The sequence below is a fragment of the Maylandia zebra genome, linkage group LG23 (assembly GCF_041146795.1).
Source record: "Maylandia zebra isolate NMK-2024a linkage group LG23, Mzebra_GT3a, whole genome shotgun sequence".
Classification (NCBI taxonomy): domain Eukaryota; kingdom Metazoa; phylum Chordata; class Actinopteri; order Cichliformes; family Cichlidae; genus Maylandia; species Maylandia zebra.
The window spans coordinates 20351065-20494896 of NC_135188.1; the positions used below are offsets into that span (position 1 = coordinate 20351065).

Below are 143832 nucleotides of genomic sequence, written 5' to 3' on the forward strand. Positions count from 1 at the left end.
ACCCAACAGGCCCCAAACGTTCCTGGCAGCAAGTAAAAATGAAATATAAAAATATAGTCCAAACAGGTAAGGTGTAATTGTATTATGAGCCATAGTGCTTGGTCTGTTTGTCCGATGTAAACCAATTGCAGTTAGAGGCTACATTAATTTTCTTTCTGTAAGCACTTATTGAAATTATCTGAGCACATTACAAGTACATATTTGCTTACTCTGTATGCTCAAATGTGACCCGTTATAGCCAATAGAAAAAAAGCGGAGGCCCGAAAAACAGGTGGAGGTCCTCCACCACCACCACTCACAGAGGCTGAGCAGTTGGCTTCCACATTTGTGATAATGTTGGCAGCATCACATATGATCTTCACAGTGCAGAGAACACAAATTAGCATCCATTACTATAATGGAATAATTTGTTAGTTTGAAATGCTACAGGGAACTATGTACCTGTACATTAATGCTGTGGAAAGACTTCCTGTTCACATAGTCTCCTTCATTTACTGAAGGAGCAATGATTGGAATGTGAGTGCCATCTATACAGCCAATCACGCCTGGGAACCGTGAGAATAAATGTAAAATTTAAGTAGTAGTTCAAGTATCACCACATCATGAATTAAGTTTTGTTCATCCTGCTACCTGCAATTTTGTGGAATCCCTCTTTGATAAATCTTGTGGGTCTATGACCGGGGAACACCACAAACGAGTGCAGGAGACGTTTCAGTGCAACTGTAACATTCCTGACTGCCCGACAGACGGTAGCCTTGGAAACGTGCTCAGCGTCACCAATATTATACAGAAAGCTCCCGTTTGCAAAAAACCGAAGTGCAATACAAATAATATGTACAGAACTGAGAGGATGTCCGCGATGTGTCACATGAGCAATATTAGGCCTGAGGATGTTATTCAAATAAATTATAGATTGTGCTGAAAAACGGTAACGTTCACACAGAAAATCATCAGGAAATGATAAAATGTCCAAACGCGCTCTAATCACTCTCTCCCGGCGGAGAGCTCTGCGGAGAATTTGGGCTTCAACATCTACTGGCTCTTCAAGGAAGGAGCACGCCATGTCTGACACTTCCTACAGTCAGGTTTCTGACAAAGAGGCGGAGAACGTCAGGGTTAGTTGAAGTAAACCTGCTAGGGGGCAGGTTAGCTTGACGGAGTGTGTCGTCATAGTAACTCACTCAGAATTAATCTAAACTCGCTTTGTGAAACCGAAAACCCAGAGTTTTCGTTAACTCAGCGTATACTTACTCAGAGTTTGCACTAAACCGGCTTTCTGAAATAGGGCCCTGGTGAGAACATTAAAGAGGCTCACTGCTGTGATTGTGGAGAATCTGTACCAGAGAGGAGTTTTCTCAGAGGAAGAAGTCAGTAAAATAAGGACAGATGGTGGCGACTTTGACAAAAGGAGAAGAACTGTGGACTCTGTCATCAAAAAGGGGGAAGCAGCTTGCTATGAGTTTCTCAGGATTATTGACATAATAAAGAGATCCACAGAAAGCTCAGTCTGTTCTGGAAAATACAGAGACAGACTCTTCTTTGAAAGACGAATTTGACCTGAACTACTGGATCAGCTGCTTTTCCTTCAAGGAGGACACCAACATGGATGGAACGTATTTACAAGGTATTTTTAAACAAACTGAAGTCCGTGGCATGTTTTAATGTGATCACACTCATTTAAAATGCAGTGTTGTTCAGTGACACATGAGTTAAATCACTAAATTACTTTTTAATTAATTTCCCTTTCTTTCAGGGCCCAGCCCGTGCTACAGATACCAGCAAAAGCTGAAATCAGAAACTCAAAAGATTTCAGAAAGATCATGGATCCAAAGTAAAGCAGTCCTGTTCAACAAGGAGACATCTTTGTCGTACACTTCACTTGTGTTAGACACACAAGGACAGGCTTCACCATCCAAAATAAAAAAGTCAAAGATCAAAAAAAGCAGGAAGGTTCGCACTAAAAAACTAAAGGCCTACATACCTGAGGACAAACAGGAAACTTCCCCCAGTGAACTGCTGAAAACGTATGAAAGAAAAATCCTTTTGGTAGGAAAACCTGGAACTGGGAAAACGGCTGTGGTCCATCAGATGTTGAAACTATGGTCAGAGAAAGACAACAAGGATCTAGATTACATGTTCTACTTTGATATGAGAGAAACACCCAACATCACAGAGGTCCATAAACTGGAGGATCTTCTCTTCAGTGTGTTCAATGAACCAGATGAAGGCAAAGACAAAGTCTTAGAGGACATAAAGAATAATGCTGACAATGTTACTATCATTTTTGATGGCGTTACAGATATCCCCTCTACTTCTGTGGTGTTTAAGCTCATACAGAAGACTCTTCTACCTGAATCATCATCACCTGCAGACCAGAGGTGGAGTCAGCAGACTTCCTGTTAGGTTGGGACTGTCTCAGAGTGGAAGTGAAAGGCTTCAGTGAGCAGGGCATCAGAGAATACTTATCCAAGTATCTGAGTGAGGAACACTTCAACAAAGTTTTGTGTAACTTGGAATTATTCTCTCTGTGCCACGTCCCCATGTACGCTCTGATGGTGGTTGCCTGCTTTAGTTTTGAGGGCTCAGAGTTCTCTCCACATCCCTGCACAGTTACAGAAATATACCTCAATATCCTCCATTTCTGCATTCAGAGAAATGTTGGCAAGACATCTGAAAATGAAAGCACTAAATGGGATGCAGTACTGTCTTTATCTGAGGCTGCTTTTTGTGCAACAGAAGGAAAAAATGTGAACCTGAAATCACTGCCCAAATTAGAAAGCTGTGCTTATTTAGCTTTTTTGAGCAGGAGTGTATCTCAAGTCAGCTCAACTGCAAAGAAACCCTTGTGTGCCTTTCTCCACTACACTGTTCAAGAGTTTTTTGCAGCACTGTGGGTCTTGAAGGATCCAGAACGGACCAGAAGTGTTGTCCAACAGTGTCTGACTGACAACATCAAACACATGAAACACTTAGTCCCCTTTTTGTGTGGACTGTTAAATGATAAAAACACTGATTTGCTAGAAAGTCTGATTCCTTCTCAGCAGCTCAGAGAAACATCTGGCTGGTTCTTCAAACACTTGGTGACCACCTTTGTAGATTGTAGTGACACTGAGGACTGTGAAATAGACTTGCTGTTCTTATGTCAGTGTCTCTATGAGTCTCAGTCTGCTGAACCCTGTGTTTATCTTCTGGATAAACTGGACTACTGTCTTGATCTGAGTGGGGAGACTCTCGATCCTCAGCAATGCCATGCTGTGTCCTATATAATCAGCCAGAGTAAGGAGAGGAAAATACAGCTGAAGCTGCAAAACACAAAAGTATCAAAACAAGGAATAAGACCATTACTAGGATGTCTGAGCAAACTCCAAAGGTAAGTGAGAGGATGTAATTTACATGTTTGCTCACATCTTGCAAACTACACTTACTCTCCATTTAAAAGATACATGTCTGAGCCTTTCCCTTTTGTCTTGATAAATTCACACATTCAAGATTTTTTGTAACTACAGCTTTCTCACTCGTAGCAATCATCATGGTGCTACCACCATGCTTCACTGATGCACTGTCCATGAGAGATGTCCAAGCGCCATTGTCCATAAATGAGGGGAATGGTGTGTATGATTGCGGAAATCAGTGTATTTGGAAAATGGGGACAGAGCGTCGTCTTTGATAGCTTCCTACCCAACCAGTGGAAGCTTCAATTGCAGAATGAGTCCTGCTCCTAGCCGTTCATTGGCTCGCCATCCTTTTTCATACCCCAAAAAAGGTTCACCTGGCCTGCATTAAATAAACAAGGCCAATAAGAAATCACAAGAATAATACAAAAATGTCAGCCAATTAAGCTAAAATACATTAAGTTATTCTTGTTCCTGTGTACACAATTTATAAATAAATAAATAAATAAATAAACAAACAATATATTTAACCAATAAGGACTTAACTGAAACATTTCAACTGCTATATACATACTATGTAGCGTCACAACATTTTTTATTCAACAAATATTGGTCAAATCAAAATCAAATTGTTTGGACCGGCAGCAGCCAATTAGCGTCAGCTGGTAGCTAATATTAAGATTTGAGCATGCCTCAAATCATCTGTAGTTTGGTCTGTGCACACACATCTGGACAGCGGCTCGGTTTTTGTAGTTTTGCCTCTTTCGGTTTTAATTCAGCCAATTAATATGTTCTATATTAAAGTGTAGTCTTTTAGCTTGAATTCCGGGGGAAATGTTGTTCTAATTATTCAGGATTTGTAGCCATTTTTATGCATAGTGCCCCATTTTCAGAGGCTCGAAAGTCACTGGACAAAATGATTGAGAGCTGATGTGTTTTCAGTTTTTCATTATTTCCTGAACAGTGTATAAAGGCAGTTTTTAATACCAGATTCCTCCCTTGAGATGCGTACATGCTCTCTTGGGTGAGATCAGGTGACTGACTTGCTCATTGAAGAATGTATCTCATTTCTTTGCCTTGAAAAAGTCTTGGGTTACATAGAGGTATGCTTTGAGACATTATCTATTTGCACTGTGGAGCACTGTACGACCAGTTTTGCAGCATTTGTCTGAAACTGAGCAGAGAGTATACCCCTGTACACTTCAAAATTATTCCTGTTTCTATCAACAGTCACATCATCAATAAATATTAGTGACCTGGTTCTACTGGCAGCCATACATGCCTATGCCATAACATAGCCTCCAGCATTCTTGGCAGATGATATGATATACTTCAGATCATGATCTATTTCTCTCCTTTATCATTTTCAGTTTAATCTTGGCTTCTGAAGCTTTTGCTTTCTCGCTAAAAGAATTTTTAGAGCTAACTATAGTTATAAGTATGGCTTATTCACATTCTCATTAAATTGCTTTTCAGTCAATTGTTCAAATAATTTTGAGCCTTTTAAAACAGGGAACTATGCATAAAAATGGCCATGTGTTGTGTGACTGTTCACTTTAATGACAGCTAAAGAAGAATTTCAGGAAGTAGTCAGATCCCATCACTTTCTGCTTACTTTTTAGTTTTTGCATTTTGATGATGCCACTGTGACCACCATCATTTGTCAACATGTTTCTTATTTAATACAAGTTTTTTTTAATTACTATTTATTAAATTATTTTATCTGGCAATATAAAGAAAGCATGATGTCTCCCGTGTACAACTAATGCATCAGGCATTACATATATCTTGTTCCATGGATTTAGCTCAGGAGGTAGCGCATGCATCTACTAATTATTATTAGTAGATGCATGCGTAGATGCATTATTATTTTGGGGGCAAGCTACTAACCCCAAGTTGCTCTCTGAAGCATCTATTGCAGTTTGAATATGTGTGAATGTTAGATAGAAAGCACTTAAGCATAGAAACAAAAGTGATTGTCTGAACAATTTATTGAGGCATGTTGTATAAAGTGTTTTGAGTACTAGACAGTCAAGACCGCCTAAACCGCAGGACCAAGACAATACCAAGACCAGAGGATATCAAAACCAAGACAAGACCAAGACAGACTGAGTCAAGAGTGACACATCAGTGTCCAATGTAGTGGTTTATGTGCAAGTGTACCATCAACACTGACACAAATACAAGAAAACAGTCTTTGAATAGCTGTCCACTGTGTGACCACTATGCATGAAAGGGTTAAACAAATACAATTTTACACAGTCTTATAGTACAGCCCCATTTCCACAAAACTTTGGACGCTGTGGAAAATAAAAACAGTATGTAATCATTTACAAATCTGCTAAATCCATATTTTATTCGCAACAGAATGTCACATGTTTCTACTGAGATATTTTACTATGTCATGAAAAATATGAACCTAATACAACCAAATGAAGCTCAGCTGTAAAGTTGGAGCAGCACAAAGTGTGTTTGGTATTGTCACAGGAATTTGCATGTGTTCGGTTGATGGTGTTAGATTATAGAAATATCTGTGAATAAATAACATTAAAATGACACTGAAGTGATTTTCACACTCTTTTATTAAGCTATGTGAGAATGCCAGAGCTGAACACACTGAGTAACCTTTAATGTTTAGGTGTGTGCAATTGAAAGTTTCAGATCTCTAATGTGCAGCTGCCATGTCAGAAATAAACAGCAGTATTGACATCGCACTGAGCAACAATATAGTGTTAAGCTGAGCTGATAGATTTCTTGTCCTGCTTTTATTCATATGTGAGGATTCTCTCGCTCTCCTTCTCACTCTTGCCTGCTCTCTCTCTGTCTCTCTATCTGTAGACGTGTGTCTTCCTCCAGTCTCAGCCTATCTGCACCTGAGAGATTTGGTCATCAGCCAGTTTCCATTTAAGCCGGAGGAAGACATTTATTCAATGCTGGATTGTTGACTAAGCTAGTTAGTAAAGTTAGTTTGGGGCGATCATGGCTCAAGAGTTGGGAGTTCGCCTTGTAATCGGAAGGTTGCCGGTTCGAGCCCCAGCTTGGACAGTCTCGGTCGTTGTGTCCTTGGGCAAGACACTTCACCTGTTGCCTACTGGTGGTGGTCAGAGGGCCTGGTGGCGCCAGTGTCCGGCAGCCTCGCCTCTGTCAGTGCGCCCCAGGGTGGCTGTGGCTACAATGTAGCTTACCATCACCAGTGTGTGAATGTGTGTGTGAATGGGTGGATGACTGGATATGTAAAGCGCTTTGGGGTCCTTAGGGACTAGAAAAGCGCTATATAAATACAGGCCATTTACCATTTTACCATTTAGTTTGCCAACATATGATCAGTTTTCTCCATCGCCTGTGTGTTCCCTGATAATTACCTTCTGCTTGTGTCTGTGCAGGAATCCCAGGCTGAGTAAATGTTCTCACTGAGTTGTGGACTTGTTTCTGGTGTTTCTTCTGACCAGGCCCGTGGCGAGGATTCGAGCCTTCAGGACATCCAGCTGTCTCAGAACCCAGTCGCAAAGATTGTTGCTTTTCTGTGTGATCATGTGTCACTGTAAATAAACACACTGTACTGAAGATTTAAGATTCTGCTTTTTGAGTCCTTCACTAACCATGACAAAAAATCATCTGGATTTAACAGAGGAATGAACGAAAGAACTTAGTGAAGTCATTCACATGGATCTCACCTGTCTGTCCAGCAGCTCACATGTATTTCATGTAACTTTATTCTGTTTCTATATCCCTCCCAATAAAACAAACAACCTCTTCATTAGTTAATCCCTCTCCTGTCACAGTCCTATTTGTTTAAACACTGTGCACACTTCTCTGTAATTTGAAACGATACCACATAACAAAAGTTAGAGGTCAAAGTTCCGTCACTGCTAATGCATTTTATTTACCTCTATGGATCCTCCTTATACTCTCAGGGGCTGCCCCACCTTCAGTGATCCGCTAATCACCTTCTCACTATTTCTTCCCCCTGTTCCCTGCAGTCCAAATTATGGACAAACGTGGTTTAGTTTGTAAAAGTTTCTATGACTCGAGTTCACACAGACGTGATTATCCTCTTATTCAGCAAAACATCCTCTGTTGAAATAGTCTGACTCCACTTGAGAACAGTAAATGTATCACTTTCTGTTGTAACCCACAACCTGAACGGTGATGAATGAAAGACTCATGTTTCACTGTTTTACTAAAGTAAAACGTCCAGTTGGTTGGATTGTAAAGATTGTAAAGAGTAGGGATGGGTATCGTTTAGGTTTTATCCGATACCGGTGCCAAACCGGTACTTTTGAAACGGTGCCGGTGCTTAAACGGTGCTCAAACCGGTGCTTAAAGAATGGAGAACACAAAATTGGTCCAAAAACCTCACATGTTCAGCTGTTTTTTCTAAAAAGATAACAATGTTAGCCTTTTCTGCAGCTATGGGGCATATATGGTATCACTCTTGGCTGGAAGCAGTGCTTAAACAATGGAAAAAACACAAACTTTATCCAAAAACCTCTCATGTTTAGCTGTTTTCCACTTTTTCTTTGGTCATTTTAGCCTTTTTGACCAGGGTGAAGGGAGTATCTGCCATCAAACAAGAAGACAGCCGCATGTAACTATGATGATGTTGCTAGTTCACCTTACATGCATTAATGTAATAACGTGGTTAGCGTACGCAACGTAAATTACACACGAACAACATTAAGCTACTCACGCAGAGAAGAACGGCTGCTGCTGCCATCATCATCCTCATCATTTCTGCTACACTGGCAGGGCTAGGGGCCAGGACTCTCCTCTTCGGGTTTTTGGTGGATGTTGCAAACTCCGGGTCCAATAACAGGCACCACACCCGCAGTAGATGTGCACGGTGTGAGGTCTCGCAGCACGCTATCAAATACGGCGCATTTTTCGGCTTTTAAAAAAAACGCTATTCGTCGCCAGGTGTTTCATCGGATTCGAGGTGTTACCTCCTTTGACAGTATCACAGTATCAGCTTAAAGCACTTGTTGCAGGCTGCTGAGTTTGCATCTTTTGCTGTGAAGTACAGCCAGACTTTTGACCGCTTCGCCTTGGGCATTTTTTATCTGTAGCTCTGCTCTAAAAGAACGTACGTACCTGGACCCGCCTACTATCCTCGGAAACGTAAAATGATTGGCTAGAATCTAAAGTGTATCACAGCTCAGGAAAAAAAGCAGCGAAATGTGCGCTGCTTTTCAGTCTGGTTACTACCGTTTATGTCAGAACCGGTGCCATGATACCGGTACCCATCCCTAGTAAAGAGTCAACTGGATCCGCTCACATTGACCTGTGAGCACGGGCAGTTGCCCGGGGTGGCATCGTGGTGGGGGGTGGCATTAAAGGCATCGGCAAAAAAATTGCTTTCTATCGCCCATTTGCTGGGAGTAAGGGCGCCCTCCGTCTGCAAGGTGCGCCTGCTGCTTGCAGCACAGGGAGGAGAGGGCGGGGCGGCGGGGGATTCTCTGGCTGGCTGGAGCAGCATCTAATAACCAACTCGCAAAATAAAACAAAATAAAAACAAAACAACAAACATGAAAACACCAGACATTATGATACAGACTTATAATTTGCACCGATGTTTTTTCAAAATTCTATACTAGAAAAGTGAGCGCGAGAGCCCTCGGTGCGCCGCTTGCTGCTGAAGTCAAAGTAAACTTTATTGTCATCTCCGCTATATAAGTACAGTATATAGAGAGACGAGACGACGAGGCTCCAGTTACAGCAGTGTAAGTAAACAAACAATAAATATAAGAAGAGTAAGAAAATAAATATACACTTTAGGAACAGGGGTAAAGGGATCAATAACAATTTAAAATTTATAATTTACAGTTTGATGATTTAAAGTCTCACACACAACCTGTCGAAAGGGGAGGGGCGACTGCTTCCAAATAGAGCACATTTCATTCATAATGTTGTAAATCCAAGCCCATTGTATTCATGATTTTAATCCCGGGTTGTGCGAAATCCCAGAAATACACCTTAGACAAAGTGAATATGTGAACTAAGGTGTAGGTCTATTAGGTTATGTTGTGGCGATCCTCGAGTTGGGGGATTTGTCTTCATACTGGAGTGCAAAATGAAAACCAATGGAAAATGGACAAGAAAAGTTCAAAACCATCAGGTGCTCAGTTTAGAAAAAAATAGAAAAGAAGAGGAGGAGAAACGAGCAAAAGATACAGGTAAGCAGATGTGTCATTGGATAATGGTGAGTCATCCTGAAACAATCAGAATACTTTATTAACCCCTAAGGAAATTATGTGGGTTACAGTTGCTCCAAAAAGAAATGGTAAAAATAGTAACAGTAACAGACTAAACTTCAAACTATACATTATGTTACAGATTTTAATATCAATTAGTTCCGACAACAGTTTTATGTTAATGTACAATCCTTAATATGTTTTATGTGTGTGTGTGTGTGTGTGGGGGGGGGGGGGGGGGGGGGGGGGGGGGGGTTCGCCCAGCGCCAAACAGGCTAGGACCGCCACTGCCGGTGAGCGCTCCCGAAGCGGGGAAAGGGGTCACGTGACCGTTCCTCCGCACTAAATGACAGCTGCACATCAGAATCTGAAACTTTAAACTGCATGTATTTAAACATGAGAGATTACTGTCCCACAGTGTGATAAAGAATCTCTTTAGCATGTGAAAGTGAAATTAATTTGATTGATTGAAGAACTATTCCTGCAGCTAAAAGACTTTACAGAGTTTTACAGCGTCCTGATTATTAAACAGCGACTTTTACGTCATTTCTTAACCAGACGGGTTGGAAAAGTGGCGATTTATGACCTAGTTTGCCTGCAGCGGTGGCATCTGGTAAATCCTATAAGTACTTCCTACTTCCTGATCAAGAAAAGTGAAAGGAAAACGTCCAGCCGGCGTTTTTTTTTTTTGTTTGTTTGTTTGTTTGTTTTTTTGTTCTTTTTTACTATCCTATGGATTAACACAGAGAGAAACGATCCCAAAAGAAGCGGACACAATGAACTAGTACCATACAGGTAAGATTCAGGTAAGAGGCGGACTGGTTTTAAGCTGTAGAAACTTTACTTTTCGACTGTTTCTGTGATCCACGAGGAAGGACAGCACACTAGGCCGCTTTGGTTCGCATCAAACCCGCCGTCTGTGGAAGGTACAGTGGATATCTGAAGGAAGGGACGTTTTTACAGTTAGTATTGAGTTTAGTCCATTTTATGTCTCTGAGTGTATTTGTATTCTTGCGTTTATGTTCTCTTATCTATTAGGTTCCCTTTGCGCTCGTGTGTGTGTGTGGTGGTGGGGGGGGGGGGGGGGGGGGGGGTCTAGTACTATGTCCTTGTGTTTCGTCTCTCTTTATTGTCGTGTACATCCATGTGTGTTTCGACACTCACATAGGTTGTCTGGCGAACTCGATCGGCTCAAGCTGTTTGTGTTATAAAAGAGGTGAAGGCGGCTTTTCTCTCTCTTTTGAAGACCAAAAGAAAGAAAAAGGGAAGAAAATGACTTTTATGTAACTCACGCATTCCTAAACAACTGTCCTAATATACATAAAAATGTAAAAGTGTTGTTTTCAACTTGGTGGTGTGTTGTAGTTAATAGCACATGAAGCAAATGTCCTGCAGGACAGAAAAGTTAGACTTTTGTTATCGTTCGGCTCGGATCGCTTCTTGTCTCCATTCTGATAGTTCGAAAGTTACTCATCACTTATGAGCCGCTGATCCCGGAAGTTGGAATATCTTTGTACCTTTATCATGCTCTGTGCATATTGCTCCTTTAATCCAAACTTGACTTCTTATTTTCGGCATCTTTTGCAGAGAGAACTTAAAGATTTTACAGGCAGTTTGAGTTGTTTTAAACAGAAGAAGTAGGCTGCCTATTGTTTAGTTTTTCTTGTGATAACTGTTTGTGTGTGTGTGACTAAATTTACATGTTCACAGCCTTTTTTCTTTCTTTTTAGCTCTTTAAATTCGGATTAAACTGCAGTAGAGCAGAGGCACATTGATAATAAACAAATGAGACAAGTTTGACCCATAATGAGGTTTTAATTACTGATAAGCTTAACCCAGAACGTGATTTTAATTGCAGAGATTTATGGTTAATGTAGATGTGTACTGAGTTTTTTTGTCTGGCATTTTTATCTTCATTGGAATAACTGGGTTATTTAGACCATGTCACCCGCTACAATGCTTTAATGGGAAATTTACTCCCCTGTCACAGAAAATGAAGCTGCTCACACTCAGCATGATGTGATGTGGTGGAGAGAGGAACAGGTGAGATTCCGTGTGAGGATTAAAGCCACTGTAATAATAGACAATAACAGTCTTTGAGCTCACAGTAACACCACAGTCTTACAGTTTTTGATTTTTGTTTCTTGTGATCAGGAAAATAACAGCACAAAGATGCTGAACAGCTGATGGAGTTTCTCATCAGTGGAGACTTTGAGGCTGATGTGTAAGTGTGTCTCTGATACTCTGAAGTCTACAGGTATCTGATAACTGATGTTTCTCTTCAATGCTCTATTACATATGTTTATTAACGAAATATAAATGTAGTTTATTCTGCCCTTTAAATCTTTTAGCTGAACAAACACTGAACAACCACAGCCACAACAACCTGGTGCTGAATGCCCAGAAGACAGTGGAGATTATTGTGGACTTCAGGAAGCACACAGCCCCACTCCCCCCCATCATCCTGACTGACACCCCCATCACCTCTGTGGACTCATTCCGCTTCCTGGGTACCACCATCACCCAGGACCTGAAGTGGGAGCCCACCATCACCTCCGTCATCAAGAAAGCCCAGCAGAGGATGTACTTCCTGAGGCAGCTGAAGAAATTCAACCTGCCAACACGGACGATGATGCAGTTCTACACTGCAATCATCAAGTCCATCCTCACCTCCTCCATCACCGTGTGGTACGCTGGAGCCACTATCAGGGACAAACAGAGACTGCAGCGTGTTGTGCGCTCTGCTGAGAAGGTGATTGGCTGCAGACTCCCATCTTTGCAGGACCTGTACACCTCCAGGACATTGCGGCGTGCAGCTCGGATCTCAGCTGACCCTTCTCACCCTGGACACAGTCTGTTTGACCTGCTCCCCTCAGGCAGGAGGCTCCGGTCCATTCGCACCAGAACCTCTCGCCATAAGAACAGTTTCTTCCCCTCTGCTGTTGGACACATGAATAATAACCATATGACTGTACCCGCCACTAACACATGACCCTACGCTGTGTCACTGCATCATTCCATGTTTGGCACTGATCACCACCTGCACTCATGTATATATCTTTCCACGTAGCACTTTTAATTCTTATCCCTACTTTTATTTTTTTCCATGTCTATTTAAGTGCTATTTATGACACTATGTTTGCACTGAAGCACCGCAGCAATTTCCTAATGTTGTAAACCTGCTCAACATTTGGCAATAAACCCCATTCTGATTCTGATTCTGATTCTGAACACTTTCCTTTAAAAACTCTGCTGTGAACCTAACAGTATGTACAAATAAAGGAAACACTCAGGACACGTTAAGATTCTAAAAGGATGAAGACTTCCTTTCTGGGGACTTTGACAGAGTGGAGGTGAAAGGTTTTAGTGAGCAGACTATAAAAACATACTTATCTGCAACACTCGGTGAAGATCAGGAGAAAGTTTTGAGTAACTTGGAGTTGGTAACTCTTTGTCATGTCCCCATGTATGCACTGATGATAGCTGCTTGCTTTAACTCAGAAGACTCTCCACAGCCATGTACAATAACTGAGATCTACATCAATATTATTCGATTCTGCCTTCAGATAAACAGCAAAACAAAGAACAAAGATCTAAATTCGTTCATCAGCACCAAGACAGAAGAAATTCTGTCTCTAGCTGAAGCTGCTTTTCTTGCAACTCAACAAAAATCTGTGAACCTGACAGACCTGACCTGTGAAGACAGCTGTGTCCTGTCCTTCCTGAAACCACTTCTCATCAAGGTGGCCCCGACTGAAACGATAACCACACATGCATTCCTCCATTACACAGTGCAGGAGTTTTTTGCAGCACTGTGGCTCTTGAAGAATCCTGATAAAGTCAGAGATGTTTTTCAGCAGTGCCTCACAGAGGAGAAGAAACACATGAAACATCTGATCCCCTTCGTGTGTCGACTGTTGAATGAGAAGAGCCCAAGTTTGATGAAGCATCTGATTCCAGATCAGGACCTGAAGAATACATCTAACTGGTTCTTCAAGGAGCTGATAAACACATTTCTTCCTCATCTGTGTGAGCAAGAAGAGGCTGATACTGAGGACAGTGGGCTCCATGTCCACATACTGTTCTTATGTCAGTGCTTGTATGAGTCCCAGAGTCCTGAAGCGTGCATCTACCTTCTAGACAAACTAAAATACCGCCTTGACCTCAGTGGAGACAGTCTGGATCCTTACCCTTGCTGTGCTGTGGCCTTTGTGGTCACTCAGTCAAAGGAAAGGAAAATAAGGCTGAACCTCGAGGATGTTGTGATATCAGAACAAGGAATGAGACAGCTGTTTGAATGCTTTAAAAATGTTCAGTGGTAAGAATGAACATGCGCTTTTAGGCTTATATTACTGCTTAGGTTACATCCTTTAATGAGACGCGTATTCTTGGTTAGTTTTACTCTGAGGTAATGATCTCTTTTTCAATTGTAGGTCTGGCCCTCTGCCTCGACAGCTTTGGGAGATTTTTCTTATCAATGAAGAGCAGATGAACTTTGTAAGCTTACTCAGCCTAGATGGAAACCTTCACCTTCTAGTTGATGGTGAAAAGAAGCTTTTTGAAAGAGCTGTGGAAGTCATGCAGAGGATGCATACAAAGGTTAATGTGTGCCTCCACTGGGACAATGAAACTCCTGCCTGTCACAGTCAGTGTGAGTCTCTGTTAAAGGCTTTGCCGTTCATCAGCTCACTCAGGTATGTAGCTTTTGCTTTCAAATAATTATGACTGTTAAAATGGAAAAAATAGGTTTTGACTTGACTTTAATACTTGTTACCGAACTAAATAATTTATATCAATATCTAATGTACTGACAATGTAACTTCTATTTTTTTTTATTACTGTTTTACTTCTTTAAAAAATAATGGTGTAACTCTAAAGCCCAGGAGGTAATAATGATGGGAGTCTACTGCCCACTGAATTGCCAGGCAGTCCTTTTCCATGGTGCTGTCCCTGGCCTCCCGCTCTCAAAGTTTCCAGCTGATGTACTTGATGGGGTGGTTGACTCTTCTTACTTCCCGGGTTAAAACACTCCCAAGCCCTCTGTTCAAGGTGCTGGTCTGCAGAATAAAAAGAAGGGAGAAGTTAGGTGTGTGGAGCAGGGGTTTCCCACAGAAAGCTTCTTTCACCCACACAAATGCCGCCCGGCACTGCTTCCTCCACTGGACCAGATCCGAGGCACCCTTTCGGGTGAGATTGGTCAAGGTGTTGGTCAGCTTCGCAAAGCCGGGCACAAACCGATGGTAGTAATTGGCCAGTCCCAAGAACTGCCTCACCTGCGTTTTTGTCTTGGGATGCGGGCAATTGCTGTTGTTTTATCCATCTGAGGATGCACCTGCCCAACTCCCACGTGGTACCCCAAATACTGTACCTCCCTCCGTCCAACAGTGCACTTCTTCTGGTTCCCCGTGAGCCCCGCCTGCCTCTGGGACTCCAGCACCATGGCCACCCGCTGCACGTGCTCTGCCCAGTTGTTGCTATGGATGATGACATCATCCATGTAAGCGGCAGCATATGCAGCTTTTAAACACAGTACCCGGTCCATAAGGTGCTGGAAAGTGGTCAGGGCTTCAAATAAGCAGAATGGAAGTGTGATTAATGGGTGCAAACTGTAAAGAGTGGATAAGGCCGTTTTTTTGTTCCCTTAGACTCTGCAGATAAGGTAATGTGCAAGTAGCCCTTGGTTAAATCCAGTTAAGTAAAAAAGCGAAAAAAGCTCATCGATCCGGGGCATGGGACAGGCATCAATCTCTGACACCTGATTCACCTTGAAATAGTCCACACAGAACTGTATAGACCTACCTTTCTTCTGTTGATGCCATCTTTAGCATTTCTGCCAATTCCTTTTGAACAGTCTGTCTTTTGTGCTCAGATAACCTGTAGGACTGTGAATGCACCGTCACACCAAGCTGCATTTCAAAGTGATGCTCCATGAGATTCATATGGCCAGGCAGAGGAGAGACATCCACAAACCGCTGTTTTTGAAATGGGTGTTAACCGCTGCTCTCTGGGCCTGTGTGAGATGGTTATCACAATGGTGGAATTTGGCACCTCCAGCCCCAATTCATCTCTTTCCTTAACCAGGCTCACAAGAGCAGCGGTTTCAGCCCCTATCTATGCTTTAAGGAGATTGAGGTGATAGATCTGTGTGGTTCCGCCCCTGTCTGACCATGCCACCTTGTACTCCACGTCCCACACTTGCCATGTGACCACGAAGGGCCCTTGCCACTTGGCAAGTAGCTTTGAGCTATAAGACGGGAGCAATACAGCACTTTATCTCCCAGTAGAAATTGCCTGGGTCTGTTGTACAGGTGCTGGTGTTGTTCCTTGGCCTGAACTAAATCCTCCCGTGATAACCTATCCAACGCTTGAAGCTTTGCTCTCAGGTCCAGGACGTATTGAATCTCATTTTTAGCAGGGCTTGGACCCCCCAGTTTTCTTTAATAAGGTTGAGCGCCAACCACAGTTTCCTGCCGAACAATAACTGAAAGGGAGAAAATCCCAGCACCGCTTCAGGACTGACCATCGTGAATACACCGACCATCGTTTCTTATCACTTGGTCGAAGGCTGAGCGTAGGTTGTCATCTCGAGACTGTTCCAATAGAAAAATCTTCCGTGGAGCACGCTGCCGTATGCTCCTCCCTGAAGCCGGTGTTGGATGACCCCACATCACCGCTCAGCATATTTACTAACTATGCTATGCGTCCTCTTATGTCCGGATGTAATAGCATTTTAATACCTGAAACTACCATAATCTAACAAGAATGTTTGAATGACAGATTAGGGTTTAAAGCAGGGGTGGGCAACTCCAGGGTCAACAATTACAACCATAAACACACAAAAAAAAAAACCTTAGGGGTGGCTATTTTCCGCTGTTTATTTTCAATACCATGTTTTAATAGGTGACTAATTTTAACTTTTAACTTTAACATTTGTATTTATATGTAACACAGTATCATAGCTGTCTCAGAATTGGGTTTGTACAAGCATGGGCATTCTACATTTATAAGTTTTTTCCCCTTTTGTATTCCAGCATGACACTAACCCTGTGTCTACTCCCTGCTATACATTGGGTGCTTAAAGTTTGATCAAATCAAGTTTAACAGAAATCTGAAATTTTGTTTTTCAGCTTCAGAGGTCCAGTTTCATGGAGGCAGGAGAAATACCATGGGACACTGGAGAGGGAGCAGAAGAGGCTATTCATGGATTTATGCCTGAAAGCAGCACTTCAATATAAAGAAAAAAACAAACATATACTGAAGAGGCTCCTCCTATTGTTTCCAGTTAAAACGGACATAGACAACATCTTTCTTGATTTGTTTGAACATGTGAAAGAGTTTTCAAGTGACTTTAAAATGGCTTTGAAGCCATTTTTCCTGTCAGCTCCTGCAGTCTGGTCCATAAACCTCTCAGAGAGAAAGACCTCCATCCTCCTGGAAGTGCTGAAACTCCAACCAGAGAAGAAACAAGTGGAGCTGACAGGCTGCTCACATGAAGAGAGTGAAGTGAGGAGTTTCCTGCAGTGTCTGCCTTATATCTCACAGCTCAGGTAAATAAAATGTACTTTACATGATTAAATCTACATAAAATGAAGTGCTCCCTGAAACAACACTGGAAATATTTTACGTTCTATCAATAATAACTTAGTTGTAACTTGTACCTTGTATGCATTTGTAATTGTTATCAGTTTTATTTTTATTAGTTTTGATCTATGTAGGCTACTAAAGGATAGGGTAGGGGAAGTTAAAGTAAAAGGAAAAATGGGCCACAAGCTAGAGTCATAGGAGGACTAAGGTGCAGAAGAATGACTGGAGTCACAGGTAAAACTGTTTTGACTTGTATTAAACATCAATTTCATAAACAGGAATGACAATATGAAAATAGAATACAATAATAGCAATAACAGTAATACCCCAGAATCATATCTGAGCTCACATATGTCTGTCATGCCGGCTTAATAGTCAGTGTTTAGTTAAGTGAAATCCAGAAGGTCAGATGTCTGTGATTGGTGCGATTTCGTCCGACCGCACTGTTGCAATTGTTCTTGAGGGAAGAGCAACCTGGAATGGCTATGGTTCTTTCAAAGGGAGAAGCTCACCGTCTCCCTTGGCAAGGAAGAAATCCAGGTCTCACGATCTCACAAAAAACCAAGCCTGTAAACAACAGCGCTATCACTGATTAAAATCACATTCCATAGTTATGTATATGGCCATATGTAAATAATGCAAGTGCTTTAACCAGAACAAGCACAAACCATTAATTCTAGTTTCTAACAATATTCTTTACAGCGCTGCTTAATCATGGAATGTAATTTATTGAATCACAATCAGCTTATTGGTTCATAAAAGGTTCACAATTTTTATCAGATATCATGAATAAACCATAAACTATGGTAGATTATTTTCATACAGTATTGCACCTTCAGATGAATTGCAGGACTATTGCTTTGCATGGTTAACCAATGAAGCAATCAATCCACATTGATCCTTCATTTCACACAAATGTTGTAAATTCACTAAAGATCAGGGTTCAATGTTTTCTTCTTCTTACTGACTTGTTGTTAACACTCACTTGAGTTTTAGTTCCGTGAACATTCAAATGAAAGAGCTGAGCTGTTTTTGAAGCTTTACTGTCTGACTTACTAAATCAATCAGTTTCCACTTTGAAACATGTGACAGTCTTCTGTCTGTGTGACAATAATGAAATGATGTTTAATAAGAATCAAACAGTAACAATAACACAGCCATGTTAAAGAATAAGAACATGTCACATCAACTTTAAGATAAAACAGGATCAAGCATCTGTTGCTCTAAAGTCAGACAGCAAATAAAATGACAGTCACAGTTCAGTACACAGTGATTTCACACACAGGATTAATGTTTGTGTTGTGAGTCAGTAAGATGGAGTCCATCAGTAGTGTGTGGTTGTTTTTATGCAGCTCACATCTAATCATCACTAAATGTTTCCTTCTTATTGTTCCAGTGTTGATGAGGAGACATTAGATGAAGACACAACGAGGTTCTTTGGGAATCTGTTCTGTGCAGCAGCAGAGAGAGAACAGCAGACAGGAGAGAAGATATTGGAGCTGTTATCATCAGTGTGCAAACATGGAACATTCCCTTTCATTGATGATGATGATGATGATGATGATGATGATGATGATGATGATGATGATGACGCATATCAGTGTGACTTCCTGTTGGATCTGTGCTCCCATATGAAGGACTATGAGACTAAAACAGGCTTGAGTGTCCTTCCATCATTACAGTCAGTTTTTTCAGCTCCTGCTGTCTGGTCCATAAACCTCTCAGAGAGAAAGACCTCCATCCTCCTGGAAGTGCTGAAACTGCAACCAGAGAAGAAACAAGTGGAGCTGACAGGCTGCTCACATGAAGAGAGTGAAGTGAGGAGTTTCCTGCAGTGTCTGCCTTATATCTCACAGCTCAGGTAAATGAAATTTTCTTCACATGAGTCAAATATCTGTAAGAAAAGATGTGCTGTAAAAGAAGTGATGGAAATATTTGAAGCTCCATAAATTGTAAAGTGGTGATTTTGTCTTGTGCTATTTGTTTGTCATCAGCATCATATTTGTGACTTTATCTACATGGATCATATTGTAAATGTATTCAGACTCTGTCATATTTCAGAGGGAAACGTGCTCAGTACACTACTGTGTTTCACTGACCTGTTCAGCTGTTTGTTGCTGTGAAGTTTCATATTTTCTATAAATCTCAGATGAAACAGGATCTAAAGTTAAGAAGTTTCTCATCAGAAAGGTTGAATTTGATTTAGATTTGATAGGTGAAGAAATGAATTGATTTCATGTTAAATTCAATAAGCTGATGTAAGTTGTGTGAATGAAGGTGAGCATGTGACTGAGCTCATGCAGCAGAGAGGAGAGTGTTGGAGTGCACACATGTTTGATGGAAACTTGCATGTTTGACCTGCAGCAGAATCATGAAATGATGTGAAGAAGAAGAAGAACGTAGCTCAGTGCTGACAAGTCAGTCCTGTTTAAAGCTGCTCTTAAAACAACAACAACGTGACATCAAGTGTTTAAAGTCAAGGTTCAAACTGTTTGTGGCTTTTTGAAAATGAGAGCAGCTTCAAAATCAAAGCAGCTGTGAACCATCTCTATGCTGCAGTGATACAGCCAGAAACCTGAATCAATCATCGCCATGGAAACAACATGAAAGCAAACTCAATGAGTCCTTCAGTGAGTAACTCAGTAAATGAATGAGTTACATGAAGCTGCACTTTATCTCCTGACTTTGTTGAATTTTACTGAGCATGATGATGATGATGATGGTAGCAGCTCTATAGTGAGCAGCAGATGAAGATTTCAGACAGCAGAGAGTCTTCATCACTTTGTGTGTCCACCTGCAGATGTAGCAGATGTGTTAGAGCAGGATGAGTGTTTGTGTTGTAAGAGTGTAAAACAGTGTTCAGCTGCTCTGATGGAAGATGTGTTTAACATGGAGCTTCATTATGTACAGGAAGGAAAGATGGAGTCCATCAGTAGTGTGTGGTTGTTTTTATGCAGCTCACATCAAATCATCACTAAATGTTTCCTTCTTATTGTTCCAGTGTTGATGAGGAGACATTAGATGAAGACACAATGAGGTTCTTTGGGAATCTGTTCTGTGCAGCAGCAGAGAGAGAACAGCAGACAGGAGAGAAGATACTGGAGCTGTTATCATCAGTGTGCACATATCAAAATTTCCCCTATGGGAACATAAACTTGAGTGATTATGGAAAGAAGTGTCAAAGTGACTTCCTGCTGGATCTCTATTCCAAATTGAAGGACTATGAGACTAAAACAGGCTTGAGTGTCCTTCCATCATTACAGTCAGTTTTCCAGTCAGCTCCTGCAGTCTGGTCCATAAACCTCTCAGAGAGAAAGACCTCCATCCTCCTGGAAGTGCTGAAACTCCAACCAGAGAAGAAACAAGTGAAGCTGACAGGCTGCTCGTATGAAGAGAGTGAAGTGAGGAGTTTCCTGCAGTGTCTGCCTTATATCTCACAGCTCAGGTAAATAAGACAGATTTTAATTAATATTTTCATTTGCAGAATATTTTCAGCATGTTCTTTGGTTTCATCTTCACTGTGTTTCAGCTGTGATCCAGACTTCTTCCAGAGAGTGTGTACATCCATGTCTGTAAGATCCAGAGAGGAGGCCCAGCAGCTGGAGTCTCTGCTGCAGCTCCTGGGGTTCCAGCTGCTGTTAACAGGAGAGTTACACAGGAAAAGCTGCTGGTCTGTGGGGAGAGTTCTCAGACTGTGTGGCTCTAAAGTGGATCTCATCCTCACACCCAGCAAGATGTCTGCCAGAGGAGCCGCTCTCCTCTTTAGACACACAACACAACTACACAGTCTGAGGCAGGAAGTGAAATCATGACTCTCTTGTTCTTCTAACACCATTTATCTGCTGTCCACTTTGAATCTTTGGTTCTTGGTGTTCATCATTTCTGCTCTTTTGTCTCTTTGATCTTCAGGCTTTCCATAGACATGGTCTTGCTCCTGTTTCAGTGGGTAAGAAGAGGCAGAGTGGTCTGTCCACTGGCTGTGGAAGAGCTTTCTCTTGTGCCTAAGAAAGCCCGACCATCACAGAGAGTATTGTTGAGGGCTGTCAGTAGTTTGGCTTCCCTGCTGAGATACTGGACAGTCGGACGGTTAGACCTGACTGAGAGCTGCATCCCTGCTCAGGGTCTGATTACTCTGCTGCTCCATGATGGTCCTCTAACAGTCAAGTAAATGTCTTCCTGAACATCACAGGCCAAATAAAATGTAGAGTTTTACTTTAAAGCTTGTTTTATATTTATGATCTCTGCAGACTGAGTGAAGAGAGCTTCCAGCAGCTTCTGTGTCTCCTCCATGAAATCCAGGACAAGGACTTGACACACAGCAGCCGGGACACACACACTACACTACTGGAGTGAGTGTCACACACTGATCCTTCTCTGGGAGGCACCAATAACCATCAGCCTGTTCACACACACTACAATAATATGATGTGCAGTGATCACTTAGAGCCTCTTGTTGTGTTTGTGTTACAGTCTGAGTCACAATCAGATCACTGATGCTTCGACTGATGTGTTACTGCAGCTGCTCTCCATCAACCCCTCCATCGACTGTGTGCGGTGAGCCAACATGAATCAGTCTCCATCAGTGAAGGAGTTTCTCCTCAGACTCTCAGAGGAATCATTCACAGTCTGAGCTCACATGGATTCATGTTGTTCTGAGTGAATGAGTGACGTCTGCTCTCTCTGCTTTGGTCTCTTTCTAGACTCTACAGCAACAACATCGTGCACAGAGCAGCCTTCAAGGAACACAAGCAGTTTGAGATCTGGTGAAGAACTCATCACCATCATCATATCATCATCATCATTGTCATCATCAGGGAGCTGTGGTTTTATGGTCTCATAATTGTTTCTTGCTAATCTGTAATGTACAACAGCAATAATGGTTCAGTAAGCTTTAATAGCTACTTTAGAATGTTTTATTTTGCTTTATTGTATTTCTTTATTATGTCATTATTAAAAATAGTATTTGTATAGAGACGAGCACACCTCAGACTGTTTCTGAAAGTTCTGCAGATTTTTGTTTTATGGAGCTCTGATTGAAGCTATGCAACAGTCATCCTAATGTTTACACATCAGATTGTTTTATCGTGATTAAATTATTTTCGCATAGTGAAAAAATAAAGTGAGGCTGTAATTGTTACATTAAAGTTGTGAGTCAACTTTGTTTATTTTTGTTACTTTTGCAAAAACTGTACTGATGTTGGACTTTATGTGTCAGTCAAAACATAAAGATGTCATAATGATTTTCACAGTAGTCAAGCAATAACATTACAGTCAGGTGGCATGACAACAAAGATACCAGTGAGTGTCATTTCTTTATTTTAAATGAACTAATGCAAGAAATAAAGGTGTGGTGTAAAACACGGTGCATATTTAGATTTTATGAAATACATGTGAAAATCAAATCAGTTTACAAATATCACTTTTAATCATGTAAATGTACAAAATGTGATTTTGACTGAAAACAGTCTGTCTTTAAAAATAGTGCACTAAAATTTCACACAACTCTTACATTTTTTGATATGGGAATTATAATTATATAACAACACTGAGAATGGTTTTATCATCATATACATATTAAGAGAGAGTATGTCATCACACAGCACTGAGCAGGTTAAATGAGATTAATATTGTTTAGCACTCAGGATGCAGAGTGGGTTGTCTGTTAACATTATGATTTGAGCGTGCCTCAAATCATAATCTGTAGTTCAGTCTATGCGCACACATCTGGACAGCAACACAGTTTTTGTAGTTTTGTCTCAAAGGATTTTAATTCAGCCGATTAATATGAAATTGAAGTGTCGTCTTTTAGCTTGAATTCTAGGGTTTTAACAGAAATGTTGTGCTAACTATTCAGGATTTAGAGCCATTTTTTATACATAGTGCCCCATTTTCAGAGGCTCAAAGTCACCGGACACGTATAAAGGCTGTTTTAATTCCTCCCTTGAGATGCTTACGTGCTCTCTTGGATGAGATGTTGGGTTAGATGTTGTGAAATTGTTTTCCTTAACCATGGAAATAATTTTGTCATCATGCACTTTTCCTGTCTTCTGTGATCTTTCAGGCCTTTTTGCTGGCATTGCTTCTTTTTAAGAATGAACCAGACTGTTGATTTGGCCTCTTCTGAAGTTTTTGCTTTCTCTCTAAACAGGCTTTTAGAGTTAACTATAGCTAATAGCTGAATATGGCTTATTCACATTCACATGAAATTGCTTTTCGGTCAGTGGTTCAAATAATTTTGAGCCTTTTGAAATATGGACTGTGCATAAAAATGCAATTTGTACAGTGTGTTTGGTTTCTGTGTGAGCTGTGGGCTCAACTAATGCATCACACATTGTATATTACTTGTTCCATGGATCTAGGATGTAGCGCAGGCATCTACTAATCTTAAAGTTGGTGACTGCTCCAGTCTGGATGCCAATTATTCTTGGGCAAGCTACTAACACCAAGTCACTCTCTGATGCATCTATTGGAGTTTTGCATGTGTGTGAGTGTTAGATAGAAAGCACTTAAGCATAGAAAAAAAACTGCTTGTATAACAGTGGTTAATGAGGCATGTTGTATTAAACACTCTGATGCCCCATGAGATTAGAAAAGTGCTACATCAGTCTATTTACCCACTGTTAGACATCAGTCCCATGAGAGTTTCTGTTAGTGTTGACAAAATGTCTTCCTTTTCATTTCCTTAGTGACTATCTGTCACGGACCCGGTTCCGGGGACTCGGGGTTCGTGAACAGTGTGGACCTTTATTGTTATTAGTGTATTGGATGTATGTTTGCTGCACTGTGTTCTTGTGTTCCATGCTGGTGTGTGTACACGTGTGTGAGGCTGGAGGATGAAGGACAGCCACCTGCAGGCCTGATGGGTGTGGCCCTGCCAGCTGCTGGTCACGCCTAGCTTACCACACACCTGCTTCTGATCAGGATCGTCGGGGGAGCTACTTAACAGAGCGATGGAGCTTCCTCCGGCGCAGGATTGTTGAGTTAGACTCCATGTCAGTGTTTGTAGTGCTGGTCAGTGTATGCCTGCTGGAGTTGGTGCCATAACGGCTGTGTCTGTGTTTTTTCCTCAGGAGAGTGGAACACAGGACTGCAAGACACACGGGGTGTGTGAAGGCACAGGGGCAGAGAGCACGGGATACCAGCACTTGGGAGAAGACACGTCACGGGAGTCGAGGGAGCACTTTTGGAGATTCAATGTGTGGTGTACATTTACCTCACTGTAAATAAACCCACTGTTCATTTCATTAAGTCCAGCGTTTGGGTCCTTTCTCCAACATCCCCCACGGTCTGCCCCCCAGACCGTGACACTATCATCAAATTATTTCAAATCATGTTTGATTCTACCAAATTAAACAAATATATCTATAATAATTTTACAGTTTTATAGTACAACCCCATTTCCACGAAACTTTTGACGCTGTGGAAAATATAATAAAAATAGAATGCAATCATCTGCAAATCTGCTAAACCCATATTTTATTCACAACAGAACGTTACATGTTTCTACGGACATATTTTACTATATCATGAAAAACATGAACCTAGTACAACCAAATGAAGCTCAGCTGTAAAGTTGGAGCAGTACAAAGTGTGTTTGTCACAGGAATTTGCCTGTATTTGGTTGATGATGTTAGATTATAGAAATATCTGTGAATAAATAACATTAAATTCACTTTGAAGTGATTTTCACACTGCTTTATTAAGCTATGGGAGAATACCAGAGATAAACACACTGTAACCTTTAATGTTTAGGTGTGTGCAATATTTCAGATCTGTAATGTGCAGCTGCCATGTCAGAAATAAACATCAGTATTGACATTGCACTGAGCAACAATATAGTGTTAAACTGAGCTGATAGATTTCTTGTCCTGCTTTTTTATATGTGATGATCAAATCACAATTGTATTTGCAGCACAAGTGTTAAATCTTACTATTTATTTATATGTTCTTTATACTACTGTGTTTGCAGTAGGAAGTGCTCAATCAGTTAATTTTGTACAGGAGAACAGATGCTACCTTTCAGGTGAGCATACACAAACCCTGAATCAGAAAGCCTGACTTACCCAAAAAGTTCATATCCTTATCTAACAGGGTGAGGCTGAATTTAAAAACACAAAGGGGTGAACTTAGGGAGGCAGCTTTATTGCGCCGTGGAAAAAATTTAATTCAGGATATAAGAAACAAAATCCAAAACTAGTAGTTGCGAGGAAACCGAGGAACACGGAGAAACACACAGCTAGTGGGACGACATGACGACGGGCCAGGGAAACAGAGGACTCAAATACACAAAGGATAAGGAGGGAATGAGGAACAGGAGGGAAACACAGCTGGGACTAATCAGACACAATGAGACAGGAAGGAAGCAAAAATGAAGACAGGGCAAAGCACTATCAAAATAAAACAGGAAATATACATAAACTCAGACTCAAGACATGCAAGCACAGTGACTCGGGAGACAATAATAAACATGGAAACAGTACTTAACATGCATGGAGGCAAAAAGTGAAACAGACTAGATAAAAAACTCAAAACCAGAAATACAAGTGACTAAACTAGGAACACTACTGGAACAAGTAGGACAAACAAGGAAACTGAACCATAAATAATACTAAATCCCACATTATAAATGAAATCAGAAAAACACAAATACTGGGTCACTGATGCAGTATCATGAAATTTACTTCTTTATAAATCTGAATAACAATGTTATACTTCAGAAGCTTTGTCTCCAAATTTTGATGCTATTATTACGGTTATTTAATGAAGAGGTATCATATAAAGATTATGAGCTGAACTAAACTTCAGAGAAACATAACATACAAAAAAAAGAATCCTGGGATAATAATAGATTCCATTTTTCAATAACTGAAGTTTCCATCATCATTTAAACCATCAACTGATTGAATCCATGAATCTGAAAACATGTTTTTGACTGTGAGAGACAGACATGTACCGACTGAAATGTTCAACAAGACTATTCATACTAAACTACACACAGACACACTGAAGAACCAAATGAGACCGTAAACCCAGGATAAAGAGGTTCAGTGAATGTGGTGTTGAAGGTGTGGAGGTGGATCAGAGTGTTAGAGACTCTGTAGAAGGACAGAGTGCCAGCAGGACAGTCCACATACACTGCTACTCTCTTAGAGACAGAGGAGGAGGAAATGGATGTTTTTTGCTTATTGTGCCACGCAGAGTAACCACAATAATCAGAGCAGCTCAGGCTCCAGGACTGATCATTTTTTCCAAACACACAGCCTGTCCTCCCCTTCCTTCTGATTGTTCTGTAACTCACTGATATATAAACTCCTCCTCTCCACTCGACCTCCCAGTAACAACGACCAGTCAGACCATTTCTGCACAGCAGTTGAGGACAGATGCAATCAAATCTGTCTGGATGATCGGGATATGGAAGACCCTCCCACACAAACATCACCTTCCTGTTGTTGTCAGACAGTTGGAGGTTTGTGTGTACTGTGTTTGTGTCGATTGTGAGTTGACAGGAATCTGATGGAGAGAACAAACACAATACAGCTGCAGTTATTGGTCCGTCATCTGTTCATTGATTGACACTTTGATGATGACTCCTGACATCAGAGATGTGAATGAGTGGTGTGACAGTTTGAAGATGGTTGAATGTGTGCTGCTTTGTTTTCATGAATCACATTAAGAACACACTTACACTTCCTCAGACCTGGTCTCAACCATCGTACTCCAGCAGGCTCCACCCTGAAAGGAGGAGGGGGGTCAGACCAGCACAGTCTCTTTCAGCAGGCACACATGGACATTACATCACTCTCATACACATGCTGTTAGACACTGATAAAGGAACAGTCCAACATATTTATAAAAATTGCAGGCTGAGCAGACATTTTGACTTTTTTGTTGTAAGCATGTTATTTACTTTACTCTTCAGTTTGTGTGAAACGTATTAAAAAAAAAAAATCCCCAAAATTAACTCACGGTGATGTGGTCTGAAAGGTACATATTATGGGCAGCACAGCTTCACCATATAGATTCAGCACAGCCTTATAGATTTAAAATTATTATAATTTATTTATATCAAAGTACTGATATATTTTTGTTTGTTTCATAAAATAGTTTGTTTAATAAATGAGTCCATAATTTATAAAACAAACAAATAGACTAAACAAGTGATTTAAGCAGTGATTAAATTAATATCAGTTCAACTGAATTATATTTTTAAAGTGCCAGTCATGACAACAGCTGCCTGTAGGCACTTCAGTTGCTAAATAAAAAAACAATCACACAATCCTTCATGAGCATTTTTAGAAAGAAGCACTCCACCTTTAGAGCAAACAAATTTGGCCAACGTTACACTGCATGAGCCAGCGTGTCTGTGAAGGTTGTGTGAAGCATCTTCTTGGAGGGTTACACATCCACATGTTGTTATTTATTTATTAAGAACTAGGGTATGTAAACTTTGAATTAGGGTCATGTTGGTATTTTCTGTCTTCAGTAAGATTTTTAAAACAGGCAAACACAGTTGTTTAATAAATGGCTTCCCCCAACCAGTAACTATGAGTGAAAGATAAGTGCTCCCTTATTCTTTTAAGGGAGCACAGTTTCAACAGTAACGGTCAGAAACAGCAGCATAGCAGTGCAATGCATTTTAATTAGATGCTGATGCTTAATTATTTCACGTGATTAATATGTTAGTTTAACTCTTTTCATGGAGCTCATACATGTTTGATGTCCAAATATCATACACATCGAGCAATGAGGCAAGTGTACCAGAGGGAATAAAGGACAGAAAGAACTGTCATCTATTACTGTTATATCAGAGACTGGCTGTGGCTGCAAAAGACTTCTCTATACCTAAGAGTGTGGAGTCCCCAGGATGGATCCTTCAGTATAGCGGACAGCTGCTTTACTTGTTCCTGTCCTGGATGATTGTAGCTCAGGTCCAGCTCCCTCAGATAAGAAGGGTTGGAGCTCAGAGCTGAGATGAGAAAACCACAAGCTTCGTCTGTGATCAAACAACCTGACAACCTGCAGACACAAAGCATGACAGCTAATCTTCCAGAACAGCAGTGCAGTTAAAAAGAAACTTACGCAGAAAGACTAATATATATATATATATATATATATATATATATATATATATATATATATATATATATATATATATATATATATATATATATATATAGATAGTGGTTTAGTGTGTAGTGGACAAACTACAATGTTAACCAGAAGATGGCACTAAATTAAAACACAGATGATCATTTAGGTTACTATAAATCACTGAGAGGAAACATTAAAATCTAAATGTTTTATCATAGTCAATGAAATGATAAACAATGAAATATAATAGTTCAAATAAAAGTAGAATAGTTAAAATGAAAGTAAAAAATATAAATCTATGCTAAACTTAAACTAAGTTGGAACCTATTTTTAGTCTTTAACCAAATTCAAGTAAAAATCGGAATTATTTTTGACGATACATTATGGTGGAAAGAAGGAGAAAATTTATGAAAAATCTTAAAAACTGTCTGTCTAACAATCATAAAAATTAAGCTAACGAAAGTGTTTATTAGTAATAAAAACAAATGTAGAATCCTGACCTGAGTGTTTCTAGTTTACAGTGAAGACTTCCTAATCCAGAAGACAACACTTTCACTCCTGATTTTGCCAGGTCATTGTTACTCAAGTCCAGCTCAATTAGACTACAGAACTGGGAACTGAGAATGGAGGATATAATTTCACAGCTTCTCTGTGATAGGTCACAGCCACTCAGTCTGGAAAGACAACAAAGCACCAAAAAATAAAAGATAATTCTTGTACATGCAAAGTCTTTACTGGCCTACTCTGAATAAATAAAGTGCTTAAAATGAAATGCTTAACTCTTTCCAGTAAATGTATATATGAGTTTGTTAGTCTCATCAAGTTGTCTCATCACCAGAGTTTATAAATCTTAATAATAAAAAACATGAATATACATCTGTAAAACATCAAACATCAAATTCAAAGTCTGGGAAGTTTTCTTTTTAAATATCTACTAATTACCTTCTCACATCAAATTGCAAAATACATTATCTGACCTGATAGTTTTCAGTGTAATGTGTGGATGCTTCAGTCCAGCAGATATCAACTTCACTCCTGAGTCCCGCAGGTTGTTGTTACTCAGATCTATAGCTGTCAATTCACAGTCCTCCATTTTAAGCACAGAGGACAGAGCTTCACAGCTTCTTTCTGACAGGTTACAGCTATTTAGCCTGAAGATACAGTAATATAAAATTAAGCAGTGATAGATGTGTTTGTCATTCCTGTTAAAGGGAGAGAAGGATCTTTAAATCTTTAAATCTTTATAACTTACAGAGCTTTTTGAGAAGCTTTGACCACTGGCAGCAGCCTCAGAAGAGCATCCTCTGAAGCAGAATATTTCTTCAAGTCAAAAACCTCAAGGTCTTCTTCTGACGACAGTAAGATGAAAACCAGAGCTGACCACTGAGCAGGAGACAGCTCATCTGTGGAGAATTGTTCTGAACTCAAAGACTGTTGGATCTTCTCCACTATGGCACGATCATTCAGCTCATTTAGACAGTGGAACAGGTTGATGCTTTTCTCTACAGACAGATTCTCATTGAGCTTCTTCTTGATGTACTGGACAGTTTCCTGATTGATCTGTGAGCCATTTCCTGTCTGTGTCAGAAGACCTTGTAGGAGGTTCTGATTGGACTGCAGTGAAAGACCCAGGAGGAAGCGAAGAAACAAGTCCAGTAATCCATTTGGACTCTGTAAGGCCTTTTTGACAGCACTCTCATAGAATTGAGACCCTGTATGTTGTCTTGTTTCAAAGTTCTTGGAGGTGTTTTGTTCCTCTTCCAGCAGATTGACTCCAGTGTTGATGAAGGTCAGATGGACATGAAGAGCAGCCAAAAACTCCTGAACACTCAGATGGATGAAGCAGAACACCTTGTCCTGGTACAGTCCTCTCTCCTCTCTAAAGAGCTGTGTGAACACTCCTGAGTACACTGAGGCTGCTGTGATATCGATGCCACACTCTGTCAGGTCTGATTCATAGAAGATCAGGTTGTCTTTCTGCAGCTGATCAAAAGCCAGTTTTCCCAGAGACTCAACCATCTTCCTGCTCTCTGGACTCCAGTGTGGATCTGTCTCAGCTCCTCCATCATACTTGAACTTCTTCACTTTTGTCTGAACCACCAGGAAGTGGATGTACATATCAGTCAAGGTCTTTGGCAGCTGTCCTCCCTCTCTGGTTTTCAGCACATCCTCCAGAACTGTAGCAGTGATCCAGCAGAAGACTGGGATGTGGCACATGATGTGGAGGCTTCGTGATGTCTTGATGTGGGAGATGATCCTGCTGGCCTGCTTCTCATCTCTAGATCTCTTCCTGAAGTACTCCTCCTTCTGTGGGTCAGTGAACCCCCTGACCTCTGTCACCATGTCCACACACTCAGCAGGGATCTGATTGGCTGCTGCAGGTCGTGTGGTTATCCAGAGCTGAGCAGAGGGAAGCAGGTTCCCCTTGATGAGGTTTATCAGCAGCGCATCCACTGAGGTGGACTTTCTAGGGTCAGTTATGAGATCAGTGTTGTGGAAATCCAGAGGAAGTCGGCACTCATCCAGACCATCAAAGATAAACAAAACCTGGAAGTCCTCAAAGCTGCAGATTCTTACTTCTCTGATTTCACTAAAGAAGAGATTAACAAGTTCCACCAAACTAAACTTGTTCTCTTTAAGGACATTCAGTTCTCTGAATGCAAATGGAAATATGAACTGAAAGTTCTGGTTAGCTTTTTTTTCAGCCCAGTCTAGCGTGAACTTCTGTGTTAAGACTGTTTTCCCAATCCCAGCCACTCCCTTTGTCAGGACTGTTCTGATTGGTTTATCTCTTCCAGGTGGGGCTTTAAAGATGTCTTCTTGTCTAATTGTTGTTTCTTTTTTGTGTAGTCTCCTGGATGCTGTTTCAATCTGTCTGATCTCATGTTTGGCATTCACATTTCCAGTCCCTCCCTCTGTGATGTAGAGCTCTGTGTAGATCTGATTCAGAAGGGTTGGATTTCCTGTTTTAGCGATCCCCTCAAACACACACCCAAATTTCTTTTTTAGGTGAGATTTAAGTTCATATTGATAACGTCGAGCAAAGATTTCTGAAAACATAAAATAAATAACCCAAATACATGAATTATTATATAGTCAACATCTCATTCCTCTAAAGAGTGAACATATGTTTGTCTAGCTCTTGAGATATTTGTTGCATTTATCCAGCAGCTGCAGTCTTGAGAAAAATCCTCTTACTGTTTTGCAGACTATCAGCAAGTTCCTCTTGCTTAATTTTCCTCAGGAAGTGCAGTGTAATCTTCACAAAAGCCTCTCTGCTGTTTTCCCTCTGCTCTTTAACCTCAGCCTCCAGCATCTCTTCATCCTTGCTCTGACTTTCTAAGTATTCTGGAAAATCTGCATGTAAAACCTTCTGTAGCTCCTTCAGTTGTTTCTTCACAAAAGAGATGATGTTGTCCTCCACGAGCTGGAACAAAATACCACACGAATGATACAATAAATTGAAATAATTGAGCCAAACATTAGATCCATGTTGTACACACTAACAATCCACTGGTCTGCAAAATGCAGCATGGAGATGACTGTGAACAAAATATATGTAAAACTGGTTATACATGTACAGACCATAAATATTGACTCCAAGTGTGTTTGACACAGATGTGCAGATTGCCCACTGGGTACCTCTGAGCTCTCCTGGTCCAAGCTATGGAGGAATCAAAATAAACCTATCATATAGGTAACAAAAATTCTACGAGTGGCCAAATCAATAATCTGATATATATTTTTAAAGAGAAAGAATTCAATCACCACTTAAGCATTATCAAAAGAAAACAACACTGAATCTTAACAAAGTCAAGAACACTCTTAAAGAGGTAGGAGTATAATTGGCACTCCCAAGCCCAATCTAGGCCAAATCAAACATGTGGTCATCAAGAATGTGATTTCTATACCGGACTGGTCAGGACCTGGGTTAACAAACAACTCTGCGTATTAACAGGGTGACAGTAGAAACTGCCAGTATTGGCTAAAGGCAAAAAAGGAGGAGAAGGGAAAGGCATATTCAAATCCAGTGAGAGAGAAGTAACAATATGGGCTTTAAATGGTGGGCCACAATTGGTAAACAAAGCAAATTGGTTGAGCGAAAGAAGGGACATAGAAATGTTGTTGTTTGTGGAAGGACAGCAAGGCCAGGGGCGTTGGAGGTGGATTCAAACTGTTGTTCAAAGGTGTAGATATGAAACATAATGAAGTAGGAGGAAGGAAAAGTATGTGAATAGTGCTGTGTAGGTCAAAAGAATGTCAGACAGGATCTAAGGAGCTTGGAAAGAAAAAGGTCATGAGTTTAACACCAATAATCAACGGGTGATGTTGAGTGTTTTTAGTGGGCATGCCCAACAGGTTCTTCCGAAATGTCATTCGGAAGAGAAACACAAATTATGAAGTAAGCTAGGTGAAATGCAGCAAAACAAAAATTAACAAAATTTATTTGTTTTCTATATCTTAACAAAGTCAACATGCTTCTGCTTACTTTACAGAATTAGCCTGTTCATCTTTAAAATCAGTAGGCTGTTTCCTTGAATTATTGCTCTTAAAGGAGACATTGCTGGATTCATCTTTATATTCATGTCCACGTGCGTCTGGTCTTTGATGAATCCTGACAGAAGAAAAGTTATTAAATTCCGCAAATGTTTCCTTGCACATAAAACCTTAAAATGTGTATTTGAAGTTCAAATCAGTTAATACCAATAACAACTTACATTTTACCAAAGGAACTTTTTTGTCTGAAATTAATCACAACTTCCTTTGAATCACTGCTTTTTAAGGATAAACAGCTGGGTTCAGCTCCAGGTTGGTTCCTGTGAATAATGATGGAGCAGTGATGTGAGTGCTGAGGTGTGACATGGAGAAGAGTCATGGACAGTTAGAGATGGTCATCTCACCTCTGAGCTTTGGTCTGGCTCTCATGTTCCCCACACAGAGTGGTTTTAGATGGAGGGGCTCCCTCCTCTCTGTCCTCACACTGATACATGCTGCTGAATTGACGTCAGCTCACACACACTTTCTACCTTCACCTTCCGAGGAAACACAAATCATTCATGTGCACATCAACTGAAATCCTCCTTTCCATCATGTGTGCTGTCCAAATATCAGCTGCTTCTTTTCTGCTTCATCTCAGTGTCAGCTGAATGCAGTCAGACAGCAGTGTGAGGCAGAGGAAGCTGCCATCAGCTGCTCTACTTCTACTATCAGTCCACTAGATGACGCCATGAATCACACACTGAAATACACTGAGTCACTGTAACTGGAAGCTTCAGTTCATTAATAATCACTCAGTTTAACACATCTAAACAGGATTTTAAAACAATTTGGATGATCCATAATTCAGAGAGGATCAGTAGTATTTAAGGTAAAGTGAAGAAGTGGATATTACTGTTTGAATATGTGATGATTATAATTATTGTGAGTACAAGAAAACAATGATTAGAATAAAATGGGCTCAAGTTTGTTTAGATGACAGGGTGCAGCTGTAGATCACACGAATAGGACAGGATTTGTGAATGTGTGTGTTTTAGGTTGGTTTAGCTATAAGCCTGGGTGTGTGTAACTGTAGAGAGAGAAGAATTTATTGACAGTGGGGGTCTGCCTGACATAAAACGAAATAGGAAGCCACAGTTGGAGGGTGCTAGAAATGTGTGGAACAGCTAGAAAAGAGAGAAGTAGTTCGTTGCCCTTCAGCCTGAGGTGCAGAGAGTACATCATACCCCCACACATCCTGTTTATAGGGTGCCTGAGCATTGGTGTTACACACAGACACGCACACTCACACACATATAGTGCTATGTATATTCATATATCATCATTTAGGAAAGTTGTTTTGAATATTGTAGATGACCATTAGAAATAAACACCAAGTCTAAATGTAAGGACCTGCTGGACTGTCCCTCAGATCTGCTTCTAGGTTGAAAGATCTCCCTCCGCGCAGAGCATCAGGGTGTTTGTAACTTCAGAGTGGTTTTTTTAGCTGGGTGATAAAAGGACCAGCAGTATAGAGTGAAGATTACAACATTATCTACCCAATGTATGAGTTTTAGTTTAAAATTGTATAAATCATGGTAAACTAAGGTTCACAAGTGTTTCTCTAAATTGTGTTTTTATATTAAGTAACAATTCTTTTATCTTTTGCCTGAACATATGGATAGGAAGTCACACATTTTGTTGTTACACATTAGACCAATGACATCAGTATTTGCAGAAATATATGGAGGTGACTGACAAGTTTCCATGTTACCATGGCAACGTGTTTCACTTCCTTTGGTTGCATTTGTATCTGTCAGAAAAAAAGAGAAGAGAGAAGACAGGAAACTGCTGCCAGCAGCATCTTTGCAATGTGGTTTGCATTTTTACCATGTGACGTCACATGTCTAGGATGAGTTTTAGTATAACAGGCTGACACGGGAGAAATCAGTGTCAGCTTTGTGCATTCATCCCAGTCTTTGCTGTTTCTTCTGTGATATATGCAAGCTTACATACATACATATATACATTATATTATTAAGATTAAATATGTTTAATATTTTTGCTTCAATGTAATAAAAAATTAAATAACTTCTTTTTGACCTATGGAACAAAAGTCTTTACTGCCAGATGTAGCAGGTGTAAATCCTCAGTAACAACCCACCAGGCTGGGCAATGAGTACACAGTGACAGTCAGAAAACTAGACCCTTTAATGGTAATACATACAAATTATTATTAGTTATTATCATTATTATCAAATTATTATTATTAAGCTTTAAAATGTTGGAGCAGGATCAAATAAAGTCCATTATAAATGTGTACTACTCAAAGAAATAATTAAAGCGTTCTGTTAATAGAGCAGGAGCGGGAATGGTTTTACAGGTGGAGGGCACTAACATTTTTCCCTCTTCATCTTTTCTGTCTGTCTTGTCATTAGTTTTGCTTTGGCTAAGGTCATTGTCCCTACTGGCACCAAGAGGTGATACCAGAACGTTTGCTGTAAAGTCTCGAGAGCATCAAGGAGATTCCAGGAGACAGTCACTCTGGTAGAGCTGGACGGGGTCATAAAATGTCCTGAGCCATCAGCAGTATCTGTTCTTTTGTGCAAGGAGGAACAGGATGAGCACTGTCAGAGCCTTACAAAACAACCTCCAAGAGTCCACTAGTGTAAATGACCGAACAATTAGAAACAGACTTCACAAAGGCGAAGATCCTGTGGTGAAGGTCGAGATCCTCTACTGGGCCCCGTACTCACTCCCCAGCACCACAGCACCAGCCTGATTGTCATTTGCTGTGGAGTACTAGAATTAGCAGGTCCACCACTGGCACCCTGTGTTTTTTACAGATGAGAGCAGGGTTACCCTGAGCATGTGTGACAGCTGTGAAAGGCTCTAAAAAAGCAGTGGAGAACGTCATGCTGCCTGTAACATGTCAGCATGTCCGGTTTAGTGTTGGGTCAGTGATGGTCTGAGGACACAAATTGATGGAGGGATACACAGACTTCTACAGGCTGGGCAACTACACCCTGACTGCCATTAGGTATCAGGATGAAATCCCCAGACCCATGTCCTACCTGACAGTGGTGGAGAGGGTCCTGGGTACCTCCTGATGAAAAATGTGGCGAGAGTATGCAGGCAGTTCCTGCAGGATGAAGGAACTGACAGCACTGACTGGCCCCCAAGCTTGCCTAACCTAAATCCAACAGAACAACTCTGGGACATTATGTTTGAGTCCATCTGATGCCACCACGTTTTTCCCTCAGACTGCTGAGAAAGTCAGTGATGCCCTTCTCCAGATCTGTGATAAGATCCCTCTGTACACCCTCCACCCTCTTGTCAGGAACACACCCAGACATTGTCAGGCTTGCATACAAGCACATGACGTCCATACAGACGACTGAATACCATTTTGGGTTGGTGCCATTAAATTTCATCAAAATGGACTCAGAAAATTTTTCACTTTGGTTTTCTGAGCATCTTTGAATTCATTATGTTTATTATTTTCATTCCCATCAAACGACATGGCCTCTTTTCATTCCGACCACATTACCCATTCAATATCAGTACAAATATCCACTGTGTCCTTTTTCCCCACTGACATCTGATGTGTTTTCAAAGTGTTCATTTTTTGAGCAGTTACATGTTCACTCTGTTCTAGGAAGAAATCAGTAGAAATACACAAATGAAATGTCAACTATACATGATTATATCATTTCTCCAATAAACAGAAATGTTGAGCTCTTAATAATTAGGGAAAAAAACCCTTAAAGGTAGGTGTGGTGGAAGACACCAAAATGAAAGCATTGCTCTCATCTTAACAAGTGTTCTCAGACAAATGTAGTAAAAGTAAAAATACTGTTCATTTGGAGCAGCTCCTGTCTATAGTTTAATCATTGAATTATGGAAGGTGTACTTTGAGTTGAAGTAACTGTAGCAGTGGGAATATCTCAAGCAGAAAAAAAGAAGTATTCAAAGTTACTCGAAGAGAGCAGTGAAGAAAAAATATTGAGTTAACTTTCAGCACTTTCAGGTCCAGGAGAAGATCAAATTTGTAAAGCCAGTTTCAAAATAAAAGACAAATCCTCACGGTGAAAATATTTAAATAGGAATTCAAATATAGTTAATAAGTAGGTAAGTTCCTTGGCTCACATACAAAGAAGCGCACACAGATAAAATTGTGGCTGACACATTTACCTGTTGGCCTCCTTCATTCACTCTGAGTCTGTCACTGTGAGCTATGAGCGGCAGAGTTGTGCTGGAACTAAACAGCGCACAGCTGATGTGATCCAGGAAAACATTACAGACCGCCTCACTCACCTTCACACGGAGCTTCATATGGAAACGATCATCTGATACGAAATACAGGAAAGTGAAATGAAACTTCAATGAGGAAGGAAACACTCAGAGATGCGTTTAAGGCCAATCAGAATCGACAAAATCAACATCTGATCACTTTTAATCTTTTTGGGGAGAGAAATTGACGCATATATCAATGTTTGTCTTACGGTGTAATTTTTTGTCACTTAAACGTCAAACACACAGGCCTATTTTTTTAACTTGAAGGATTAAGCTCTTAGTTTCTTCAATGCTTAAAACATTTATTTTTTGAAGTCTGACAGTTTACTGTTGTTTTGTGTGAGCTGCATCCTTGATTAAGTTCTGAACTGAAGTTGGGTTTTTGGGGAGCAGCAAAGCTTCACAGGGAGCAAAATAAATGCAGAACGTCCTACATATTTAATGAAAGCCAGTCATTTATATCAGAATGTAGTTCAAAGTTTTACCAGCAGAGAGCGACAACTCCCCAATTTATGTCAAACTCGTTCACAGTTGATATTAGTTTTACTAGAGCTTCAGTGAACGTTCATCGTATTTTAAACAGATAACTGAGAGAGAGTTCCTCTGATGATGAAACAGTAATGCGCCATTTGTGGTGTTGCAGAGCTGTGGGACTGTACTTGTGGTCATTATGGGACGATTCCTCTGGTTTGAGCAAAAAGATTTTAACGCTGGAAATCCATCAGCTCACTTTAACAGACAGCGGCTCGATTTACTAACAGTCCGCACCAGAGAAACAAACATGTTCAGGCATTAAAAAACTACGGCTGGAATTTTCAAGTGGTGTAGTGTCATTTTTGTGACTGAGAGGCATGGTCACAGCAAGTCTTTTTATGGCAGACCTATAATGTATTTCACATTTTACATTAATAATAATATTTGTGGCATGCAGTAAATTTAACACTGGGATTTGTGATGGTTTGAGTGTTTACCTGGATTCAGGGGGAAAGGTCAGAAAAATATAAATGGGATGGGTGTACGACTCAAAGATGTGAGTGTAGTGCTAAAACTTTGTCTCTGTCCTGCAACTCTTCACAAAAGGGATTCTTTTCTCAGCAGTGCACACAGAGTGATTTTCATATAGTTCACCCCCCCATCAGAGCTATGCAGACCATATTGAAATGCAACTGTTAATACGACTGTGGCAGATTTTAAGAAGAACCTGTAGCCTCACACAGAAAAAAAAGAGCAAAACCCTTGTTTACCTACATTACACAGCATCAGTATGTTCATTAACATACAGAGTTTCAAACATGAAGACCACATGTTCTGGTGAACTGTTTAAAAACATCAACAAAAACACTTTTGCTGTAGCCTATAGATTTAAATCTCTTTATATTCCATTACAGATGCTACTGTTACTTACCCCAAACATTAGGCACTGTTATGCTACTACTATCATCTACTACTGTTACTATTACTACTGCAAAATAAAAAAAGGCAGTATAATAAACAAACAAACAAGATGAGAGACAAATAAAACTATATGTATTAACAGTGTATAAACAAATTTCATAAAGACAAAATAGTCTTTAGCCCAGAATTGTGAAATTATTTTCTTACAGCATTAAAACTAATTAAATTAAAATAAATACAAAATGAAGGTAAACACAACAAACATAAACAGAGCAGTGTACAGTACCTGGTTTGAAAGTTGACCTTTTCCAAGATTTTAAAGTCTAAAAGACCCTTATTATTATAATGTCTTTACATTACAATATAAATATATAATATAGGCAGCTGTTGTTGTGATTTGGCACTATATAAATAAAAGTGAAATGAAAAGTTCAGTGACACTCATCTCACTCTGGGTTTTTGTTCAAACTTGGTTCTGTCAGTTTTCATTCCAAAATCATATTTCACAATCTTCATCAGTTTTAAGGTTAAACAGTATTAATGGAACCAGTGAGTTTTCTGTCCATGCTTCTGGTCTACAGTGTGCACAGAAAGGCTGATGAGTTCAACTTCACCCCATAACCAAACCCAGGATAAAGAGTTTCAGTGAAAGTGGTGTTGAAGGTGTGGAGGTGGATCAGAGTGTCAGAGGAGACTCTGTAGAAGGACAGAGTGCCAGCAGGACAGTCCACATACACTGCTACTCTGTGAGAAACATTAGATAATGACGTTACTGTAATGGGAGTCCCGCTGTTGTTGTGCCAGGCGCTATACCCTCCATCAGTGCAGGTCAGACACCAGGACTGCTCATTGCCTCCAAATTTTGAGGCATCAATGTCTCCGTTCCTTCCGATCCCTCTGTAGCTTACTGCAATATAAACCTTTCCAACCCACTCGACCTCCCAGTAACAGCGACCAGTCACACCATTTTCACACAGCACCTGAGGCCAGTAATCAAATCTCTCTGGGTGGTCAGGATACGGGTGCTCCTTTCTCAGGTCTGTCACTTTTTTGTTGCTTTCGGATAATTTGAGGAATTTGTGAGCTGTGTTTGGGTCCAGCGTGAATTCACAGAAATCTACCAAAAAGAGCATAAAAATCTTTGGTTAATATTGTCTAAAGTTTCCTGTTTTTCATGTATATCTATATTTAAACTGCATTAAGTTGATTTTTGGCTAAGTCTATTTTTTTAGTAAGTGATGTTTCCATCTGGGGTAAAACTACCTCCTCCAGTGTGTTGTAGCCTGCCACTGGGGACGTTTGAGGACATGTCGGTGGACTCATATTTGATATGACATGAGAAAATACTTAAGGGAAACAAGCTCAACATATGCAGTACCGAAAACTGCAAATGGTTTGAAAAGAATCAAGACGTTCAAGATCAAAACTCTAAATTAAAAAGGTTTGCGATCCATCCCCTCCATGTATGAATTAAAAGAACGGGACTTAACATTCAGCCCTGATGTGGTTGATGAAGCACAAATAATACAATATATAAAATGTTGGTTTTAATGTTGCATTAAAGCAGAGGGGCGATCGTGGCTCAAGAGCTGGGAGTTCGCCTTGTGATCGGAAGGTTGCCGGTTTGAGCCCTGGGTCAGACAGTCTCGGTCGTTGTGTCCTTGGGCAAAACACTTCACCCATTGCCTACTGGTGGTGGTCAGAGGGCCCCCTGGCGCCAGTGTCCAGCAGCCTCGTCTGATTGGGACTAGTAAAGCGCTATACAAATACAGGCCATTTACCATTATACAGTAACATTTACTACGCAAGAATGCACAAAATGCTATATCATGATGAATAAGAGAAAGTAATTCAAAAGAAAAACTATGACTCATTGAAAGTGGGGGAGAGAGCTCAACAGGGGAAGTATAAACATAGTACATTAGAAAAAACAAAAAAAGCACTTACACTTCCTCAGACTTGATTTTAACCACTCGATTCCAACTGGGTCAGCTCTGCAAGATATGGGAGGAGAAATTATTATCTTCCTTTGTTATGGTACGTCGCAAATACTTCTAAACACTAAGATGCAGATAAAGTTAAATAAAGCAAAACACCAAATATAGAAAGATTGTTGTAATATTTGTGAAGTATCCCTTTGGTAAACACAACTAAGAGCAAATAGTCTGCAAAAGAAATCTTTGCATATCACAGAACTACTGAAAATCCTAATCCTAGTTAAGTTTGCATGTAGATGCGGAGGAGGACTTTTTCATGTTTTTAATCAGGGTGATTGCTGACCTGAGATTTTCTATTCTCCAGTGTGGATCATTCAACTCAGCAGCCAAAAGTTTCACTCCTGTGTCTCCAGGGTGATTGTAGGACAGGTCGACCTCTCTCAGATGGGAGGAGGGGTTGGAGTTCAGAGCTGAGGCCAGAGCAATACACCCTTCATGCGTGATCATGCAGCCTGTCAACCTGCAAACGCAAAACTACCATTAACTAGGATATATTAAATTTTATGAGATAAGATATATTATACTTCTTTTATCCAGGGAGTTGGAAAAGGGTGTCACAGGAGCCAATGCATTAAACAAAATCTATTTAAAAAGGCCATAAATGAAGTAGAATAACACAATTAAATAAAAGCGATTTAAAATATCCCAGTAAGGGAAAAACTTATAGAGTGAAAAGAACAAGCTGCAAAGTGAAATAAAATAAAATTTAAATAATACAAAAATGAAACAATACTGCAATCTGTGAATCTTAGAGAAAGAGCTCCATTGTCTGTGCAGCAACTGTTGCAGATTGAGGTTATTCTATATTATATTACATATTATCCACACCCATTTGGCTTACCTCTGAATCTGCTGATGGACAAACCCAAACAGTGTATTCAAACTGAAAAGAGCATTTCCCATCACTAGCAGACTTTCAGATGCTCCAGAATCACTGTGGACAAATACTGGGTGACCTAGTCACCTTTGACACTAAACCCCAAATTACCTTCTCTGATCAAACAATCGTCACCCAGCTGTACAATAAAGAGAAATACACACACACTTTTTTGTTTCTTTTTCTTTTTCTTGTTTTTTTTTTAAATGTCATAATGCATATGACTAAACCAAGTACATTTTCTTAAATTGAGATTTTGGAAAACAAATATGAGGTGCAATGACAATGAAAAAAAGTAAATACATAAATGTTCATTTTTAAAGCAACTCAGTAAAACAGAAGATATTGAACTGACCTAAGAGTTTCCAGGGCGCAATGTGGACTTTCCAGACCTCTGGATAGTGCCTTGACTCCTTTGTCCTGCAGGTCATTGTTACTCAAGTCCAGCTCTCTGAGTCTACAGGATGGAGAGCTGAGAATTGTGGACAGAGCGTCACAACTTCGTTCTGTAAGGTTACAGCCACTCAGTCTGGAAAAACATAGGAGAATAAATAAACACATATTTAAAAGAAAAGGAGAAAAAAAATCTGGTTTTAACAACTATCACATGAACCAAAATACCCAAACCAATATCTGTACCCACTTACAGAGCTTTCTTAGAGGCCGTGACCACTGGTAGCAGCCTCAGAAGTGCAACCTCAGAAGCAGAGTATTTCTTCAGGTCAAACACATCTAGATCTTCTTCTGATGACAGTAAGATGAAGACCAGAGCTGACCACTGAGCAGAAGATAGTTTATCTGTGGAGAGACTTCCTGATCTCAGGGACTTTTGGATCTCTTCCACTAGAGAACGATCATTCAGTTCATTCAGACAGTGGAACAGGTTGATGCTTTTCTCTGGACAAGGGATTTCCTCGATCTTTATCTTGATGTACTGGACAGTTTCCTCTTTGGTCGGTGAGCCACTTCCTGGTTGTGTCAGCAGACCTCGAAGGAGAATCTGATTGCTCTGCAGTGACAGACCGAAAAGGAATCGAAGAAACAAGTCCAGGTGCCCATTTGGACTCTCTAAAGCCTTATCCACACTACACTGGTAAAAAAGGTTTTCTCTTTGGAAAGTTGATTGTTGTTCTTCCATCAGATTGATACCAGACTTAATAAAGGTCAGATGGACATGAAGAGCAGCCAGAAACTCCTGAACACTCAGATGGATGAAGCAGAACACCTTGTCTTGGTACAGTCCTCTCTCCTCTCTAAAGAGCTGTGTGAACACTCCTGAGTACACTGAGGCTTCTTTAATATCAATGCCACACTCTGTCAGGTCTGATTCATAGAAGATCAGGTTGTCTTTCTGCAGCTCATTAAAAGCCAGTTTTCCCAGAGACTCAACCATCTTCCTGCTCTCTGGACTCCAGTGTTTATCTGGTTCAAATTTACTATATTGATTATACTTAATGTTGCTCAGTTTTGTCTGAACCACCAGGAAGTGAATGTACATCTCAGTCAAGTTCTTGGGAAGCTCTCCTCCCTCTCTGGTTTTTAGCACATCCTCCAGAACTGTAGCAGTGATCCAGCAGAAGACTGGGATGTGGCACATGATGTGAATACTTCGTGATGTCTTCATATGTGAGAGAACTTTATCAGATAGCTTGTCATCTGAGAACCTCTTCTTGAAGTACTGTTCCTTTTGAGGGTCAGTGAACCCTCTGACCTCTGTCAGAATGTTAACACAGTCAGAAGGAATCTGATTGGCTGCTGCAGGTCGTGTGGTTATCCAGAGGTGAACAGAAGGAAGCAGTTTCCCTCTTATAAGGTTTGTCAGCAGCACTTCCACTGAGGTGGACTTTCTAGGGTCAGTTATGAGCTCAGTGTTGTGGAAGTCCAGAGGAAGTCGACACTCATCCAGACCATCAAAGATGAACACAACCTGGAAGTCTTCAAAGCTGCAGATTCCTGCTTCTTTGGTTTCAGTAAAGAAGTGATGAACAAGTTCCACCAAGCTGAACTTTTCCTCTTTCAGCACATTCAGCTCTCTAAAAGTGAATGGAAATATGAACTGGATGTCCTGGTTGGCTTTGCCTTCAGCCCAGTCCAGAATGAACTTCTGTGTTAACACTGTTTTCCCAATGCCAGCCACTCCTTTTGTCAGCACTATTTTTGGTTCCTCTTTTCCAGGCAAGCCTTTAAAAATATCTTCTTGTCTAATTGTTGCTTCTGGTCTGTCTGGATTTCTGGAATTTTTTTCAATCTGTCTGACCTCATGTTCTTCATTGACCTCTGCAGTCCCCCCCTCTGTGATGTAGAGCTCTGTGTAGATCTGATTCAAAAGGGTTGGATTTCCTGCTTTAGCGATCCCCTCAAACACACACTGGAACTTCTTTTTCAGAGTAGATTTGAGATTCTGTTGGCACATGGAAGGAGATTCTGAAAGAACAAAGAACACCCTGTACTTAAAGAGAATTTACATCATAATACTGACACACAAAAGTGTTTTACTCTTGGCTGACGCAGAATAATTGTCATTTTGATTCTTGTTGAAGTGCAAATAAAATCAGCCTTTCATTACAAAAAAACCAAAAGCTTGGCATAAATGAAGCATGTGACTTCATTTAAGTACATTGGCACCATTTTATTTTTTACAAATGGTGCCAATGTACCATTTGTAAAAACAAAAACAAAAACAAAAAAAAACGTAATTCTACTTTAAAGAAGTCTGTTGGTGTTATTAGCTTGCTTGGATGGTGAGGTACATTTGAAAATCGAATCTACTTAGGCTAAAACCAGCCAAAAGCGAAGCTTGATGCTGGGAGGAGGGAGCCCAAAGCCAGAGACGGTCAGAAACAGAAAGCAGACAAAGCACAGGTCCATAGTAACTGATCAAATATGTACAGCATTTGGTGGAAATCTAGCAAAGGTAGCATAAACTAGTTATAAATTATTTATGCTGAGCAAGTCTCTGTTTAAGCCTTTAGAGAAATATTCTTACTGCACTGCAAACAGTCAGCGAGCCTCTCCTTCTTCATTCTCCTCAGGAAGTGCAGTGTGATCTTCAGAAATGCTTCTCTACTTCTCTTCCTCTCCTCTTCATCCTCACCCTCCAACAACTCATCAACCTCTCTTTGATTCTCTAAGCATTGTGGGTAATCTGGACTCAGAACCTTCTGTATCTTTTTCAGCTCACTCTTCACAAAAGCGATGATGTTGTCCTCCAGCAGCTAGAACACAATACTCTGTGAATATCCAATCAAACTGAAATCATCAAGCCAATCAGATTCATGTTGTAAACACTAACAATGTGCTGGACTACAAGTGCAGCATAGAAATGACTGAACCGTATAGATGCCAGAATAACTGTTGTGCATGTACAGACCATAAATATGGAGTCCAGGTGTGTTTGATGATCGTGGGCAGACCGGCCTTTAGGAGCTCCTGAGGTCTGCTGGTCCACGCTGTGAAGAAATCATCAAGAATTAGAGACAGGGATTTTATTTCTCGAAGTTGGCTTGAGTTCCGGTGACGTCACCATCCTGAATGGCGGCCTAAAGTAATAGCTCCCTCGTGAAAATAGTTATTTCGTCCCTTCAGACCATCAAATACTAGACCTACAAATAATACTCGAACAGATGAGAGGGGCAAGAATGGGGAAGACGTGTGCAAACAAAGAAACCACCGCCGCAGAAACTGCAGATGCAGAAAATTCGAGGAGCAGCTCTCTTACGAAGGGACAAGAAGGCGAAGCTAATGCTAACCCAGCTCCCTCAAGTGCCGACGTAAGTTTGACAAAAATCTTGGAGGAGATTCGGGACTTCCGAAAAGACATAAAAGAACAATTAACTGGTATTAAATCAGAGATTATCAGCGTTAATCAAAAAATAACGGAGGCAGAGGTACGAATTGAAAAAGTGGAAGACCGTGTTCAAAATTTGGAACAGACGCTGAATAAGATGATAAAAGTCATGGATCAACAAGAAAATAAGTTACTTGACTATGAAGGAAGATCCCGACGAGAAAATTTAAGGATACAGTGGGGCAAAAAAGTATTTAGTCAGCCACCGATTGTGCAAGTTCCCCCACTTAAAATGATGACAGAGGTCAGTAATTTGCACCAGAGGTACACTTCAACTGTGAGAGACAGAATGTGAAAAAAAAATCCATGAATTCACATGGTAGGATTTGTAAAGAATTTATTCGTAAATTAGGGTGGAAAATAAGTATTTGGTCACCTCAAACAAGGAAAATCTCTGGCTCTCACAGACCTGTAACGTCTTCTGTAAGAAGCTTTTCTGTCCCCCACTCGTTACCTGTATGAATGGCACCTGTTTGAACTCATCATCTGTATAAAAGACACCTGTCCACAGCCTCAAACAGTCAGACTCCAAACTCCGCCATGGCCAAGACCAAAGAGCTTTCGAAGGACACCAGGAAAAGTATTGTAGACCTGCACCAGACTGGGAAGAGTGAATCTACAATAGGCAAGCAGCTTGGTGTGAAAAAATCAGAGGAGGAGCTGTGAATACGGGGAACTGCACTGTGTTGTCCAGTCTATTTCCCCCTATTGGCAAGCTCACGCAAGTAGGGCCGTTTATGCCCCGGAAAGATAATTATACGTGCTTTAAGTTTTCCACAGATAAAGTTAAATATCGGTTGGGGGAAATTGACCCCAGTTGGTGTTCGGTCACCCAGATTGGGAGGACCACCAACAATGTGAGTGATGCAGCCACCCTAATTGGGACTTGGGCTAGGAGCGGGCTGTATTACTATTGCGGGCACAGGACTCTACTGGTTCGTGTTCCTCTTGGGAGCGTGGGGACGTGCGCGATGGTGAGACTAGGAGCGCCACTTATGCTAATCGGAAATAAGGTAAAATCAATTCCCTCACACAATACGCGCACTTTGGCAGCCAGGCGCAAAAGACACATTTTGAGGAAGAGAGGAATACATGACATAAATGTTTATGACCCTAGAATGAATTCCCCCACCTGGATCGACTCCATTGGAGTGCCCAGGGGGGTTCCAAATGAATTTAAACTTGTTGACCAAATAGCAGCCGGGTTTGAAAATATTCCAATAATTTCTGCTTTCTTTCCAGTGACCCCAAACAAGAATGTAGATAGGATTAATTATGTTCATTACAATGTGCTGAGGCTCTCTAACCTGACCAGAGACGGCATGGAGGGGTTGGCGGAGCAGGTGGGTCCGACCTCGTTAATGGGAGTGCAGAATAGAATGGCCCTTGACATGTTGTTAGCGGAAAAAGGGGGCGTGTGTTCTATGTTTGCCGATCAGTGTTGCACCTTTATTCCAAACAATACTGCTCCAGATGGGTCGGTAACCAAGGCTCTGGAGGGCCTAAAGAGCCTTTCTGAAACTATGCATGATCACTCAGGTGTTGGTAATCCGTTAGAAGGCTGGCTGACCTCAGTGTTCGGACGGTGGAAGGGGGTTATCGCTTCGGTCATGTTTTCTTTGTCTGTTGTGGTGGGTATTATGGTTATTTGTTGTTGTCTCATCCCTTGTGCCAGAAGAATGTTCAAAAGTATGTCTGTGAGGGCAGTGGACCCTGGAGTCACTACTCCAATGTCCATGATGCCAATGATGCATGTAGAACTGAATGTGTAGGCCAAGGAGGGACACAACTGTTTGTGACCTCTGGATTCTCCAGAGGTCAACAGAGGGAATTGTAAAATAAGGAGGGGATGTTTTTCTCATTATCATTTAATATTTTAATATGGCATTATTAGTTCATTAGAAGTATATAACCAGCTTTGCATTAAGCATAAATTGAAGTTTTTGACCTTACATTATCTTTTGCATTTACAGTGATGGCTATAATTTCAGTTTGATCTTTTTCCTTGCAGGTACCAGAATAATAACATGATTTTCCATTGCAGATGTAACCCTGATCATTCCATACACATTGCAGTTTGTTGCTTATTTTAGAGTTGTGCTCAAGTTAATTAAAGGTTAAAGCTACAGCCAGCGCGAGTCTGGCTGATCTATGGAGGGCAAAGGCTTTGAGCTTGGAAGGCCGCACGCGCTTACACAGCACTTATAAGATGTTATTCTTGGTGATTTTGTGCTTAGTCATGTTTTAATATGTTTTAAGTAGAAGTAGCTGATCCAGCAATATTCATTTAATATTATATACTTGATTTAGAGCAATACACACTGATGGTCTTAACAAATGAAAGAGTCCTTGTAGCTGCCATGTTGTGTCTTAGCAGGGTACAGACGGTTCCAGGAGACGGGGGCAGTCAGCGTCTGCCCTCGGGAAGGAGACAATGTTATTCTTTGTGTTAAATAAAATTGTCAACATTGATTGTATTACACCTGTCACTACGCATGAAGGGGCGTTCTAATACCCTGATTTCATAAAACTATGGTGATGTGTTTTTTGAGACGAGATCTGAGACTGTCTGCATACAGTGTCCATCTCCCACGTGTGTGATCATTAAATCATCGTTTGACTCAACCCGACCGGACCAGTGTTGTTATTGTGGGTTTTTCCTCTGGTGTCCATCCCCAATATTTTGAACCTTAACAACTATGAAGGAAGATCCCGACGAGAACATTTAAGGATACAGTGGGGCAAAAAAGTATTTAGTCAGCCACCGATTGTGCAAGTTCCCCCACTTAAAATGATGACAGAGGTCAGTAATTTGCACCAGAGGTACACTTCAACTGTGAGAGACAGAATGTGAAAAAAAATCCATGAATTCACATGGTAGGATTTGTAAAGAATTTATTCGTAAATTAGGGTGGAAAATAAGTATTTGGTCACCTCAAACAAGGAAAATCTCTGGCTCTCACAGACCTGTAACGTCTTCTGTAAGAAGCTTTTCTGTCCCCAACTCGTTACCTGTATGAATGGCACCTGTTTGAACTCATCATCTGTATAAAAGACACCTGTCCACAGCCTCAAACAGTCAGACTCCAAACTCCGCCATGGCCAAGACCAAAGAGCTTTCGAAGGACACCAGGAAAAGTATTGTAGACCTGCACCAGACTGGGAAGAGTGACTCTACAATAGGCAAGCAGCTTGGTGTGAAAAAATCAACTGTGGGAGCAATCATCAGAAAATGGAAGACATACAAGACCACTGATAATCTCCCTCGATCTGGGGCTCCACGCAAGATCTCATCCCGTGGGGTCAAAATGATCATGAGAACGGTGAGCAAAGATCCCAGAACCACACGGGACCTGGTGAATGACCTGCAGAGAGCTGGGACCAAAGTAACAAAGGTCACCATCAGTAACACACTACAACGGCAGGGAATCAAATCCCGCAGTGCCAGACGTGTTCCGCTGCTGAAGCCAGTGCATGTCCAGGCCCGTCTGAAGTTTGCCAGAGAGCACATGGATGATACAGCAGAGGATTGGGAGAATGTTTGTGTGTATATCTCTACCCCAATTGGATGAGATTATATAGATATAAGCGAGGGATGCATAAAGACACACTTTCTGTGTAATGAACAACGACTTTGTTTTCTTTCGCCTCAAGTGCCATGGCGGGGGCCCTCAGCCCATATATGGGAGAGGCTTTCCCTCACAGCTAGACGCTTTTTCTAGCTCTACCCAGGGTCACTTATTAGAGACCCCAGCCTTGGAACCACAGTTTTTTTTTCTACTTGTTACCTATGTTTGATATCTTTGTTTGTTTAGGGAGTAGATCTGATAAGTTTCATTTTATTTGTTCCATGGACATATGTTGATTACATATGGCTAGTGATAAAGTAAAATTTCTATCTTTCAATGTTAATGGGCTGTTAAATCCAATTAAACGTACTAAAATCTTAACTAAAGTGAAAGCAGAACAAGCCCATATAGTCTACTTACAGGATACCCACTTGACAGATAAAGAGCACGTAAAATTAAAGAGAATGGGTTTTACTAATTTGTTTTTTTCTTCATACAAATCAGGACATAGGAGGAGTTGCAATCCTTATTTCAAGTAAATTAAACTTTGAAAAAGTATCTGAAATGGGTGATAAAGAGGGTAGATTTATTCTAGTAAAAGGAAAAATAGATGGGAATTTGATCACCCTTTTAAATGTTTATGCTCCGCCAGAGAGTGATATTAGTTTCTTCCAAAGGATCATTAATATTATGGTAACAGAAACAGAAGGCCTTTTGATTTGTGGAGGGGATTTAAATATACACCTACAGCCAAAATTAGACTCGTCTAGCAGGAAAACGTATGATAGGAAATCACCATATATCAAAGTGAATGCACTTTTTGAGGAGGTAGGATTAATTGACATATGGCGAGACCTTTTTCCTAATAGAAGGGACTATACTTACTACTCTGCTCCACACTCTCTTTATACAAGGATAGATTATTTTATAACATTTGGTAAAGATAAGGATAAAATACATACTTGTGGAATTGGGACGATAGATATAAGTGACCATGCACCAATATACTTATCCATTGATTTTAACCTACGGTTAAAAAATAATACATGGAAATTGAACTCAAGTCTATTGAATGATTCGCCTTTTAAGGCACAAATTAAATCAGAAATTAGTCTCTTCTTAGAGTTCAATGATACTGGAGAAGTACCACCTCCCATACTATGGGATACTTTGAAGGCGGTACTAAGAGGGAAAATTATAGCAATAACTTCATTTAGGAAAAAAGATAAGAATAGAAAACTAGAGGAGTTGAATAAGAGACTAAAGGAACTAGAAAGAAGACATAAAAGGGACTTAGCACAGGATATATTAAGGGAAATCAAAAACATTAGGAACGAAATTAACAATCTAGCCACACAAGAAATCAAGAAAGATTTAATGTTTTTGAAACAGAGACACTATGAAAGTGGCATTAAATCTACCAAAATATTGGTGTGGAAATTGAAAAAAAAGACAGCGGAAAATACAATTTATAAAATTAAGGACCCAAGTACAAAAGTGATAAAAAATAAATTAAATGAAATACAGGAAGCCTTTGAAAGATTCTATAAAACCCTATACTCGGAAGCCCCTGGCGGGACTGAAGCTCAGATTGATAGCTTCCTGAACCCTCTAGACTTACCCACTTTAGATGAAGAACAAAATCAAGCAATGATAATGAACATAACTGAAGAAGAATTAAAAGCTGCAATTAATAGGCTTAAATTAAGTAAATCACCAGGACCAGATGGTTACACGGCAGAGTGGTATAAAGAATTTAAAAAGGAATTGATACCTGTTTTACTGCCTACATTGAATTGGGTTTTGAAAAAGGCACAAATGCCCCCCAGCTGGAAGGAGGCAATTATCTCAGTTATACCAAAAGAAGGCAAAGATAAAAATGGAATGTGGATCTTTCAGGCCAATCTCCCTTCTTAGACTATAAACTTTTCACATCTATCATGGCCAAACGGCTAGAAGAGTTCCTACCAACATTGATATGTAACGACCAAACGGGTTTCATACATCAACGCCAAACACAGGACAATATACGAAAGACATTACATATTATGGACCATATACAAAAACATAAAATCAAAGCAATTGTGATGAGTGTAGACGCTGAAAAAGCCTTTGATTCCGTCAACTGGAAGTTCCTTTACAGGGTATTATATAAATTTGGCTTTCATGATACGATTATTAAAACTATACAAGCACTATATGACAATCCTACAGCCAGGATTAAAATTAATGGATGCCTATCTAACAGTTTTACCCTAAAAAGGGGCACTAGACAGGACTGTGCATGGTCACCGTTACTTTTCGCATTATACTTGGAACCACTAGCTCAATTCATTAGGCAAAACGAAGACATTAAGGGAATTTTTATTAAAGGGACGCAATATAAACTGGCTTGCTATGCGGATGACATTTTGGTCTACCTTGGACACCCAACATATTCTTTACCTAAACTGATGCAATCATTTGAACAATACGGCCAATTATCAGGCTACAAAATTAATATAGGTAAAGCCCAGCTACTCTTATATAATTATAGCCCACCAGAAGAAATAAAATGTAGTTATCCCCTGGTATGGCAAACGGAGTCTTTTAAATATTTAGGCATAAATTTACCGAAAGATCTTACAAAATTATTTGAACAGAATTACCTACCCTTATACAAAAAAATAAAGGAAGATATAGTAAGATGGAACTTAATTCCTTTCTTTAGCTTTAATTCAAGAACTGATTCTATTAAAATGAATGTATTGCCAAGATTTTTGTATCTATTTCAAACCCTACCAATAGAGATTAACCAAAGTCAATTTAATGAGTGGGACAAAATGTTATCTAGATATATATGGCAACGTAAAAGACCAAGGCTTCGCCTCAAAACTCTACAGCTGGCTAAGCAAAAGGGAGGATGGGGCCTCCCTGACCTCAGATACTACTACTTTGCAGCGCAGATGAGAGCAATAATATGCTGGTGTAACCCATCATACACTGCCCAATGGAAAACCATTGAGGAACAAATGCTGTCTATTCCTATTCAGGCAATTCTAGCTGACAATAATCTACAAACCTATATAAAAAACATTGATAACCTGTGGGTGAAAAGGACCCTTAAAACATGGAAAACTATTATAAAGGAATATAAACTCGAGACCAATATTACAGTTCTTAAATGGTGTGCTTACGACTCAGAGTTCAAGCCTAATGAATTGGATTCTAGATTCAAGGACTGGACAGGTAAGGGCATAACAGCCCTGCGTAGTATAATGAAAGATGGAAAATTGTTCAGCTTTGACACGCTTAGAAAGACATTTTCATTAGAAAAACAAGACTTCTATCGATATTTGCAGTTAAGGCACTATGCTGACACGAAGATGAGAAATGTAACAATGATAAACACACGCTCGATGGAATTGTTTATAAAAAGCTATAACTCAGAAACTATTGATAGAATTGTATGTCTGTATAAGGGTCTAATGGATTTGAAACCACATTCGACTTCATATATTAGAACAAAATGGGAGAAGGAAGGAGGGATAAAAATATTAGAGGAAGAATGGACGGCAATATGGAGGTATCAGTGGATGTGTACCAGCTCACAAAAGTGGAGGGAATTCGGTTGGAAGTGCATAATTAGATATTTTATAACACCTTCTCAGAAGTCTCATTATGATGATAACTCCCCTGCTTGTTGGAGGAACTGTGGAAATCAAAGTGCAAATCACTACCACATTTTTTGGGACTGCTCTATCTTGAGGGATTATTGGAGAGAAATACATAATGCCTTACAGGATATCTTTAAATGCGAAATACCCCTCGAGAGTAAGACTATGTTCTTTGGATATATACCTCAGGAATGGCCTAAATATGATAAACATTTAGTAAATGTTCTACTGGTGGCCTGTAAAAAGAGTATCACCAGAAAATGTTTATCCCCGGAGAGCCCAAACATAAGTACATGGATGGAAATCACAATGGAAATCTATAACATGGAAAAGATAACAGCTTCTGTTAACCACAAGCTGGAGAAATTTACATCATACTGGGAAAACTGGGTCAAATATATCACGCCTCATAGGCCAGATTTTATTTTTACAAACCAATAACTGTGATGTATGAGAGTATATATTTATAGGATCAGCCCCTACCAACACATCCGTTTTGTTTGTTTTTTTGTTTTTTTTTTGTTGTTGTTTTTTTGTTTTGTTTGTAGGTTTGTTGGTTTTGTTTGTTTTCTTATTTCGGATTATGTGATTGTTTCAATTGCTTCTATAGTTGTAAATATTTTCTCTTTATGACTCGGATGTAAATTAAAATACTATTTCGGTATCTAAGGCAGATAACCTAAGCAAGAAGTATGCTTACATGATGTACATACTGTGAATGCCTGCTTTTGAACCTTAATAAAAAAAAATATAAATTAAAAAAAAAAAGAAGAAGAAGAATTAGAGACAGACACAATGTAAGGATCCCTGAAGTCATAATTATGAACTGAACATGAAATAAACATGTAGCAAACTTTGACTTCACTTAAGCAAATGTGCAGTGGGGCTTTATAAATTTAGACTCTAAAGTCCATGTTTAAAAGGAACAATTACTAGTTGGGTTTTTACAAGTGTTTGCACCCAAACAACTTACAATTGTTACATTTATGCAGACCAGAATGTTCCAAAAATGAAATGTACAATTTCACGTTTAATTTAAACTTATGTGAAATAACTAAAGACCTTACTACATTTAATGTGAAAGTATAATCCCTTGTTACTTTCATAAAAAAAGTTTATTAAAATTGCATTGTTAAAAAAGAAAAATACATGAAAAAATGAATGGTGATAAAAACTTATTTAATTTTTAGTAGTTTAGGAAGAATCTTGATGCATGTACAGTCACTCCTGGTAAGTAAATCCCAAAAAGTTGAGTCTGTTCATCTGGACGTAGCATTTTCAGTGAGAGAGACGTTTCATCACTCATCCAACGACTGAAGAAGTCACTCGGCTGAGTAATGAAACTTTTCTGCCACTGAAAACGCTACGTCCAGATGAAGAGAATCAACCTTATGGGAGTTCAGTAATTTCAGCTAGTCCTTAAAACGCCTTTTACTTTCTCACACTTAAATACGTTTTTATCAATTCTCAGTTACAAACTTACGTTATCTTATTAAAAAACCTTGAATATGTAAGCACTTATTTATAATATTTATACACTGAATTCATACATTTAAATGAATGTAGACTGCTAAGAGAGAGTGGATTAATAATATTGTTTAGTAACTGTTAACAGTTCACTATAATGCATAAAAATAATAATAATAAAAAATTTAATTTAAAAGCTCCTCTCAAGACACACAAGGACACTTAACAATAGACTAAAACACATAGTAGAACAAAATGAAGAACAATAAAAAAAGATAAAATAAACAATATGTTTACAGTGAATATGCAGACTTGAACAGATAGATTTTGAGTTGAGATTCAAACTGAGGGAGAGAACCAGTGTTTCTTAAATCCGGGGGTAGAGAGTTCCACAGCCTGGGTTCTGCATTTCGTTGTACTATTGTACTAAGTATGACTGTGCAACGACAATAAAGACTTATCTTATCTTGCATAGTGTCCATCTGTGACGTTTAGTGTTTTAAAGCATGTATAAGAGAGAAGATGGAGTGACCCCGATGTAATACACTGTTAACCTTTGTGTCCCAGCTCTCTCACTGGTTAATATAGTTTTTAATCTGGCTACTTTCACTTTTACTTACTAGTGTGACTGGATTTAGAAAAAAATACCGCAACTTACAACAACTTGGGTAAAATACAACAATTTACTCTCTATTTATTGGTATTGTATGCATCATGGGTCTAAAGGTAAAGAACACTAAGTCTCTGAGCTGCCAGAAAATTTGATAACAAAATTATTATTTCTTTATTATACCAACTAATGACAAATAAAAATTAACATTACACCATGGGCCGAGGCTTTTGGTTCCTGTTTTTCTTGTTTTTAACTATTATTCTAGCTGAAACACTGCTTCCCGATCTTTGTCTCAACTAAGTGTTAGTGTTTTCCGTGTTTCCCCACCATAGTCATTATGTTTAGAGTTAAGAGTCAAATAAGACAGAAAAAATTACATCATAATTTATTTTCCTGTTGGAAATGTAAATGATTAAATTTAACGCTTGTAGTTAATATATTTATTATAGTTTTTTATTATAGTTTTTTTATTTAATTTTTTGTTTATAATTAAGTACAGTTTCAGTTAGTTTTCCAGACTAGTTTTTGTTTAAGTTAAGTTTTTATTCTTGTAAAAGTTTAGTTGTATTTGAGGTCTTATTGATTTCAGTGTTTCAGTCTTTTTAATCAGTCTTGTAAGGAGGACACACATCAGAGGGAAAATGACCAAAAATCAGTACAGGTGTTAAAAAAATAAAAACGTTTTAAAAGCAGTTTACTCAGATATCTAGAGTCTCGATAAACATATCCATCCATGCCATCAGGCAAGTTTTAGTAATGTTTTTTTCAACCACACTAATAGACACTAAAACTAAGGATATTTCTTTATATATATTTAATTTTATTTTAGTTTTAAACAATTTTTCAAAAGTCTAGTTTTTATTGTTGTCTTAGTTAAATAAAATATTTTTTTCATGCCTAGTTTTATTTATTTTTATTTTATTTTAGTAAAATATAATAAACTTGTGTATAACATTCATGTTTTTATTGTAAACGGTAAAACAGCTTTTGACTTCATTCTAAATAACTATACATTTAGAATTATTCATAGGCTACTATAAACTGTTACACATTATATAAAAAGTAAGGTATTGTTTCTTAATTTGATAAACATACACTTTATAACTACACTGTTACCTGGCGTCCACATATGTGGACATCACATTTTGGGTTATTTAGACCAAAATACTCAATTTTGCTCTACAAGGGCCTGATATCCATTTACGAGGACATTATACTTCTACTGTTCTATCAAAATTTTAAACGAATATCCTCATATGTAGCTCTTATTTTTCTTAAAAACAAAAATAAGGTTAAAAAAAAAAAGATCTGATAATTCTTTGTATTTACGTTCATCGGGCTCCAATATGCCCAACTATCAAAGAGAAATTAAAAATGCATGCCGTGGAAGAGTTCGGGTCTTAGGAGGTTAAATGTATTTTACTGTGTCTGCAGGTCAGAACTGAAGCAGTTTGAAGACCTCACCTCAGACTGGGATCAGGACAGCAGACTCCTGGTTTAAACAGCAGAGGGTCAGACTTTGACTCGTTGCTCTTCAAGGACAAACAGCTGAGTTTAGACTCAGCCTCTGATGATCTGTGATGGATCCTGTTAGAAGACAACCATGGAGCATTACCCGTGATGCTTTACTGAGCTTCCTGTATCGTATTAACTATCATTAGTCAAGAAATCAACACTTAAGAAACAGTAAAGCTGATCAGGATGTCTTGAGCTAAAACGTGAATGTTAGAAATAGCTTGCCTGTGCTCAGCACAGCAAAGGCCTTCTTTAAAAGGGAGAGGTTCGGCCTTTGACTCATTACTCTTCAAAGACAAACAGCTGACTCCAGAATCTGCTTCAAGAGAAACTGACCTCTGGTAAACCCTGGAAGAGACCAGAAGATAACTGGAAAGACGGCAACCATCATTGTCTGATTGTCTGTCAAGTAGTTGACAAGAAAATACATAAAAGATAGAAGTAACTAAGTAACTAGTTCAGCGAGTAGTGCTTCATTGCAGCTCTGAGTTACTTCTACTGCACTGGATTTGATCTTGATCTTAATTATCATCTGAAGACAGCACTTTGTGATAGTTTTTATTCAAGCAAACAAGGAATCAGCAGATCAATTATAAATCCACGATGAAATAATCATCAGTTACAGTCTGGAGTGGAACAAGGAAAAACAGCTCTGAAAGGAAAATGCTTTATGAACACTGAAACATACAAAATAAAGCAATGTTTCTACTGTAGGACCACATACACATCAGTGAAGTCTTCTGTAAATGATTCTGTGTGGAGTTAAAAACAAGTTACCGTTCATTATACAGAAATGCATAATGCTGACTTACATCATGTTTTCAGAAGGTTGTCTGTCAAACACAATGGGCGGACTCATGGTGGCTCCTCGTGGACCTGCAGGTCATCATTCTGAGAAATGATGGTGACAAAAAACAAAATGTTATGAACGCACTAATACGACTGTCTCCATGTCACAGACGTATATAAGCTGCAGCGTTCATAATGCTTTTCATTCAGAAATATTCAGCTCATTACTGCCATAGATGTCACTGATGGTGATGGTAACAGGAAACTGCAGGATGTTAGTCTGAACCAGATAACCAGCTGTTATATATCTATTACACACATGTTGCATGAGAGCTCATGTGTTCTCCACGTTATTTCACCCAAGCTCTCCTCATAATTTCCTAAAAAGAACCCTCAGGTTCAGTCATGAATCACGGAATATTAAAAGGAAGCATGAAGCTGATTTTATAGTAAAATTATTGTTTTAACACAAAATGAATCTGGTTTCAAGCTGACTGACTTTATGTTAGGTTTTGTTGCTGGTTTGACAGAATCCAGCTGTGCTGTGGCCACCTCAGCTTTAAAATCAGTAGGACGTTTGTGTATACAGACTTTTGATCAGTACTTTGATTTTTTTAAAAGCGGCCACTACAGCAACATCACAGACTTTAAATCAACCAAAAACATCTAATGAGAGACTTTCTGGATACATTTTAAATCCTTACATCTATAAAAGTTTCCATAAAATTTGATGCAGCTGAGCATCAGTGTGTTAACTTTGCTCAGCTTATCTTGTTGCTCTGTGTGCAGTTTAATATTTTTAATCATGTTTTTAATGGAATTAGTGTCAGTAAATGTAACTGAGTTATAACCTTCATCACTCAGGCCACTCACACACGGACTTTTCGTGTCTTTTCTTTGCACTTTCTCAAGGCACTTTGCAACTATTTTGTTTTCCAAAGTTCGCCTTTCTTATTTTTTCGATACATTTCTCTTAATTTAATAACTATATTTCTCTCCTGATTTCCATTTATTCCCACTGTCTACTAGTAGTTTTATAATCTTGCACAGTTGGTGTGGCGCATCTACACTTTCGTTCTACATGTAAAATGACAACAAAGGGCTCTTCTCTTGTATTTATAGGAAGCAGGAGGCAAACGTTCAGAATTTCATCATCCTGGATAAACCCGGTGTGTTTTCCCCGCGGGCCGTCACGGGGCTTCCCCGCCCACCTCAGTGAAAACAGATCAGCGGATGTCGGCGTGAGACACTCGGTGCATTTAACAGGTGTGTTTTGTTTCAGAGAACTCGGACACCTTCAACTGCGGCTGCGCAGACTCACCTGTCCAGTCCGTTCACAAACATTTCCGGTGAGCAACCGAAACTGAACAGCTGCCCAGAAACAAGCAGAGAGAGAGACGTCTGTAGACACTGAAAACACGAAGCAAGCCAAACGGAGCCCACGCACCGCGGGGCAGGTCACAGAAAAACACGTGACACCCAGAAAATGTCATTGAGACTGCTAAAACTGCAGACTGAGACACTAGAAAACATTACAAAGATGTTTATCCTCCTTCGGAACATGACGCAATGAGTAACAGTAATAATATATCATATTGTGGACGCACAAAAACGGCCACTTAACACTATAATCACACCTCTGATCTCAGCCACTCACCTGTCTTTAAAAAGCTTCCAGCTGCGAGGATTCAGTCATTACAACGAGCCTCGTCCCGGAAGCCTACTCACAAAACTCAGCAAAGATCGCGAATCCTCTTAGTCCCTCCCACCAGAGCTCTGAGTGGAGGAGGCGGAGGAAGCGAAATAAAGAGGGAGGATGTTAACTACAGCATGGACAGTTTTGTTTGCTGTATTTTACGAGCTCAGGTGTGACAGGACGTGTTTCATATTTACAGCCGCTTTAAACAGAATTCATAACATGAAGCATTGTGACATCAGGTGATCTGTTTATGCAGTAGCTGTTTAAAGACTTTTCATTCCTCTGTTCTTCCACATTGAGAAGGTAAAAATACTTCTAAAGGGTACAACTGTGCATCCTTCATAATGGCTTCATCTCCCACTGTGACACATTTTAGGACCCGAGACATCCTTCATCATGCTGTGCTGAGACTGACTTCTGCAACAGCATGCTCATCCTTTTGTTCTTTGTGCACACTGCCACGCAGCCATATAGTTTTCACACATCAGATATTTCCTGATAAGTAAACATCTTTTTGAGTTGCTTATCTTCTCAGTTACCACCCCATGTTGCTTACAGTGTCTTGTTCAGTGTTTGGGCCAGGCTGTGACCTCTGACACCTCAAAAGTCAATCATAACACTATAACCGTGATTTGTGATAAAACTGCCGCTGCCCTTTGGAATTTGTTTGGCAGGTTGTTTCCATAAAAATGGATGAAAATCGCCAGAGTTACTGTCTGGGCATATCTGATACTGCAGGTGGGGTCACAGGATTTCCGTCACTGTTACCAGGATTGTGTCGTACATAAGTACCACTATTAGGAGGACTTAAAGATGAGGGGCAGCCTGATCAGAATCTGGTTAGAGAGACAAAGCTGTTGTGATGTTTTGCTTGTGTGTGGTTTGTTGAGTATTGAGTTATGCATTAGTTATGTGTGTATTTGACCAGATGATGTCAATCCTTTTGATTTTCTGATGTAGAATTAGCCCTTCGCGCCATGTTCACCAGGTTAAAAAGAACAACGTGAAAATAATTCTTGAAGTGAACCTGTGTGAATGAGGATTTCTCCAATCTAAACTATGCTGCTGGCTCTGGATTGAATGAAGCTGACTGACTGTTGTTCAGGCTGAAGCTGAAACTGAAGTGGAGTGGGGCACGCTAAGAAATAGTAACGCTAGTGCCTCTGATGTTCCTTTGATGTTTGGTGCCTTTATTTTGTGAAAAGCAATGCAGTATATTTTTTTCTACTTGGGACAGAGAATAGAGATCAATCTGATGGTCACCGCATGTTACTCGATCTTGGGTTCTTCTGTGATTTCGGTCTCAATGTTTATATTGTGACAGAATTAAAGCAACCAGTGAAGTGATGTTTTCTCATTTATACCAGAAAATTAATCTGGATCTGTTCTGATAATTGTTGAATCATCTTCCAATCATCTGCATGTTGAAGCTCTTAACTGTTTTGAAGTTTTTATTTTATCATCCCTGGCTGTAATCGGATTATTTGAAGCTTTCGTATTGTTGTCCCGCTAAAACAAACAGTGGGAACCTTTCAGCGATTGCTGGTATTTACCAGACAAATCAATGTTTTGAGTAAACAGTCTGCAAACTGATCAGTGAGCAAGAGTCTGCAGCTGCAGCCACAGATAAATAGAAAAACAGAGACATCCAAACAGCTGATCTTTGTCATATGACACCATTTTATTGAAAAATTAAACAAGTAATAAGCTGATATAAATTCACCTTCAGTATATAAAGTAATGCAATAATAAGTGAGTGAGAAAAATGATCTGGAATTACAATTACAACATCAATTAATTAAAAATCTTAAGATATTATTTTCACTGTTACTCTTTCAATCACAGAAACCAGCCAGAATAAGAAGTGGAGAAGTGTTGGATTAATTACTTAAACCTCAGAAAGAATGAGTAGAAACAATTTATTTAATTGGAGGAAAATAAATATCGGCCATTCTAATGCAAATGTGTAAAATATTCACAGATTTTTAAAGAAAGAAAAAAGCCCTCCACTTAGGTTCAGGCAAGTTTGGGTTGAACTTGTATGGGTATGTCCCTAGTTACCCAGGGTGGAGTTACATATTTGGTGATATTAGTCATTTGTGCACTTTATTTAAAAGATAACATTAGATTAAGAGACTAGAAGTTAAACATTGGGGCAAGGCAACTGTGAGTAAGCTTAGCTGTCATTTCTTTTCTTTTTGTTTTTGTTCATATGAAATTGATCCCTGGTTGTTTATAAACAACCGAGTCAACAGGCTGTTAAAGGCAACCGAAGGTCTCAGTTTTAAGATGTTTTCTAATTTGTTCAGATTTTGGCTAAAAAAACACAACACAGCATTTTGTTTTAAACACCAAATACATATTATATAAACAGGTGCAGTGTAAAAAACAAGGAACATTGTCTACAACTGCAAAAATGTAAACATCATTTGTAACATAACAATAATTTCCTGGTTATTTATACATCACAAACAGGTTACAGCATAGTTATCATTTCAGTATTGTAAGAGTGAGTATGAATAAAAATAGGGTGAACGAAAACTTCTTTAGGTAATAATGTGTGAATGTCTCTGAGCAGTTTTTAAATTTGTCTTAATCCAGGAATCTGAAAATGTGTGTCTAAGTGAAATAGACAGATATTTACAGACTTAACTGTACTCTGATTCAGCTGAGTATATTTATAACAAGAAGACACTCTTTATACTAAACTACACACAGACTCACTGATGCTCTATCCCAGAGTGTAAATCCAGGATAAAGAGGTTCAGTGAATGTGGTGTTGAAGGAGTGGAGGTGGATCAGAGTGTCAGAGGAGACTCTGTAGAAGGACAGAGTGCCAGCAGGACAGTCCAGATACACTGCTACTCTGTTAGACACAGAGGAGGAGGAGGAGGAGGAGATATGTGTTTTTTTGTTATTGTAAGAGACACAGTAAGGATTACTTTCAGAGAACCACAAACTCCAGGAATGATCATTCCATCCAAATGCACCAGTATTATTTCTTCCTTTCCTTTTGATTTTGCTGTAACTTACAGATAGATCAGAATATCCTCTCCACTCAACCTCCCAGTAGCAGCGACCCCTCAGGGGTTCACGACACAGAAACTGAGGCCGTTCAAATCTTTCTGGATGATCAGGATATGACTGAAATGGTCGTCCACGTGTCACCTTCCTGTTGTTGTCAGACAGATGAAGTTCTCTGCTAATTGTGTTCATGTCAATTGTAAGTTCACAGGCATCTGATGGAGGGAACAAACATAATAAACATCTGTTGAAGATGGTTGAATGTGTGCTGCTTTGTTTTCATGAATCACATTAAAAACACACTTACACTTCCTCAGACCTGGTCTCAACCATCGGGCTCCAGCAGGCTCCACCCTGAAAGGAGGAGGGGGGTCAGACCAGCACAGTCTCTTTCAGCATGCACACATGAACACTACATCACTGTCATACACATACTGTTAGACAGTGATGACAGAAGAGCACAACATTTGAACTAATCCAGACTAGTTAACCAAATGTTTTCACATACATCTTTTTTTATTTGTTGTACTGACCCATGGCAAATATATTCTTTGTCACTTTGGTGACAGAAAATTTAAACGTAGCACAAAAAGTGAGGAAATTTGTATTTAAACGATTATTTCCTTGTTGTACAATGCTTCTTGGCAGTAAATCTTGTATGGAAAACCATTTGATTTCCCCTTAAATGGTACCATATTTGTACCATAAGAAAAAGGTATCTGTGGGTTAAGGAGGAGAATTGAGGTTGCACCCATAAAAACTTGCCAAATCTTCTTTGAGGATTTGGCAAGTTTTGCAGCATGAATTTGTTGCGGCAGCTCTCTCTATACCTCAAAGTGTCAAGATTCCAATGTGGATCCTTCACTCCAGAAGACAGAAGCTTTACTGCTGAGTATCCTGGATGATTGTAGCTCAGATCCAGTTCTCTCAGATGGAAGGGGTTGGAGCTCAGAGCTAAAGCCAAATCATTACTTCCTTCTTCTGTGATCAAACAACCTGAAAGCCTGCAGACACATAAACCAATTCATATCACAGGTTCTCTGAAAGAATTGTTTTCTGCTGTGAATAATATAAGAGAAAACTGTTTCCAACATATAATTAAACAGTCACTGACTAAGGGAGTTGGTGAGTTAGAAATGACTGTGAATATATGTTTTGTAGATGTTCATCTGTGTTACAGTTAAGACACATTGATGCTTTGAGCAAAATTCTACAGCCACTAAACAATACTTATATGCTGCTTCAAAATTTAGTTATACTGACATCTAACATATATAAAGTTTAATTGCCTGCTAACTTGGTTTTGTGGACGCGTTTGAGCCTTTGAATTGTATTGGTAACAATTCTTAGTGGTTAATTTTCTCAAACAATAAAAATAGAGCTCAACATTACCTTAGAGTTTCCAATGTACATTGTGGACTCTTCAGTCCAGCAGAAAGCATCTTTACTCCTGAGTCCTTCAGGTCATTGTTGCTCAGGTCCAGCTCTTTTAAAGATGTGGGATATAGTCCAAGAATTGAGGAAAGTGCCTCACAGCTTCTCTCTGAGAGGTTGCACATACTTAATCTGAAAAAAATACAATAATATAAATATGTAGAAGATGTAGACACTTGTTTTAGCTATGTCTTAGAAACTAATGAATTTAATAGTAAAAATAATGTCTCTCTCACTCTCTCTAATATCCACATACAAACATACACATCCGACCTTAATGTTTCCAGTGTACAGTGCTGACTCTTCAGTTCAGCAAACAGCATCTTCGCTCCTGAATCCATTAGGTTGTTGTTACTTAGGTCCAGCTCTCTCAGACTGGAGGACTGGGATCTAAGGACTGAGGACAGAGCTTCACAGCTTCTCTCTGAAAGGTTACAGTTGCTCAGTCTGAAGAAACATAAATATGGAGAGAAATATAAAGAAACATGTATATCTGGTTGAAAATGTGGTAGAATATTTCTAAAAAAAAAATCGAGTGATATAAACTTATTAATTTATATAAAAGACTTTAGACTGAATAAGACTATAAATTGGAACCCATCAGTGTAGCAGGCCGTGCTGTGTATTTAGTTGTGTATTGTGAGTGTATTGTGTAATGAAGTTTTTCTTTATCTCGAAGAGCTAGATTCGTTATTTTTTATATATATTGTAAATAATGTTTTGGTTTTGTAGAGATTGATCTGGTAGCTGTAGGGGTGGAAAGCCTTTTTCTTTTAAAGCCTTTTTCTCCCTTAGGTTTAGGTTAGGAAGACAGGTCAGAGGCCTGTATTTTCTTTTTGCTTCTTGTGATAGGTACATAAGTTTGCTGAGTTTCCTTTCTAGAATGTTTTGTTTATTGTTTTTGCAATGCCCACCCTGATTTCTATGGCTAAAGGGAAATAAAATGTCCTGTGTTTGAAATTACAAGTCCTGCTGTACCTTTCCTCGGGGAGCAGGGGAGCCATCTGCATGTTGCGCTTTGGGTTTCCCCTAGGCCAGGGCTTAACATGATTTAACTCAAACCTTGATGATAATGATGTCCAGTGCCTTAATTTTCATAAAAGAACTAGTATATTCATTAATGAATATATTGTAGTATATGTGTACATACAGAGCTTTGTTGGAGGCTTTGATCACTGGCAACAATCTCAGAAGAACCTCCTCTGAAGCAGAGTAACTCTTCAGATCAAACACTTCAAGAGCTTCTTCTGATGACAGTAACATGAAGACCAGAGCTGACCACTGAGCAGGAGACAGTTTATCTGTGGAAAAACGTTGTGAACTCAACGATTGTTGGATCTTCTTCACCAGAGAACGATCATTCAGTTCATTGAGACAATGGAACAAATTGATGCTTTGCTCTGTAGACAGATTCCTACTGAGCCTCATTTTTATATACTGAGCTGCTTTTCTATTGGTCTGTGAGCTACTTCCAGTCAGCGTCAACAAACATTCTGACAGAATTTGATTTGTCCGTGAGCTATTTGATGTCTGTGCCAACAGTCCTTGCAGAAGACTTTGATTATTATGAAGCGAAAGACCCAGAAGAAAGCGGAGGAACAAGTCCAGATGTCCATTTTGGCTCTGCAAGGCCTTGTTCACGGCACTCTGGTAGAAATGTTTCTTTCCAGGTTTTCTTGTTTTAAATTTCTGGGAGGCTTTTTGATGTTCTTCCATCAGATTGACTCCAGACTTCACAAATGTCAGGTGAACATGAAGAGCAGCCAGAAACTCCTGAACACTCAGATGGACAAAGCAGAACACCTTATTCTGGTACAGTCCTCTCTCCTCTCTAAATATCTGTGTGAACACTCCTGAGTACACTGAGGCTGCTCTGATATCGATGCCACATTCTGTCAGGTCTGATTCATAGAAGATCAGGTTTCCTTTCTGCAGCTGATCAAAAGCCAGTTTTCCCAGAGACTCAATCATCTTCCTGCTCTCTGGACTCCAGTGTTGATCTGTCTCAGCTCCTCCATCATACTTGACCTTCTTCACTTTGGCCTGAACTACCAGGAAGTGGATGTACATCTGAGTTAGGGTCTTGGGCAGCTCTCCTCCCTCTCTGGTTTTCAGCACATCCTCCAGAACTGTAGCAGTGATCCAGCAGAAGACTGGGATGTGACACATGATGTGGAGGCTTCGTGATGTCTTGATGTGGGAGATGATCCTGCTGGCCAGTCGCTCGTCTGTGGATCTTTTTCTGAAGTACTCCTCCTTCTGTGGGTCAGTGAACCCCCTGACCTCTGTCACCATGTCCACACACTCAGCAGGGATCTGATTGGCTGCTGCAGGTCGTGTGGTTATCCAGAGGCGAGCAGTAGGAAGCAGATCACCTCTGATGAGATTTGTCAGCAGCACATCTACTGAGGTGGACTTTCTTGGGTCAGTTAGGATTTCTGTATTGCAAAAGTCCAGAGGAAGTCGACACTCATCCAGACCATCAAAAATAAAGACAACCTTGAAATCTTCAAAGCTACAGATTCTTGCTTCTTTGGTTTCAGTAAAGAAATAATGAACAAGTTCCATCAAACTGAAGTTTCCCTCTTTTAGCACATTCAGCTCTCTGAAAGTGAATGGAAACATGAACTGGATGTCCTGGTTGGCTTTTTCTTCAGCCCAATCCACAGTTACCTTCTGAGTTAAGATTGTTTTCCCAATACCAGCCACCCCTGTTGTCAGCATTGCTCTGATTGGTTTCTCTCTTCCAGGTGAGGTTTGAAAGATGTCTTCTTGTCTGATTGTTGTTTCTTCTCTGTCTGGTTTCCTGGCTCTTGTTTCAATCTGTCTAACTTCATGTTCTTGATTGACCTCTGTAGTCCCTCCCTTTGTGATGTAGAGCTCTGTGTAGATCTGATTGAGAAGGGTTGGGTTTCCTGCTTTAGCGATCCCCTCAAAGACACACTGGAACTTCCTCTTCAGCTTAGATTTTAGGTTATGCTGATAAAGTGGAGCAAACATTTCTGAAAAATACACAACAAATAAGTCAAATAAATGAATTATAGTACTTAAATAATCCCAACATCCCATTCCTCAAGATAATTATTATCATAAATATACAGTCCTGTGAAAAACTGTGTAAAGTGCTTCAATGCTTCAGTCCACTCGTGAGTTGAATTTTACTGAGCCATATTTGATTTGCTGCTGCCCTTGTCTATGGCCCAATTGTGGCCAAGTTTTAGCTTCTGGACAGTTATCATCATTTTGAGAATTTGTCTCTAGAATAACTTTTTATAAAGAGGAGTTCATGGCTAATTTAATGACTGCAAGGTGCCCAGGTCTGTGCTTCACAGTTGGTATGAGGCATTTGTGCTCCTGTACTGTGTTTAGTTTTCTCTAAACACAAACTGTGCCTTATGACCAAACTTTATTATTATTGTCTGTCCAAAGGACATAAGGCTTAATTTACTAATATTTGCATGCAAATATTCCTATCCTATGCAAACAATGAGTTCTCACACAAAATTACCATGGGATCTATTCAATTCAATTCAATTGTATTCAATTTTAATTATATAGCACCAAATCACAACAGCAGTCGCCTCAAGGCGCTTTATATTGTACAGTAGATCATACAATAATACGATCTACTGTTGTACTCTATTGTTTCAGAGACTCTGCCTAATAATCTCTAATGTGCATACTAGTCTATTTTTTTGGTATATTTTGTTCTCATTGCCATGTGTATGTTTGTGCAATCTGTAGAGAATTTAAACAGTGTCTGCATACTGACCGACTCACATTTCTTATATAACAAAACACATTACGGTGAAGCAGAGAAACTGATGATGATTTTTCTAAGAGAAAAGCCTGCACTTCTAAGGCAAAAAATAAGGCAAGGCAAGGCAAGTTTATTTGTATAGCACAATTCAACAACAAGGTGATTCAAAGTGCTATACAGAGACATTAGAAACAAAAACAAATAAAAAGCATGATTTAAAATTGATTAAAACAAGCAAACAAACTAACTAACTAATTACCAAACAAACAAACAAAACAGTATATGACATCAAAACAGATAAAATCAGTAGTTAAATGTAAGTTTTGAAATTTAAGCTTAAAAGTGTGGATTTGGTGCTTTATTCAAATGCAGCTGAGAATAGGTGAGTCTTCAACCTGGATTTAAATAAACTGAGTGTTTCAGCTGATCTGAGGCTTTCTGGGAGTTTGTTCCAGATATAAGGAGCATAAAAGCTGAATGCAGCTTCTCCGTGTCTGGTTCTGACTCTGGGAACTGATAAAAGACCGGATCCAGATGACCTGAGGGATCTGGAAGGTTCATACTGGGTTAGGAGGTCACTAAAGAGAAAGTCTCACTATGGAGAAATGAATAGTACTGTCCGGGCTCCAATGAGGAAGCCAGAAGAGATGCTGTTTTCCAAAGTGTTTCCATGGAAGTGATGACTGTTTAAAAAAATTCTACAAAAAAATTATAATTAGTAGAATATTGTGGCGGAGGTGTGGTCCCTGGCTCAGCTGCAGTGGAGGAGTGAACAAATATATAAATATAAGTGGAAATTTTTTTTAAAGATACTTGGGCTCAAATAACACGTGTGCTGAATATAATTTTCCCCAAGACACTCACTCTGACTCGAGTAAAAAAACAAACAAACTGGAATCAATGTTCATATGAAAAAGACTAACAGATTACAAGAAAAACAATAAAACATGTGGAGGTCTGATCTGTCAGCTTCAGATGAGAAACTTAATGCAATGAAAAAAAATCCAGATTCACTGGTATTCATGGGATCAGTGCCAAGAAATTATTCTGTAAGTGACAACATCCACAGTGTTCTTCAAACTCAACACTAAACCCTCCAGGTTGAGCTGGATGCCACCGCCTAATGTACCCAACAGAACAACATCATCTGCAAAAAGAGGAGATGAAATTCTGAGGCTATCAAAGTGGAATCCTTCTGCCATCTGGCTATGTCTAGAAATTCTGTGCATAAGAATTCTGAACAGGATTCAAGTGACAAAAGGACGGCCGCTGGAGTCCGACACACTCTGGGAACAAGTTCAGCTTATTGCTGGCAATGCAGAACAAGTTCATGTAACTGTTATATGGGGAATGAATGGCTTGTAGCAACAAGCCAGACACTCAATACACCTGAGCTACTCCCCACAGGATACTCCAAGGGATGCAGTCAAATGCCTTCTTTAATTCCACAAAACATGAATGGCAAACTCCTACGTACCATCAAATATCCACAGGAGGATAAAGAGCTGGTCTAGTGTTCTTTGACCAGGTTGAAAACAACATTGTTCTTCCTTTATTTGAGACTCAACTAACCTCTTCAGCGCCCTGGCATAGACATTCACAGCGATGCTGAGAAGTCTGATCCCCTCTTCCAAAGAAACTGTTTCATTATCCCAGGACGTTACTAATGACATTCACACCACTAGATCAGATAATTTCTCCCACTCAATCAAAATCTCCTCATCAATAGTTCAGCCTTTTCCTGTTAGCAAGGTACCTCAAAGTCCGCCATTCCCTTCATCCTGCTCAGGTGAGGGCAGTTAATGTTCAGTTATTGCCTGTTCCTGTGCCAGCTCCCAGGACGAGGGCAGCTGTGACCCAGTCTACCTCCACAACCATTCCTGTTTCTCAGGTGGGGATGACTGGTGTCCAGCCACCTTCTGTGCCTGTCCCAGCGCAGCCAGAATCCAGGCTGACCTCCCTAGAGGCTCGGAAGAGCTAGCCTCTCCACGTGCCAGTCTACCACTTCATCCACCTCCTCATCCATCTTTTCACACCGTAGCTCAATCCCTGGTTAAGTTGACAGACCTATTCCCAGCTCAAGCACCCGGTTTATTATCTCAGGCTGCAGCACTGTCACCATCTCTAACCCAACCATCAGCTCAGCCATTAACCTCACCAACAGTAACACAGTCACCTGTAGCTCAGTCTCCCGTCCTCCAGTCACCTGTAGCTCAGTCTCCCGTCCTCCAGTTGCCTGTAGCTCAGTCTCCAGCCAGACAGTCCAGTCTCCTTCTGTTCCGTCACCTGTAGCCCAGTCACTGGACTACAGGTGACGGGAGGACAGGAGGAGACTGTCCTCCCGTCACCTGTAGTCCAGTCTCTTCCTGTCCTCCAGTCACCTGTGGCTCAGTCTGTCGCCCAGTCCCCTGTATTCCAGTCAGTCAGGTCTGTAGTCCACTCTCCCGTAGCTCAGTCGCCCGTTGCCCAATCTCCTATCCAGTCTCTGGCCTTGTCACTCATTCATCCTCTTGTTCAGTTCTTCAGGCAAAGGTTTCCGTCCCTGCTGGCCCTGCACCGCCAGCTCCCACACCGTCGCCTGCAGCTGCTCCGCCACCACCGGCTCCCACGCCGTCGCCTGCAGCTGCCCCGCCACCGCCGGCTCCCATGCCGTCGCCTGCAGCTGCCCTGTTGCTATCTGGTCATGGTTCTTCTAGTCCAGCGATTCCCATGCTACCTCCTCGCCCACATCCGATTTGACATTGGCGGCCACCTTGCAGGCCGCTGACTGGACCTTGTCACCGGCGTGGTCGGCCTCTGGATCTGCTAAGTTGCCGCTGCTGCCTTCCCTGTGGCCGCCCCCCTGAACTGTTCATGTTTGGACTCTGTCCCTTCGTCTTGAACCCCCTCTGCCCCCTCTGGTGTATTTTCTTTGGGCCGCCGGGTACTGGCCTTTGAAAGGGGGGGTACTTCACCATGCCAGCCCTCTGTCTAAGTGTCATTAGTTCTACTTTCTGTTTCATTATGTTCAGCTGTGTTTTCACTGGTCCCCAATCATCATCATTAGCCAGTGTATTTCAGGACTGGAGCCCTTCTCAGGAAGGAAACAGTAAGGGGGGGTTGTAGGACACTGGTGCAGCAGGGAAGCCTCGGAGACTCCAAAAATAAGTGTGCACATTTTAAAGAAAATATTTTTAACCTGGCCTGGTTTTGCTTTTAAAATAATCTGAGGATGTTGGAGGGAGGACTCATTTTAAATGGGATTTGTGTGGATCTGCTGGGAGAAAGAACACTGGATTGGAGACTCTCTGTGCCCATGAAAAGGAAACTGGACAAGTTTTAGGGAAATTTCAGCTCGAGAGTGGAAGCCCCAGGATTTTAATGTGGAGGCCCAACCTCAAATGACACCTTTCTGAGGAAGATGCAGGATTGATATGTTTGTGGCTGCTTGTTCTTCCAAGTGACCACCTTTCCCCTGTTTGTAACCAGGCTTACAACCCTGACCGTGGCGGCTTTGGGCCTTGGATTCCTGGCCAGAGTTGTCTCAGCCAGTAGTTTGACTCTGAGGAAAAAACTCTTGTGTACCCCATTGCAGTGTGCGTGTATCCTTACTGGTCAATATTAGAGCTACTACTTTCTTGCACGGCGCCCATTTGGGGCCTTACGTAACATGATTGTATAAATTTTATAGGACATCCACTCTTGTTAAGACTCTGGCAACGTCTTAAAACACACCTGAATGCTCCAGCAATAAGTATGATCATTTTTCACAGGACTGCATAGATTCTTTTGCAAACTTTCTTCATCACATTTATGGAGCAGTTTAAATATTGAGAGAAATCTTCTTACTGCTCTGCAAACAGTCAGCCAGATCCTCCTGCTTCATTCTCCTCAGGAAGTGCAGTGTGATTTTCACAAATGCCTCTCTGCTGCTGTTCCCCTGCTCTTGATTCTCAGTGTCTAACACCTCCTCATCCTCCTTCTGACGCTCTGGGTTTTGCCCGTAACCGGGATTCAGAACCTCCTGGATCTTCTTCAACTCATTCTTCACAAAAGTGATAATGTTTTCCTCCAGCAGCTGGAACACAACACTGCATTAATAAACCAGTTAGACTGAAATTGTGGACCACAATATAAGATCCATGAAACACTGACATTGCACTGGTCTATAAACAGCATCATGTAGATGACTGTGAACAGAATAGATGTAAAAATACAGTAGTTGTTGTACATGTACAGACCATAAATATGGAGTCCAGGTGTTTTGGATTCTGCTGCTGTGCAGAATGACCACTGGGAACCACCGAGGTCTTCGTGTCCACTCTGTGGAGAAATCATGATTAGTTCAAAGTGTATGTAGTAACTGATATTTTGACAAAACATTGAAGCAAGTGACTCCCTGTGGTTGTAATAACCCCACAGAAATAGTTTCCACTCCCGCTGAGATCACTTTTTTTGACTCTTGTTGCTCCACATTGATTTCCTGGTTTTAACAGTTACTGTGTTAGATCAGTTAATGATAATACAGAATTTAAAAAGAAAATTACAATTTAAACAATCACATGTGTGTATATTTCTAAACTCTGTACTTTATCAGCTATAATAGGACTAAATATTAAAGCCATTATTTAGAGATTTCAAGTTTAATGAGGGGACTCAACCTCTTTGACACATCAGACTTGCATACACTCCAGTTCATTTACTGTGTGCCGCTAGAACAGCACATCACCCAGAAAACCAGAGATGCATTCCTGCACTCTGAGGTTCTGTACTTGTAAATATATTTAATGGTCAATAACATTATTATTAATATTTATTACTGATAATTCATTATTTAACATAATTTTTGATTGATTATTTAAAAACAAACCTAGCTGCAGCTGAAAGGACAGGCATTACTACTTATGTTTGATCAGAAAGACTAAGGTATTATTATTATTATTATTATTATTATTATTATTATTCACTCAAATGTGTGTAAAAAGAGTTGAACATTTATTTAAAAAGCAAATTACCTCTCTGCTGGAGAATGCTGTTGTCTAAAATCTTCACCAATACCTTTTGAGAAGTTGCTTTTTAAAGACACACAGCTGGGTTCAGGTATAGGCCAAGGCTCAAGTCTAAGTTGGTTCCTGTGAATAATGATGGAGCAGTGATGTGAGTGCTGAGCTATGACATGGAGAAGAGTCATGGACAGTCAGAGATGGTCATCTCACACATCAGAACTACAAATGCTACTGCAGTTACACTGTGATTCATCAATGTGAGAGGCACTCCTGCACTCCAAGACTCTGTCCTTGAATTTTTTTTTTCCAATATACAAGGTTCAATAACATTATAATATTTATTATTCACTATCATTATAACTGGAAGATTTTTTTTTCTTTTTAAAAAACTGAGTGTTTTGTGTCAAAATATGTTGATTGTTTCGTTGTTTACAGCTTCTGGGAGTGAAGTGTGTCCTGCCACTGTTGAAAGGACAAACAACACAACTTATGTTTGTTAAGAAAGGCTAAGGTATTCTTATTAAAACAAAAACAAACTTTAACACAGACCGTGTAGCACATGAACACAAAAATGTATGCGTAAAAAAGAGTAAAGACATTTACAGGTTACCTTTCTGGTGGAGAATGTTGTCCCATAAAATCTTCACCGATACCTTTTGAGAAGTTGCTCTTTAAGGACACACAGCTGGGTTCAGGTCCAGGTTGGTTCCTGTGAATAATGATGGAGCAGTGATGTGAGTGCTGAGCTGTGACATGGAAAAAGTCATGGACAGTTAGAGATGGTCATCTCACCTCTGAGCTTTGGTCTGGCTCTCATGTTCCCCACACAGAGTGGTTTTAGAGGGAGGGACCCCCTCCTCTCTGTCGTCACACTGATCCATGCTGCTGAATTGACGTCAGCTCACACACACTTTCTACCTTCACCTTCCGAGGAAACACAAATCATTCATGTGCACATCAACTGAAATCCTCCTTTCCATCATGTGTGCTGTCCAAATATCAGCTGCTTCTTTTCTGCTTCATCTCAGTGTCAGCTGAATGCAGTCAGACAGCAGTGTGAGGCAGAGGAAGCTGCCATCAGCTGCTCTACTTCTACTATCAGTCCACTAGATGGAGCCATGAAGCTACTTTGACTGAATATTTTAATTTCTTCCTCATCACCTGAACCCCTAATTCGATAATCAGAAGGAAAAAAATGAAAAGCTGTACAGTAATGAGTTAGCAGGAAAAGTATGCAAACTCATTGCCTCGAAAAAACAAAGTTATGCTTACTTAGGATAGATAATTTGGCCGGTTCCGTTGACGTCATCCCAACATATGGCAGTCTAACGAGTAGCTCTCTCTCATAATTAAGTCGTTCACCCCGTGAAGTGTCATAATTATTACCAATTTTTGATAGATAGTAGAGGTATAAGCGGGGTGAACATGGGGAAAAGAGATAAACAGAAAGGCTCGGCAGAAGAACGCGTAAACGAAGGGTTTTCGGCAGCGGCATCGCCACCTCGACATGAAGCCAATGCTAGGGCTAACACGGACGAAGGCTCGGCTTTGATCACGATACTGGAAGAACTACGGGACTTTCGGAGAGAGTTCCAAGAATTTAAATCAGACTTGGTCAGAGCCAATAATAGGATAACCGAAGCAGAAACCCGTATCACGAAGATGGAAGACCGGGTCCAAAACGTGGAACAGGTGATGCTAAAGATGCTAAAAATTATCGGCGAGCAAGAAAATAAAATCGCGGATCAGGATAGCCGGGCCTGGCGAAAGAATCTGAGGCTGTATAATGTCCCCGAAGGAGCAGAAGGGTCTTCAATGCCAGTTTTTGTGGAAAAAGTATTGACGGAATGCCTCGACCTCCCGAGTATCGAGAGATCACACCGGGCTCTGGGAGCAGTGAGGAACCGAGAGGGAACCCCACGTTCGATATTGATCTGTTTTGCCCGCTTTGACACAAAGGAAGAAGTTCTGCGCAAAGCGTGGGCCAAGAGGACTGTTCTGCTGAACGGTCAGAGAATATATTTCGATCAAGACTACGCGCCAGCTATCCTGCGAAAACGTAAGGACTACGCTGAAGCTAAAAGAGATCTGAAACAACAGAACATAAGATTCCAGACGCCCTATCCTGCCAAATTGAGGGTCTTCTATCAAGAGGGAACTGGGCTCTACTCGACTGCGGAGGAAGCGACGGCGGATATGTGGACAAGGGGATTCCAGATCGCTAAAGTCGTCCCGAAGCAGACCCTAACGGAGCAGCTGTCAAATTTGATGTGGGAGAAGACGGGAATGTCGCAGCGGTGTGACTCGGAGGGACACAGAGAAAGACCCATTCGTGAGCAGCTTCAGCTTTCTAGAAGGTGCTCCCCCTCTACGACAGGAGATTAATGGAGATATACTGTTCTGTCGAAGTGGGTGAGATAACAAATACTTTCCCCTTACTAAATGATTAAAAAAAATTTTGTGGTTTTTTTTTTGTTTTTTTGGGGGGGTTTGTCCGGTTTTGGACGGTTGTTGTTGTTCATTGCTCGGGTTTTTAAAGGGAGTTTACCAGTCGATAAGTTACTTAAGTTTGGATACTTTATTTCGGAAAATGCTAAGTGCTAAGGGAATTAACGTTATATCCTTTAATGTGAACGGGCTCACGAATCCTATTAAGCGAAGTAGAATTTTGACTAAAATGAAGAAAGATCGAGCACAGATAGTATACTTACAAGAAACACACTTAAATAATAATGAACATGAAAAACTTAGGAGGATGGGCTTTACAAACATGTTCTCCTCAGCGTATGAATCCGGCCGCAGACGGGGTGTGGTGATTTTGATTTCCAGGGCATTGAACTTTGAAAAGTCATTCGAACTTAAAGATAAGGATGGGAGGTTTATACTGGTCCGGGGAACAGTTGATGGTAATCAGGTTACTTTAATGAATGTGTACGCCCCACCAGGAAGTGACTTAAGTTTTTTTAAGAACATTGTTAATATAATGGTGACAGAAACTCAAGGCCCTTTAATTTGCGGCGGCGATCTGAATGTACGCCTGCAGCCGGATCTAGATAGCTCTAATAGAAAGAAGCCGGGAGTACCTTGAGTACCTTATATAAAAAAATTTCAGCATTGTTTGATGAGGTGGGTTTAATTGATGTATGGAGAAATCGCTTTCCTACAAGGAGGGATTACTCTCATTTCTCAGCCCCACACTCCCTTTACACGAGGATAGATTATTTTTTGACGTTTGGAAGAGATAGGGATAAAATCTTAACATGCGAGATGGGCTCGATAGATATAAGTGACCACGCACCGCTGTATCTGACGATTGATATGAACGTATACCCCAAAATTTCAATTTGGAGATTGAATTCATCTCTGCTTAAAGATGTGGAATTTAGGAAAGTAACAAGGAAAGAGCTCAAAGTCTATCTCGAAATTAATGATAATGGGGAGGTGTCACCTCCGATACTATGGGATGCATTAAAAGCTGTCATGAGGGGGAAGATTATAGCGTTTGCCTCCTTCCAAAAAAAGTAAGAGAGAAAAAAATGGAAGAATTACAAGAGATTCAAAAACAATTAGAAAGGGAGCACAAACATACGCCTTCAGCGGGTACTCTGCAGAAATTAACAACGATCAGAACTGAAATAAATACGTTGAGTACACAAGCGATAAAGAGAAAATTGTTATATTTGAAACAGAAGTATTATCAAGGGGGATCGCAATCAATGAAAATTTTAGCGTGGAAACTTAAGAAGAAGATAGCGGAGAATACTGTAACTAAAATTAAACACCCAGAGACAGGAAATATAATGACTCATCCTAGTAAGATACAGGATGCCTTTGAATTATTTTATAAAACATTATATGCGGGAGTCCCACGGGGGGCTGAGTATGAAATGGACGATTTCCTGAATTCTTTATGCCTACCAAGCCTTAATGAGGAACAAAATAAAATGATGATAGCGGAGGTGACGGAAGCTGAACTTATGAATGCCATCAATAGGTTGAAATACAATAAGTCACCAGGCTCCGATGGTTACACCGCGGAGTGGTATTGGGAATTTAAACAGGACTTGATCCCTACATTACTCACTACTTTTAACTGTGTGTTAAAAACAGCGCAAATGCCGCCGAGTTGGAAGGAGGCTATCATCTCGGCTATCCCGAAAGAAGGGAAAGACAAAATGGAGTGTGGCTCATATAGACCCATTTCTGTCCTTAACATAGATTATAGACTGTTTATTTCGATAATGGCCAGGAGAATGGAAGAAATTTTACCCGACCTGATTAGTAATGACCAAACAGAGTTCATAAGACGACGACAGACCCAGGATAATATACGTAGAACTCTTCACATAATACATCAGATACAGACATCTAAGAGTACAGCCATGCTTATGAGTATTGATGCAGAAAAGGCCTTCGACTCCGTAAATTGGGACTTTCTATACAAAGTCTTGGATAAATTCGGCTTACATAAGGGAATTGTTGATACGGTGAGGGCATTATATACTAATCCCACCGCAAGAATTAAAGTTAATGGTTCTCTCTCAAATAGCTTTGTTCTGCAGAGAGGAAATAAACAAGGCTGTGCTTGGTCCCCGCTTCTGTTTGCTTTGTATTTAGAACCTTTGGCACAATCAATTAGACAAAATAAAGATATTAAGGGGATTACTATTGCAGGACAGGAACACAAGCTTGCTTGCTATGCGGATGACATATTGATATACCTAGATCAGCCCACTAACTCCCTGCCTTCGTTGATGAATTTATGCCAAAAATTTGGGAAACTCTCTGGCTATAAAATTAATATGTCTAAAACTCAAATTCTCAGTTATAACTATAGCCCTCCTGCTCACTTGGTTGTTCAATATCCAATGAGTTGGCAAGCACAATCATTGAAATAGTTGTCTGTGAAGGTTCTCAGTCATCCAGGTCATCGTAGTCAAAGGAGCCTGCAAAGAAAAGCGTCTGGACTTCTTTAAGTTGCTTGAAGACGTTTCACCTCTCATCCGAGAAGCTTCTTCAGTTCTAAGGTCAAATGGTGGAGAGTCCCAGATATAAACCTAGTGGGAGTAACCCCCCACAGAGGGACAAAAGGACCCCCTGATGATCCTCTAATCGCCTGAGCCAAGGTGTGGCTCAGGCTGATTTGGACCCACGCCCAGTTTCACACATAAAAATACATAAAAATACAGTTAGAAATCCAAAAAATTCCGAAGTCGTCCAGCAGGTAGGATTAGTCTTTGCTGGGCTGATTCAGTACACTGAGCCTAATGCTTGACACCCCTGACTTAGAGGGAACCAGCAGGGGGCTCTTAGCAATTCCTGTTAAATATTCTCCATGAATTATGGAGAATATTTAAAAGGAATGAACTATGATCCTTCATAAAACAATCTCATCATCAACATGAAATACAGGATTTTTATAGTTTTACAGTTTGATGGTGAGCTTGTTCAGAGTCCATCTTACTAAACATCACATTACAGTCAGACTTTTTCTGATCGGATCTGATGTGATGTGCACACTGAGACACATTTCATGATACTGTTAACAACCTGTTGTTGCCTGATAAAGAAAAGCACAAGCTGTCTGTCTGATGTGATGTGATGTGAGGGGGAAAAGATCTTCTTACATGGATTGGTTTGAAAAGCTCTAAATTGGATATCAAAGACTTTTTTTAAAGGAATTTTGTGTATTGTTTTTATTGATTTCATCCAATACCAGATGTATTCACAGATGTATTCACAGATGTATCAGATATGTAATGAGTCTCAATCTGTTCCCCAAACAAACACACATTAACAAAGAGCAGCAGCTCTGTGATGAAGAAGAAATCTCAGAGACAAATGAATCAAAGTTGCACTTACTCAGCTTGTTCCTATGAACTTCACTCTGCAGCTCTCTGCTGCCTGGACCAGCTTTCTATTGAAAAACAGAAAATGCTCTGCTTCTTTTCTGTGATCGCTCCTCTGCGTCAGGAGACTTCTGCCAAATAAAACACTTCAAACCACTAAAGAATCCTACTCTGCAGCTCACATGTCAAAGATTAGCTTCACACTGAAATGACTTTAATGCCATCAATAATTAACCTGCAGCTGCTATATGTTAGAGATACAATATTTAACAGTGCCAGCACCCACACTCTGTGCTCTATTTGGAATATCAAGGCTGCCCATCCTGTGACATAGAGCTACGTTTTTGTCCTCTATTGCATTAAATTTAGTACTTTTTTGTTTTCCCTGCCCCAAAATAATTTAAACATTTTTCTGGCATGAAATTCAGGATTGGAAAAGTTCAAATGCAAAAACTAGAATTAATTAAAACTGACACTGAATGAAATGTCTTATTTGAAAAATGTAATTTAAATAATTTTTTGTTTTGTTTTTATTTTGTGCAGAAACCTTTAAGGTCACCAGTTTAGACAATTCAGAGGAAATCTAAGATGCAACCGAAACATTACAAATAATGAAAACACAGTTCACAAACAAGACACTGAATAAATTATCAGCAATAAAATGACCATATAAACAATAAATTATAAGCAGAAGACAATGCACAAAAGTTGCTCCACACACTGCTCAAAACAAGGATAAACATGAAATCAATATAAAATGTAACATATGTCTGTGAAGGTTCTCAATCATCCAGGTCATCGTAGTCAAAGGAGCTTGCAAAGAAAAGCGTCTGGACTTCTTTAAGTTGCTTGAAGACGTTTAACCTCTCATCCGAGAAGCTTCTTCAGTTCTAAGGTCAAATGGTGGAGAGTCCCAGATTTAAACCCAGTGGGAGTAACCCCCCACAGAGGGACAAAAGGACCCCCTGATGATCCTCTAATCGCTTGAGCCAAGGTGTGAAAATGGGTGTGGGTCCCAATCAGCCAGGGTTTTGGGTGAGCTCATTTTGAAACCTCGCCCCACCCTATCATGTGATTTCCTGAGGTCAGATAGCCCAGGATGTGAGTGGGCATTAAGAAGTCTTGGGAGGGAACTCAAAACTGGATTATAGATGGCAGACAGTTGGTGTCGTAAACCACCGCCTCTGTTCAAAGATGGTCGCTCAAAGTGGACATAGATGGCTTCTTTCACTCCTCTTTCAAACCATCTGTCCTCTCTGTCCAAAATGTGAACATTGGCATCCTTGAAAGAGTGACCTTTGTCCTTTAGATGCAGATGGACTGCTGAGTCTTGTTCTGTGGAGGTGGCTCTTCTGTGTTGTGCCATACGCTTGTGAAGTGGCTGTTTGGACTCTCCAATGTAGAGGTCTGGGCATTCCTCGCTGCACTGTACAGCATACACCACATTGTTAAGTCTGTGTTTTGGAGTTTTGTCTTTTGGGTGAACCAGTTTTTGTCTGAGCGTGTTGCTGGGTCTGAAATGCAGCGGGATGTCGTGCTTGGAGAAAATTCTCCTGAGTTTTTCTGATACACCGGTTACATAGGGGATGACAATGTTGTTACGTCTATCCTTCTTATCCTCCCTCGCTGGTATCTGATCTTCTTTTCTGTGCCTCTTTGCTGACTTTAAGAACGTCCAATTAGGATAGCCGCACGTTTTGAGTGCTTCCTTTACATGTGTGTGTTCCTTCTTTTCCCCTTCAGGCTTAGAGGGAACATGTTCTGCCCGGTGGTGTAGGGTCCTAATTACTCCAAGTTTGTGTTCCAGAGGGCGATGGGAGTTAAAGAGGAGGTACTGGTCCGTGTGTGTGGGCTTCCGGTAAACTTCGATGTTGAGGTTGCCGTTCTCTTCAATGTGCACAGCGCAGTCCAGGAAAGGCAAACAGTTATCCTTTGTGTCTTCCCTGGTGAACTTGATGTTTTTATCCACAGCGTTAATGTATGCAGTGAGGGATTCCACTTCTTGTGTCTTGATTTTGACCCAGGTGTCGTCTACATATCTGTACCAGTGGCTGGGTCCTCTTCCTTTGAAAGAGCCAAGAGCCTTCCTTTCCACTTCCTCCATGTAAAGGTTGGCTACAATAGGTGACACAGGGGAGCCCATGGCGCAGCCATGTTTTTGTCTGTAGAAGCCTTCGTTGTATTTGTAACACGCTCATAAAAAATTTGTAACATAAAAAATTAAGAAATAACAAAAAATACTATATGAGTGTCATCACAAGTAAATCAAGACAGAACTGCATGAAGTTAGCAAGAAGCAACTTTGTGATAATCTGAGCAAACGGATAAATGAGACTTGACATGATATGATTTGTGTCCTCTGACTGGTGCTCAGGTCAGGTGCTCAGAGGCTAAGGTAGGATTTAGATTTATGGAGCCTCATTTTTCCAAAGGGACAGAAAAGGTGACAGAGAGAAGTAAGACAAGTAAGTAAGAAAAGATAGGAGAGAGCAGAGAGGAGAGCCAGAAGGGGGGCGCCCGATCTGGCTTCCCACACCTCCCTGCCGGATCATGCTGTACGCTCTACCTCCCCACTGCCTCCCAGAAAAGGGAAGAAGAGCAGAGGGGAGAAGAACAGAACATTTTTCTTTCCTATTCTTTCATTCTTCCTTTTAGTTTGACTACCAAGAGATTAACTGCAGTCTCCAGGAGGCCCTGAGACAGCTGTATCAGTCAACCAGCAAAACTTCTAAGGTTATGTTTTAATCAATCAATCAATCAATCAATCAATCAATCAATCAATCAATCAATCAATCAATCAATCTTTATTTATAAAGCACTTTTCATACAAAAAAAAATGTAGCACAAAGTGCTTTACATGGTTAAAAGCAGCCCACCCCACCCCACCCCACCCTCCAACTCACTCCCCACACTCTCATTAACATAAACGATGTGAATACACGCATATCCCCCCCACACACACACACACTTAAAGAGTAAAATTGGGCTGGGCTCGCATGAGCCAAGTGAGGAAACACTATAACAGGGAGCCGTCTGCACGGGGAGCCGGTCACAGACCGCAGCCTCCAGGCTGGGCACACAGCAGGAGGGAGGCAAAGAAGCCCCCCAGCCAGGCTGAGAGGACCCCCAGAGCCCCAGCAGCCACGGTCGATCAAAGCCCCGGTGCAGAGAGCGCCCTCTGAGGAAACACTGGAGATATGACACAATAGGATATATACAGGGTAAAACGATAAAATAAATAAGAACGGGATACAATATAAATATAAATATAAATAGAGTAAGGTCTTCGTCAGCACACGAGCTGCCGAGTTTTGTAAAAGTTGTAAAGTTGAAATATTCTTTTTAGGAAGACCAGAGAGCAGGGCATTACAGTAATCAATGCGACTGGTAATAAAAGCATGCATCAGCATCTCCGTGTTGGCCCGAGAGAGAATAGGGCGGACTCTGGCTATATTTTTTAGATGATAAAATCCAATTTTGGTTACATGTTTAATATGTGGGATAAAACCAAGCTCAGAGTCAAAAATAACACCCAGGTTTTTCACTTGTAGCGAAGGACATAGTGAAAATGCCTCTAATTTAGACAAGAGTTTTTCTCTCTGAGTCTCAGGACCGAGGATTAAAACTTCAGTTTTGTCCTGGTTAAGCTGTAAAAAGTTTTCTGACATCCAAGATCTTATATCTAGAATACAGTTTAAAAGGGCATCCATTGGTCTGGTGTCATCAGGAGACACGGAGATGTACAGCTGAGTGTCATCAGCGTAACTGTGAAAGTTCACTCCATGCCTCCTGATGACACCGCCGAGAGGGAGCATATACAAATTAAAAAGTACAGGGCCTAAAACCGACCCTTGGGGCACACCACATGTCATTTTATGGATCTTAGAGGAGCATGTATCCACAGTGTTGGGAAGGTTACTTTTAAAATGTATTCCATTACAGAATACAGAATACATGCCCCAAAATGTATTCTGTAACGTATTCCGTTACGTTACTCGATGACAGTAACGTATTCTGAATACTTTGGATTACTTAATATATTATCATGCTTTTTACAATAACGTGAATGTACTATTGCTGTGTGATTTATTACTATTACTGAAGGTCCGCGACTCCGAACTGTAGTAAAGGGACCTCTGACTAATGTCCCTGTCGGCTCGTAGCCGAAAAATAGCTTTACTTTGTTGTGTGGGTCAACTTTTCTTGCGAGAGACAGAGAGAGGCGTTGAAAGGCTGCTCCAACGGAACTTATTGTTTTCGGAGGAAAACACGAACACGGCGTACAGTCGAGTCTTAATAGCTTACTTACAACTGGGCTCGTCGGGCACTCTTCTTGGCTGCAGTGGTTATTATTATATTTACATGCTTCCAGCTCCCGTTTTTCCTCGATGACAACTCGTACCTTTCCACTCCCCTTTTTCTCCCTCCTGGCGCTCACAGACTCATAACGTGTATGGCAGTCCATTCTCCCTGCAACACGGACTACACTGCCCATGATGCTACATTCTTTAGAGCTATGCTTGTAGCATTCTGCCTGTTAGCTTAGCACAACAACAACAACAACAACGAAAAGGCGCTCTCTCACCCAGGAAACACACAGTCGCAGAGAGAGAGAGAGAGAGCGTCGCCCTGTAACCATGGCAACCGTAACGCTGCCGCCTGGAACAACAGAACGTAGCTGTCAAACAAAACCCAAACAGTCCTGACCCGCGACAAAATGAAACAGGAAAGTACCGCAGTGTAATCCATTTATTTCAACAAAGCAACTGTATTCTGAATACCACCTTTTTAAACGGTAACTGTAACGGAATACAGTTACTCATATTTTGTATTTTAAATACGTAACGGCGGTACATGTATTCCGTTACTCCCCAACACTGTGTATCCATACTCACCATAAAAGTTCTGTCTGAGAGATAGGAAGTGAACCAGTTGTGTACAGCACCAGTGAGGCCCACCATGTGTTTCAGTCTGTTTAAAAGAATAGCATGATCTACTGTATCAAAGGCTGCGCTTAGATCCAGTAGCACCAGGACTGAGAGCTTTTGGGAGTCCCAGTTACATCTAAGATCATTTAAAACCTTTAGGAGAGCCGTCTCTGTGCTGTGGTTTCCCCCTAAATCCAGACTGGAATATCTCCAGGATCTGTCTATCATTCAAAAAATCAGTAATCTGAGTAAAAACAAGTTTTTCTAAGATTTTACTTAAAAATGGTAAGTTGGATACAGGTCTGTAGTTATTAAAATCATTACAATCCAAATTGCTCTTCTTCAGAAGGGGCCTCACCACTGCCGTTTTAAAGGCAACAGGGAAGACACCCAACTGAAGAGAGCAATTCATCATGTATAAAAGCTCAGCTTCAAAAAATCCATAAAGTGTTTTAAAGAGTGAAGAGGGGATTGGATCTAAAAGACATGTGGTGGGTCTCACTGTGGAGAAAACTTTCTTAAGGTTCTCAGCATTAACCAGGACAAAGCTGTCCAGTGTCTCCTCAGGTACAATCGAGCCCTCAGATGTGTTTAACCCTTGTATGGTGTTCGGGTCTGTGAGACCCGTTTTCAGTTTTTCTCAAAAGAAAAATTAAACAATTAATTATTTTTTCAACCTGAAATTCATTGGCTTTGGCTTATTTTCTGTGAAGAACATAAATCCGAACTAATTTTCAATGACCTCATACTGTACCTCCCCCCCACGCATTTACATTACATACAAGGTGTTCGGGTCCACTGGACCCAGGTCTAATAAAAGTGTTGAAAGTGTAGGTCCTGTGTTCCCATACTCTGTCTTCCTCCTTTCTGGTGCTGCTGATAGTGTTTTCTTCCCCTCCTGCTCCCCCACAAAGTTGCAACATTGTTGAAAATTCAACTACCAACACCGTCTGCTCTTACATTCCCGCACATTTTACCCTCTCTCTTGAGGGATCCAAATTTTATTTTCTCATACCCTGTCCCACCTGCAAATTAGGGGCATAATACTATAAATAAGACTTTGCCAGTGTGGTTCTTTATCACAACTGATCAAGATGGCAAAAGATTATCTGCTGCGAGGGCCATCCAATTGATTTTGGAAGAGAGAGGGGCTTCGGATGATGATGTTGACAAAGAGGGTTCAGAATATTTCACATTGCTGAAAATTCAGAGTCTGACAGTGACTTTGAAGAAGAGGATGAGGTTGAGCACCATTTAGTAACAAAACAAAGACGAGTACCTGATTTGCAGCCAGCTCCAGGACCAGAACAAGCCCACCAGACAGCAAGTGAAGAAATATGGATGCCAATAACTGGTGAAATTGAATGGTCTTCTTGCCCAAGAAATGAGCCACCCTACAGAGCTGTTACTGTGATGAGCCAGGGCCAACACGGCTGGCAGTTACTCATGTGCAGGACATCAAGTCTTCATTTGAGCTTTTCATCCCAGATTCCATCCAGAAAATTATTCTGGATTGCAGTAATCTAGAAGGACGGTGTGTTTTTGGAGAGAGGTGGAAGGAGATGGACCAAATTGATCTGCAGGCCTACTTTGGGGTTCTTATCCTTGCAGGAGTTTTGAGGTCCAAAGGGGAATCCACAGAATCCCTGTGGGATGCAGAAACCGGCAAGAACTTTTCCGTGCATCAATGTCTCTGGAAAACTTCCACAAAATTTGCAGGATTATCCGTTTTGATAACCGAGACGACAGACCAGCTCGACGGCAGAGAGACAAGCTAGCTGCCATCAGGACAGTGTGGGATAAGTGTGTGCACCACCTCCCCCTGTTTTACAACTCTGGGCCTAATATCACCATTGATGAGCAGCTGATCCCATTTAGTTGTGAAACATATTGCTTCACGTGTAAATGTGTTGTCTTTCCACTCACTCCACTTGATTATAACTGATTTATTTTTTAAAAACATTTTATAAAAAACAAAACAAAAAAAAAAACGAGAAGCACATTAATTCATAAATGTGATCTAACAAAGGTAAAGGGAAAAAAATAACCATGTTTACTGTTCATATGGTTTGTAATTGGGATGAAGTAAACATCTGTTGAGTAATTTAACATAAAATTGTTTGATAGTGTTAATTTGGAAAGCCAAAACTCTAGCGGGTCCACCAGACCCATGAACACTAGCTGAGTAACAAAAATATGAACACCACACAAGGGTTAAAATCATATCGCGATTAGATAAAATATCAGATCTGATGGCGCTGACTTTTCCCCTGAAGTGGTCTGCAAACTGCTCACAGAGCGAGTCTGTGGGGGTTCTTTGGGAGCTGTTAAAATCAGGGTTAAATAAATGATCTATGGTGGAAAAGAGGACCTTGGGATTATTTTTGTTATTATTGATTATTTTGGCGAAGTATGAATTTCTTGAATTCCTTAATGTATTATTGTACATTTTGAGTTGCTCGCAAAATATTTGATGGTTGATAGTATTTTTATTTTTCCTCCATCTCCTTTCTGCTGCCCTGCAATTTCTTTTGAGTTTTTTGACTTCTTCGTTTCTCCAGGGTTTTACTCTGTTGAGGGAGGCCCACCACAGGTTGATCAATCCTGGGCATGTGTATCGCAGTTAGTTGACTGCCTTAGCTGCCCAAGTGATGTCAGCCCTTTTTAGCCATAGCCAGTAATTGGTCTTCTCAGCAGTGTTAGCCAATTCTCTTATAGCCTGCCATTGTGCCTGTCCTCTGATCCCAATCTTTCTGAGCAGTTTTGTTGTTGTACTGGCAACAAATCTGCCGCACTTCCACCAGGCGCACCTTGATCTTCCAGCCTCTATCCTCTGCCTCAGCTGCCAAGTTGGCATACTGCAGCTTTTTACGCTCAAATACTTCCTCAATTACTTCCTCCCATGGTACAGTCAGCTCAATAAAGTACACAAGTTCTTGGGAGTTAGACCAAAGGACGAGGTCTGGTCGCAGAGTAGTTGTTACGATCTCTGTGGGAAAAATTAGCCTCTGATCCAAGTCCACTTGCATCTGCCAATCCCTGGCAACCTTCAGCGGGCCCAGGTCTGGGTTTGACGGGCTCGTCCTCAGCTTGTCTCCTTCCTGGACAAATGCTGATAAAAACGGACACTCCTCTTGGTTCGTGGAAGGTTGAGCGTTGATGGATTTTCATTTGCGCTCAACTTTCTCAGCTAGACACCTGAAACCTGGTTGTGTCTCCATGTGTATCTGCCCTGAGTAAGGCTCGTCCTACAACCAACCAAGATGTGCTTGAGTGTGGCTGGGACTGTACACAAGGGGCAGGATGGGTCCTTTCTAAACCACAGCTGCAGATTTATTGGGGAAAGCAGCACATCGCATGTCGCTCGGATGATTAAACTTAGTCTGTTAGACTCCATGCCCCAGATAGGCTAGGGATAGGCAATGCCAATATCCCGTCGCTATAGAGTGCAACGCTGCTGAGGCATTTGGGAAGTCCGAGCCACTTCTTAATGTAGGAGCTCACTAGCCTCTCTAGTCGATTGGAATGATTGAGCAAGACCTTGTACATTGTCAACGGCCACAGTAGTCTGGGTAATAACCCGAACTGGAAGTACCAGAGCTTCAGTTTCCCTGGGAGTGCAGTGTTGTTAATCCGCTTGAGGTCATTAGCCAAGTTCTGCCTTAGTTGTTCTACTTGTTCTGCATTATACCACCATCCCAGGCTCTTTATGGGCTTCTGTAATACTGTTGGAATTGGTTCTCCACTGATATAAAATTGCTCGGCTGTCAGTTTTCCTTTTACAATGGAGATACTTTTAAATACTCTAGGAACAACAAGTAGGCCTGCAGAGCGAGAGTGAAGTGCTCTAATAGGGTGATATGGTACTACAAGATCATTAAGATAAGATGGGGCCTGATTATTTAAGACCTTGTATGTGAGGAGCAGGATTTTGAATTCAATTCTGGATTTAACATGAAGCCAATGAAGGGAAGCCAAAACAGGAGAAATATGGGGTATAAATATAGTACTACAGTTGCCTGCTAGTACTAGGCAACTGTACTAGCAGTTGCCTAGTACTAGCAGAGGTAGAGGACCCGAGCTCACCCGCAGGGATGAGAGGGCTTTTTTATTTTATTTTTATAAATGTATGTATGTATCTATAAAATGAAAGTGATGTTAAAGTTATTGTGTCATTCATAAATACTATTGCAGTCATGAAGTGCACCATGTTAAATAACCTGGCCACGTTGGGTAAAACCACTCTGACAGTACACAACACTGCATACATTGTTCATGAGGGAGAGAACAGCGAGCATAAAAAGCCCGTGACCTGGCTGTTCTAGTGGCAGCGACTCATTAAGAAAGTGTATCTATTACTGCCTCCTGATGGTCGCTGTCAATAAGTACAATTTTTCATATACCGACAAGAATCATTTTCACACCGATCCTGAGGTTTAATTTTTATCAGTCTGATCATGAGAACAATGATAATAATAAGCTGTTAAACACTGTTGTCAGCAGTAACCCTCATTTAATAATAATACACCAACACTCATTTAGAAAAAAATGTCTAATGTGAGACATCAGCTGTATTTAGTAAAATATCTATCGGATAAACAGAACGTTTTTTTTATCATTTAATTTCTGTTTATGTTGGATGAGAAGCTCGGGTGACTGGGAGAACTAAGAAACACCCGGTACAAGTGCGGAGTCCACTGATTATATGCAAAATTTTGTTTTTACTGGATCTTTATTCAAATTTACGCATTACAGAAACGCTTTATTTTATTTTTATTATTTTATTGCCATCCAGTGGTCACTCTCAAGAACTACAACTCCATGCATACAGCACTGACAAGGACGATATTCACATTGGCATTCAGTGCTAACGTTCATCACTGATAATAAGAAAGTATTTAGTATTAAATGTCATGCAAATGACTAATATGAGCAGTGACCAACAGGAGTCTTGGTCCAGTCTTGATTCGCATCCTGAAACTTAATAGGCAGATTTAGCCAAGCAAGTTCTTCGATACATTTTATTCAACACATTCAAAACCACCAGCAGATATCTACTATTTTACTTCCTTACAAAACCAGTGCTCTATTTAATTTTTAGATATACCTCAGTAACTGTAACCATGCATGAATCACATCATATTTAAAAACACTGTGTACTGTGTTGAGACGTCATGGGTCTAGAGGTATTGCAAAATACAGTAAAAGAACATCATTCCATGATTCAGTTACTGGAAAAATCACAACAATCATCAGTGTGACTCATGGTATGTGTCCACAGAAGCTTTTCTTTTTGCGCTTCATAGTCATTGCCTATGTAGCCACGCAACTTCAGCAGCATTACATTGGTTTTGAGATATAGGGTAGTTACTTGAGTTGCAATGTTCATAATTGCATGGAGTTTATTTCTGGCATGTTTTCAGTGCTTTTGTAAACACTCAAAAACACACTTTTTCTGAATGAAATTATCTTAAAATAGATTCAGTGTATCTACAAGAAAGTGGCATTGTTTTAAGTTTAGTCCATCAAGTCGCCAATACTGTACAAAAACAGCTTGTGGACAGTTACAACAATCACAGCCAGCAGAAAACAGACTACCTCATGGTGTTCATGCTCAGATCAAAGTGTTAAATCTTCTGGGTTTAAAGACTGTGGGTGAGTAATTTTATCAACTAGGGAAACTTTGCAGAGACTCCCAGTTCTGATCTAATAAATGAATGTCTTATTCTAATGAGATCCCAGAGACTACAAGACAAAACTGAAGGAATAAGACACAAAAATGTTGAGGTGTTTTATAACTAAAATAACTATCTGGTCTGCAGTGGGCTGGATTTAGGTAAAAATGTGACAGTAAGACTAACCTAAAGTCCATTCAGATGGTATGGTGATTGACAGTTGAACAGATGTCGTGATAGATTAGCAAGTTTTCCAGGGTGTATCCTGCTTTGATAACCTCTCAGTTATTAGATTATAATTCATTAACTGACACACATTCATACAGTACTTTATCTATGACACCTGAGCAACCATGAGGCCCTGTACCTCCATATCCACAGCCACCTAAATAAACGGAAGAACTGAGAACTAAATACTTCCACTTGTAGAAGTTTAAGGTAGTGAGTACTTGACAGTGGCTGCTCTCTGATATCACAGTTTATCTCATCTGCTGCAAACTTACCTGCCACCAACATGAACTGAATCACCTGAGATGAACTGAGCTTCAGGGACTAATTATACTAAACTGAACACAGAGATGCTGAAGAACCAAAAGGACAAATGAAGTTTGTTGGAGTCCTGAATAAAAACCCAAACCCAGGATAAAGAGGTTCAGTGAATGGGGTGTTGAAGGTGGATCAGAGTGTCAGAGGAGACTCTGTAGAAGGACAGAGTGCCAGTGGGCCAGTCCAGATATACTGCTACAAATGGAGCTCCTGTATACCCATCCATCCATCCATCCATTCGCTTCCGCTTATCCTTTTCAGGGTCGCGGGGGGCGCTGGAGCCTATCCCAGCTGTCATAGGGCAAGAGGCGGGGTACACCCTGGACAGGTCGCCAGTCTGTTGCAGGGCCAACACACAGGGACAGACAACCATTCGCTCTCACATTCACTCGCACATTCACACCTAGTGGTAATTTGGATTATCCAATTAACCTATCCCCATAAGTTGCATGTCTTTGGACGGTGGGAGGAAGCTGGAGTACCCGGAGGGAACCCACGCAAACACGGGGAGAACATGCAAACTCCACACAGAAAGATCCCGGCCTGATGGTGGAATTGAACTCAGGACCTTCTTGCTGTGCGGCAACAGTGCTAACCACCGTGCCACCGTGCTGCCTCCTGTATACCCTTTATATTTATTTATCTGAGGCCAGAGAACCACCCTTTTATATACCCTTTTATATTTATTTAGCTATGCTCCTCTTCTGGGGTGGCTGTAGCTCAGGTGGCAGAGCAGGTCAGCCACTAATCAGAAGGTCGGTGGTTCGATCCCAGGCTGCATCCTGGCTGCATGCCAAATGTCCTTGGGCAAGATACTAACCCCGTGTTTGCCTACTGGTGGTGGTCAGAGGGCCCGGTGGTGCCTGTGTCCGGCAGCCTCGCCTCTGTCAGTGCGCCCCAGGGCAGCTGTGGCTACAATGTAGCTTGCCATCGCCAGTGTGTGAATGGGTGAATGACTGAATGTAGTGTAAAGCGCTTTGGGGTCCTATGGACTAGAAAAGCGCTATACAAATGCAGGCCATTTACCATTTTCTGAATATTTCAATATTCATATATTGAAAAATATTGAAAATATACATATATTCATATATGAATATTTCTCGGAATAGTTCATCTCTGTTCAACAGCTTGTCTGGAAGTGCTAACATTTGCTGCTCATTCAATGCATAATCAAATCTGACCTGGAACATGCTCAGGGTACAAACATCTGTAGCAACATACACTAAGTTCTGAAATATTGTAATTGTGGTACTACTTTAGCAAAAAGCAAATTAAAAAATTCAAAGGCTAAAACGAATGGTACTGAGGGTAATGAACTCTATTGTAAAAAAAAAAAAAAAGGGTCAAATTTTACCCAGACAGTATGGGACAGTATAGAAAGGTTTCTTTAACCCTCTCAAGGCAGGCGTTGCAGATTTGCAACAGTTAAAAGCTAACAACCTGATTACCCCACATACATATTTTATGAGGTTTTTTTACTCAGAAGTACCACTGCAGGTATTCTTTTGTGCATTAGCAACAAAAACTTAATTTGAGCCTGAGAGGGTTCAAGTTGAAGACCATAAAATGATGTTTGCTATTTGATTACACTTATAACTTATTCATTCATCAAAAGACATGGTGACATTAAAGTTTGGACGGTACAGAGAGAAATAATGAGACAAGACGCTATTTACACTAAACTGAACACAGAGAAGCTGAAGAATCAAGAGAGATCGAAAACCCTGATGTTGTTCTGAACACAAACCCAAACCCAGGATAAAGAGGTTCAGTGAATGTGGTGTTGAAGGTGTGGAGGTGGATCAGAGTGTCAGAGGAGACTCTGTAGAAGGACAGAGTGCCAGCAGGACAGTCCAGATACACTGCTACTCTGCCAGACCAACAATAGGAAGAGCAGATGAACATTTCTCTATTGTTGTGCCAAGCAAAGCAACCTCGTTTAGAGAAGCTGAGACACCAGGACTGATCGTTAAATCCAAATTCAATGTCATTTCTTTCATCTCTGTGCCCTTTTCTTGGGATTCTTTCATAACTCACTGATATGTGAACCTGTCCATTTTTCTCGACCTCCCAGTAACAGCGACCAGTCAGACCTTCTCTACACAGCACCTTTTCTTGGGATTTTCTTGGGATTCTTTCATAACTCACTGATATGTGAACCTGTCCATTTTTCTCGACCTCCCAGTAACAGCGACCAGTCAGACCTTCTCTACACAGCACCTGGGGGCACCAGTCATCAAATCTGTCTGGATGATCAGGATATGGCTGCTCCTCCTTAACATATGTCACCTTCCTGTTGTTGTCAGACAGCTTAAGATTCTTGTGTACTGTGTTTGTGTTGATTGTGAGTTGACAGGAATCTGATGGAGAGAACAAACACAATCCAGTTGCAGTTATTGATCCATCATCTGTTCATTGATTGACACTTTGATGATGACTCCTGACATCAGAGATGTGACTGAGTGATGTGACAGTTTGAATATGGTTGAATGTGTGCTGCTTTGTGTTCATGAATCACATTAAAAACACACTTACACTTCCTCAGACCTGGTGTCAACCATTGGTCTCCTGAAGGCTCCACCCTGAGAGAAGGAGGGGGTTACATCCTGCACATTACATCGCTCTTTTACACACAAGGACAGACACACACATCTGTCTAAACTAAACAATGACAAAGATGTTCCTGCAGCTGCTACACACAAATATATCCAATTTATGTTCACTGCCTCTTGTAAGAGGAAAAATGCTCCTAACATCAGTGATTAACAGATCAGTCAAAATTTCGCAATAGTCCAATAAACAGATCAACAGTGAGAAATATTTTCAATCACTCCTCCCTCTATTAGAAATTGTCTGTGGGTGTAGCAGTCCTCTCCATACCTGAGAGTGTCCAGACTCCAGTCTGGATTCTCCAGTCCAGAAGACAAGAGCTTCACTGCTGACTCTCCCAGATGATTGTAGCTCAGGTCGAGTTCTCTCAGATGGGAGGGGTTGGACGTTAGAGCTGAGGCCAGAGAATCAGAGCCTTCTTTTGCGATCAGACAGCCTGATAGACTACATGCACACACAACATATATGAAGGAAACTCCCAGGGAATTGCTGTGTGCTGTGAAATAATATGACATATTAAAATAAGAAGAGCAATAACTGAAACAGGGAGCTAGCAGCTATCATGTCATAGTATTCTAAATATCAGTATATATATCAGTCTATATCTGTCATTTGTGTGTTCATCTTTAAAGCCATTTCTTGTGCTGTGTTTTCAGATTTGATTCCACCTATTCAAATCTGTCATTGAGTTGGTTCTTATTAAGCATTTGAAGAGACGAGGTCCCCCCGCTTACACCAATTACATGTGAGAGAGGGTAAAAGGACTCAACATCCAGCCTTGTATGTTTAAAATGATACAGAATGCTATGAATAAATTATCTTAATCCGTGGTGCTAGTTTCAGTCGTTATGCAAATGTACTGTTCATAAGGTTGGGGAAACCTTCAATCAGCTGAGACTAAAGAAGTCACTTGGGTGAGTGATGAAATGTTTCTCCCACTGAAAACACTATGTCTTCATCTTAATCAAAAATATAACCGAAGTCTAATAATATGATTAATGAGCAATACAGTTTATAATGTCTGCTCCAATGTCTGGATTTTGTGTGTAGACATGATCCAGCTTCTGCCTTGTGAAAAGAAAAAATGTGTCTCCAGCTCATCTTTATATATGATTCTGAATGAAGAAAAAGGTATTAAGTATGTTGTGATTGTTAAACACAGAACCATAATTCATATGTGAGTTTGCTGACAGTTGATCATACTTAACTTCTTAATTGCTTCTCACTGAGAGTGTGTGTGAGTTGGACTTGGAGGCTGTGTGTGTGTGTGTGTGTGTGTGTGTGTGTGTGTGTGTGTGTGTGTGTGTGTGTGTGTGTGTGTGTGTGTGTGTGTGTGACATTGAGAAGCTGGGAATATAAAAAAATCTCTGACTATAACATATGTATGAGCTAATAAAATAAACTCTAGTAAGTATATTTACTATTACTATAGTTATCTATATAGTATAATTGACAAGCACAGAGTTTTGAAGAGAAATAGTAAGAAAAAATGATTCCTATGTATTTGAATTTAAAAAAAGAATTATGTTAAAACTGATTTTCATATGAGGATGAGTTGATGATAAATTTAACTCAAGTATCAGAAGAAATCAGCATTCGTTCAGAGTAGGTTAATTAACTTAGTATAACTCAGGTGATTTAATTATTGTTTAAAAATCTGAGTATTAATCCCAAATTAGTTAGTAGCTCTTACAGGTTAGTCCAGGCTTTTAAAAGTTACAGACCCCTGTGGCTTAGTTTACCGAGTCACTAAAATAAAACCAGTCATATTCCTAGAGCACTGATCTAGATGGGAGCTGTCATTAATATGTGTTGCTGGGGAATCTTCCTTGAGCTACAAGGGTTCCTCAGAGATAAGAAGGCTAGACATCCAGAATAGATGCAGTTAGAACTGAGCAAATCCCCTCATCTGTTGGCTCCATCTAAGCTCTGCACTCTCAACTGGATAATGCTCATAGGATCAGAGACTAGACTTTATAAACAGAGAGCCGAGGCAGATTTCGTGTACTGGGGTTCTGATTTCACAGATCAACATAGTTCACTTGATATCGTTCCCTAGTCCATCCAGCATGTGAATACTGGAATATTGTGAAAATACTTTTTTGTAATTTAATGTGGTATGGTAAACTTGTATGTATTCTATAGTGAAAGTGAAATATTTCAAGCCTGTGTTTTAACATTGATAATTGTAGCTTATAGCACATGATAATCAGAAATCTCAACTATGGTCATATTACAGTAAAAAAGTATTCAAACATTGTATAAGCAGTCTAGGTCAGTAACACCCAACCACAGTCATGGAGAACAGTGTTGATAGTTGACAGTTGTGCAGACTATGATGATTAACACCTTCCACAAAAAGTATAAAAATACAGACTAGCTCAAGGCTGCTATCAAATCACAGTTGGCTTTAGTAACACCAGACAAAGGTTTTCTTAGAGCTGTGGTTCATTAAGCCAAAATATTGACCCGATGATGAAAAGTAAAATCATCAAACTTATTATATTTTTATGAGAACAAAGTGAATATCTAAAAGAACGTCACCGAAGTGTCATTCAGAAGGAAAAGTCTAAAAATATTTGATCATCACAGTTCAAACATTTAAATGTATTGAAGGGTGAAGTGTTTGACAAGAGTATTACTAAAAGGTTTTTTAACCCTTTAAGACCTACCATAGAACCAAGTCCACCAGAGCTTACTTTATATTTTTACATGCTGTAGTGCCATTTTTGTTGCTATACATCAATACAACTGTTATAGCCCAAATTTTAATAATATGTTTGCATTAAGTCCATAGTAACTCCATAAATTGCAAAAAAGTGCAATAAACTACAAATAATTTCAAATTCGTTTTTGTCTTTTTTACATATATTTCTACTTGGAGAAATTTAAGAGGTTCATCCCTCAAAACTTTATATACAAAAAAGTTGCAAAAAATAGTTTACAACAACAGGAAATTTATTTTGAGTGTCTTCATAGTTTTATTTTTGAGATACAACAATTTTTATATACTGCAGAAAAAACTAAAAACAATCCTATGATGCAAATTTGCAAAGAAAACAGCATGTGCATCAAAATAAACTATTTAAAGCAGTGCAACTTGAGTTCTAAGCATGTCAAACATGACTTAAAAAAAAAAACAGTATAGGCTTTTAAGGCCTACAAGTAAAAAACTACATTTTCCGCAAAAATGACGTCACTTCCGGTTTTGGGCAGGTAATGGGGGACATGCGATCGGTCACGCTGATGTCTATTTCAATGTAGGAAGTGTTACGAACAGCTGATCGCATTGGCAAAGTGTGTTTCTGGAATATTATGTTTTTCTTCCTGCAAGCGCTTTTTATGCAATTTTTGCAAAGCTATATGTGGAAGGAAACCGTGACCTAGGACAAGCTGATGGCATAAGATGTAAGTACAACTCCTCTGGTTTCATGTGCAAAAAAATATTATTGCGCTAGCTTACGTGGTTCCGGTTCTACAGGTATTTAAAAATAGTTACGCAAAACCGGCTTTAAAGGGTTAAATGTGAATTCACAGTCACAAGCAAGAAGCAAAAGCAGAGGAAAATAATATAAAATCTTAATAAAACTAATATCCAAAATAAAGAAGGATATGCAACAATTAATTTGCAAATCATACAGTCTTACAAATTCATCTACATGTTATGAGTTGTAACAGATATGTGAATACTGACCTGAGACTTTCCAGTATACAATGTGAACTCTTCAGTCCAGAAGCCAGCAGCTTCACTCCTGAATCCTGCAGGTTGTTGTTACTCAGGTCAAGTTCTTTGAGATTAGAGGACGGGGAGCTGAGAACTGAGGACAGATCTTCACAGCTTCTCACTGACAGGTTACAGATATTCAGTCTGCAAAATGTAAAAAAATAAAATAAAATAAGAGAAAATGGAAATAAGAAAATGTGTAGTAAGTTATTAAATACTCTCCACTGTCCACTAAGTAATGGATTGTAAAGAAACACCACTGTTTACTTACAGAGCTTTGCAGGAGGCTTTGGTCACTGGCAGCAGCCTCAAAAGAGCCTCCTCTGAAGCAGAGTATTTCTTCAGGTCAAACACATTCAGATCTTCTTCTGATGACAGTAAGATGAAAGCCAGAGCTGACCACTGAGCAGGAGACAGTTTATCTGTAGAGAGACTTCCTGAACTCAGGGCCTGTTGGATCTTCTCCACTAGAGAATGATCATTCAGTTCATTCAGACAGTGGAACAGGTTGATGCTTTTCTCTGCAGACAGATTCTGATTGATCTTCTCTTTGATGTACAGGATATTTTCCTGCTTGGTCTGTGAGCCACATCCTATCTGTGTCAAAAGACCTCGTAGGAGAGTCTGATTTTCCTTCAGTGAGAGACCAAGAAGGAAGCGGAGTAACAAGTCCAGGTGTCCATTTGGACTCTTTAAAGTCTTGTCCACAGCACTCACATAGAATTGTGTCTCTGCAAATTCTCTTGTTTCACACTTCTGGGAGATTTGATCTTCCAGCAGATTGATAGCAGACTTAATAAAGGTCAGATGGACATGAAGAGCAGCCAGAAACTCCTGAACACTCAGATGAACAAAGCAGAACACCTTGTCCTGGTACAGTCCTCTCTCCTCTTTAAAGATCTGTGTGAACACTCCTGAGTACACTGAGGCTGCTCTGATATCGATGCCACACTCTGTCAGGTCTGATTCATAGAAGATCAGGTTTCCTCTCTGCAGCTGATCAAAAGCCAGTTTTCCCAAAGACTCAATCATCTTCCTGCTCTCTGGACTCCAGTGTGGATCTGTCTCAAATCCTCCATCATACTTGACCTTCTTCACTTTGGCCTGAACCACCAGGAAGTGGATGTACATCTCAGTCAAGTTCTTAGGCAACTCTCTCCTCTTTTTGGTTTTCAGCACATCCTCCACAACTGTAGCAGTGATCCAGCAGAAGACTGGGATGTGGCACATGATGTGGAGGCTTCGTGATGTCTTGATATGGGAGATGATCCTGCTGGCCTGTTCTTCTCTGAATCTCTTCTTGAAGTATTCCTCCTTCTGTTGTTCAGTGAACCCTCTAACCTCTGTCACCATGTCAATACACTCAGGATAGATCTGATTGGCTGCTGCAGGTCGTGTGGTTATCCAGATTCGAGCAGATGGAACCAGCTTACCTCTGATGAGGTTTGTGAGCAGCACACCCACTGCAGTGGGCTCTGTAACATCAGTCAGGGTCTCTGTGTAGTGGAAGTCTAGAGGAAGTCGACACTCATCCAGACCATCAAAGATAAACAGAACCTGGAAGTCTTCAAAGCTGCAGATTCCTGCTTCTTTGGTTTCAGTAAAGAAGTGATGAACAAGTTCCACCAGGCTGAACTTTTTCTCTTTCAACAAATTCAGCTCTCTGAAAGTGAATGGAAACATGAATTGGATGTCCTGGTTGGCTTTTTCAGCAGCCCAATCTAGTATGTACTTCTGCGTTAAGAATGTTTTTCCAATGCCAGCCACTCCCTTTGTCAGGACTGTTCTGATTGGCTTATCTCTTCCAGATGTCTGGAAGAGGTCTTTTTGTCTAATTGTTGTTTCTGGTCTGTCTGATTTCCTGGATGTTGTTTCAATCTGTCTAATCTCATGTTCTTGGTTGACCTCTGCAGTCCCTCCCTCTGTGATGTAGAGCTCTGTGTAGATCTGATTCAGAAGGGTTGGGTTTCCGGCTTTAGCAATTCCCTCAAACACACACTGGAACTTCTTTTTCAGGTTAGATTTAAGTTTATTCTGACACATGATGGGGAATCCTAAAAGAATACACAAACAACATTTATGTAATATAAATAATAATAGTAATAATAATAAAATGGTCTACCACTTATTATATCTTTAGAGAAATCCTCTTACTATTCTCCAGACGTTGAGCCAGCACCTCCTGCTTCATTATTCTCAGGAAGTTCGCTGTGATCCGAAGAAATGCCTCGCTGCTGCTCTTCCTCTCCATCTCATGGTCACCCTGCAACAACTCCTCTGCCTGACTCTTTATGTAATCTGGACTCAGAACCTTCTGGATCTTTTTCAGTTCATTCTTCACAAAAGCATTGAGGTTCTCCTCCAACAGCTGGAAAACATTATTTGAATGCTACATTCACATTCAGACTGAAATCATTGAGAAACATCAGCCATGCATCAGCTATATGTTGGACATACTTTTAATGTAATGGTCTAGTTCTTTCTTTATTGCCCTTTATATTGAAGCAAGCAAGCATTAGCCATGATTGCTTTTTACACAATTATAACAGTATCTACTGATACAATATATGTTTTATGCCTCTCCGGTGAAGTGATTCTCCTGACCGGACTTACCGGCTACCTTGTTTTTCTCCTACAGTGAAAAGGGACATGGCGAATCAGCACTGGTGTGCTGGAAAAAGAACAGAACCTTGATATTCTCTGAAGTTCTGGTTATATTCACAATCCAAAGCTCTAAAAAAGGATAACTAAATATTTAAGTAAGTTGTAAATAGACTATACGAACAATAACCACATAATCGATGTGTGGTTATCATGGATAATATTACCTCGTAAAGTATTTAGAAGATAAGACAACTAGGATTTCGATTCATTAATTGTTTTGCATATAATAACATTTACAACCACTTATAATTTAACAACATTACATAAATCAGTCAACGGTTACTTATTATTATTAACTTACAAAATATTGGCAAGATATTTTATCATCCAGATGAGCAACATAGGATTGGAATGATCAGCTGACTTTATCCACCTCATTTTGTTACATTAGACACCTTGAAATGTGTCCATACTAGCAAAAAGAGCATTAGCTAACGTCAGCCAGAAGAAAGCCACGTCAGTCAAATTCCTGGTAGCCCACACCCAGTCTTCAATCGATAAAACTTGCTTTCTCCCTGCTAAAGTTAGTTAACATTAGCTTAACTGAAAGTGCAAATAAACTTTCTCCTAGTTTTAATCTAATTCAATCTGTTTGTAGTCCTTATGTGGAGTTTCTGGCTGAATAAAGTTCCATCAGGAGCTAAATCAAATTATTAAGCTTTTCTTTTGAATTTTATTCTTTGTGAAAAATTGAAAAACTTACAATGAAATGAACAGAAAAAAACAAGTAATTGTAAACGTACAGACCTTAAATATGGAGTCCAGGTGTTTTTTATCCTGCGGGACAGTCGGACCAGTGGGAACATCTGACCTGGTGACACTGTAAAGAAAATTTCAAGAATTGGCTTCATTCAGTTTTATGCTTGGCAAGTGATTTTTATACACTTTGCCCATACAAGTATACAAGTTATATATATATATATATATATATTGTATTGCTGCTATCAAATTCAAAATGAGCAACTGTTCTTGTTCAAATGACACATTTTTGTCATTTGAACATTTGATATATTTTCTATTTTCTGTGTAAATGTGTAAATTAACAACTACTGTATAATAAAATGGTTAAAAATCCATAAAAGTGGCATCACACTTGTTATACATTCGAATCACTTAAACTAAACCATCATTCTTCAGTAATAAACAAAGCCAACTAAGTATTGATCCTAAGATGTCAATCAGCTACTCAACAGGTGGAATATAAGGCAGCTTTGCTAACCAGCACATTTCTGCAGCACTAAAGATGTTGAACTACAAACAAGACAGAGAAGGCTAATAATACAAATAAATATGCAGGAATTACCTGAGAAAACACTCAAACTTAACGCAGACGAACACAAGGCTAAAAAATAGCACAAGAATCTATGTATCCTGCCAAAACAACTACTGGAAATAAACAGCCAGAAACCTCAAGATATAAAGGAGAAACATAACAATTGAATGTAACAATTAAAAAAACTAGATAACAAACAGAACTTTAAATAATAAGCAAGAATTCATTACAAAACCTCACAACTCTGGATCAAAGACCCAGGATTAGGAAAAATGTTTTTTTTAAGTTATGATTGTGACAAAAAGTAAGTGGTGCTAAAAAAAAAACAAAAAACAGAACCATTGTACAATAATTTGTTAATTAATGAAATAAATATCATCTTGGGGAGGCAGAGTTTCTCTGAAATAAAGATGGGCAGAGTTTACTGGTCTGCAACAAAATGCATCTACAAATTACTGAACAATTTCAGAATAATGTTCCTCAATGTAAATTTGTGAAGTCTGTGACTATCTCATCATCTACTGCATCATCGTAGGGTGCCAATGGAAGATCATCACTTGTTTCATTGGCAGATTTATTTCACTTATTTCAAGCAAGAATATCTTGTATTAAGTGAAAAAACTGCCAATGGAACAAGTGAAAATTCTCCAGGTCCAAGATGCACTGTCTAAAAACAAGTTTCTATATCTAACTTAAATGTTACTCTCTAGCTGACTTTCTTATTTTAAGTGTAATGAGATTATTTTGACTAGAAATTAGACAAATATACTTGGTAAGATTTTGAGTTTTTGCAGTGTAGGCATGACTCTGTCATGAAAATCACTGGATGAGCTAAGGAACACTTCCCCATGGCATACGCAAATGCAGGTTAAAGCTTTTTCATGCAAAAAAATAAGTAAGAAGTGAAAATAATCCAGAAATAGCACTGCTTTCTCCGGGCCAAAGCTTATTTAAAATGGACTGAGGAAAAGTGGAAAACTGTTCTGTCATCAGACAAAAGAAAATTTGACATTCTTTTTGGAAGACATGGATCTTTCATCCCCCAGACTAAAGAGGGGGAAAAAACATGCAGCTTGGTATCAGTGTTCAGTTTGACAGCCGGAGCCTCTGATGTGTGGGCGTGCACTGGTGCCTATGGAACTCGCAGCTTGCAAATCTTAAAGGCACCATCAGTGCTAAACGGTTTTAGAGGAGCCTGAATGTAGAGCTGGCCTACCTGCAGTCCAGATCTTCAAACAACTAAAACCTTTGGTTCATCATAAAATGAAAAATATGACAAAGAAGACCTGGAGCTGTTGAGCAGCGAAAATACTATATCAAACAAGAATGAGACACCATTGCTCTCCCAAAGGTCCAGCAACTGGTCCCAGATGTTTATGGACTGTTGTGTAAAGAAGAGAGAGTTCTACACAGTGGCAACCTTGTTCCACTGGGCTGTGCTGCTGCCATCAAATTCAAAATGAGCTACTGCTCTTCTTAAAATGGTACATTGGCTTATTTAAAGATTTTATATGTTGTCTGTATTCAATTGTAAATAAGATGTGGATTTATGAGATTTAAAAATGATCAAATACAAATTTTATGTACATTTACACAGCGTCCTTAATGCAGTTAACTCTTTATTAACTTGGTTTTTCTGAGCTTTTCTTTTTTTCAACATGTTCGTAAATCTGTTTTTCATTTCAAACACACACTAGACTCATAAACTCCGTCATCAGCCGTGTTTTAGTTTTTTCTTCTTTGACTTTCACTAAAAACAAAAACACATCAAGCTGAGCTCATGTTGAAAAATTGACATATTCCTTTGTTAAGACATTTCGGAGCACTGTATGTGGAGCAAAGCTCATGTTTACCTCTCCGCAGTACAGGGCTGTCCTTTAAATTCAATGACCCGTTCAGCCGAGGCAGTGCTCTTCAAGGACACATTGCTAGGTTCAGGACTGGGGTCAGATCCAGCTGTAGTCCTAACTGTATTTCTGTAAATAAAGACGGTGCATTGATTTGAGGGCTCAGCAGTGCCATGGAGGTCAGAGAGTTTGTGACAGTTAGACATGGTCAACTCACATCTGAGCTCTAGTCTCACTCTCATCCTGCTTTCTAATAACATCAATATGATGTTCAACTGAGGCAGCAGTCTTCAAGGAGATGTAGCTGTGCTCAGGTTCATGTTCAAAATACAGAGTTTTTAACAGTTTACATAGTATGGAGGAAGCTAACAAGAAAGGCATTCTTCCTACACTAACAACTTTCTTTGTTTGCAGTAGTTTGTACTCGTTTGATGACGACAAATAAAACGCTCAGCTGATGATTCCTGCTGGCTTTGCTCCTCCTCTGATGGTTACCTTTGAATCTGAGATCATGTTGTGCTGGTTTACATGGTTCACAAAAGGGCTGCCACAAACGATTATTTTGATAGTCGACTAATCACTGATTATTTTTGCGATTAGTCGACTAATTAGATCCATTGGACATAAAATGTACAGGATATTGCACCAGCATGCATCTGCTCTTATATAACTATCATTAGCTTAGTGTTTAAAGTGTTTAAGGTATGTGCTAACCAAAACTAAAGATAAGATGATGGTTTATTAAACTTTTAATGAAATTTGCAGATTGTCTTGGTGGAGTTTAATAAACTCAGCCGTCTGCTCCTTGCTATCTAAAATATTACAGGACACTGGAGTAAATTCTCTACCATCTCACACTTCTGTTTAATTGGTTTTCTGTTTGACGTTTATTCAACTGTGTGAAAACTAAAACTTTAATCTCAGCTAAACCGGTTTACTCAGGAACAAACAAAACACTGAAAAAAGCCAAGCAATAGCATTTTTAAGTTATCTAAGTGACTTATACTGTATCATGTTAAACCTTAGTAGCGAAAGACCGCGGACGGTTTGAAAACAATGTGCCGGGAGTTGAACCTTGACCTCCCGGCCAGCTCGTCTATGAAAACGTCAGATCACTTTTGCAAATGTGTGATGTCTTGATAAATTGAGCAAATATTTGAAGTTTACACAGCTACATTCTCGCCTGAAAATATCTGAAAACTTTATTTTGCAACCCAGAAAGAGTAATAACAGTAACATTAAACCTAAGTAGCTGCCGCCATTGTTGGAAACTGGAATTGACTGAGCCGCGCTATGAATTCTGGGATAGGTTGTGTCACGAATGATACACCCGACCAATCCTTCAGATCTGGGGGAAATTAAGGACGCATTTGCCTGCCGCATATGGAGAAGTCTTCAAGTTTGGACAGCCTTTGTCGCGTCGCTGTAACATAATCGGCCTACAAATGCGGCCTCTGAATTTGGACACAGACTGCTTCTTCTTTGGCGTTTAACAGCAGCTGGCATCCTTGTAAATGCATTGCTGCCATCTTTTGTTTCAGTCCGTTACTACACTCTTAAATCCTACTTATTCCGGCGTCTTTCAGCATCTTACAAAGCTTCAAAAGACGCGTCGACTATTAAATTAGTCGTCAACGTAATCGTGACTACTCGAGGAATCGTGGCAGCCCTAGTTCACAGTGTTTGTGTAATATGGGTAAGTTAACAATTACTGTATAATGAAATGGTTGGAAACAAATTAGAAAGGCATCACATTTGTTTTAGTGGAAGAATAAAAGCTGCTGACCTCGCTGAGTGGAAAAAGAAATTCAAGTCACTTAAACTAATTCATCATACTTCAGTAATGAACAAAGCCAAATAAGTGTCGTCCTAAGATATCGATCAGCTACTCAGCAGGTGGAATATAAGGTAGAGGCCGTCTGTGCTAACAAGCATATAAAGAAAATGAAGGTTTGTATGTCGACTGTAACCACCTGAGCAGAATGATAAAAACACAGACGTGAGGCCGATGACCTGCTGCTGCTAGCACCGCTGATGGTAGCAGTACTCATCTCTACTTTGGATTTAAAAAAGCCTTTCTTTACATCTAAAAGACATGATAGACACATTTTACTTGTCTTTGTTCAATCTCTGTATCAGGAAGCTGCCACTGTATATCAGTTCTATGCTACCTGGTCCTATAGACCACCTCAAACTCATTTCAGTGACAGAATCATACTGCAGGTCTCTGAAGTCTGTCCTCAGCTCAGAAGATCTGTTTTAGTTCCTAAACTGTATTCTTTGTTAACACTTGGTTAATTTAACAGGAACAGGAACCATTCAGATTCTGTGGGTAGCTGTTTTAGATGATTTACCTCTTTAATTCTTCAATAACTGTGTTTGTATCGTTTTAAAAAATTTTCTTAAATATTTTAAATTGTATTTGTCATTTTAAACTTGTGGTAAACTATTAAACTCTGTCATGTAAATAAGACCCAAAAAAGCCCATGTTCATGTTTACCTCCCTGCAGCAGAGGGTTGTTGTTTAAATTCAATGTGGCGTTCAACTGAGGCATCACTCTTTAAGGACACACAGCTGGGTTCAGTTCCAGGTTGGTTCCTGTGAATAATGATGGAGCAGTGATGTGAGTGCTGAGCTGTGACATGGAGAAGAGTCATGGACAGTTAGAGATGGTCATCTCACCTCTGAGCTGTGGTCTGGCTCTCATGTTCCCCACACAGAGTGGTTTTAGAGGGGGGGACTCCCTCCTCTCTGTCCTCACACTGATCCATGCTGCTGAATTCACATCCACATCAGCTAAAACACACTTTCTACCTTCACCTGGAGAGGAAACACAAATCATCCCAGAACATACAGGATGCATTTAATGACATGAGTATCTACCGGTAGTTCTAAGCTGACCCTACACCCTCTGTGTTTGAATGAAGGGTCTGCTGTTCTAAACTGACCAGCCTTTAGGGTCAGTGGGTTATAAATCCCTCCAACAGTGAGTAACTAAAATCTGTGAACATGCATTACCTGTTTTTGACTGATAAGGAGGAAACTTCAAAAACAGATACCCTACAGGTTTCCCACATCATGTCTGCAACAAATCTATTTATAGATTTGAATGTATAAATAGCATGTCTGACATTATTACAAGAAGAAAGAAGGGAGACTGTACAACACTTTGTTTAGAAGGAAAAAACATCTACTATCCCATAATATCATGCCCTGTTTCACCTAAGACATGAAATCATGACAGGCATAATAATTTAAATGAAAAATGTATGTGAAAATAAGGAATGACCATTTGACCTTTACCTTCACTGTTAGGTCAAAGTTCACTTTGTCAAAGTTCGAGGTCAAAGGTTACCTTGATTTTTTGAACCATATTGAGTAATATAGCATATGAAAGGCCATTGAAAGGGCTGTAAAACACTAATTTTTTTCAATATGACGCCCTACCACGTCACAATGACGTCATGACCTGCTGACGCCATCCTACTGTAATTAAAAACATCATTAAACCTCAAACTTTTACTTTTGCCCTCCTGTATAGAGCGCTTCTGAGGTCCACCTAAGTAATAACCAGCATTCAGTCGAGAGCAGCGTCTCAAAGGCCAGCGTGGATGCCGCTGCGCCCACAGCTGGCAACACTCCATCACTACAAGTATCATAACAACACGCATGATTTTGTAATTCTGTAATTAACATTAACATTAACAACATCCTCCTTAAAGTGAAAGTGTTGTAAACATAACTTCTCACACGGCCAACATAAGACACGCAGGAATTTGACACACAATGAACCTGCTCTCAAACTTGACCTGAAAAGCATGTAAGGATTAACATCCCGACGGGAAACAGAAAGTAAACAGAAACAGATTTTATTATTTACCGACAGATGTAAGCTGTCTTTTAAAGTTGTGAGTGGTTGGGGTGACTGAGGTTGTGGTATTTAAAAACAGCGGTCGTTAGAGTTATTTGGGGAAAATGGCTGTGTTGCCTCATATAACGGAAACCAGCTGGAAATGCTCCGCCCCGACTAAAGTTACCAAAGGCACCGGAAGAGCCGAGCGGCGGCTTTCTGCTGATTCTATATGTAGCAGAGTGAAAGCAGACACTTCTCTGACAGCGAGCATACAGTTTAAAATAAGGGAAAACTTACAGTCCCGAGCACACGGTGAAGAAATCCAGCTGCTCTACCAGTGGTCTTCTTCTTTGGCTATTAGAAACCGGCGCATTAGCGCCAACTGCTGCCAAATAAAATAAACTTTATTCTGATGAGGACAAATCAGCTATGACCACAAACGCATTTTATAATGAAATAATATCTGTAAGGGAACCTTGAAATATTCCTATTAATAATTAATGTTCATTATTAATTCACTACCTGCCGTCACTTCTTCCCATAATCAGATCAATTCAATAGAATTTTATTTATTCACTTTATTTTATTCTTCACTTTGAGGTGCTTTATATTTATATGTACAATAATACAGAGAAAACACCAATGATCAGGCAGCTCACTATGAACAAGTGCTTGGCAACACCAGGAAGAACTCTCCAGCAGAATCAGGCCAAGCTGCCATGGCTGGTTTGGGAAGGATGTGAGGAGGACAGGACAAAAGGCATACTGTGGAGAAGTTACAGGCAAGACAGCACAAATTATAATCAAATTTTCTTCTTCTTTCTTTAATTCTTTATTAAATCTTTATGGAAAGCAGTGTGAAGAAACTACTACTGCTACACTTACAGCTTTCAAGTGTTAGAAGTTACATGTCAAATAAAGCATCAGAAAAAGTCCCTTTGATAGTGTCGTCACAGAGGGTTAATAAGAGACTGTAACATCTATTTTACAGTTTTATTTAACAATTTGAACTAAAGTCCTTTAGCTAATAACCCATTTGTATTTGTAAAGGCTAAGCTTACGCTTGAAGCCACTGAGGTGTTTCTTGGCAGGGGTGACGCGATGTCACTGGTGTGCATTAACTTATTAAACTTGATACAGTCCAATAACTCCAGCCATACTTATCTTGTCCTTTAGATTCTTTATTCCAACATGATTTAACATAACAGTGCAGCGGTCACAAACTGTTTGCTTCCTCGCAATCAACAACACACCTGGCGTTAATTATGTGCGTCTACCTTTAATACAATCACCATACAAACAAAAAACACAAACGTGACCACTAGCAGCATGCATAAGATAACAACCCCAAAAAAATCACTCCTACAGTATTGTCACATTATAATACATCCAGTGAGGGACACAAATAAGCAAGCAAATTCATTATGAAAACAGAAAAAAGGCATGGCAGTCTCAGAACACCGGTGGTCCCCTTTGAGACAGGAGTTAAGACATACAGGCTGATGTATTTTATTGAAAAATATTAAAATAAATGGAGTATTTCACCAGGCTCAGGATCCCAATTTCCAAAACACATTCTGATTTGGCAGCAAAAGGTGTTTGTATGAAATTACAGCTTAATGATATTTGGAAACCCCTCTTTATTAGCAAGTAATATCATTTGAACACGATCTTTGGTATTATTTAAAGACAAAAAAACCATTATTATTTAGTATATTACTGATCAATCACGAATTACAAAATAACTACTCTAACTAAGACAAACAGCAGGAAACTTTTATGGAACTTTGGCAGGAGTTGGTGCAATGTCTGACTTTTTCAATAGGGGCTGCTGCATCCATGCTTCCATGCTTTCAATTCACTACTGAGGCGATCGTGGCTCAGGGGGTTGGGAATCGCATCTGTAACCGGAAGGTCGCCGGTTCGATCCCTGGCCTCTCTGTCCTGGTCGTTGTGTCCTTGGGCAAGACACTTTACCCTACTTGCCTACTGGTGTTGGCCAGAGGGGCCGATGGCGCGATATGGCAGCCTCGCTTCTGTCAGTCTGCCCCAGGGCAGCTGTGGCTACAACTGTAGCTTGCCTCCACCAGTGTATGAATGTGAGAGTGAATGAATAGTGGCATTGTAAAGCGCTTTGGGTGCCTTGAAAAGCGCTATATAAATGCAATCCATTATTATTACTGGTGCAGGGCTGCAGTTGATACAAAGTTAAGCAATTTTTGTGTCTGTTCACAAAAACTGAATCATATCAGCTTAACTCAGAGAAACACAACATACTGATGTTGACTGTAAAGCTTTAAGTGGAAAAAGACAGAGAAGCAATATGTTGATCTTGGAATAACTGGAGCATCTTTGTTTTTTTGTAACAGTCTAAATTTTGCCTAACAGGGGGAGAGAAACAGAGGAATCAGGGTTGGACCTTAACCTAAATCCAGGATAAAGCGGTTCAGTAAATGTGGTGTTGAAGGTGTGGAGGTGGATCAAAATGTCAGAGACTCTGTAGAAGGACAGAGTGCCAGCAGGACAGTCCACATACACTGCTACTCTGTTAGTAACAGACGAGAAGCATGAAGAAGAAGAGATGCGCATGTGCCGCTTACTGTGCCACACAGAGTAACCACTGTCAGAGCACCTCAGACTCCAAGATTGATCATTTAATCCAAACCCACAGTCTGTTATGTGTCCTTTCCTTCTGATTCCTCTGTAACTCACTGATATTTCAATGTCTCCTCTCCACTCGACCTCCCAGTAACAGCGACCAGTCAGAGGATCTGTGCAGAGCAGCTGAGGACAGTCATTAAATCTGTCTGGATGATCAGGATATGACTGATTCTCCACCACACGTTTCACCTTCCTGTTGTTTTCAGAGAGTTTAAGTTCTCTGTTTACTGTGTTTGTGTCGATTGTGAGTTGACAGGAATCTGATGGAGAGAACAAACACAATCCAGTTCCAGTTATTGATCCATCATCTGTTCATTGATTGACACTTTGATAATGACTCCTGACATCAGAGATGTGAATGAGTCATGTGACAGTTTGAAGATGGTTGAATGTTTTCATGAATCACATTAAAAACACACTTACACTTCCTCAGACCTGGTCTCAACCATTGTTCTCCAGCAGGCTCCAGAATGACCCTGAAAGGAGGAGGGGGGTCAGACCAGCACAGTCTCTTTCAGCATGCACACATGGACATTACACACATTTTTAAGGAATGTAAGTTGTTCTTTAATATAAACTTACATTTAAAATGTTAAAAATAAATAATTTAGAAAATAAAAAAACTTCTGAACTGTTACAAAATAGAAAAATTCATACCAGTTCAGTCTGTTTTATTATGTACAAATGGCCATAACTCTGTTGATTTTTTTATATTAATAACCAGTTTTTTCCAAGTTTGTCCCCTACTATCCAACAACAAAATTCAGATGTAGAAGAAGGGCTTCAAATCACTTTCTCTATTTTTGAGTTAAGCATAGCAACAACAGTTTTTCTTGTCGTGTTCAGAGTGCATAACAAATGAACCAATTAAGTGTAATCTGAATATATAGACTAGACATAATGAGCCAGCTTTATTGTATACGAGAGATGTGCAAAGCAGCCAGTATTTATATTTGTTGAGGGGGGGAAAGTATTTGTATTTGTATCCGAGTAAAGTTCAAAATAGGTGTAAAAATCCATTTTTTTGTGTTACACTTCAAATAAACATTATAGTGTAAGTATTCTTTAATTACATCCATTATAATAATTATGGATATGCAGTATTAGTTGATGTTTTTCCATAAATCCAGCAATGAACATGTAACATAATTGAAGTGAAAATAACATAACAGCCATGGCCTCATCCAGGGTTAAACCAACAACTAATAAAATACCATTGCAAACATTATGAAGCCCCCCACCACCACCACCACCACCTGTCCTTGTTGGAGGATGCTGAACAGACAGCGAAACTGACTCGCAGGGGCAGAACATGGTTATGATGATGAATTGGTGCTTGTGGGGGGGTTGGCAGACCGTATCAAGAGTGGATGCTTTAAGAGCATGTGATTATCCATGGCAGAGGTTGACAGATGTTTGATATTTCTGCGTCTGCTGATTTGACTTTTGCACACATATCACTTTGGTTTCTTCTGCAGCACTGACTGTAATATGCTTCCACACAGAACTTGAGTTTTTTTGCCTGGTGGAGGACCAAGAGATGGCTCAGCAGCAGCCACACTCTTTTCTATTTGGTTGCCCAAATCCATGTGGGGAGTTTCAGCTAAGTTAACGAGTGACGCGAAGCTATGCTAAGGTTAACTGGCCTATAGCCTATATCTTGCTGTCTGCAAAAGACAAAGTAAATTCAAATTCAAATTTTAACTTAACTTAACTTAAACGTACCATGCAACTCGCGTAAGTGCATACAATTTGACACAACTACACAAGCATTGTTTTAACCTTTTTAACCAAACGTTAACGTTACTCTGTCAACGGCCTTTTGTCTAAATTACCGAACTAACAGAGCTACGTAAACAGAGCAAACATGAGACCACCCGACCCGACTGCAGACGTCAATAATGCAGTGTAATGGAATAATCTACTGATCTTCGCAAAAGTTATAAACTGCCTCCAGAACCCAGGTGAGGTACAAAAAAATCTATTCAACAAAAATAGTGATGCAGTTCAGTCTTTTTTTGCTCAGCCGAGCCTTCTCTGTTGCTGTGTGGAGCAGCCAGTGTCAGTCACCTCTTTCACACGTCACCCACATGCACTGCGGTCTTATAAGGAAACTCAGATTTTTGATTTAAAGTTTTCCCTTGTTCCTGAATACAAATATATATTTTAAAGTATTTGTTCGAAATAAATATTTGTAAAAAACACGTTATTTGTGCCTTTCTGAATACTGTATTCGGGTTCGGCTCCACCCCTACTGTATACCCATCATTTTTAGTTTCTTAACAGCTTATTGAATTTGGGGCTATCAAAGAGGGACATGGTGTAAAACACCCTGGACAGATTACCACACATGCACAGAACTAACACAGAGTTACACTATCATATCCACATCTACAGTCAAGACTATTCCACTGTCCTGCCTGTGGCTGCACCAGGCCTCTCCATACCTGAGAGTTTCCCATCTCCGCTGCTTCAGCTGCTTCACTCCTCCCTCTCCTGGATGGTTGTACCTCAGGTCCAGCTCTCTCAGATGAGAAGGGTTGGCGCTAATAGCTAAGGCTAGAGAAATGCAGCCTTCCTCTCTGATCAGACAGCCTGACAGTCTGCACAGAACATCAGAAGACAGACACTTTTAGGGCACTAATCTAACACTAGGGTGTTTCAACTGTCTAATTGTAAACTATCCATATCAGGCTTTTGTCACTCAAAATTCACTGTGGTTCACATTTTTGTCTTTGATTTGCATTTTCTATACATGCAACATATTCATGCTGAATGAGCAATAAATATTCCTGTGAAAATTTAAGATTAGTTTACAATAATGCAAAAAAAGGAAAACCAAACAAAACACAGGAGGTAATGTATGTAGCTAAATTACAGTAAGTCCTGTTCTTTGATTTGGTTTTGTAGTGTGGCTTGTAGCATAAGTAACTACATAAATGCAACCACAAAGGTCGCAAAGAGAAACAAGGTTTAATTTTTTGTTTTTAAAAGGACATACGTTAATAGATTCACACAGTTTCTTTTTGCCACATTTCCTTGTGCTAAGGAGAATAACACGTTCACTTAAAATGGACGATATTCAAGTTTCAAGTATTTAAAAAAATAGTATCATTAATCTTAGATCAGCTGCTTTTGTTATGCAGTTTTGTCTGCCACTAGCTACTGGGTCCCTTGAATCTTCAGCTAAAATTGAAGTACATATCAGTATTGAATTCCCCAAATGTTACTATTAATTTAACCCAGTTAGATTACATCAAGGACTGTGCAATATCTGGGAAAAACAAAACAACAACAAAAAAACAAAAACGGAACCTCTCCTCATTTCTTATTGTTCAAGGATGGAAAAAAAAGTTAATATGAGTAAGACCAGATAAGATATTTTAAAATAAATGGCTTTTATTTAAAGAAGCTAAATAATTTTTACCGAAGAGTGTTGAGTTTGCAGTGCAGACTCTTTAATCCAGAAGACAGGATCTTCACACCTGAATCCTTCAGGTTGTTGTTACTCAGGTCCAGTTCTCTCAATCTAGAGGATTGGGAGCTGAGAACTGAAGACAGAACTCTACAGCTTCTCTCTGAGACATTACAGGCACATAGTCTGAAGAGACAGTAATGACAAGCTCTGAAATGGTTTGCATCATCCTTATCTAATAGACACTTCGGAATTCATATTAACAACTGCATGTCCTCGTCAGCACTTCTTGAGGACTTCTTGAACCAGTTATATAATAATTAGATCTGCCAGGGAGGTTATGGTTTTGGTAGTGTTTGTGTGCATGCATTCATGTCATTTTGTCTGTAAACATGATGGGTTGAAAACGTTTGAATCAATACCGATAAAACTTTGCAGGGGTATAATGTGTGGCCATATTAACAGCCCCCAAGGTTTTCAAGATCAACTTAATGATTTATTGGTTGAAAATTGACAAAAAGTAATATAACTCAGAAACTATGATTCTTATAGGTCTAGTAGGTATTATCAACATATGGTAAATGGCCTGTATTTGTATAGCGCTTTTCTAGTCCCTAAGGACCCCAAAGCGCTTTACACAACCTGTCATCCACCCATTCACACACTGGTGATGGTAAGCTACATTGTAGCCACAGCCACCCTGGGGCGCACTGACAGAGGCGAACATATAGAAATTTCCATATAAATTTTCAAATATCATATCACATTTGACCTATGACCTGTATAGGAATATATTCTACTTATGTATTAATCACATTATTTTATTGTATAATGCCTTGGTGCCACTGGATTTTAACATGTCTCACACTCATACAGTAAGACAAATGGTGGGGGTCTAGTAAGGAAGTTGGGGGAAGCAGACAACTCCACAGGAAGAATCTTTTGTCTCTTTGAGGACTCTGGGAGTTAGCAAGGGGGTGTGAACCATAAGGTGTGAAACAGCTGTGTACTGCCTTTTGTTCCTGAAGAAGGTATTTAACTGAGAGCCATGTTAGGCTCAGAGAGACTCTGCTGACCGTCTGCCCCGCGGTCATGCAGGCTCTCCACCAACTTGGTTTTCTGTTCTTTGTGTGTTTGGGTCAGTCCATATGCAGGTAATATCAAATCATCTGAAAGTTTTATTATTTTTGACTAAAATCTGAATTTTGAATATCATGTCTCTAAGACCATCTAGTCTCATTTCTTTCATTTAAGAAACACTGCAAAAATCAAACCTTTACTGATGATATGGAACTTTTAGTAGTCACTACTATAATTTTCTCCTGTCTCAATTTTGGCTCTCTCAGTCCTCCTTTGCCTGGCTTCAGTTGGTCAAGAACACAGCACGTATAATGCTTAAAACAGCACGTATAATGCTTAAAACACTGGCTTTCAGTGAAATTCAGAATGTGTTTTAAAATTGTATTAATCACATACAGAGCCAGGTTCCTGCTTATATAGCAGAGCTGCTGGGACCGTATTCCAGCAGTCACCTTCTCAGATCGTCCAATTAGTGTCTCACTGTGTAATCGACCATGTATACCTGTGTGGTTTTATCCAAACTGTGAAGAACCTTTATATGTGTGTATTTTGAAAGTGCCACACAAATGAAATTATTACTAATAAGTGTGATCATTTTCATTTCCGTCAGTTTCTAAAGATGATAGTGTATTTAATGGTAACTTACAGAGCGTAGTTGGAGGCTTTGACCACAGGCAACAGACTTAAAAGGCCTTCTCCTGAAGCAGAGTATTTCTTTAAGTCAAACTTATCCAGGTGTTTTTCTGATGACAATAAAATGAAGACCAAAGCTGACCACTGGGCAGAGGAAAATTTATCTGTGGAGAGACTTCCTGAACTCAGGGACTGTTGAATTTCCTTCATAAGAGAACGATCATTCAGTTCATTCAAACAGTGAAAGAGATTAAAGATTCTCTCCTGATCAGGATTCTCCCCAATCTTCTGCTTGATGTACTGCACTACTTCCTGATTGATTCGTGAGCTACGTTTTCTTTGTGTCAGCGGGCCTTGTAGGAGAGTCTGATTGGAATGTAGTGAAATACCCAGGAGGAAGCGAAGGAACAAGTCCAGGTGTCCATTTGGACTCTGTAAGGACTTGTCCACAGCACTCTTGTAGAAATGTGCCCCAGTTTGTTGTTCTTCCAGCAGATTGACTCCAGAGTTGATGAAAGTCAGATGGACATGAAGAGCAGCCAGAAACTCCTGAACACTCAGATGGACAAAGCAGAACACCCTATTCTGGTACAGTCCTCTCTCCTCTTTAAAGATCTGTGTGAACACTCCTGAGTACACTGAGGCTGCTCTGATATCGATGCCACACTCTGTCAGGTCTGATTCATAGAAGATCAGATTTCCTTTTTGCAGCTGCTCAAAAGCCAGTTTTCCCAGAGACTCAATCATCTTCCTGCTCTCTGGACTCCAGTGTGGATCTGTCTCCATTCCTCCATCATACTTGACCTTCTTCACTTTGACCTGAATCACCAAGAAGTGGATGTACATTTCAGTCAGAGTCTTAGGCAACTCTCGCCTCTTTCTGGTTTCTAGCATATTCTCCAGAACTGTAGCAGTGATCCAGCAGAAGACTGGGATGTGGCACATGATGTGGAGGCTTCGTGATGTCTTGATGTGGGAGATTACCCTATTGGCTTTTTTCTTATCTCTGTATCGCTTTCTGAAGTACTCATTCTTATGTGGGTCAGTAAATCCTCTGACCTCTGTCACCATGTCAACACACTCAGCAGGCACCTGATTGGCTGCTGCAGGTCGTGTGGTTATCCAGAGGCGAGAAGTGGGAAGCAGATGCCCTCTGATGAGGTTTATCAGTATCGCATCCACGGAGGTGGACTTTCGAAGGTCAGTTAGGATTTTAGTTTTGTGGAAATCCAGAGGAGGTCGACACTCATCCAGACCATCAAAGATGAACACAACCTGGAAGTCTTCAAAGCTGCAGATTCCTGCTTCTTTGGTTTCAGTAAAGAAGAGATGAATAAGTTCCACCAAGCTGAACTTTTTCTCTTGTAGCACATTCAGCTCTCTGAAAGTGAATGGAAATATGAACTGGATGTCCTGATTGGTTTTGCATTCAGCCCAATCCAGAGTGAACTTCTGTGTTAACACTGTTTTCCCAATTCCAGCCACTCCCATTGTCAACACTGTCCTGATCGGTTCATCTCTTCCAGGTGGGCCTTTAAAGATGTCTTCTTGTCTGATTGTTATTTTTGTACTGTGCCATTTCCTGGATGCTGTTTCAATCTGTCTGACCTCATGTTCACGATTGACCTCTGTAGTCTCTCCCTCTGTGATGTAGAGCTCTGTGTAGATCTGATTCAGCAGGGTTGGGTTCCCTGCTTTAGGAATTCCCTCAAACACACACTGGAATTTCTTCTTCAGAGTAGATTTGAATTTGAGCTGACACTTCTCAAGTGCTGCTAACAGAAAAAAACAACACATAAAATTTTCTGACTAATATGGTTGGTTTATTTAATATAAATTCATAAAAAATTGTTAATTGTCTTGCCACATAGTGTTTCCCAGTGCCGAGTGCACTTTTCAATATCCTAATGCTTGAACAACGGGTTCATTATAGATAAACTCTGTTTAGTACAGTCACACCCCAGGTCTCACTGTTATTGCCTACATGATCATTGAAGTCTCCTAGTAGGACATTGTAGATTCCACCTGAGGCATGTTCCAGCACGCCAATAGAGCATTCCAAGAAGGCCAGGTGCTCTGATATGGGCAGAACTTTTTGCCATCAGAAACTGAATTTGAATAATTTATATTTGAATTTGCATTGCTAAGATTGAGTCTGATTTGCTCAACAATAGATAAAAAAAAAGGCTTCTAAAACTGAATTAACCTAAATTTGAAATCCAGTGTGTTGGTTTGGAGATGATTGTCACTAAATTGAAACAGAATGAATTAATTTTCTTTGATTCAGTAAAAGGATTAGATGTTGCAATCCCTGATCCTTTTATTGAACCAAAGAAATTGTATTTTATCCTTTTTTTAAATTTAGCTCTTGAATATTGTTACATCCTGGGAGGCTGTGGGAGTGTGTGGGCGTGGTGTTGTCTTCTCTCTCTCCTCCTCCTTCGTTCTGGCCCCTCCCCTTGTCTCTCTCTGCCCCTGCCCTCTCCTTTAGGTCACACCTGCTGCTCATCTGCTCTCGTTACAACCAATTACCCTCAGGGGTGATATAAGCTGGAGAAGAGCAGTGTGGAGGAGGAAGGAGAGGTTTCTGGTGGTTTTCCCCTCTGTGCTGGTCAGAGTGGGCTACTGACTTAGGTGTGGAACAGCCTGCTGCGTGTGACCAGCCTTCTGGTGTGTGGCTCTGGTGTGTGACTCTGGTGTGTGACTCTGGTGTGTGAGTAGTGCTTAACTGAGCAGTGATTGCCCATGAGTGATGGCGGCCTTCATTAGTTTGTGTGGCCTGCCTGGATATTGTTTGTTAGCAGTGTTGCTGTCTCTTTCTGTTGAAGCCTTATTGTTGCGTTCTTTGTTGAGTGGTCATTACCACTTTGGGTTGACCTCCCTGATTTCTTATTAAAAAGCAGCGGTGCTGTCTCCTTTTGTTGTTGCCATTTGTAATTATTGAGGTGTTTGCCTACAATAAAGATCTCTTTTATATTAAATACCTCTGCCTGGCGTTCTTTTCATTCCACCTGGATCTAACTGTTACTGTCCCCCACCCTCATCGCCTAGCATTTAAGAGGGGACGTAACAAATATGTTCAGTTTCCCCTCTCACTTCTCAGTTGCAGTTCTGCCAGCTCTGCAGGCAGTCTGCTGGATGACCTCAATTCTACACCTGCTTCGAGACCCTCCAGATCTAGAAAACAAAGACTCATACATCAGGGTAGTTTTTGTTTATTACAGCTCTGCCTTCAATACTGTCATCCCACACAAACTCACTCAAAAGTTGGCAACACTCGGCCTACACCCAACCCTATGTGACTGGCTACAGGACTTTTTGACTGGCAGGCCGCAGTCCGTCAGGATCGGCAATAGGACTTAAGCCAGCATTATTACTAACACTGGCATTCCACAGGGTTGTGTCCTCAGTCCCTCCCATTCGTCCTGCTCAATGACCAGCAGATAAACTCTCAGGTTGGTAATAAATATATTACCTCTATAAGAAAAAGCTTAATATAAACAAATTATAACCAAAACAGTTACTGTTGTGCTTTTGTGACTGTTAGCTAAAAACGCCAATTTAGGTTAGTTTGCCCTGGGTTCAGATTTGACAAACAAATATGATAGTTTGTTTCCAATAGAATTCAAAAGTTGTCAACTTGTACCCTCTCAGAGCCCCATATGCTTGCAGAGACCCTGACAGTAGAGAAGCTACTAACTCATCTGGATCACCTGATATGACTATCACTGAAACGGCAAATTGTGTGGAAAAAAACAAAACAAAACACTTCTCATTCTCCAAACATTTGGCCACAGCTGTAGATTACACAATCAGTAATCTACAGCTAATTGTTAATAATTACATTTCTAAATTCTCTTTTTGCAGTTACAGATGAACAATATCTTATATTTTATTTAAATGGCTGCTTTGTCTTTGAACAGGTGAAGAATTTTCAAATTCAGTTTTGGAAGCTTTTAATCAAGTTGAGAAATTCAGATTCAATCTGAGCAATGCAAATTCAAATAAAAGTTATTCAAATTCAGTTTCTGATAGCCCAAAGTTCTGCCAGAACTCTGAGCTGTTACTGTGTAAGTTAGGATAATAGTCAATATCAATTCTTCAACCCAGTGGTTCAGGGAAACAACCTTTTCATCCATCAGGGAAAACAACAATATGCAGGAACCAATTGGGATGATATAAATATCCCAACTGCTCGTTTCTTTTCACAGAAGGTAATTCAAGAATGGACTGGACTCCACTTCTCCAGATAAATTTATAGTAATTTAAAAACCAAGTAAGGCACTCCATAAATATTTAAATGAAAACTGACCGAAGACAAACGACAAACGATTTACAATAGAAAAAGAAATGCATCATACTCTCACCGTTCAAGCAAACTGTGCAATGATAAAAATCATAACAGAAATATTTTTTTTCTCACCTAACCGAACAGATGGCCCAGAGGACAAACCTAGCTGACAGGAAACTGTAGGATCAATGGTTCGAAGGTGACTGATCATTATCCTGCAGGCTTTTTCTCCCTTTTTCTTCACGGTGTCAATGAAGTCACGTGCCTTGTCTGCTCTAGTTTGGTTAGTTTCCTGTATCCTTTCTTTCTCCAACTCATTCAAGACATTGTCTGTTACAAGGGCTTCAAGTAGCTGTGTGAAATTTTCTGCTGTCACCCTCTGCACAAACTGTGTTCGCATTCTGGCAAGCTCCTTCTCTGTGGAAAGAAAGAAATTGATGTGAGGATTTCAAATTTCTTTTCTTTTTCATTTTTTCTTAAAAAAGAAAGATGAAAGTTGATTGACCTTGAAATTTAATAACAAATACATCTAATTAGTGTAGTTCAGATAGCATAGACTTCCTAGTTAACTCAATATGAGTAGACTCTGCAAAATTCCAACCAAAGGTTGTCCACCAGCTCCCACAGATAAAAATATTCTATGTGTATGCTACTTCTCTCTGAGTACTGAAAATGAGCAAGTTTTAGAATTTTTGAAAAGTAAGCATGTAAAGATTGATATGAAAACCATAAGCATATTATATAAGAAGCTGCCCGTTTTTGTTCTTCTGTTTGTTTGTTTTATTTGGCTGAGACATAAATTTCACATTATTTTTTTAATCATGAAATATGTTTGGTTTAATGTTTAATATGTTTTATGGATTAGCCTTTGTTTTACTGTCTGAGCGTTTCTGCCAATGCTTTAATGTCATTCCTCTATATGGAGTTAAGCAGAGAGCTCTGTTGTGTTCGCTGGAAAAATCCTCTTTGTGATTCATGTTTGTTTGCCTTAATGACGTCTCTCCAAACATGCTGCTGAACTCGTACCTGCAGAGCGAGACGCTTGGTTTGGTGAATCCATGAGCTGCTGCTTTAAAGCCTTCTCCAGCTTTGCCCTTGGGAAACAACAACAACGACAACACAAAGAGAGAAAACACCAGAGATTTTCAACATTTTGTTACATCTATGCATTTTATTTATCCATTTATTCATAATATAAACAATATATATTGCTTGTACTGAATTGCCACTTATTAAATGATTAGATCTAAACTTACCAAACCAAAAAAAATATATATTAGATTTAAGTACATTTTTCTTGGTATTTTGCTAATAAATCTGAACTAATACAAGTAGCATGTCATGTTTTTCTGCAAAAAAAATCAGGCAGGAGAAGAAATTTGAATTTATTGTCCGTTTTAACCACTTTATGTTGCTCATACTCACAGGTAGGAATGGGTATCGTTTAGGTTTTATCCGATACCAGTACCAAACCGGTACTTTTGAAACGGTGCCGGTGCTTAAACGGTGCTCGAACTGGTGCTTAAAGAATGGAGAACACAATATTGGTCCAAAAAACTCTCATGTTTAGCTGTTTTCTACTTTTTCTTTGGTCGTTTTAGCCTTTTTGGCCAGGGTGAAGGGAGTATCTGCCATCAAACAAGAAGTCAGCCGCTTAACTACTACGGTGTTTGCTAGTTCACCTTGCATCCATTAATTTAATAACGTGGTTGGCCTACTCAATGTAAATTACACACGAACAACATTAAGCCACTCACTCAGAGAAGAACGGCTGCTGCTGCATCATCATCCGTCATCATTTCTGCTACACTGGCAGGGCTAGGGGCCAGGACTCTACTCCTTCGGTTCTTGGGGGATGTTGCTAACTCCGCGTCCGATTACAGGCATCACACCCGCAGTAGATGTGCACGGTGTGAGGTCTCACAGCAAGCTATCAAATACGGTGCATTTCTCGACTTTTAACAAAATGCTATACGTCGCCAGGTGTAGTTAAAATGATTGGCTAGTATTCAAAGTGTATGACATCTCAGGGGGAAAAAAAGCACCGAAAGAAAGCACCGAAATGTGCGCTGCTTTTCGGTCTGGTTATACCGTTTATGTCAGAACCGATACCGGTACCCATCCCTACTCACAGGTGTAACAACTCTGAAGCAAACACAGCACCTCACATTCAGCATCCCTGCTGGACACATTTATTTATGCTTTTGCCATAAACTCACATCATCTTCTTTAACTAGACTACTGCTAACCTGACACGGATTCAGCTTTGCTAAAATAAAGACAGCTGTGATGTCTATAAGCATGGGAAAAGTGTCTTCATAGAGTGACTGGATTGTGCACTGCATAACAAGCACACTCAGTATTTTCCACAGTCAGCTCATAGTGGGATTATAGCATAGTGAACGTGACACTAACTCAGCCATGAACTGGTAGACCATGCGAATTCACAGAGCAGGTATGTTTCAGCATACCAAGACATTTAGGACAATTTCATCCTCACAACCTTGTGGTAGCAGTTTGGGGATGGCCCATTCCTGTTCCAGCATGTCTTCACACCAGTGCACAAAGCAAGGTCCACAAAGCCATGGATGAGCAAGTTTGTGGAAGACCTTGACCTGTATAGAGTCCTGACCTCAACCCAACAGAACATCTTTGAGAACTGTTACGAGCAAGGACTTGGTGACAGTGGGAAGGAAAAGGCACGTTTTAACACAAAGTAACAGTCAGACTCAGGGAGGGGAAGTCATCTGCTGTAGGTCCTAATAACGAAACTCGTACAGTAACAGACGCTTTGTGTTGAGATGTGGCATCTGCTCATGTGTGACTCAGCAAGTGGTTTCTGTTCAAACAAGTTAATAAATAGAATAGAATAGAATAGAATAGAATAGAATAGAATAGAATTCAACTTTATTGTCATTGCACATGCACAGGTACAGGGCAACGAAATGCAGTTTGCATCCATCCAGAAGTGCTTTAGTGATATAGATATATTACAATATATATTAGCGATAATATAGATATGTGAGTATATTACAGAAATGGGTCTATTATGGTATGTTATAATGTACACGGTATGAAGTATGTTGTGAATATTCTATAACTATAAGTATGTACAGGCTGTAGTGAGTACAAGCTATGTACAGGATATGAATATAAATATGAAAAACTATACAGAATATGAAATAAATAACTTTACAGAAATCTGAGATATACAGCTATACAGAAATGGGAACTATGCAAGTTGTAAACAGTTGTAGGATTAAAAATTATCGAATGTACAGAATGATTATTTACACAGAGCTATACAGTAGTGCAGTTAAGATAAGTGAGGGTGTAGATAGTTTCTACAGAGGCTATATAAAGTGCTAGTGGTTGTGAGTGGTGGTTCAGTCCATGTTATTATTGTGTTTGAGGGTACAGTTGTCCATTGTGGGTGTGTGTATGTTCAGTCCATGAGTTTAACGTGGGTCAGATGTCAGGAGGCAGAGTTCAGGAGTCTGACAGCTGTGGGGAAGAAGCTGTTCCGTCAAGCGCAGTGCAGCATTCTTCCTGTGCTGATATGAATCATCATGTTCAACCAGTTGTCTGTTTCTGTCTTTCTTGCTCACCTTTATAACCGAAATCGTTTTAGCAACAAAGTCTTTATTTAATACACTTTGCATCTCCATCTTAAAATAGTTGCAGAGGCCACGTTAGTCTTCACGAGTCACAGCAAAAGCAACAAAAATGTCTTCTTCATCATCTTTTGGCTGCTCTCTTTAGGGGTCTTGACATTGGATCATCAGCCTCCATCTCACTCTATTCCTAGCTCGGTCACCGGTCCTGTCAGTGTCCTCTTTCACTACATCTATGAACCTCCTCTGACCTCCTACTCTTCAACATCGTTTGTACAGTACATCAACTATCCCTCCTTTGCACATGTCCAAACCATCTCAGCCTTGTCTCTCTGACTTTGTCTCCAATTCACTCAACCTGAGTTGGAAACAGTGATACCAACAAAACGACAGGAGGACAATGAAAAGAATCTGAGCACTGTGTCCAATCTGTCTCCACATCACAGCAGGTCTCACTTCTGCAAACCTTTCCGTTTCATTCTTTCTCTGATTCTTCTTTCACAAATCCCCCAGAGACATTCGTCTCCACCCTGTTTGTGCTCTCTTCTTCACAACTAAATTAAATCAAGTATTGCAAATATAAATATATATTTTTAAAACAAAAAACATTCGGTTCAAAACCCAAATTACACTGGTTCATCCAAAATAGAAATCCTGGCGTTTGCATGGATGAAAAATAGTCCCAAAGTGACAGCAACCAGCTCCAGGGTCGACAAGACTTTGTGGCAAAAGGAGGTTTGTGTTTAATATTTGTTTTCTGCTCTCATGCCTTTGCCGAGATATTCAGTTGCTCTTTATCGATTAGAAGAAAAAGATATACTGTATACAATGTGAAAATAGAATTTTCAACAAAAGAACAAAGGGCGCAGTTTGTTTCAAATTAGAGCTCACAGCCTCACACATGTGGGTCTGCAGCTTATTCTTCTGATCTAGTTGAAGTGGTAGAAAAGAAATAAAACGAGGACGCGTAAATCATTCCGAATATTTCCCGCGTTAAAAATATTTTTTCTGACCATTCTTATTGCAGACCTTCACACCGACCGCGTAATTTCACTGGACGATTTCTTTTTACCTTTATTTTTCGAAACAAACTCCATTTTCACGGTTTGTCGGATCCGCATAAACAGATCTGACCGATCGGATCACTGCATTTGGCAACAAGTGCGCTCATAGTTGAAATCGTGCACCTGTGCTGAGTCACATGGAAATGATAATACATTTTTAAAATCCCATTTTACCTCAAACACACAGCTGAACACCACTCCGGCCCATTTGGCTCTCTGAAACGATTTCTCTGCAGGCCTTTTCACACCTGACCAGGGACGTGCAGAGAGGTTTAAAGGGGCGGGTGCTCAAAGTTAAAAAGGGGCACATTGAACCAGGCCGAATAACAACAACACACATTCATCAAGAATCTAATATGGGAAGGGCAGGGCTGTGTTGATCTGAGACTGTAGACATTAAAAAGTCCATAGGAGAGATGGTAGCTGATTAAACAAGTGTCATGAGATAATAACAAAATGCAAAGATTGGTGACAGCGCTTGGAACCATAAGGCAACGAAAAACTGTGAGAAATAATTTAGGCTCTGCCTGTGAATCACTCTTTGCTTCTCTTCTTCCTTCCTTCCCATCATTTCATATATCACTCTCCACTTGCTGTCTATGTGAGAACAAGGCACAACTTGCTATTGCAATAAACTATAATCTAATTATCCACACCTAACAACTCCAGCACTTAATCTATAATAAAATGATGACAGAAAAATGTTATAGCACTGCCTTTAGTAGCCTCATACAGCTCCTACTGTTTCCTCCTCATGTCCTTACCAGCCATGTCTGGACAATGTTATGTCATGAGTAATATTTTTTTAAATCCAGCTAAATAAAACACACACACGCACGCACACACAGTGACATTTTAGACCTTCTTCAGAGTACTGTATATACTATGGGCATCTCGGTGCTGATCCAGAATCCTTACATTATTATTTATTACTAGAGCTACAATAATAAAGCAAAGAGGAGGGGGAAGTAATAAATATGAAATAATGTCATTATGATGATTCCATTTGTTTCACTATCCACTCTGTGCAGGGCAAAGCTTATTACATTTTTAAACTGTAGAGATACAATCATTTTACTGCTGTAAAATCCAAATTTTGTCTTATTTAAAATAGAAATCTAATATAATCTGCTTTTTTAAAAATATATTATAATTATAATAATGCATAATTATGTGGACATGCACATTAGACCGTTTTTTTGTGAAATATAATCCCTCCAGAAAGGCAGGAAAAGCCGGAAACTTACTTTAAAACTAAATTTGTTCCCTAAAACGGTGACAGAGCTACAGACCCATGACAGCCTTACACAGGTAGCCAGCAGCTGTGACCGGTGTTCCAGATCTACTGGCGTTTAGATCAACTGGCGTTGGTCGAACAGATGTGTGGCAGTCTTGCGTTTCAGTAGCTCCTACCGACAAACCAGCAAAAAAACGCCAAATGTGTCATCTGTGACACTTGTGAGGTTGTCTCAAACACACTCCGTCAGTCTTGATGCTGTTGAACAACAAAATGTTTAAAAATGTGGCGAGTTTATCTGGTGATATCCTCATGCGCGACGCGATCGCGAAAACAGCAAACAAGTAACACCACGCCGATGTTGTTCACAGGACAGCAAGAGTAAACGATCGGGAGACTCTTGTCGTCGTTATCGTTCCACTCGCACGGTTTATTTCTCCGAATTCAGCGTTTTTGCTTCACAACTACAGCGTGCAGTTTACTTTGTGCACTAACATGGAGTCGAGTCAACCAGCGCCACCTCTGGCCAAGTGCCACAGCCTACAGCCAGATCAACCTGTGACACATCTGCACCACGTTTGAATAAGTGTCATGCACATTTGTACCTTTCAATTGTGTCTGTTTGTGCGTCATGCAAATAAACCTTTGAAAAGAATGAAATGATATCATATATTCCTTATTGGCCTACATTTGTACAAAATTCCAAATTATATACACAAAGTCATAGAAATCACCACTCCAATTGGTCATCATGATTTTAATATTCTCTTTTTCCATAACAATGAAATACACCTTGGACAAATATGACACATCAATATTTCATTAGTGTTGTAACATCACATCCTGTAAGCATCGTCTGTCTGTGTCTTTTCCCTGAAAATGAATATTTCCAGCCAATATAGGCAATTCATCAACATGGCTGGAGTTATATACAGTCTGTATAAGTGTGGTTAATCTAATGAACATTTGTAAGGAGACGGCAGTTACTGTGAATTCACAGCAGTTACACAGTGATTAGTAATAAACAGCCAGTGAGAGTGAGTGGATATGACTGTTCCCACCACTAACACATGACCATAGCCCACTACTAGATTAACTTGTGACACATCTGCACCTGCTGCTATGATCACATTGAGTAGAGGCTGAGTGGCTGCACTTACCCCTGGTACATCCAAATCTACCCACAAACATGTTGAAAGATGCAATGCCAGCAATGTGGATTGTCAACACTAAAAACGATCGGTAAGCAAAGACAACAGGGATCAATTTTTTCTGTTTATTTAGCACCCACAACATTTGTAGTCGCCTTCTGCACAGGGGAAGTCCACACACACCGTGTGGTACCACTTTCCACAGAAGGTGCAATCTGCAAGATTGAATGAGATTGTCAGGGTCATTGTCTGACTGTTTATTACTAATCACTGTGTAACTGCTATACATTCACAGTAACTGCCATCTCCTTATAAATGTTTATTAGATTGACCACACTTATGCAGACTGTATATCACAACCAACTCTAACATGTTTGTTTGCAGAGGGAAGACACAGACAGACTACGCTAACGACATGTGATGTTACAACACTGGTGAAATATTAGTGTGTTCACGACATTTTTCGTATGGGCAAAAGTATTGATATCAGGATGGTGATTCTTATGTGTATGTCATTTGGCATTTTGTACAAATGTAGGCTGATAATAAATACATGATATCATTTCATTCATTTCAAAGGTTTATTTGCATGACGCACAAACAGACACAATTGAAAGGTACAAATGTGCATGACACGAATTCAAACGTGGTGCAGATGTGTCACCAGTTGATCTGGCTGTAGGCTGTGGCACTTGGCCAGAGGTGGCGCTGGTTGACCCGACTCCATGTTAGTGCACAAAGTAAACAGCACGCTGTAGTTGTGAAGCAAAAACGCTGAATTCGGAGAAATAAACCGTGCGAGGGGAACGATAACGACGACAAGAGTCTCCCGATCGTTTACTCTTGCTGTCCTGTGAACAACATCGGCGTGGTGTTACTTGTTTGCTGTTTTCGCGATCGCGTCGCGCATGAGGATATCACCAGATAAACTCGCCACATTTTTAAACATTTTGTTGTTCAACAGCATCAAGACTGACGGAGTGTGTTTGAGACAACCTCACAAGTGTCACAGATGACACATTTGGCGTTTTTTTGCTGGTTTGTCGGTAGTAGCTACTGAAACGCAAGACTGCCACACATCTGTTCGACCAACGCCAGTTGATCTAAACGCCAGTAGATCTGGAACACCGGACCGCTAAAAATGCGCGTGCTCTTTGTGAGCTCGTTCCCGGCTCGTAACCAGCGCGTTCTGCCGTCAAGGGCGAACAGACAGGACTCCGCACGCCCACACACATAATAATAATAATAATAATAATTTTTTTAAAAGTTGCCTCAATAAAAGGGCACTTTGGGCACCCATCAGGAAAGGGGCGGGTGCTCAAGCCCCTCTAGCCCCTCTGCAGTGCGATTTTGTTCAAGAACTAACCCTATTGGTTTAAGGCTTCTCACAAAAAGAAATAAATAAAATAAAAAACAAACAAACATTCAATTCCTTCTTTTTTTTTTATCTTTTTTAATTTTTATTTTTGCAAGAGATGTCATGAGGCGTCCTCTGTCTTACGCGGAAACCACTCGCAGTTCCGGATTTGGGCGAGGAATTCAATTTCACAAAAGCTTTGGCTCTGATCTGTGACACGTTTGTTTAGGTTCAAACAAGAATCTGTAAAAGTGAAGTGGGCTGTTGCGATTCGTCAGAATGTGTCTGTGATTTTTTTTTTTTAATTTTAAAAATGCTTTCTTTAACAAATAACTCCCACGGGCAGCCGTCTGTCCGTCTACAGTTCAGCTTGTGCCAAAAAGTCACTTCCGAAGTGTTTTTATGTCTGTCTTTACTTCTGTTACTAAATAGACTGAACATGATTAACGAAAGGGTTTTATATAAAATTAAGAAACTACCTGTTTTACAAGTATATTTGTGGCTATGCGTTATTGTACCATACCACTTAAAGTCCCTCCCGGACAGATCGCTCTTAAAAGCACATTTTTTAATATCTAAAAAATGTGCTTTATTTAACATTTTTAATATCAAAAATAATTTTTACCCTTTGATAAAAAGAAAAAGCCACTTTACCATAAACTAACTGCAGCTTTTGCAACAGGAATATTCTTCTGGCTCGTTTTTTTGGCAAATACTACAGGTGGTCAGGGTTTCAATCACATTTTGCTGGGCTGTTGCTGTCTAAAGTTGAACTATTTTGTAGGAAGGATTTGTATGAAAATGAACGGTTTTTAGTATCATCCAAAGAGTGCGCATCTCCACAAGTTTGTGTGTTCTGTCTTTGCCTGATCTCTGTTCGTTTGTTTGCTTTAATGGAGTGAAACCCACACTCACCCGCAAACAGAAACCATCTCAGTAACCGGCAACGGTCACGGCCCACTCTAATGTGCCCCACTTCAGGGCGCACCGTCTCTTTCATCATCATCTTTCATCATTTCTTGTGTGTCTTTTTTTTTTTTTTTTTTTTACTTTTACCAGCAAATGTTAAGCGGTAACCTCATCGAAAAGCTCACCTCTTTTAAATTGTTGCTTTTTTTTTTTTTTAAATTGTATCTCTGATAAAATCGTGATTGTGCCAAAACCCCTGGAGGCAAACTGTTGCCAAAGCCAGGTGTGTTTGACTTTATAAGACGGTTAAAGGCAACTTAACTCCAAGTAATAAAGCAGGATCTCAAAGCACTGCACTCAAACAACATAATATATTAAACATATAATAATATAAAACTAACTTTAAGTATGACGTATTTTTCTTATACTCTTTCTGACCACATGGCCCTTTAGAATAAAAGTCACAGAAACTTTCCAATAAAACACAAGCTGAACAACTCCAAACATTAATTAGATCAAGACGTAATTAACGAAAGAGAAAAATTAAGCTTACTGTTGATTCATACATTGAAGAAGAGAAAGAAGACTCTGCGCTCCACATCTGAAAGACTGAAAAGGCGCGTGAGCTGCTCAGGAGGCTGAACAGGCGGGAGGGGGGAGGAAACCACCCCGGTTCACCAACGATATTCTGCCCTCTCACGTCCCTCACTTTAATATAAGCAAACACGTTGGAGTGGAGCACAGCGCATAGATGCTGATAGATACCACAGTTGACTCTAGATTTGGATAAAATAAAACCGTCAAAGCAGCCAGTAGGCTTTTATTATGAAGGGCCAGAACCAGAAGCAAAGGCTTTTACATGCCATTTTTATGGAAATAAGAAGCATTCTTAGATTTTTTTTCTAATCCAATTAAAGTTTGCCTAACAGGGGGAGAGAAAAATCAGACAGTGATAACACAACTAAACACAAAATACAGGTTATACATGAAGGCGCTTAATATTAACGGGAGGCGGAAAAATCCAAGCCTACACGGCACTGTGTGAAAAACATTGTTTGTTTTAATCTAATAACTGATTGGGCCACCCTTAACAGCAACAACTGCATTCAAGCACTTGTGATAACTGGCAAAGAGTCTTTTACAGCGCTGTGTAGGAATTTTGGACCACTCATCTTTGCAGATCAGATTCAGTCACATTGGAGGGTTTTCAAGATTCCAGTCAGAGCTTGATTGACTAGGCCACTTGATAACAAACACCTTCAGTTAGAAACTCCATGCTGTGTTTGCGCTATCTTTGTCTGATATTTAAATTTGCTTGATGAGATGATGTGAAGAACATGCAAAGAAAAGAAAAGAGCAAATCAGGAAGGGGACAGCGATTTTATGCAGTGGATCACAGAGATGGGATCGTATTTTGTACTGGCTTTTTGATACATAAGGACATTAAAATGGCAGGTACAACTGCACTGAGGAGCCACAAAGGTTTGCATTACAAAATTCATAAACATAATGAACCTCAAATTAGTCCAAAAATCACAAGAGGACAACATGAAAGCCTCACAAAATTTAAATTACAGACAGAAAGAGATGAATTACTATATGAAGGATGTTACAGTCTATCCAACAGGTGAACATAATGCATCATTTCGAGATATGAGGCAGAAAGAAGCCACTCAAAATTTCAGAAAGGTGAAAAAATACATTTAACATACGTTGACCCTTTGTTAGCACTTGAAACCAGGGGCGATTTTAGCCCATTTTTGGGGGTGCTGAAGCACTTGGTTGAGACGTAACATTTTAACAACAAAAGTATATTTACTTAAATTTACCCCCCCCCCCCCCCAAAAAAAAAGAAGAATGGTTTGTTCCAGCTCTCCAGCACCCTTGCTGCCAGAGCGATGGTGGCTGAGACGCAGCGGAGCGGAGGTGTAAGTGCCTGGCTTAAAACAAGACATATTAACTGCATTTAACCTTCAGTTACTTTTTATATAGTTAGGTAGGCGTCAGGCCATGTTTCTTTTTAACTGAAAAACATTACACCAGGTAACCTGCAGTGTTGAAAACTTTTCCGACAATATTTGCTACCCTACAATCCGTCCTACTCTGTAGTAAAATCAGCGACATTTGACCGTCCTGTTGCTCCCATTGAAATATATACAGCCTATTTAAAATCTAAAACTTTAAATTGTCCGTAGCCTACTGTTGTTACCACTGTCCTGTTGGAAATGGATACTAACTAGCTGACTGACTGAATGCCCATTAACCTGATAACTCCTATTGTGTGTGTGTGTGTGTGTGTGTGTGTGTGTGTGTGTGTGTACACAGAGACAGCCAGGTTCATAATGGATATAAGGAAGTTTTTTTTTTTTTTTTAAGAAAAGGAGCCACATTCAGGTAAAAGTGTAAAATCAAATGATCCATCAATCAAGAATAATGTTGGATCAGTGTTTCAATGTTTATATCTTTTATTAGATGTTCATGTGGTTTGGTTATTTGCCTTTTGGTTTAAAGTACACTGAGAGAGGACTTTTTGTTAGTGATCTTAATAGAATTTTTTTCATATTAATGTAATTTTTCATCTAATTGAATCTACTTGTGTATGATTGTCAGTCCAAAGAGGGGAGGTGTAAAGGTCCCGTTTTGTTTATTGATCTAAGCCTGAACAGCTACGCGTACTGTCCAGTAGAGCAGCGGTCCCCAACCCCCGGGCCTCGGACCGGTACCGGTCCGTGAGTCGTTTGGTACCGGGCCGCGAGAGTTGAGGCTCAGGTGTGAAATGTATGGTTTTCAAGGTTTTTATCGGTTTTCAGCGTTATTTTGTTATCGTTTTTATCGTTAACTCGGTTTTCCTTGGTCTTTTCATGTGTGTTATGAGTAAATCTTCTTTTTTTCGGTACCGGTACTCGTTTTATTTTGTTGTATTTATCCGCGACACCTTAAAGGCCGGTCCGTGAAAATATTGTCGGGCATAAACCGGTCCGTGGCGCAATAAAGGTTGGGGACCACTGCAGTAGAGGGCTCTGTTGCTTAGTTAGCGGCAAGCTGCACTTCCAGCTCAGACCGGTTTTGTGGCGCACATGTCCCAGTAGGCAGCTCTCAATGAAGCGCAAAGCAGCGTGATACCGGACTCTAGCGAAATTAACAATTTGCAGCCCTTGGAATGCGGAGCGAGGTACATGTTTTAAGTTGTATTTGTTTGCTTAATTGATATTTTGTTGTATTTTCTGCTTTATTTGAGTTCATATTTGTAATAAGCGTCTAAGAAAATGTATTTTGTGTTTCTGTTTAGTTTTCACGGTGCATTGGCGCACCTCAGCACTGTTAGATTCTGAATGAATCTCAAAGTAAAAATTACTGCACCCGTCGAGGCTCTCTCTATTTCTTCCTTGGTCCGAGGGACTGCTACAGGAGGAGAAAGTACAAGGTCAGAAAGATCCAGGTAAGAAAACAGACAGGGAACAGTGACAGGCAAAACAGAAACTGTTAAACTGACAAAGAGAAAAAACTGATTTCACACAATCTGGAAGTTGTGTCCTCCCTATATTAAAGCTGCTACACAGAATCTGCAAAACAAACTGGGTTGAAACATTTTTGACCCTCTTTAACAACATTCCAACAAAACATTATCATTGATTGCGGAGATTAAAATTAATGATATATTTTTATGTGGTTCAGCCACAACTCTACTGAAACCTCAGCCAGTAATAGGTCGGCCAACTTTTGGACCGTCCAGTTGTCTGTATGACTGCCGCAGTACGTACATCACATTTGCACACTATCAGAAAGTGCCAAACAGCCCTGGTGGAGTGAGGAGCTGTAAAGAGAAGCAGATGCTCTGTTTATATTCTAAAAATGTTTTAAGCTTGTTTCAAAGATTCTGTACTGCAGCTTTAAATGTTTTTTAAAAGCACACATACACTTATCAGTGTTTCTCAAACTTTTTACAGTGTGTACCACCTGATAAAAATGTCAAGCTCTCCTAAGTACCACTATGAAAGCATGAAAGTCATAAACCTTTAAACACAAAATTATTATTATTAAATTAGTAAAATTAGTATCTGCAGTAAAGATTTTTTCATACACTGAATACATTGTACCACAGGCAAAGTTGCCTCCATCTTAATAGTTTTTTATTAATATTTTGTAATAATTTATTCTGTTTTGGGAGTGTTTTTTATGTATCTGTATTATACTGTTTACTTTTTGCATTTCACCCCCATGTCATACTGTGTATGGTTGTGTGTGTGTGACAAATAAAATTTGAATTTGAATTTTTACTCACTATTGGTGTCATTCATTGTCCCCCCCACCCCCAGTAATTACGGTTAGGATAGATATAGATATAGATATATATATATATATATATATATAGATATAGATATATATATATATATATATATATATATATATATATATATATATTTTTTTTTTTATTCCAATACATTCTTCTTTTGCAGAATTTAAATAACCTTTATCAGATTTGATGGTTTTGTTTAGAGATGGCACGATACCACTTTTTTATGTCCGATACCGATACCGATATCATAAATTTGGATATCTGCCGATACCGATATGAATCCGATATAGTGTTTTTTAATCAACAAAACTGTTTTTTAAAATATCTTGCTGCATTTTGCAAGTCTGCAAGTTCATACTCAAGTTTAAAACAACAACTACACTAAAGCTATTCTGTTATACCTGTATACAAAAAAAATATTTCATAGTTCAGCAATACTGATCAATCTAATAAACTTAGACCTACACCATCCTCCCTATTCTGGTATTTTAAAGAGTACTTAGCGTAAATATTAAGCAACCTAACTAATAGGGTTCCAACTCCCAGCAACAACAAAAATAAATAAATAAAAAATAGGGAACCACCCCTCACGCTCCACCTCATGATGCTTAATCGACGTAATCAACCTTAATTTGATGCAGTGTGAAAGAAAATGCACAGAAATCAATTATTTTTCAAGAAATATTAAATAGATTCAACATCTTTCTTCAACAAAATTGCAGACTGCACAGATGGTACCTTCCCAAAGTAAAAAGTACTATAGCTTACTAGGGTATATATATATTAGACTTTATAGTCACTATATACAGTAATTGACTTCTATTCATTTTACATCAAATTAAAACTTTGGGTGTAAGATAATTATTTATTAACAGCTCGACATTTTAAATGAGAATAAGAAAGAAAAGTATGTCTTTGTGCCCCCTTTTCCCAGTTAATGCCCTATCGGCCCCCCTGGCTAAACTTTGCTAGATCCGCCCCTGCACAGTTACCAGCCGTCAGCTACGTAGAAAAAGATCCTGGTGTAGAAAGTAATATTAAATAAATTGTAACAACAGCTTATCAAGCTTAAACGTGCTGCTGTTGTTCAGCCGCTGGTTTCCTCTTTCTGGCGCAAAGTGGACCAAAAACAAACAAGAGAGACGGACTCGCGACAGAAAACCCGATCAGCTGATCAGTTTCACGATTGAAGTAGCAGCCGGAGAGCGAGAGGCAGTCGCTTGTTAAGCTTAACACAGGAATGCTTTACAAACATTCAGAGATGGACTTACACACTTGCTTTACTTCTCTCGGGGATAACTTTGTCGGAGATGAAATGCCAGGTTGCTAGCGAAGCTCCAAATGCTATCCAGACCACCGACAGGTCCCGCATGCCACAGCCGCTCTATCACGTGATGCATACTGCTCCGACGTGCTAACGTTCTGAGGTGAGTTACAGCGTGTTGCAAGTTTTGTGAGGTGCTTTCGTGATATTTAATGGATCGGATTACATTTTCTATTTTTCTCCGATATCCGATCCAGTAATTTAGGTCAGTATCGGACCGATACCGATACGTAATATCGGATCGGTCCATCTCTAGTTTTGTTCCAGACTTTTCAAAAAAGTGTTCTGGTTTTCTTTCATGAATGTGGGGATTCAATTGTGTTAAAATGTACAAAACAGTGATGTCATGTTTTGTGACGAGGATCCAGGCAGAGAGACTTGATGAATTTAAGAATCTTATGATTTAATAAAGAAATTTGCAGACTTGCACAGAGATGGTAAAATTTTGATGACTGATAACAGAGACGAAGACAACAGATGACAAGGACAGGGAGGAACAGGTGTTTAAATGCACCAAGGAGACAGTCATAGTGAACTCGGGACAACTGGAGACATTTAAGGATGCAGGGACTGAAAGAGACAGGGAAGAAGTCTCATCGTGACATGTAAAGTTTATCTTGCTTGGCTGGGCAGCTCTCTGGGTGCTCAGCACCCCCAAAGCTCTGATCCTAGAATCGCCCCTGCTTGAAACTAATTTTATCAACGGAAGATTCTTATTTTTGAAGGCTGTAAATATTAAACTTTGTGAGACAGTGAATACCAGCTGGTAACAGTAAAGTACAAATGTACTGTTCACCAGCCGTAGATAAACATCATTACTACTAACGATGGCAGTCGCTTCCAGAGCGTTAAGGATGGATCAGCTCCCCAACTGCTCCACGTTTCATCCTACTTTGACTTCAGGAACTTTATGCAGTACGTATCCCACACCTCCCCAGTGCACCAAAGAAAGAAAGAAAGAGGGCAAACACGTGATTGATCTCTCCTTAAACATAGGACGACACATCATCTCATGGTTTTTTTTTTTGTTGTTGTTTTTTATTCTTACTAAAGAGATGTAGCAAAGGTGCTATCAGTGTTGTACTGCAAGTATTCACCAAAATGTAACTTCATTGGCAGCTGTCATGTAGTGGAGAGCCAACATTGTGATTTTAAAACGCTGCATAAACAAGATAAGGATCGCGTTTACAGTTAGCCGCATGCTAACAGCCGCCAACTGGTTGTTTGTGTCACGGCTGCACAGCAGTCGTGTGGTGAATTGAGTAAAGGATCCAAGATGCAGGCACTGACTGGGGTGCGAGTGAATATTTATTTGCAGAGGTGATAAGGGGACAAAAACAGGAGGAGCAGAGCGGGGAGTAAACCAACCTAAACTGGGGAAAACTAAAGAACTCAACTTAAACCAAACACGCACAGGGGGAGGAACAAAATACACAATGAAAGATGGCGGAGAGACGCAGACTAAACACCAGGTTACACAGAATGATGCAGACGGACACGGCGTTAAACAGACGACGCGACAGAGAGCACAGGAAAACACAGGGCTTAAATACACGGGGAGTAATCAGGGAATGGGCCGCAGGAGGGAGACACAGCTGGGAGCAATAAGGCTAACGAGACAGGGGAGAGGTAAAACTGAACACACTGACATGAGACATGAACTTTCAGAATAAAACAGGAAACTAACAGACACAGAGAATCAGACAGGACACTGAACATGACAGGCAGACTCATGAGCAGACACAATAACACCATGGACAGACAGAGGGAACACAGAGAAGTGGGAGCAGGCAGGCAAAGAACAGAAACCTAACAAATGGCAAAATCACAACAGAATACACACTCGGAATGAACAAAAGCATAAGGAAACACAAAACACTGAGTCCTCAGACTCAGGACCATGACAGTACCCCCCCCCCCCCTCAAGGGCTGGCACCCGACAGCCCAACAGAAACACAAAAACGGACCAAAACCAAAAAAAAACCCCACGAACCAAAAAACAGAAAACGACCCGGCCAGGGCGGGCGGTGGGGGTCCAGGACGGAGGGACACAGTCCGAAAAGGCCCAGACGGACAAGGTCAGGGGGCCGACCCGGAGGCCAAAACAGTTCAGTTCCGGGGGCCGACCGTGTGAAAGGCAGCGGCAGTGGGGCAGGTCCGGAGGCCGGCCACGTGGAAGGTAGTGGCGGCGTTCAGGAGGGCGTTCAGGAGGGCGTCCACGGTGGCGGAGATGTCCAACAAGCGGCCTGGCAGATGACCGACGATGTGGAGGTGGTAGTAGGGGACCTGAAGGCTGCGTGGCCCCTGCAGCCCCAGGCGAAGCGGAGGCTGGACCAGACGAGGCGGAGGCGGAGGCGGAGGCTGGACCAGACGAAGCTGATGAGGACGCTGAAGCAGAAGCTGGACCAGGCGAGGATGATGAGGATGCTGGAGCAGAAGCCGGACCAGGCGATGCTGATGAAGATGCTGGAGCCGGACCAGGCGATGCTGATGAGTATGCTGGAGCCGGACCAGGCGATGCTGATGAGTATGCTGGAGCCGGACCAGGCGACGAGGATAAAGACACGGAGGCTGGATGTTACAGGAAAAATGTTTCTATGTTTCTTTACCTTCTTTTAAATGTTCTATGATGCCTTTTGTCTGCCCTTTGCCTATGGTTAGATTAGTTTAGAATTATCTTTTTAGACTTTCCCAGCAAACACATCTTGTTTCTGGGACATATTGTTTTAGATTGTTTTATCTTCCCTAGCTCTCTGCTGACGAGACTAGCACCATATATGGAGTTGTTTTATTTTATCTGTTTATTATTTGTTATCCTGTTCTCACTGTCTCTGTGCTCTGTGCCTATAAAAATTACCAATCCACTGTGCATGGTGTGAGTTGTCCTTAGCAGCTCACCCGTGTACACGTTTGATAAAGAAAGTAACTTTGTCTCATTGTGTCTTTATTTCTCCTGGGTCTTTTACAGAGTTTTCCCCCAACATTTCTTGGTCCTTCGGAGCCGGAGCACCTCCATCGTGTCCCATCTCCGTGACCAGTCCACGTTGTTCGTCTGTCGACAGCCCACACACTAGGTGTGTGGTCAAAGACCAAGGGCGTTAAATTCGAGTCTTGGCCAACGTTCTTAGAAAGCGACCCACGGTGGTGGGGCCCGATCGAGGTGGACCAGACCCGGCGACACTGACCAGGTAGATACAGACACACTGACACAATCTTGCGTAAAAACGTATTTTAAATTCAGGGAATTTAAAATAGCGAAAGTAGCTCGTCGCGACTGGAAGCTCCCCACTTCTGTGGGTTTAAAGTAGCTCGTCGGCTGGTAGCTTGGAGCTCGTCGACTGGAAGCTCCCCACTCTTGTGGGTTAGGTTTGGAGCTCTGAGTAGCTCCCCCAGCTGGGTCAAGGGAATAAGTAGCTCGTCTACAGAAAGACTGGCAGCTCCCCTTATTATAAGGGTTCCGATCGCGCGAATAAGTGTGAATGTGAATGTATGTGTGTATTGTTGTAACTAACGGAGCAAGCTGACTTTTCACGGTCCAATAAGAGACTGAGCCGCTCCTACTGTGTTTTTCTTTCACTGCTGTTCGCTGAAGTGCTGGTGGTTTGGGAGAACGGTCGAGTTCCGCCTCGTAAAGTTCACACCGCTTTTGGAAATAGTCCGAAAGTAGAAGGGCGTGTGAACAACCACTCTCATTCCTCATACCAGCGAAGGTGGATAGCAGCTGTATTGCCAGTGTACAAATAAATAAATAAATAAATAAATAAATAAATAAATAAATAAATAAAAATAAATAAATAAATAAATACATAAGTAAGATACACTAAATAATAAAAAAATTGGAAAAATGGGGAATAAAACCTCTAAACCTGTTGCCAATAATGGGCAGTATACACAAAAATTCATTAATGACGAACAGTGGATAGAAAATAAATATCCAGGTGCAGAAAAAATCAGCACAAGGAGATGGCGTAATCCTAAAAAGACGTCATGTCCTGGGTGGGAGGGTACGTGCAGCCCCGCAGCTTTAACACAGCTCAAAGATAGCTTATTAAAGGAAATAAGTGCAACCACAAATCTTAGAAAGAAAGGAAAACGCACAAATGAATTAACTTTCCTAGATGCATGGAAAAAAGAGCAACAGAGACGTGCTGAGAATAGAGAAAAGAGACAGAATAAAAAACAAAAGCAAAGCTGTGAGGTGCCTGAAGCAACGGCTGCAGCCCCTCCCCCCTATGTTACTGCCTCTGCATCAACTCCCAAGCATACAGACAAAGATGCAGCTGTGAATAACCCTTACGGTTCAGTGCAGGCAGATTTAGCTAAAATGTCATTAACACAAGCACCTGAAGCAGATATAGGGGAAGATCATGTAGGCAGGGAAATATGGCCTGACCCCCCAAGCCCCCCAGGAGTATTTCCATTAATAAGTTCACCTAACCCCAGATATGGTCAGCCGATTGGACCTATGGGGCATCAAGACGCACACCCCACAATTCTTGTGTTTAGACCATGGTCACATGAGGATCGCAAAAATGTTCTTAAAGATGTCCCGCCCCTGTATGATGGTTTTGACACATGGAAGAGAGCAGTTGAAGCAATTAGGACTCAGTGGTATTTAAACGGTCATGAAATGTACCAGGTACTTCAAGATCTTTTAGGTTTGAAGTTTGGCTCAGTGAAAGGCTCTTTCACTGGGGGGGCAATTAATAATCCTTTAGATTCTTTAGTGGTCGGCAACGGACCACAACCCCTGCGTGCAGGTGACCCTGAATTAGAAGGCCAACTACATAACTTCTATGAACGTGTGAAACTACAGCTGGCCCCCAAGCCAAACTACAATAAAATAGGAGAGGTGAAACAGAAAGAAAATGAAACTGCATCAGACTTTTTAGACCGCCTGCGCCCAGTTTTTAGGCAGCATTCAGGTTTAGATTATGCCGATGGCGATGCAACGCCATTCCAGCAGCAATTAAAAAATGCATTTCTAAATGGCCTGCTCCCACCAATCAGAGCACATGTAGAGAAACATTGGGTCACAATGAACACTGGCAACCTGCCAGATGCCCTGTTACATGCTGAACACGCCACAAAAGTGCACAAACAGAAAAATAAGGCTGACGTCTTCACCATAGATTCAGAGACAGGTTTCCTTGCATTTTCGGGAGGCTATCAGAGACAGAAAGGGAAGCAAGGTAATCGACAGCAAGGCCGCAGACACAGAAACAGAGACAGCAGATATGAAAGAGACAATGCCTGTTTCAACTGTGGAAAACAAGGTCACTTTGAACGAGAGTGCAGAAGTAAGCCACAGACACATAATAGTAGGAGGAACAATGACAGGCAAAACAGTGGCGAATCTATGGAGAACAACGACATGTGACTAGACAGCACACAAGACATGAACATTGATGAGGGAGGGGAAGTTTTTAACATAGAACAATTGCTATTAGGGTCAGAATACAAACCAACGCTGCTAATCCATGTGAACGGGCAACCAATCCAAATGTTATGCGACACAGGAGCATGTAAAACGGTTTTGAGGCAGGCACCTAAGAACTTACAGTACTCAAAAGATACATTAGTTGTGAAGTCAGCCACAGGCCACACCACTGTACAACAACTAACTGCCCCTTTAGAACTAATACATACAGAAAGTGGCCGCAGGTGCTTCATTAAATGCATATATGACCCGTCATGCCCAGTAAACCTTCTAGGAAGAGACGCTCTGACAAAACTCAAGATAGGCGTGATACCGGAAGAGAATGGCATGATTGCTGAATGCATGCTAAATGACAACACTCCAGAGCCAGATAGCATTAACACGGCACACAGCAGCAACGTGTGTCTCTCTCAAGGCCACGGTGTCCCACATTATTACTGGACTCTCGAATTGCCAGAGCTCACAAAACTACACAATGTGGCCCGCAAATATACACCCGCCACATCCTCTTTTCAGAAACCCACCGAGTATCACAACACGTTGAGATTTAAACAAACTCCAGGCCCAGACCCACTTTATGATCAGCAAGTGTGGAAGCTAGGGCAACAGAGTTTGACCTTACAGCACCTGTATGTCACAAAGTCGGGAGATGCAGTGTGTTCTGTAATCCAATCAGCAGCCGTGAGGGCTTTGAACCGCATGCCTAAGCCACACGTGTCTGTAGCGCATAACATTGACTCAGAGTGGAAGGATTTAGGAAAAGTATTAGCCAGGGTTGAAGCAGACACTTATGAAAAAACGGAAGACACTCATGAAGGCTGGCTTCAAGGCCGCCGGACGGGTTGTTTCCGACACACACTGGGTTGGCTGGTCGCAGTCAGGCCCGCTGTACACCTAGCCGATGCCGCTGAAACACATGCACAATTAACTGAATGACATCAGGCAGCACTAGCTCAGCTGCCTAAAACTCTCTGGTCTACAGGCCCTGCTGATGTAGGCCTTATAAAAAATGCAGATGAAGTAAGAGTAAAACCTCTCTCAAAACACAGACCACTGATATCTCAATACCCACTCACTACTGAGGCTAGACATGGCATTCGCCCAGTGATAGCAGACATGGAAAAGGCAGGAATTTTAATAAAAACAAAGACAGCCACCTGTAACACTCCTATCTTTCCTGTTAAAAAAGCTATCGCGGGTGCATACCGTCTAGTACATGACCTGAGAGCTATAAACGAAGTGACTGAACAAATCCCACCTGTGGTTGCTAATCCACACACTATTTTAAATCAGGTCACACCGAACGAACAGTGGTTCTCAGTAATCGACCTTTCAAACGCCTTTTTCTCAGTTCCACTACATCCAGACTCACAGCCATTGTTTGGCTTCACCTTTGAGGGTCAGAGGTACACATACACTCGTTTGCCCCAGGGTTTTCAGAATAGCCCAACCCTCTATGCAGAAGCATTGAAGAAGTCAATGTCTAGCTGTAAGCTCCCACAGTTAGGTCAATACTTGCTGTATGTAGATGACATTTTAATAACCGGTCACACACAGCAGGCGTGCAGAGACAACACACTTGCTGTGCTACAGCATTTGGCTGAACAGGGCCACAAAGTCTCAAAACACAAACTGCAGCTGTGGAGTGATAACGTTACATATCTCGGACACACACTCACAGGCCAGGGCAAAACACTGCTGGGAACCAGAAAGCTGGCAGTGCAAAACACACCCAAACCTAAAACAAAACAACAGATGATGAGTTTTTTAGGTTTGTGTAATTTCTGTAGAGCTTGGATTCCAGAGTATGCACTAACAGTTCAGCCACTCCAAGACATGATTTATGGCAAAAACCTCGCTTTGCGCGACACAATAACGTGGACGGTAGAGGCAGACACAGCATTTACTAACCTAAAGGTGGCTTTACAAACAAATGTAGTCCTGGCCCTACCTGATTATGACAAGCCTTTCGTGCTGCATGTTGATGGGGGGGCCGGCTACATGAAGGCAGTTCTGACACAGGCTTTTGGTGACAAACAGCGGCCTCTAGCATTCTACTCGTGTAAGTTAGACGCTGTAATTTCGGGCCTGCCGACTTGCGTCCAAAGCTGTGCAGCAGCCACAGAAGCAGTAAAGAAGTCAGCAGACATTGTCTTAGGGCACAAACTAGTTGTCAAGGTCCCGCATGCTGTCACATCTATACTGCTGCAAGCCGATCTCTCTTACCTGACTCATGCCAGACAGCTATCGTATGTAGGCATTTTACTATCACAGTCTCACATCACACTGGAAAAATGTGGCACACTGAATCCAGGGACTCTGGTGAGCACACCAGCTGATGGAGATGTGCACAACTGCCATGCAGAATTAGACAAAGACACCAAACCCCGCCCTGACATCCATGCTGAGCCACAAGCTGGTTTTACTGATGTCTTTGTGGACGGATCAGCCTCTAAAGACAACACAGGCCGAAATTGTGTAGGTTACGCAGTGACCACAGACAGTAGAATAATAGAAGCAAAACCACTTTCTTCTTCATATTCTGCACAGAGCGCTGAGCTGATAGCTGTTATTCGTGCATGTGAAATACACAAAGATAAACAAATAAACGTTTATACAGACAGCCAGTATGTTTTCTCTGCTGTGCATCATTTTGCAAAGCTCTGGCAAAACAGAGGAATGATTACATCAACCGGTAAGCCAGTCCAGCATGCCAGCCTCTTACAACGCCTGCTGACTGTAATAAATTTACCACAACAACTCGCATTGTGTAAATGTGCAGCACACAAAACTGATAGCTCTTTTATTACTACAGGCAACAATTTTGCTGACAGTGCCGCAAAACAGGCGGCACAAAAGACAAACATGACACTGATGGCAGTAAACACGCATCAGATTCCACTGGATGTGTTGCAAAGTGAACAAAAAGCAGCGAGCACAGCAGAGCAGGCAAAATGGCTAAAACACGGTGCAGTTCTGACAAACGATTTAATGATGTGTTATGGCAAGCCAGTGTTGCCAAAATCGCTCCACAAGATGGCGGCATTAGTGACTCATGGCTGTACGCATTTGTCATCGGGGGGAATGACCTGTATTGTCAACTCTCATTTCTACACTGTAAATTTTGAAACTTCAGCAAAACAATTTGTCAGAACGTGCATGACGTGTCAAAAATATAATATATAATGCTCAGGGTAACCTGTGACCAAAAAGAGGCCGTTTTCCAACTCCGCCTCATCCTTTTCACACAATTCATATGGATTTTATTGAACTAAGCGAATGTCAAGGGTCAAAATACGCCCTAGTGGTTATAGACGTGTTCTCAAAGTGGCCGGAAATCTATCCAGTGAAAAAGGCAGATGCAATTTCAGTAGCAAAGTGCCTGTGCAATCACTTCATACCCACATATGGCATCCCAGCTTTGATACGATCAGACAACGGCACTCATTTTGTAAATGATGTCATCACTAAGGTCTCTGAAGCACTCTGTTTCAGCATAAAACACCACTGTGCTTATCACCCTCAGAGCGCAGGCCTTGTAGAGAGAACTAACGGCACTATAAAACAAAGGCTCAGGAAATGCATGGCAGAAACAGGAAGGCCGTGGCCTGAATGTTTGGGTTTAGTGAAAATGTGGATGCGCTTAACACAAGGCTCCCATAAACTAACTCCATTTGAAATCATTCATGGCAGGCCGTTTCCACTGCCTATTACCAGTCAACCAATAGACAAAGCAATCAGAGAAAACACATTAGCAGAATGGATGTCTAAGCTGTTAGAAAACAAAGAGATCATTGTACATAATCAACAACCTGATGATGTTTCTCCAGTGTCTTGCAGACTAAAGCCCGGTGACTGGGTTCTGATCAAGGTGCTCCAAAGGAAAAACTGGAGCACACCCAGGTGGGAGGGGCCATACCAAGTCCTCCTCACTACACCGACCGCTTGCAAAATTGCGGAACGACCATCCTGGATCCATCAGAGTCACTGCAGGCGAGTCAGTGAAGCCATCTAAACACAGCTGACGGCAGGCTTGCCCACTTGTTGTGATCTCGCCCGGTGGAGGGGTCAGCTTTCCTGGCCGGGGGGTCTACTCGCGACAGGAGGGTGTGTTCCGTCGTCATGAGGTGGTGGCTCTTAACAACTGCAGCGGCCCTGACCATGGCCGGGCTCCTCACCTTTGCTTCCGTGAGGGACAACAAGTCACGCTATATGGAGAAAAGGCAGACACTGTATGACAAAGGAAAGTACACCAAGTTTCCCCATGGCTACGCCACTAACTTCTGGTGGCAGTTTATGAACACTACAGCTCATTTGAATAACAAAACTGACTGCTATGCATGTACCCATATGCCCCTATCCTCACAGACGTCTGGCCTGTGGCCGTACAGCATACCTGAAGATCGCAGTTGGTGCCTGTTGGGCCTGGCAACACATCCAGGCTACGGTACTCTTTGGTCCAAAGCCAACTACAGCATCCCAGCAAAAGCAACCTGGAGGTCATCGTCACTCACAAATGTGAACTGTTCCGGACAGACCTACCTACTGACCTGGCCCCAAGTCTCAGACCCACTGCCTGATGTAATTCTACTGAACAAACTGAATGCATCACAACTGCCAGTATGTGTGATGAACAATGGATCACGGGCAGTGGGGGAGCTGCCTACACACCTATGTAAGTACATATACACTTTCTGCCCACCAAGGAACGAGAGGAAGTGTATGGCCTGTTCAATCAACGCCACCTGTGCCAGTGACACAACGCTGATGAGCCTAAACTGTCGCTCCGACTACAGCTACCGAATGCCACTACAAACAAAGACTCAGTACCAGACAGGATGTGCACGGACGGCACCCAGCAGCAGAGGAACCAGAGTTTTGGCTGACTGGTACTTCCTATGTGGCAACAAGGCTTATCTGTCACTCCCTGAAGGTTGGGGAGGTCTGTGCGCCCTGGTGGAATTATCAGATCACGTTTTCTTCATGCAACGTGTTGCACATCACCCAAGCCGCCGACAGAGACGTGAAGTGGACTTCACCTCACCCAATTCTTTCGGCATTACCGTGGACACTGGAGTGCCGGGAGAGTTTCGCATCTGGGGAGGTGGAGTGAAATTCTTACAGAGCTTGATCCCCGGCATTGGAGTTGCCGAGGTGCGGGATCATGTGGAAATCAACCGATATGCTCTGCTACGACACATCAACTTGACTAAGACCCTGGGAACCGCCTTAGCAGGAGAACAGCAGGCCATCAGAACGATGGTGCTGCAGAACAGACTGACACTAGACCTGCTAACAGCATCACAAGGAGGAGTTTGCAAGCTGATCGGGGAAACATGTTGCACTTTTATCCCTGATGGATACGAAACTGGAGGAGACATTTATGAAGCTTTGCAGAATTTGACCGCTCTGCAAAAATATGTCACTGAACACACACCTGGAGCAGCTACAGCACAAAGCTGGCTGGACTGGCTGTTCAGCGGTTCATGGCTGGCTGCTGTAGCAAAGCCATTTTTCCTTCTAGGTCTCATCATGATAGCACTGCTCATATTAGTGTTGTGTGTGTTGCCATGCCTAAGAGTAATGATTTCACAGATGATAACAACTACAATGACTGCTTATGTTGCCGTGCCTGAAGAAGAACAACATCCCGTTGCAATTCTGTTAGAGGAGAACTTGTACTAGCTGCTAATAAATGACGTGGTGATTAAAAATGACTTGTCAAGTGATCATGCACTGATTAAAACATTAGTAGGTTATGCAAGTTTTCATCCTTTTATTTTTTGAAGTCTTCAGTTTTAAACATAAAGTTTTTTATTTTAAATATAAAGTTCTCATCCTTTTATTTTTTGAAGTTTTCATTTTAAATATGAAGTTTTCATTATTTTACATATAAAGTTTTCAATTTAAGGTTTGCATCATTTTAAAATATAAGGTTTTCATCCTTGTATTTTTTGAAGTTTTCATTTGACATATTAGGTTTTCATCATTTTTAAATACAAAGTTTTCATTTTAGTTTTCATCCTTTTATTTTTTGTAGTTTTCGTTTTAAAATATAAGGTTTTTATCCTTTATTTTTTGTAGTTTTATTATTTTTTCTTGTTTATTCCACTTGTTATTTCATTTACTATGATTTTCATTTACTATGTTTTTCTTTTTATTATTTTCTTTTGTTTTATTCTTTAGACCAAATGACTTCCATTTCTGCTATGCTGACATTTTGAAAAATTTAAAAATTGCTTAAGATACTTAATAAATAACCTTCACAGACAATTGTTGTATACATTTAAAATAAGTTAAAACAGGAGGGAATGTTACAGGAAAAATGTTTCTATGTTTCTTTACCTTCTTTTAAATGTTCTATGATGCCTTTTGTCTGCCCTTTGCCTATGGTTAGATTAGTTTAGAATTATCTTTTTAGACTTTCCCAGCAAACACATCTTGTTTCTGGGACATATTGTTTTAGATTGTTTTATCTTCCCTAGCTCTCTGCTGACGAGACTAGCACCATATATGGAGTTGTTTTATTTTATCTGTTTATTATTTGTTATCCTGTTCTCACTGTCTCTGTGCTCTGTGCCTATAAAAATTACCAATCCACTGTGCATGGTGTGAGTTGTCCTTAGCAGCTCACCCGTGTACACGTTTGATAAAGAAAGTAACTTTGTCTCATTGTGTCTTTATTTCTCCTGGGTCTTTTACAGAGTTTTCCCCCAACACTGGACCAGACGA

At 40.3% G+C, this 143832-nt stretch overlaps 8 protein-coding genes and 1 long non-coding RNA gene across 13 annotated transcripts in view; 4 read left to right on the forward strand and 5 right to left on the reverse strand.

Annotated features, from left to right (window-relative positions):
- Positions 1–392: 392 nt before the first annotated feature.
- Positions 393–6963, forward strand: LOC112430368 (uncharacterized). Its single transcript, XR_003022030.2, has 4 exons — positions 393–1624; positions 1754–3370; positions 6231–6345; positions 6776–6963. It is a non-coding gene; the product is annotated as an uncharacterized LOC112430368 (long non-coding RNA).
- Positions 6964–9991: 3028 nt separating this feature from the next.
- Positions 9992–12808, forward strand: LOC143415184 (uncharacterized). Its single transcript, XM_076880740.1, has 4 exons — positions 9992–10378; positions 11574–11626; positions 11738–11807; positions 11935–12808. The coding sequence occupies exons 3-4, from the start codon at positions 11804–11806 to the stop codon at positions 12573–12575; spliced, it is 645 nt and encodes a 214-aa protein (XP_076736855.1). The 5' UTR covers positions 9992–10378; positions 11574–11626; positions 11738–11803; the 3' UTR covers positions 12576–12808.
- A 7391-nt stretch (positions 12809–20199) lies between these two features.
- Positions 20200–22234, forward strand: LOC143414981 (uncharacterized). The gene is made up of 6 exons (XM_076880142.1): positions 20200–20612; positions 20697–20960; positions 21077–21331; positions 21415–21516; positions 21638–21721; positions 21868–22234. The coding sequence occupies exons 1-6, from the start codon at positions 20200–20202 to the stop codon at positions 21932–21934; spliced, it is 1185 nt and encodes a 394-aa protein (XP_076736257.1). The 3' UTR covers positions 21935–22234.
- Positions 22235–25288: 3054 nt separating this feature from the next.
- LOC101476939 (NACHT, LRR and PYD domains-containing protein 3) lies at positions 25289–37076 on the reverse strand. Of its 2 annotated transcripts, XM_076880717.1 has the most exons (12): positions 36929–37076; positions 33160–33291; positions 32977–33075; positions 32748–32873; positions 31844–31922; positions 31457–31685; positions 29511–31308; positions 29236–29409; positions 28759–28932; positions 28010–28183; positions 26853–26899; positions 25289–26677 (listed from the first exon to the last, which is right to left on the reverse strand). In XM_076880717.1, exons 2-12 carry the CDS (start codon positions 33246–33248, stop codon positions 26151–26153), a joined length of 3516 nt encoding a protein of 1171 aa, XP_076736832.1. In that variant the 5' UTR covers positions 33249–33291; positions 36929–37076; the 3' UTR covers positions 25289–26150. The 2 variants fall into 2 exon arrangements, with proteins under 2 accessions (XP_076736832.1, XP_076736831.1); XM_076880716.1 differs by lacking the exon at positions 36929–37076 and having other exon boundaries at positions 33160–36749.
- A 602-nt stretch (positions 37077–37678) lies between these two features.
- LOC101480915 (protein NLRC3) lies at positions 37679–58519 on the reverse strand. 3 transcript variants are annotated; one of them, XM_076880727.1, is made up of 11 exons: positions 58413–58519; positions 56779–56857; positions 56192–56314; positions 55916–56038; positions 44670–44748; positions 44286–44514; positions 41947–43723; positions 41655–41828; positions 40706–40882; positions 40373–40419; positions 37679–39542 (listed from the first exon to the last, which is right to left on the reverse strand). In XM_076880727.1, the coding sequence occupies exons 2-11, from the start codon at positions 56823–56825 to the stop codon at positions 39001–39003; spliced, it is 3318 nt and encodes a 1105-aa protein (XP_076736842.1). In that variant the 5' UTR covers positions 56826–56857; positions 58413–58519; the 3' UTR covers positions 37679–39000. The 3 variants fall into 3 exon arrangements, with proteins under 3 accessions (XP_076736842.1, XP_024654376.1, XP_076736843.1); XM_076880728.1 differs by lacking the exon at positions 37679–39542 and adding an exon at positions 39555–40183; XM_024798608.2 differs by lacking the exons at positions 55916–56038; positions 56192–56314; positions 56779–56857; positions 58413–58519 and having other exon boundaries at positions 38137–39542; positions 44286–44529.
- Positions 58520–60129: 1610 nt separating this feature from the next.
- Positions 60130–73441, reverse strand: LOC101476672 (NLR family CARD domain-containing protein 3-like). Its single transcript, XM_076880715.1, has 11 exons — positions 72450–73441; positions 72268–72366; positions 71667–71783; positions 70893–70974; positions 70501–70729; positions 64063–65914; positions 63186–63359; positions 62871–63044; positions 62309–62482; positions 61786–61832; positions 60130–61693 (listed from the first exon to the last, which is right to left on the reverse strand). The coding sequence occupies exons 1-11, from the start codon at positions 72536–72538 to the stop codon at positions 61158–61160; spliced, it is 3573 nt and encodes a 1190-aa protein (XP_076736830.1). The 5' UTR covers positions 72539–73441; the 3' UTR covers positions 60130–61157.
- Positions 73442–86912: 13471 nt separating this feature from the next.
- Positions 86913–104982, reverse strand: LOC112429822 (protein NLRC3-like). Of its 2 annotated transcripts, XM_076880721.1 has the most exons (11): positions 104925–104982; positions 103457–103594; positions 103274–103372; positions 100780–100902; positions 98401–98473; positions 97144–97357; positions 95261–97043; positions 94960–95133; positions 91536–91709; positions 91191–91237; positions 86913–91015 (listed from the first exon to the last, which is right to left on the reverse strand). In XM_076880721.1, exons 2-11 carry the CDS (start codon positions 103543–103545, stop codon positions 90333–90335), a joined length of 3459 nt encoding a protein of 1152 aa, XP_076736836.1. In that variant the 5' UTR covers positions 103546–103594; positions 104925–104982; the 3' UTR covers positions 86913–90332. The 2 variants fall into 2 exon arrangements, with proteins under 2 accessions (XP_076736836.1, XP_076736837.1); XM_076880722.1 differs by lacking the exons at positions 86913–91015; positions 91191–91237; positions 91536–91709; positions 94960–95133 and having other exon boundaries at positions 95257–97043.
- An 839-nt stretch (positions 104983–105821) lies between these two features.
- The window catches only part of LOC101476078 (protein NLRC3), a 39471-nt gene continuing 1460 nt past the window's right edge, over positions 105822–143832 (reverse strand). The window contains exons 2-8 of the mRNA XM_076880730.1: positions 117734–117801; positions 116840–117124; positions 112430–114191; positions 110716–110889; positions 109736–109891; positions 107712–107764; positions 105822–107548 (exon numbers count right to left, since the gene is read on the reverse strand). Of these exons, the coding sequence (XP_076736845.1) occupies positions 106998–107548; positions 107712–107764; positions 109736–109891; positions 110716–110889; positions 112430–114191; positions 116840–117124; positions 117734–117767 (3015 nt within the window). The 5' untranslated portion in view covers positions 117768–117801 and the 3' untranslated portion in view covers positions 105822–106997. The remainder of the gene's footprint in view (positions 107549–107711; positions 107765–109735; positions 109892–110715; positions 110890–112429; positions 114192–116839; positions 117125–117733; positions 117802–143832) is intronic.
- LOC143415182 (syncytin-A-like) lies at positions 141127–142888 on the forward strand. The gene is made up of 2 exons (XM_076880738.1): positions 141127–141332; positions 141469–142888. Exon 2 carries the CDS (start codon positions 141730–141732, stop codon positions 142783–142785), a length of 1056 nt encoding a protein of 351 aa, XP_076736853.1. The 5' UTR covers positions 141127–141332; positions 141469–141729; the 3' UTR covers positions 142786–142888.

Bases quoted from the DNA above. Each gene is read 5' to 3' on its own strand.
- LOC143414981 (XM_076880142.1), top strand. From the start codon at position 20,200: ATGAGGTTCTTTGGGAATCTGTTCTGTGCAGCAGCAGAGAGAGAACAG. The intron at 21,332-21,414 runs GTAAATGTCTTC...TGATCTCTGCAG, and splicing joins GATGGTCCTCTAACAGTCAA to ACTGAGTGAAGAGAGCTTCC. The intron at 21,722-21,867 runs GTGAGCCAACAT...GTCTCTTTCTAG, and splicing joins CCCTCCATCGACTGTGTGCG to ACTCTACAGCAACAACATCG.
- LOC101476939 (XM_076880717.1), bottom strand. From the start codon at position 33,248: ATGTATCAGTGTGAGGACAGAGAGGAGGGAGCCCCTCCATCTAAAACC. The intron at 32,874-32,976 runs GTAAGTTGTTAT...TTCTTCTGTCAG, and splicing joins AAAAGTTCCTTTGGTAAAAT to GATTCATCAAAGACCAGACG. The intron at 31,686-31,843 runs GTCTGTACATGT...ATTTTGTTCCAG, and splicing joins ACTTGGAGTCAATATTTATG to CTCGTGGAGGACAACATCAT.
- LOC101480915 (XM_076880727.1), bottom strand. From the start codon at position 56,825: ATGAGTCCGCCCATTGTGTTTGACAGACAACCTTCTGAAAACATGAT. The intron at 56,315-56,778 runs GTAAGTCAGCAT...GGTCTCTTCCAG, and splicing joins CAACCTTCTGAAAACATGAT to GGTTTACCAGAGGTCAGTTT. The intron at 41,829-41,946 runs GTAAGTGGGTAC...ATGTTTTTCCAG, and splicing joins ACGGCCTCTAAGAAAGCTCT to ACTGAGTGGCTGTAACCTTA.
- LOC101476672 (XM_076880715.1), bottom strand. From the start codon at position 72,538: ATGGATCAGTGTGACGACAGAGAGGAGGGGGTCCCTCCCTCTAAAACC. The intron at 63,360-64,062 runs GTATGTACACAT...ATGTTTCTTCAG, and splicing joins AAAGCCTCCAACAAAGCTCT to ACTGAGCAACTGTAACCTTT. The intron at 61,694-61,785 runs GTAAGTGTGTTT...TCCCTCCATCAG, and splicing joins GAGACCAGGTCTGAGGAAGT to ATGCCTGTGAACTTACAATT.
- LOC112429822 (XM_076880721.1), bottom strand. From the start codon at position 103,545: ATGGATCAGTGTGAGGACAGAGAGGAGGGAGTCCCCCCCTCTAAAACC. The intron at 97,044-97,143 runs GTAAGAGGATTT...GTATTCTTTTAG, and splicing joins GGCTCAACGTCTGGAGAATA to GATTCCCCATCATGTGTCAG. The intron at 95,134-95,260 runs GTAAGTAAACAG...TACATTTTGCAG, and splicing joins AAAGCCTCCTGCAAAGCTCT to ACTGAATATCTGTAACCTGT.
- LOC143415182 (XM_076880738.1), top strand. From the start codon at position 141,730: ATGAACAATGGATCACGGGCAGTGGGGGAGCTGCCTACACACCTATGT.